We start from the raw sequence: 135,092 nt of genomic DNA, 5'->3' as shown, positions 1-135,092 counted from the left end.
TAAGATCTTTATAAGTTCGATGCAATTTTGTTTGACGTGCTTGCTGAATTAATTGGCATTGTTCAATGAATTGTATTTGCAGATATTTTAGCAAGTTATCTAATGATTGCCTGTATAAAGAATGTCAGCTTAATGGAATGAAATAATAAATCAAGGAACCTACGGTCTAATTATTAGCAACTTTTTCAATCGAAACAATCAAGGCCCAATAATATTATCAGATACTCGTCAAATAAATGCTAGATATATCAGTCGCCCATAACTGCAATAGAGAATTCTATTTGAGTCCAGTTCGGTGTAACTGAATCTATAAGGACATCTTTCGAGCTGTCAGACGAATACTGTGAAAAGGCAGACACGGTTTGAATGATTCTTTTGATGAGAGATTAAAAGGATCTTAAATTCCTGCCAATGTCAGACAATTTTATCCAAAGCATATGGACATAGGGGAACGGTAAGCCGATGAATTTGCAATGTTTTAATATGCGCTGTCACTGAGAAGGGAAAAAAGGCAGACATGTTAGGTCATTCTTACAGGAAATAGCTCGCTAAAACGGTTTGACATTACCACACTTACATTGACATATTTACTTGCTTTTTCAGCGGGGTACCATTATAAATCAGAATGCCAAAAGGCACATGAATGACCAAGATGTGTAGCCGTCATAGTACATTACGTTAGATACTGCTTTTTATAAGCCCGTTTTGGAAAAGCGGGATGTATTATGTGATGGCACGTGCGTCTGCCCGAGCTTACATTTGTATACTTAGGTGGCTATAGGAACAATAGGTAACTGTACTTTCACTTTGATGTCATTTATTCCGTAAGCTTTTAATACGTGGTTATTTTTCTTTTACGTGATAGAGAAATAGTAACAAAAGAGTAGCTACATAAATACCCATATGTAGGAACTTCCGTCCGTCTGTCCGTCATGATTCGTACCCCGGAACATAACTTTATAACCACTAAAGGTATTGACTTTATACTTGGTATTGACTTTATACTTGGCATATAAATAGATGGCAATGAGACAATGTGCAGAGCGCATAAACCGGCTCAGTAGGTCAAAGGTCAAGTCACAAACTGAACTCAAAGGTCAAAATTGTCCGTCATATTTCGTGTCCGTAGCATATCTAAATAACCATGCAAGGTATTGACTTCAAACTTGGCATGTTGGTAGGTGGCGATGACTATGTGCATGCCGGTGTGTCAAAGTCATAAATTGAGCTGAAAGATCAAATTTGTTCGTTTTATTTCGTGTCCGGTGCGTAACTAATTAACCATTCAAGGTAATGTTTTAAACCTTGGGATGTAGGTGTTGATGATATGATGTGCAGAGTGCATGAACCAGGGTGGTAAGTCAAAGGTCAAGATATCGGCAAAGTGAAATCTGCCTTCATATTTCATTTCCAGAACTATTAAAGTTGACTTGAAGCTCGGAGTATAGACAGGTGTTGATACAAACTGCAACAATTTACAAGCCCCCCCCCCCCCCACACCCTAACTACCCACCTCTAAAAATGCTATTTCATTCAGTTTCTTGACCTTGAGTATTCTGTCACCAACTTCCCCCCCCCCCCCCCCCCCCCCATTACCCATTATTTTTTTCATTAAGCCTCTTACACTTTTAATAGTATTCTGTCACCATTTCCCCAACCCACCCCCAGCATCCCCCGTCATTTTTTTTTCATTTAGTTTCTTGCCCTTTCGTATCATGTCATCACCACCGCGCACACACAGTCTGCTCCCCCTCTCCTCCCACCCCACGTATGCCCCACCAAATACAATTTTGGTTTTTCTTTAAATATTTGGATATAACCCTTCGGGTTTATATTGTCCCGCTTGGCAGAGCTCTTGTTGTGCTATCTGACAAACCCAGAGGAAAACTGTATTCAACACGATTGTACAATTGTGTATATAGATTCTTTCGAGTATTTAATATTTTCAATTTCTCAAAAAATATTTAAGCAGTTCTACATTTACCATTTACCAAGTGGTATGACAAAATCATAAAATTGAAGTGACGATAAGGTTTAACGACTTTAATACGATTTTTAAGCTAGCCAGTTGATAAATCCGCTTATTGCAAAACGTCTCAGAGGAGAGAATTATATACGACATGTTGAAAAGGTCACGTCAAACATGCCTGCAAATTTAATATCCACTAAATGAAGACATGTTTGAACCTTTGTTGGTAAAATATGAAGAGATGTTTCTTTTGAGACAGCGTTTGGCTTCCTGTCTAGTCATTTCTTCAGCAGGATATGGAAACGTCATGGTACTCTCCGAAGATACATAACAATAAAATATGTTGATGATATGGAAATTCAGCGCCATCAGTCTCTGAAATTCAATCAGTCTTCATATTTATGGATTGTTCTTTCCATATAAGCTTACATAGTGGAAAAAGACGCGTCGTTTTATATACCCAGTTGGTCATTGACAGACTGGTTGTAACAATGTTAAGAAATCGACTTTGGCAGAAATAGTGTTTTTCATATATTTTTAACCTTATAAGTAGGCGCGGCACGTTACTGACAACTCGTTCGTGGTGCAGTGGAAAATTTCTGTATTAGTGTAGAGAATGTCTGGCGGATAACTGGAATTATTTGAATTCTTCTGGACTCGCATTAAAACGATCATTAACGACAATTTCAATTTTACTCAGCCTAGAGAACAATTTAAGGTATTGGACCCGTAATAAAGTACCTCCTTTTTGAAGAGTATTCAATTCCTACCATAAACCTACTTTGACTGCAGTTTTCAGGGATGCATAGGTTCAAGCCCCACTGGGACCCAAATTATTTTTTCCATATTTTCCTTTTTTTCTAGTAAGATTTTACTTCTTTCAAGACTTATTATGGATGTTTTGTACAAAAATGGAAAATTTTCATTTCATAAGCGATTTCTTGCTGTTCAAAGGTAAAAGTTCTCGATTTTGCCTTCATCCTTTAGGTTACATAATGTGGAAGAAATGCAGGTAGGTTTTACTTATGCCCCAAGGTTTTTTTTAATGAAGTGAGCAAAATTCAAAACAGACATACAGGATTCGACATTAATTTTTCAATGTTGGAGTTAGAAATCTGTCTCATTAAATCTGTTTACTTGAGGCACCCTTGAAAAAAATGATATTTACAGTTTTATTTTGTGTTTTATAATTCGACGCCCCAGAATAAGAAGGGCGTAAGTGTTAGTTACGCCCTTTTATGAATCATACATTTTTTAAACTACACATCAAGGGGCATAAGTCCGTAAAAAAAAATTTTTGTCACAAACTGCTGTATTGACCAAATTCACCAATAATAAAAGGGCGTAAGTGAAAAGTTTTTTAGAATCCCAGTAACAGAAGGGCGTATCTGCACTTAATTGTTGTACCAGAAAAGTCCACTTGCTTCCTTAGAATTAGAAGGGCGTATCTGTCATAGACAGTTTTTTTTTCATTTTGCCGAAAACTATGATTTTCCACTTACGCCCTTCTAATTCTGGGGCGTCGAATTGTTTGATGTTTCTTTCATCAAAATTAATACTGTAATGAATTCTCTGCAAACATTTTAGATAGTGACCATCACATTGAAATTTGTCTCTATTTGAGCTTGAGGAAATTCCTTAAATTATACAAAATTTACAAAAAACGGCACGGTAAAAGTTGTTTAAAATTTGCAACACAGTGCGAAACATGGTCAACTTTAAGAATATACCAAGCAAATGCCATTTTTAAAACATTACTATTAGGTGTCCAATACCTTAAGTGCAGATTTAAAGCAAGAAATAAACACTTACTCTTTCGTGGAATTATATTGTGCTCCTATTTTTATTATTTTCGAAACTCTAATTAATAACGCTTTAACATAAGCTACAAATTCGTCTCTGATAACATATCACAAAACTCACCTGCCTCCAGATCGATAGACTTGTATTCTCATTGCCGAAATACCGGAAGTAAATGAATATTAAAAGAAAATACTCTAGAACGTAATGATCTGAAAATGACTACTTTTTTATTTTATCATGAGCATGCACCTGCATGGAACCAACGACCTTCTGCAACCCAGCTGGATGGCTTCCTGACATGAGAACATTCTAAAAAAACAAGGATAAATATCCAACAGGAAAAGCCACGTTCCAAAAACGCTGCCTTCCGAAACGTTAACCCGGCACTCGGACTCGCACAACCCAGCTTTAGTTGAGGGGCAAGTGTTTCTGTGGCAGGTACCTTATGCACTCGTCCATAGAGGCTTTTGATTGCGAGTGTTCACAGATAATAAAATCTAATGTCTTTATTTACATTCGTCCCCAATTGTAAGGTAGTTCTGTAGGTTCTGGTAAAAAACGTTTCTACAAAACAAAATGAAAGTATATAAAAGATTCGTAATAATTATATAATACGAACTTTTTTACTGTCACGTTACCATCACCTGTAAATAATCATATCAATTTATAAAGTCTACAAGAAGATCATTAGTCAAATTAACCAAATATTACAAAATATTGCAAAGATCACATTTTCTTCTATATGAATAGATATATTTGTGTAAATGACTGATGTATTTTAGCGTAGCAATCATTTTTGCTTTATAATACATACATCTTGTCAATGTAGTGTTATTATGCTTTGAACCATCAATTTCATATTAAAGCCCTGCTCCGCTGCTATTCAAATTATTTTGTGTGTATGCAACCCATGATTACAATAGGTGACAGTTAACGGCAACGTGCCATACTTTAGCACGCAAAACTGCAGGTATTTCATATAGAATTTTATATAAAATAGACTCTATTTTGACAGGCGTCACTGTTCATAGTCAGGATTTTCATGCTTTTTCAGTGACAATTCAAGGTTAAAAGGTACGACGGGAGCAGGGATTTAAGATAAAATGACACAAACATACAATAACATAATATTAGTTGAAACAGAATCATTGCTTGTGCAAAAAATACTGCTACTGTTTCAGTGCAATAAAATATTCCGTACATTTTCTTAATGACTTGCATAAAACTCTTAAGGAAACTGGATAATGGTGTATTCTTAATTGAAATAAAATTGTAATAAAGCGTTATAATCTATCTTATAAAGTACTTCATTTATCCCTGATTAAGATGATTTTGACATTTCACGAAATGCAAACATTAATTCTTGTCAAGAAGAGTGATTTCTAAGTGAATTAGATGTAATCGAAAGCAAATACTTTATGCAATTTATAACCGATATAGCATTGACAGCTTGGAAACATGCTATTAGTAACATAATTTGAGCTATATTTTCAGCGCAACAATCGTCTCTTTTATTATGAGGCAACAAACTTATATATAAATAAAAATGACGTAAGGAACATTTGATCACTGAGTTTTGCGCCTTTTTCATGTTCCATTTTCAATATTTATATTAAGAGAATGAAAGGTATTTTCAATGCGGACAAATGAGTAATTGCTTTTTTGTTGTAACTGACATTGCATTTTAATTTATATCCAATGTAAACTAGTTTCATTTCTTACATTGTACTATTGTTCTCAAGTGATGAGTGATATTTCGACGTAAATATATGAATCGTCAACGTAACCATTGTTCCCGGTCTTTGGAATCATTTATAATTATTCGCATCCATTGACTGTAGAACACTTCTTATTTAAGACACGTCACGGCTGAGTTATTTTAGCATTATTGCAACACACTATTGGTATTAAAATTGTGGTTCCAATACAATCATGTGCTCATTAGATAAATACTCAATATCTATGTGAAAATAAGGTATGTGTTTTGTATGACTGCAACACTGTGAGTTGCTCTAATTAGTGAGAAATGACTTAAACAATAGGAATTCTTACGTGATTTGGATAGACAAAACGACAGTAAGGTAACACTATACAGTCTTTTACTGTTTTAATTCATGAGTTGTAATACAGAAGAGCCGTATTAAGAAAATCAAACTGGAAAATAGAAATAACAGCAAACTTTTAATTAGGTCGTGAGTCATCATACTCCTGTCAAATTTTGTCATTAGTTTTTATATACATGTGCTGTTACACTATATAAGAATTTTGCAAGCAAATTCTGGAATGTTTGTCCATACATAACAATAAAATATTTGGGATGTATGCCCATAAAATGTTTCACCCTGTACACCATACCAGTATTTAAGATTAATCCAAAACTATAAATTGAAAGCTTATGGTCTACTTATGCAATCAATTGTATTTAGTATGTTGTTCGCATAGACACAGAGACGAAAGACTGCCATAAAGATATAATTTGTATAATCATTTTCTACACTGGTGTGTCAGAATCAGTTAAAGAGAATGGCTTCCGTAGTTACTCTATTGAGGTAAAAGCTCAATGGTACTTTTCTTGACTGAACTAGGGCTACAAGTAATCATATATATTACATACATATATTTCAACATGCTCATAAAATAATATATTAATAACGTGACAGTGTTATATTATGAAAATGTATTTCATTCCACGACAACAAGAAAATTACATTGCTTCTTAAAAGTATTCTAACGCTTTCCTGCACTTTCCTCAAAAAATTGCCTTCTACGGTTACAACTAACTTTTATCTTAAGCGCTTATATGTACTTTTAACTTCCAATATTGTGAAAATGACAAATTTTCCGCCGACACTGGCCAATAAATTACATTTTGGATGATGTTTCTTTTTCCCACATGTCATTTTTCCTCACCATTTTTGGACTTATGTCGATACTTTTGTCGCTAGTATTCACAAATTCCAAACTTCAAGATAAAACAATGCATATATATTAAACTTAACAAAACCATATCCAGGACAGGATATATACATCTTAATTTGAAATTTTTTTCTACCAATAAATGTTTCTACCGTTTTCTATCTCTAATTGTACCGTGTAACGTCGCTGAGATAAAATAATTTCAGTTCTAGAATTTTTAGGGGGCCTCCGTGGCTGAGTGGTTAAGGCAAGACCGCTGACTTCAAATCACTTGCGCCTCACCAATGTGGGTTTGAGCCTCACTCGGGGCGTTGAATTCTTCATGTAAGAAAGCCTTCCAGCTGGGTTACAGAAGGTTGGTAGTTCTAGCCAGGTGCCCGCCTGTGATGAAATAATGCACGGAGGGGCACCTGTGGTCTTCCAACACCAGCTGGAATGTAGCCATATGACCTGAATTGTGTCGGTGCAACGTTAAACCCAACGAATAAAAATATTTTGAGTGAAAGAAATAACACACATTGGGTTATAAGCATAGTATATACCTCAAACACCCAATTTCATTATGTTTGTAACAGGAACTAGTTCCTTTAAGCATCGAGTCTGTGCATGTAAAAGAAAAAACGTTATACATTTACTAACGACTTTGCTGTCATAATTTTCATTGATATCATATGCAAGAATTTAAACAAAAGGTAATAAATGACTTGTTGAAAACAACCTAGTATTACAATATCCAGTCAAGAGTAAACAGTATAAATTACATAAAATGGAAGAAAAACTATTATTACACGAACATTATCAATGCTATATATCACAATTGATTACACGTGTACATTTACTTGACTATTTTAACACATACGTATATACATTTTTACATAACTGATTTTAGATATGCTTTACATTTTTACATGGACTTTTTTAGATATGTTTTCCATTATTTATAGTGTTCTTTACATTTTTACATGGATGTTTTTAGGTATGCTTTACATTTTTACATCAATGTTTATGCTTTACAGTCGGCGTTTGCAATATGATCTTTTTGTGTCGATATTCGCCGTAAAACCCAACTGATTACACGTGTACATTTACTTGACTATTTTAACACATACGTATATACATTTTTACATAACTGATTTTAGATATGCTTTACATTTTTACATGGATTTTTTTAGGTATGCTTTACATTTTTACATCAATGTTTATGCTTTACAGTCGGCGTTTGCAATATGCAGCAGCATGGTCTCAAGATTGTCAACAAGAACAGACCCCTCTCCACTTACTGCTTCATTTCTTTAGAAAAAGGTAAATTTTGACTTTCATGAACATCATTTTATATGAGTTTTGTGATTGTACATTTTAATATATCTGTTTAATAATGTTCAACAGTATATAGTTGTGTATTTTACTAACATAAGCAAAATTATTTTTAGTTTACAATCTGAAAGTGTGACTACTGAAATAATTTTAGACTTTGTTGGTAAAATCTTCAGTATGTATGCCTGTTGTAGGTGTATTTAGGTCACTAAAATTGGAACATCCAGTTGCTCCTGAAGTCACTTTTATCTCTCCTTCTAGGAAATACGATGTAGTTTGATATTTGCAGAGAAATAAATTTACACCAAAGCAAATTCCTGTTACCTGATATAATCAGTTGGCACCTTGTTGGAGAGGGTTTGTTGAATAAAAAAGGAATCTGACAATCTAGCCAACTTCATAGAGAACTTTAGAACATGTTTAGGCATAGTAATAACATTGATTTTGTATAGTAAAACAAAGAAAACATGGCCATTTTTTGCTGTTGCTATATTAAACAATTATTGCCTTTTGGTGAGGTCGATGATGTGGAATTTTCGACCTGATAAAAGCGATATTGACTGAGGGCACAGCCCAAGGTTGATATTGCTTTTACCAGGTCAATTAATCCACCTATCCACTGAACCTAAAAGGCAACAATTGTTTTATTATTAAATCCAGCCTACTTATAAGTATAAAAAATTAAACACAAATAGCTGCAGCTTTTGTTCATTTTTCATTGTAAAATGTGTACAACATTGCATTATTTTGACGTAAAACGATGAAGACGTCACAGCTGGCGGTCAGTGCATGTTTTTAGCTCTGCCTTCAAGTCAGTACGACATTTTATCTTTGATCATGACACTACATTTAGACCAGTGGAAAGGACTATAAATATACATTTAACAAGTGAATGTAGTATTGCCATGCAATACAAAGTCCCCTACTGGAAGGCACATTATTGTTTGTGCTGCAGTATAACATAATGAATTGATACATGTCAATGATGTATAAACAATAATGTACTATATATACAATGTGTTACAAGTAAAAAATTGCTGCAAGATGCAGCAAATAGATGGTCGCACGGCCAAAAAAAACAAAGTGTTTGACCCATATTCAAACTTGACCTAGATTTTATCAAGGCAATAATTCTGACCAAATTTCATGAAGATCAATTGAAAAATACTGTCTCTATCGCATACACAAGGTTTTTCTTTGATTTGACCTATGACCTACATTTTGGCCCCAGATGACCCATATTCAAACTCGACCTAGATTTCATCAATGCAATCATTCTGACATAATTTTATGAAGATCAATTGAAAAATACAGCCTCTATCGCATACACAAGGCTTTTCTTTGATTTGACATAGTGTCCTAGTTTTTGACCCCAGAAAAACCATTTTCGAAATTGGCCTAGATTTCATCAAGATAATCATTCTGACAAAATTTCACAAAGATCAGTTGAAAAACAGGTGAATGAAGTATTGCCATGCAATACAAAGTCCCCTACTGGAAGGCACCTAGTTTTCTCTACTGCAGTATAACATGATGAACTGATATCTGTCAATGATGTATAAACAATATTGTACTTTATATACAATATGTTATAACAACACACTTGGATTAAAATGTGCATATATAAAAACCCACAGTTGTTTTCATATTGAAATGTTTTTGCCGATTATAAAAAAGTTATCATGTAAGTTATTTATAGTACCAACAAAAGGAAATTAATCTTAAGAAAAAAAAATCTATAAATATAAGTCCACAAGAAACTCTTTACCAGGTAGAGATAGGTCAAAATACACCTAAAAATTGGATGTAACATGCATGTTGTACCACAGAAAAGTGGTCTTGACTTTTCTCTACAGCCAATAATAAAAAAGTTACAATAAAATCTGTTTATAGTAACAAAGGGACATAATTCTAAAAATAGGGTGCCTCATGGTGGTGACCATTTGGTCCAAGTTACATCAAAATCCCTCAATGCATGAAGAAGAAATGCTCCGGACAAAGTCATTCTAGAATTTGACCTTTGACCTCTAAATATGACCTTGACTTTAGACCTAGGGACCTGGTTCTTACGCTTGACAATCCGTCTTATGTTGGTGAACATTTGTGCCAAGTTACATCAAAATCCCTCCATGCATGTAGAAGAAATGCTCCAGACAAAGTCATTCTTGTGTCTGACCTTTGGTCTCTAAGTGTGACCTTGACATTAGACCCTGGGCTTGGGTTTTGCGCCTAACATGTTGTCTCATCCAGGGGAATATTTGTGCCAACTGATGTCTAAATCCTGTTTTGCATGACAAAGTTATAGACTGGACAGGAAAAAAATCCTACTGACCTTTGATCTCAAAGTGTGACCTTGACCTTTAAGCTAGGGTACTGGGTGTTGCGCATGACATGTCATCTCACCATGGGGAACATTTATGCTAAGCAATATTGTAATCCCTTCATGGATGACAGAGTTCTGGATCGGACAGGAAAAAAACCTTATTGACCTTTGACCTCCAATTGTGACCTTGACCTTTGAGGTAAGGGTCCGGGATTTGTGCATGACAAAACGTCTCATCATGGGGAACATTTCTGCCAAGTAATATTAAAATCCCTTAATGAATGTCAGAGTTATGGACCGAACACGAAACAGACCCTGTTCATGCTATGTTAACATTTGACTGCTAAGTGTGACCTTGACCTTTGAGCTAGGGCTCTGAAAGTTGTGCATGACACATCGTCTTATTATGAGGTACATCTGTGCCAAGTAATATTAAAATCCTTTCATGGACGGCAGAGTTATGGACCGGACAGGTAAAAAGCCCCATTGACCTTTGACCTCTAATTGTGACCTTGACCTTTAAGCTAGGGGTCTAGGTTTTGCACGTGACTCGTCGTCTCATCATGGGGAACATTTGTGCCAAGTAATATTAAAATCCCTTCATGGATGGGAGAGTTATGGACCGGACAGGAAAAAAGCCCTGTTGACCTTTGACCTCCAATTGTGACCTTGACCTGTGAGCTAGGGGTCCGGGTTTTGCGCATGACACATCGCCTCATCATGGGGAACATTTGTGCCAAGTAATAATAAAATCCCTTCATGGATGGGACAGTTATGGACCGGACAGGAAAAGAGCCCTGTTGACCTTTGACCTCCAATTGTGACCTTGACCTTTGAGCTAGGGGTCCGGGTTTTGTGCATGACACGTCGTCTCATCATGGGGAACATTTGTGCCAAGTAATATTAAAGTTCCTTCATGGATGACAGAGTTATGGACCGGACATGAAATTGCGGACGGACGGACGGAATGACGGAAAAGCGCATTCCTATAGTCCCCGAAACTGGTTTTCAACCAGTAGGGGACTAATAAAGCCTCTGTCGCATACACAAGCTAAATGTTGACAGACGACAGAGTGACATCGAGTGATCACAAGAGCTAAAAAAAAAAACAAAGAGTACAAATATGCCCCAAAGAGTAAACAAAATAGTGGGGAATAAATTTATTTCAAGGTAAATACAGTATTACAGCAGTTTAAGTAAATAAGATGCATTTTTATATTTTACCTGTAGATCTTCTATAAAAAAAAAAACTGGAAAAGTTAACTTCACAACGCGACAGTTTGCACAGCCAGACCAGGATTCGAACCTGAAACCTCCCCAAAACACAAATTACCATACGTAATTTCCTCAATTTTGGGTTGCTCTGCCAATTGAGCTATCTGACCAGCGGAACTGCAATATCCTAGCAATATCACTTAAGATAAATGTTTGATTTGCGGTTTTTAAAGCTGAAAGGGAGCATGAAAATGTGAAAAAATGGTAATGAGGATATTAGTAACCATTCAAGTTTCTACCAAGTCAACTCTGTATATAAGCTGATTTACCACCTTTTTTTCTATTGAGCCTGCTGAAATTCTCTCAAAAATATTAATTAAAATCCTCTTTTAATATTTAAAACAAGCATTGTCATAAATAAATACAAATTAGGTTAGAAAAAAAATTGTTTCCGGTATCCCGACCTACCCTTTATTCCGGACCCTAATTCTTTTTCATTGCCTCGGAGAAGTTTTTTTTTTATTTAATGTTTTAACAAAAAGTTGAAAAACTGCACTTTTTATGTTTTAAACATAGTCAGTGATGTTAAAAATCAACTTACTCAAGAAAAAATCAGCAGGGGCTAAGGGTGTAACGATACATCGGAATTCATTTTATCATGATACATCAGTTTGGCCATACAAATATCGTACCATAGGCCTGTTATTTCGAAATTCATTTTACCATGATACATCAGTTTGGCAATACGCGTATCGAATCATAGGTCTGTTTCACAATACAGAAACGGTAAGTGGAAACTAGAAATATTGCATGATATCTTACATACAATCAGTGTTAAGGATAGTAACTAAAGAAATGTATCATTCCAAGAGTAGAGACATTGAATAATTTTTTTTTTGTCACACAAATGCTTACTTACGATACTCAATTCATATCGCGATATGTACCGTATCGTTGCATCTGTATCACGATACATATTGTATCGTGAGACTAGCATATTGTTACACCCCTAGCAAGGGCCCAGTAGCCCATGGTTCCTAGATTTTTGGCTGGGACCCTAAATTGTTGAAGAAAATGCCCATATACCTAATGTTAAACATTTATTTTGACAGTCTGGGCCCAAAAATAAAAATAGCTAGTTTATATCCTTGTTACTGAGGCTCTAAAGGAATAACTCCCTTATTCGTATTTTTGTACACAAAAATAGTTTCCGAAAGGTCCCACTTGATAATAAAATCCAGATTTTTAAAAAAAAAAATTACTGACCAGCTACCTACCTATTTTTCTTTAGCATGTTACTGGAAACATTTGTTTGGCCTTACAGTACATGTATACCTAAATTGTAGTCATACAGGGTATCTTGAATACTACATGATTTTTAAGACGGGAAAGTGTGCAGATTGGAAATTATACCTACACTGTTTTTCAAAGTGAAAGCACCTAAGTTGTTTTTCAAAGTGAAAGCACCTAAGTGTATTTGAATGGGGCTAAAATTACATTTTCATTTTTCATCGAGTGGGTGCGTAATCTCCCTATAAATCCATATCTAAATTTACAGAAATACTCCCAACATTCAACTATTAATTTCTGATCATAACTGGGAGGTCAAGGCAGTTGTTAAAAACTGGGGATATCTTCAAATAAATGTAGCACAAAATATGCAATTATACCTGCTGTCACTCATGCAGAAAAACCTGAAAAATGTGTTAGTGTCATAATTTAGGGCCTATATAAATCTTTATTACTTTAATTTTATGTCAAAAGCATTGATTTGTCATTCAATACATTCATACACTTACAAGAGTCCAAAACACAATTTTCGTCTTGTAATCAAAACTAGCAGAAAAAGTAGTGGTTGCTATTAATCAGGAAGTACATTATGTACCAGAAGACAGCGAGTCAAAAATTTTCACAAAGTCTCAAATCGCCCATTATCTGGACTGTCATTGGACCTTATAATAAGACGAAATGCCCCCTTGTGCAGGACATTGGATTATGTTTAACGGTTCGCTTTAACAATTGGAAAAAACCTTGAACAGTGCCACCTGCCGAGTGTAACATATGTACATGTGTAGTAAATTCGTGTCATAAGTCACATGGTCTATTCTAGGATTTCTTCGTTTTAAAATATATACTGTACAGTACATATATGGACCATCCATGATTTCAAAGATTTTTCTATCTATAATTTTACAGAACATTCAAACTCCTAGACTTGTTATCTCTTTAGACAAGCTTATACATCGGATTATTTCGACTATCTATCTCTTCATACTGCATCGCGCCTCTTGTTATCAAAAAGTATGTATGCTGCTTTCTCCTTGATTCGAGCCTTTTAAATCTTTTAGGGGCGTGCATATTTTTATAAACCGGTTCAAAGAAGTATAAAATACACAGAATGGAAATTGGCTGTAATCTCGCGTGAGCTCGTGTCAGAGCGTGATTCGGCGTTATCTTACTAAAAACAAACATCGGCGAGCATGGAGTTACAATTTGTACCTTTAAAACTACATTTAAAATACATGTTAGCTTCTAAAACAAAATTAGTTTAATGTGAAATGGTCTTAAGACACGAAGTACACGTTTTTTTTTTGCCATCGAAAGAAGCGTGGTCATACGGTGATAATTATTTTACCGATGAATAATTGCTTTCGCATACAAAATAGCGCGTGGAGAAAGCGCCACTTCCGGTAAACGAGATCTCGTTTTTTTGTCACGGGAGGTTGGCGAGATTTGCTCTATATGCCTTTCAAGTTGCCAATCTATTTATTTTTATAGCTCTTTGACCGGTTCAATTAAATAATTTTTGTTTGTTGTTACAAAAATATTTGCATTTAACAATGAACATTAAAAATTACAATGTTATCATGTTTTATATGTACCTTTTTGCACGAGACTGAAGGAGGTCAAACTCTGCATCATTTTAAAACTTTCTCATTGATTCGAGCCCTTTGTTTGGTAGGTCAATAAGTGTTAATGTTTGCACAGTCTATTTCCATAAAGCAAATTTCTATCAAGACTGACTTCTTGTTCAATTGTTACAACAGTCGAAATATGCTCAGGATGCTTTTATATTGAAATTTTGGCTCATAATATTACCCACTGTGTAATTTCCTTTTGAAATAAGCATTTTTTTATGCAAAATATTAAAACAAGTATTTACTCAATTTTTCAGTGATATCATGACTAATATTTTCATAGGCATTTTAAAATGTAAATGGCACGAGTTTCTGATGGAAGAACATGCTTCATGAGCATGAATTTTACTAAAACACAAGGGCTCGAATCGATGAGAAAGCTCGAATCGACGAGAAACAGGCATACAAGAAAATTCTCTCCAAGACACCGAGTCAAAAGTTCTGACGCGGTCTCAAATTGATAAATTAAAATGCCTTATGTTTCAGTAACTGTTTCAGACATTGGGATATGTTTATAAATAGCGTCATTTAATAATTGGAAAAACCCTACACTGCGCCACCTGCCAAAAGTAGCATATGTACATGTATGTGTAGTAAAATCGCGCCAAAAATCACGTGGTCTATTGTTTACACTATTCCGTCTTCAAAAACTTCACATTTATACACATTAAAAAATGATACTTTGACTGCAATTCATCTCTATAAACCTATTAAAATGCATAACTAAGCAAAAAGTCTTCTAAAGCATGCTATTTATTTATGATTCCTATTGATAGTGTAAGTAGAATCTAGGTCATCACTTAGGGTGACTCGCTATGAGTTTGGTTTATTCTAAAATTTAGATCAACGAATGTGAATTGGCACTTAAAATGCATTGTTATCAAAAACAATATTGTTCGTAACAATTTACCTTGTTCTTGACAAAATCCACTACAAAATATTTCAATAAAAAAGACGTTACACTGACTACACTTTATGTACAGCAAGAATGTATAATTTAACTGCGCAAGCGCGAATGGCTCTGCGCGAAGAACTTGAAAGGCTGAAATTGATCAAATCCGATTCAATATAATGCAAATTCTGCAAATATTGCAAAATATAAACCAGAAGGAACACAATTAAATAATATTAATTCCATTATTTTTGCGATTACACGTTTGAATATTCACTTTCTGAGTGTCAAACGAAAATTTAACAGAAATATGACTCGAAGGGAAAAAATTGTCAAATCCGAACCCATTGCACATTCTAAAACCACCTCTATATGCCCGGCCCTGATGGGCCGTGCAATAACAGAACACTTGGATTAAAATTTGCATACATAAAACCTACAGTTGTTTTCATATGGATTTATTTTGGCCAATTATAAAAAAGTTATCATATAAGTTTAATCTATAGTAACAACAAAGGGAAATTGATAAAAAAAATAAATAAATAAAATCTATAAGAAAAAAATATATTATAAGTCCACACAAAACTTTTTACCAGGTAGAGAGAGATCAAAATACATCTAAAAATTCAATGTAACACGCATGTTGTACCACAGAAAAGTGGTCTCGATTTTTCCCTACGGCCAGTAATAAAATTTTAAGTAGCAATATAATCTATTTATAGTAACAACAAAGGGCAGTTATACTTAAAACAAGGGTGCCTCATGGCAATGAACATTTGTGCCAAGTTACATGAGTCCCTCTAAGCATGGAGAAGAAATGCTCTGGACAAAGTCATTGTTAAATTCAACGTTTGACCTCTAAGTATGACTTTGACCTTAGTCCTAGAGACCTGGTTCTTGCACATGACAATCCGTCTCATAGTGATGAACATTTGAGCCAAGTTTAATCAAAATTCCTCCATGCATTTTTAGCTCGACTATTCGAAGAATAAGTAGAGCTATCCTACTCACCATGGCGTCGGCGTCACACCCTGGTTAAGTTTTTCGTACCAGTCCATATTTTGATAAAGTCTTTTGAGATAAAGCTTTGAAATTTTCAACACTTGTTTACCATCACCATGTCCAGGTATAGGCAAGAGTACATAACTCCGTCAAGCATTTTGACTGAATTATGGCCCCTTTTGACTTAGAAATCTTGGTTAGGTTTTTCGTACCAGTTCATATTTTGACAAAGTCTTTTGAGATATAGCTTTGAAACTTTCAACACTTGTTAACCTTCACCATGTTCAGTTATAGGCAAGAGTACATAACTCCATCAAGGATTTTGGCTGAATTATGGCCCCTTTTGACTTAGAAATCTTGGTTAAGTTTTTCGTACCAGTTTATATTTTGTGTAAAGTGTTTGACATATGGCTTTGAAACTTTTATAACTTGTTCAGTATAATAGTCTCTATCAATAGGCAATAGCACATAACTCTGTCATCTTTTTTGGCTGAATTATGGCCCTTTTTGAACTTGGAAGTTGGTTCTGTTTTCGTATATGTCCATGTTTTGTCAAGACTCTTTGACATATGGCTTTTAAACTTTAAACACATGTGTATCATAATGATTTCCATCTGTAGGCAAGATTACATAACTCTGACAACTATTTTTGCTGAATTATGGCCCTTTTTGGACTTTGAAATTTGTTCAGTTTTTCTTACAAGTCAGCGTTCAAAACTATTGGAACTGTGGCTTTGAAACTTATAACACTAGTTTATCAACATGATTTCCATTTGTAGGCAAGAGTACATAACTATGTCAACTGTTTTGACTGAATTATGGCCCTTTTTGGACTTTGAACTTAGTTAGATTTTTCATACAAGTCCATATTTTGCCTAACATATAACATAACATAACATTTGCCATCGTGGTCACACATTGCCATTTAGTGCAAGACTAATCGAAATCCACAAATACAGGAACAATTTTTTGTTTAATCCATTTTTTCAAATCTATGGAAATATTTTTGAGCCCATTCTTCAATAAATTCTTCGAATAGTCGAGCACGCTGTCATCCGACAGCTCTTGTTATACCTGACCTTTGGTCTCTAAGTGTGACCTTGACCTTAGACCTAGGGCCCAGGTTTTGCACATGACATGTTGTCTCATCCAGGGAAATATTTGTGCCAACTGATATTTAAATCCTGCCTTGCATGACAAAGTTATAGGCCGGACAGGAAAAAAATCCTATTGACCTTTGATCTCAAAGTGTGACCTTGACCTTTAAGCCAGGGTTCTGGGTGTTGCGCATTACATGTTGTCTCATCATGGGGAACATTTGTGCCAAGTGATATTAAAATCCCTTAATGATTACAGAGTTATGGACCAAACAAGAAATTGCAGATGGACGGAGGGACGTACGGAATGACAGAATGACGGAAAAGTGCATTCCTATAGTCCCCGAAACTAGTTTTCAACCAGTAGGGGACTAATAATGATACTGTCTATTTCTAGATTATGCAGATTACTGTTCAAGATCAAAGAAGAAAACTACAGAAAATATGTTGAAAATAAAAAGAACAGTGAGAAAGAAGAGGCAGCAGCAGAAAGCACAGGTATTTATATCTTAAACTCTGTACAGATTATTAATCATCCACTAAGATTGGGTATAGTAAACATTTTGGAAGGTCCGCCAAACTTGCAGACAGCTTGGTCTGTTGATCTGGTTGAATTAAAATTGTTAATAACTGATTTCTGTTTACCATTTAGGGTGTGGACAGGTAGGAACTTGGCCAAAGTACATCAGTTATCAAATCATATCCCGATTACTTCATTGCTTCAAAATGGGCGGAAATGAAAAATTGCAATCCACATTCCACTTTCACCTTTAAACTTACACTCTCCATAGGTTCCTTGGCATAGTTTAGATTTGCTCAACTTGTAAGAACTGAGAAACAATAACCATTTTTTTTAGAAACTCTGGAGCACTTTTTAGCTCGACTTTTCAAAGAAAAAGTAGAGCTATTGCACTCGCCCCGGCGTTGGCGTCGGTGTCGCCGTTGGTTAAAGTTTTTGATAAAGTCAAACATCTCTGTTACTATCAAAGCTATTGACTAGAAACTTAAAATACTTAATTACTATCAAAGTCTACACCAGGAGAAACAATCCCCGTAACTCTGATAAGAATTTTGACAGAATTATGCCCCTTTTTAACTTAGAATTTTTGGTTAAAGTTTTTGATAGTCAAATATCTCTGTTACTATCAAAGCTATTGACTTAAAACTTAAAATACTTATTTACCATCAAAGTCTACACCAGGAGAAACAATCCCCATACCTCTTTTCTGAATTTTGACAGAATTATGCCCCTTTTTTTACTTAGAATTTTTTGTTAAAATTTTTGATAAAGTCAAATATCTCTGTTACTATTAAAGCTTTTGACTTGAAACACAAAATAGTTATTTACTATCAAAGTCTACACCAGGAGACACAATTCCCATAACTCTGATTTGAATTTTGACAGAGTTTTTAACTTGGAATTTTTTTTTACTGGCAAAGCTCTAATTCAGAGTCAAGCACTGAGAAAAGTCGAGCGCGCTGTCTTCCGGACAGCTCTTGTTAGTCCCCTACTGGTTGAAAACCAGTTTCGGGGACTATAGGACTATTTATCCCCTTTGTTACTATAAATAACTTATATGTTTTTATAGAATATATATTGTACAATATTGTTTATATATCAGTGACAGATATCAGTTCATTATGTTATACAGCAGTAGAGAAAATTAGGTGCATTCCAGTAGGGGACTTTGTATTACATGACAATACTTCATTCACTTGTTATTTCATGTTTTAACTAAGTTTACCCATTTTTTTTGTTTCTTAGAAAAATTACCAGAGAAAAATTTACTCGATATTTGTTTCTTTGAAAATACCAGGTATATATTTGTCACTGTTAAAATACCAGATGCATATTTTTCACTGTGAAAATACCAGATACATATTTTTCACTGTGAAAATACCAGATATATTGCACTCAAATATTTAGATAATTCACTGACAAATGTGTAACAAGCTGTTATCTTGGTTTGGAGTTTTAAGACTAAAAACTTCTGCATCTAATATGTTGTTTCATTGTACAGTTCGAAATTGACCAGTAGCAAGGTTCCATTCACAACAGTATTACTTTACCATCAGTGTAACATCTTCAGATAGTGGGGAAGTCCAGACCAGACCACAATGGACAGGGTCAACAACAAGTGGTAAAGAAGATGTGATGATATAGAAGTAGATGATTCGTCTGCTGATAATGATACAATCAAAGGAGCTGATAGAGAAGGTATACATCTTATCAAGATAATTCCCAGATATTCACCTTAAAGTGAGTGGTCTCTGTGAGCAGGTGCTTTTAATTACAGACTTCAGATGACCTCTCATTGCTGTAGGCCTGAAACCTTGCTTAAGGTTTAGAATTCTTACATGTAAGGAAGCTAACCAGCTAGCTTATGGAAGGTCTGTTGTTCTACCCAGTGTCTGGTATCATCCAGCATCAAAATGTGGACAGTCACTTTATGACTAATAATTGTGTCACTGTGATGATAAACCCAACAGAAAACAAGCAAAACAAATCGGGTTACAATACAGCCACTTTGTTAGGAAATTTACAGGGGGTTATAGAAATGGCATCCTTCCATCTGTAACATTTTGTGTCCACTCTGTTTCTCCTAAACCCTTTGATGGATTTTCTTGAAACTTGGGTCAAATGATTGCCTCATCAAGACAATGTGCAGAACCAATGTGTCAGCCATATTGGCTCAAGGTCAAAGTCACAGTTCAAGATCATAGGTTTGGGCCTTCATTTCAGGTCTGCTGTGGATCTCCTAAACCCATTTAAGGATAATTAAGAAACTTTGGTCAATTAATCACCTCGTCAACACAATGTGCAGAAATGGGTCAGGCATGCTGCCTTAAGGTCAAGGTCACAACTCTAGGTCAAAGGTTTGAGCCTTCAATTTTGATTTTGTTCTACATCTCCTAAACCCCTTGAAGGATTTTCATGAAACTTATTAGGTGAGATGATTACCTCATCAAGACAGTGTGCAAAACTTGAGTCAGCCATGTTGGCTTAAGGTCAAGGTACAAGTCCAGGTCAAAGGTTTAAGCTTTTTATTTTGTGTCTGCTTTGTATGTCCTAAATCCCTTGAAGGATATTAATATGACTTGACTGTAATATTCCCCTTATCAAGACAATATACAGAATTCAAAATTTACCCCTACCAGCTTAATGTCAAGGTCACAACTCGAATGTTTAATAGTTTAACCCAATGCCATCAACCCTTTCACTATCCATAACAGTGGTAGGGGATAGCTGTACTTGCCCACAAGCTAACTTTAGTTCCTAAACATTTCTCTTATTTGATGGGTAGTAATTTTATCAGTGTGCTCTTCATTAATTCCCCGCCACAAGTGGTGGGGGGTTATAGGAATGGTCTCCGTCCATCCTTCTGTCCTTCCGTCCGTCTGTCGTAACACTTTCGTGTCCGCTCCATATCTCCTAAACCCCTTGAAGGATTTTTATGAAATTTGGTTCAAATGATCACCTCATTAAGACGATGTGCAGAACCCATGAGTCAGCCTTGTCAGCTCAAGGTCAGGGTCACAACTTAAGGTCAAAAGTTTGAGCCTTTCATTTTGTGTCCGCTCTATATCTCCTAAACCCCTTAAAGGAATTTTGTAAAACTTGGGTCAAATGATCATCTCATCAAGATAATGTGCAGAACCCATGAGTCGGCCATGTCAGTTCAAGGTCAAGCTCACAACTTAGGGTGAAAGGTTTGAGCCTTCCTTTTTGTGTCCACTCTGTATCTCCTAAACCCCTTGAAGGAATTTTATAAAACTTGGGTCAAATGATCACCTCATCAAGACGATGTGCAGAACCCTTGAGTCAGCCATGCCTGCTCAAGGTCAAGGTCACAACTTAGGGTGAAAGGTTTGAGCCTTCCATTTTGTGTTGTGTCTACTCTATATCTCCTAAACCCCTTGAAGGATTTTCATCAAACTTGGATCAAATGATCACCTCATCAAGGCAATGTGCAGAACTTATGAGTCAGCCATGCTGGCTCAAGGTCAAGGTCACAACTGAAGGTCAAAGGTTTGAGCCTTCCATTTTGTGTCCACTCTGTATCTTCTAAACCCCTTGAAGGATTTCCATCAAACTTGGGTCAAATGATCACCGCATCAAGAACTTGTGAGTTAGCCATGTCAACTCAAGGTGAAGGTCACAACGCAAGGTCAAAGGTTTGAGCTCTGTATCTCCTAAACCCCTGGAAGGATTTTCATGAAACTTGGGTCAAATGATCACCTCATCAAGACATTGTGCAGAATTCCTGAGTCAGCCATGTCAGTTAAAGGTCAAGGTCACAGCTAAAGGTCAAATGTTTACCCTTTCACTATCCATAGCATTGGTGGGGGATTTAGCTGTCTTTCAGACTGCCTTGTTTAAAATATAAACTTGCGCACCTCCTATTTTTTGTCTGGCTCCACACGCTATTTATGGCCCCTGAAATAGCCAGAACTGCACATTTTCACCTTGTGACGTGCATAGGTCAAAAATTGCTGAAACCTTGCAAGAATCTTTATCATGATATGAACATGCCCACCTCCTATCTTTCATCTGCCTCTGCCTCATATTTCCAAAGTAATGGCCCCTGAAATTCAAAAACACATTTTTTCACCTAATGATTTGCCTAGCTCAAAAAGTATTTGATGTAAATTCATGAAACCTTGCATGAGTCTTTATCATGATGTGAACATGCACACTTGGCATTTTCTTGAGATTTTAGCACTAATTATAGGGTTATGGCCCTTGAAACAGCAAAAATAGTGGATTTTTTGTTTGTGATGCTCATAACTAAAAAAGAATATGACCTGGAAAAATGAATCCTTTATATAAAATGTTTGTTGAGGCTATACCCCCTTAACACTGCAAACATTTGAATTGTTGCCCCTTATTTGTGACATATGTGCCAATATGGGGGGGGGGGACACACCCTGTGTCCTACAGACACATTCTAGTTCAAGTATGTTTAATATGACTTGTGCCACAGGCATGTGAGTAGGAATTTTGGTAACTTCATTAAAGATGAGCTTGATTTGCTAGGTCTGTTGCCAAGGCAATGGGTATACAAGCCAGGGCTGAATGTTTCATCACCAGACTGAAAATAATATTATGACAGTTTGGCAAAACTTAGTATATCCAGGAATAAGTTTTACATGTGTTGCCTCTGACATTTTTATGACCTCTTGAGATTAAACTTGTTTGTTCAAGAAGATAAAATGTAATTATGTTTGAAAAAGTTGCAAATATTATGGTTGGCATAGTGATGACCATTGATTTTGAAGCTGTAACATTTTTTACATGGTGACAAGGTGAGCTTTTGTGATCACCCTTCGTCCGCCGTCAGTCCGTCCATCCATGCGTCCGTCAACAATTTCTTTTCTGCATGATTGTGATTTCCTTTATGATTTTATTTAAACCAAACTTGCACACAATTTGTATCACTATATTAGATCTTGGTTCCTTTCTTGAACTGGCCAGATCCCATTATGGGTTCCAGAGTTATGGTTCCTGAAAGGACCAAAATCAGAGCTATTTTGACCTTGTCTGAACAATAGCAGCTTTATTTATGATTTGATTTTTACCAAACTTGCACACAACTTGTATCACCATCAGATCTTGGTTCCTTTCTTGAACTGGTTAGATTCCTTTATGGGTTCCAGAGTTATGGCCCAGAAAGAGCCAGACTTAGCTATTTTGACCTTGTCTGCACAATAGCAGCTTCATTTATGATTTTATTTCAACCAAACTTGCATACAACTTGTATCACCATAAGATCTTGGTTCCTTTCTTGAACTGGCCAGATTCCATTATTGGTTCCAGAGTGATGGCCCCTGAAGGGGCCAGCGTTAGCTATTTTGACTTCGTCTGCAAAATAGCAGCTTCATTTATGATTTGAATTTAATCAAACTTACACAAAACTTGTGTCACCATAAGATCTGGGATCCTTTCTTGAACCGGCTAGATCCCATAATGGGTTTCAGAGTTATGGCCCCTGAAAGGGCCGAAATTAGCTATTTTGACCTTGTCTGCACAATAGCAGCTTAATTTATGATTTGACTTAACCAGACTTGCACACAACTTGTATCACCACAAGATGTTGATTCCTTTCTTGAACTGGCCAGATTCCATTATGGGTTCTAGAGTTATAGCCCCTGATTGGGCCAGAATTATCTATTTTGACCTTGTCTGCACAATAGCAGCTTCATTTATGATTTGAATTTAATCAAACTTGCACAAAACTTGTATCACCATAAGGTCTTGGATCCTTTCTTGAACCGGCCAGATCCCATAATGGGTTCCAGAGTTATGGCCCCTGAAAGGGCCAAAATTAGCTATTTTGACCTTGTCTGCACTATAGCAGCTTAATTTATGATTTGATTTTAACCAAACTTGCATACAACTTGTATCACCATAAGATCTCGATTCCTTTGTATACGCCCGAAGGGACATATTATTTTATCGCCTCGGAGTCAGTCCGTCTGTCTGTCTGTTGGTTAGCAATTACTTTCCGCTCTGTAACTCTTGAACCCCTTGAAGGATTTAAAAGAATCCTGACGCAAGTGTTCACCTCATAGAAACGACATGCAGAGCGCATGTTTCAGATGGCTCACTTCAAGGTCAAGGACACACTTAGGAGTCAAATTTACACAAGACTAGTGTTCTTTGGGTGATCCTCTATTATCTTCCTTCAAATAATTTTGATTCAGCGAAAAATATGCCCCCCCCCCCACGACCCGAAGGGGTTTTGCTTATTTTCCCTATATGCCTATATAGAACTTTGAAAATCTTTTCATCAGAAACTGCTGGTCCGTTTTCAAGATAATTTTACACAAATGTTTCTTGTGTGACCCTCTACCAAATTCCTTCAAATAATTTCGATTCATTGAAAAAGTGACCGCCTTGGGGAGGGGCTCATTTTCCCACATGGCTATACAGAAAACATCTTGTATGAAACTACTGGCCTGATTTGAAAATAATTTTATTTGAAGTAACTTTAAGAAAATTTCAGCTAGTATATTTTCTCATAAATCATTTCTTTTGATTGATCTTGATTATGATTTTCTTACCTTCTTGTCCTTAAGCGCAATGATAACAGGTGAGCGATAAAAGACCATTATGGCCCTCTTGTTATCCATACATGTGTAATAGAGTAAATAGAACATTTCTACTTGAAGGATGGATTACTTATACACATAATGATTATATGTCAGGTGGTGTTCACCCTTGTGCCTTTTGCAAGACATGGTTAGAGTCTTTCTTTGACCATAAAGAACTGAGTTATACAGCATCATAAAGTCAAACTTGACAGCAGAAATGATGGAGTGCAGTAACTGTTAGAGTACATCTGTATGGAGGAGATACACATAGTGAGTACAGTAAGCTGTTGTTTTATTTTAGTGACATGTTTTAGCTAGTTCAGGATGAGCTATAGGTATAGTTGGGTGGTCCGTGGTCCCTTATCCATTGTCCATTCTCCTCAGTTTACCTAACAATCTTTATCTCTGAAACTACTAGTTAGAATTACACCAAACTTGTCTACAGTATTCTGAGAACTGTCGTTCTCAACTTAGTTTCAGTGGTACAGTTTTACTGCTTTTAGAGGCGGCCAGAGCTAAAAACAGCAACTTTTTTCAACATCTCATGTACTGCTTGATGAACCTTTACCCAACTTGGTCTATAGCGTCCATATTTGGTCATCTCTTAAATTTTGTTGAAATGGTTCCACTTGGCTCCTTTAAGGAATCACTTTAGCTAAAAATAGAAAAAAAAACCCTTTTAAACAACATTCTGATGGAGCCCTTCTATAGTCATGAAACAGCCACCTTCCGTGAAAATACCAAATATTTGTAGATTTTGGTGAGCCCTCTTGCGGAAGCGAAGACATAGTTGTCCAAATGGCTCTATGGTGAATGTGCGTCCGTGCATGTGTCCGTCTAGATTTGTTTGTTCGGACCTTTGAGACATGCATAGAGCAATCATGTTTTTATTTGGCATGAATGTTAACCTCAGTGAGACGGAGTGTCATGCGCGAACCCCAGGTTCCTAACTCAAAGGTCAAGGTCACACTTAGAGGTCAAATTCAATAACAACTTTGTCTGGAGCATTGCTTCTTCTTGCATGGAGGGATTTTAATGTAACTTGGCACAATCGTTCACACTGAGAGGTCAGAGGTCAGATACAAGAATGACTTTGTGTGGAGCATTTCTATTTCATGCATAGAGGAATTTTGATGTAACTTAGCACAATTATTCACCATCATGAGATGGAGTGTCATGCGCAAGAAGTTAGAATTACTTCCATTTGTTGCTACTATAAATAGCTTATATTGTAATTTTTAGCTCACCTTCGTGCTCAAAGGTGAGCTTTTGTGATCACCCTGTGTCTGTCGTCGTAGTCAACAATTTGACTGTTAACACTCTAGAGGTCACTAATTGGAGCCAATTTTAATGAAACTTGGTCAGAATGTTACTCTCAGTGAAATCTTGGATGAGTTCGATATTGGGTCATCTGGGGTCAAAAACTAGGTCACTAGGTCAAATCATGGAAAAGTTTGTTAACACTCTAGAGGTCACAATTTTGGCCCAATCTTCATGAAACTTGGTCAGAATGTTACCCTCAATAAAATCTTGGACGAGTTTGATATTTGTATCTGGAGTCAAAAACTAGGTCACCAGGTCAAATCAAAGGAAAAGCTTGTTAACACTCTAGAGGTCACAATTTGAACCCGATCTTAATGAAACTTGGTTACCCTCGATAAAGTCTTGTACGAGTTTGATATTGGATCTTTTGGGGTCAAAAACTAGGTCACTAGGTCAAATCAAAGGAAAAGCTTGTTAACACTGTAGAGGCCACATTTATAATTGTATCTTCATGAAACTTGGTGAAAATGTTAATCTTGATGGTCTCAAGGTCCATTTTGAATCTGGGTCAAAAACTAGGTCACCAGGTCAAATCAAAGGAAAATCTATTTTACACTGTAGAGGCCACATTTATGACCATATCTAAATGAAACTTGGTCAGAATGTTAGTCTTGAGGCTGTATAGGTCAAGTTCTAATCTGGGTCATGTAGGATCAGAAACTAAGTCACTAGGTCAAATCAAAGGAAAAGCTTGTTAACACTGTAGAGACCTTATTTATGACTGTATCTTCATGAAACTTGGTCAGAATTGTAATCTTGATAATCTTTAGGTCATGTTTGAACCTGGGTTATGTCAGGTCAAAAACTAGGTCACCAGGTCAGATTAAAAGAAAAGCTAGTTTACACTTTTTTTTATCAATTAATATCAACAGAACTGTCGATAACTGTAGACTGTCGATAATACACGCACCTGCTCTAGTGTGCAAAAACTGGTCTATAGATTTTTTTTAAAAAACTAATATTATCTTATAAATTTATTTTACTGTAAAATGATTATACAAAATTTGGTGGTCACCAACTTCCTTTTCGCAGTATTGTCATAAATTTTCCCCTACCCCCATTTTCTCATGCATTTTTCTAACATAAAAAATCATAAGAAAATCATTTGATAAATCAATGAAATTCACTTCTACCAAATAATTAATTGTTAGCCCACAGCGACATTGACTGCACGCGAGTTTGTTAAGTGATAAGTTTGAGTCTGACCCTTTCCGAATAATTAAGTTGTAGCCATAAATTGTAGCAAGTGTTGTTCCAAAATTTGATCTCTACGGAAATGACGTTTCTTGTATAAATTGGGAGCGTGCATTTACTGGTCCATAGATTTTTTTTTAGAATTTATACAATTACTTTAAAGGTATTTCTGAGCAAAATAACGAAGAAAAATGTCCTTGACTACTGACTTCATTTTTGAACTACGAAGTTGCAAAAAACGAAGAAGTCTCAAATGGTGCTATGGGCGGCGATTGACGTTGCGCATTTTCCCGCATTTTTGTGATGTTAGCAAACGTCTTATTACTAAAACAGTGTATGCTGTTTGCAAATAAATATTTAGCCATTCCGTTTTAAAAATTCTAATACTTTCTGAAACATACTTTCATTATTGTATATACAAATGAGCTGTGCCATGAGAAAACCAACACAGGGCGTTTGCGACCAGCCTATTGGAATTAGAAAAACTGTTAGTGAGCAGCATGGATTCTGACCAGACTGCGCGGATGCAAATGCACTGTGTTGGTTTTCTCATGGTGCGGCTCAAATCATTATATTTCATAGTTGTCTCTATCACGTGAATATAGGTTGTAATTTTCAAAATACCTGCTTAGAAGATTGTACAATTGCGAGACAAAGTACAAATAAGCAACTGCGCATGCATATGCATATACAAATATTCAGTCGAAATTGATCTGAATTTTCATTGAATCCCACGGTAAAAAGAAAGCCGTATTTTTTTTGCCCCCTTTTCAGGTCCCCCCCACAGCCCCCGCCTTCCTCGTTATGTTTGGGTGGGGCAATTGGTGTTGCCCTTGCCGGCACATCCTTCCGTGTCTCAGTCCGAATTAGTGTCAGGCATATCTCAGAAAGTATTGACCTAGAGTCATCAAACCTCCCAGGATTGTTATCAACATTTTTATTTGAGTATATGATGTTTTAATTTGATCTCACACAGTCAGACCAATGTTATGGCTCCTGACTAGTCGAAAATATACATAAAAAGTTTGTTTTGTATGTATTTTGCTTCCAAGTTTTTCAATAGAGACATGAAGCCATGTAGTAATAATATGCAGCATGTGAAATTGTAACATATTCGAGATTGAGCAACTGCTTTTTAGCTCGACTATTCATAGAATAGTAGAGCTATTGGACTCGCCCATGCGTCGGCGTCCGCGTCGGCGTCCGCATCCGCGTCCGCGTCCCGATTTGGTTAAGTTTTGTATGTAAGCTGGTATCGCAGCAACCACTTGTGGGAATGGATTGAAACTTCACAAACTTATTCACTGTGATAAACTGACTTACATTGCACAGGTCCCATAACTCTATTTTGCTTTTTTACAAAATTATGCCCCTTTTTCGACTTAGAATTTTTTGGTTAAGGTTTTGTATGTAAGCTGGTATCTCAGTACTCACTAATTGAAATGGATTGAAACTTCACACACTTGTTCACTGTCATGATCTGACATGCACAAATCAGGTTCCATAACTCTATTTTGCTTTTTTACAAAATTATGCCCCTTTTTCGACTTAGAATTTTTTGGTTAAGGTTTTGTATGTAAGCTGGTATCTCAGTATCCACTAATGGGAAAGGATTGAAACTTCACACACTTGTTCACTGTCATGATATGACATGCAGTGCAAAGGGTCAATAACTCAACTTTGCATTTTACAAAATTATGCACCTTTTTAAACTTAGGAGTTTTGGGTTAAATTCTTATATGTAAGCTGGTATCTCAGTACCCTCTAATGGGAACGGATTGAAACTTCACACACTTGTCCACTGTCATGAGCTGATAAGCACTATGCAGGTTCCATAACCCTATTTTGCTTTTTTAGCTCACCTGAGCAATGCTCAGGTGAGTTTTTCTGATCGCTCGATGTCCGGCGTCTGTCGTCCGTCGTCTGTCGTCTGTCAACATTTAGCTTGTGTATGCGATAGAGGCTGTATTTTTCAATTAATCTTCATGAATATTGGTCAGAATGATTGCCTTGATGAAATCTAGGCCGAGTTCGAAAATGCATCATCACTGGTCAAAAACTAGGTCACTAGGTCAAATCAAAGAAAAACCTTGTGTATGCGATAGAGGCTATATTTTTCAATTATTCTTCATGAATATTGGTCAGAATGATAACCTTGATGAAATCTAGGCCGAGTTCGAAAATGGGTCATCTCGGGTCAAAAACTAGGTCACTAGGTCAAATCAAAGAAAAACCTTGTGTATGCGATAGAGGCTGTATTTTTCAATTCATCTTCATGAATATTGGTCACAATGATTGCCTTGATGAAATCTAGGCCGAGTTCGAAAATGGGTCATCTCGGGTCAAAAACTAGGTCACTAGGTCAAATCAAAGAAAAACCTTGTGTATGCGATAGAGGCGGTATTTTTCAATTGATCTTCATGAATTTTGGTCAGAATGATGACCTTGATGAAATCTAGGCCGAGTTCGAAAATGGGTCATCTGGGGTCAAAAACTAGGTCACTAGGTCAAATCAAGGAAAAACCTTGTGTATGCGATAGAGGCTGTATTTTTCAACTGATCTTCATGAAATTCAGCCAGAATGATGACCTTGATAAAATCTAGGCAGAGGTGGAAAATGGGTCATCTGGGGTCAAAAACTAGGTCACTAGGTCAAATCAAGGAAAAACCTTGTGTATGCGATAGAGGCTGTATTTTTCAACTTATCTTCATGAAATTTAGCTAGAATGATTACCTTGATAAAATCTAGGCCGAGTTCGAAAATGGGTCATCTGGGGTCAAAAACTAGGTCACTAGGTCAAATCGAAGAAAAACCTTGTGTATGCAATAGAGGATGTAGTTTTCAATTGATCTTCATGAAATTTGGTCAGAGTGATTGCCTTGATGAAATCTAGGTCGAATTTGAATATGGGTTATCTGAGGTCAAAAACTAGGTCACTAGGTCAAATTAAAGAAAAATCTTGTGTATGCCATAAGAGACTGTTCTTTTTCACTTGATTTTCATGAAATTTGGTCAGGATGATTGCCTTTATGAATCTAGGTCGAATTTGAATACGGGTCATCTGAGGTCAAAAACTAGGTCACTTGGTCAAATCAAAGAAAAAACTTCTGTATGTGATAGAGGCTGTATTTTTCAATTGATCTTCATGAATTTTGGTCAGAATGATTGCCTTGATAAAACCTAGGTCGAGTTTGAACATAGGTCATCTAAGGTCAAAAACTAGGTCATATCTAAGAAAATGCTTGTTTTATCGCAAGAGACCAATTTTTTGGTCCAATCTTAATGAAAATTGGTCAGAATATTTGTTTCCATGAAATCACTAGGTCAAACATGTTTTACACTGTTATGGTGTGTTTCTTAGGTGAGCGACCTAGGGCCATCTTGGCCCTCTTGTTTAAATTATGCCTCTTTTTCGACTTTCGTATTCATTCAATCGACAAGGCTGTTGAATAGTCGAGCGTTGCTGTCCTCCGACAGCTCTTGTTTTTTTTGCTATAATTTATCTTTTGGAACTTCTGCATCTAAACAAACTCAGACAGTTGTGTAGAAAGTTTTAACCAGTCAGGCTAAAGTTTTCGTTTGTGAACGTCGGACAAATGGACGTACCCGCTTTTGTTACTTGTTGAGATGTTGTGAGCAAGTTAATACCGATAGGGAGTTTGGAAACAATAACAGTTAAATTGTCAGTATATAATTACTACCTGCAATGCAAAACAGAACACAAACATCAAATGTTTTTCATAAATTTTCATGTTTATTACGACAATGCGCTTGATAACTGCTATGGTTGTATGTAATACAGCAATGATAAAAAATGCCTGAATAAAATTTATACATATTATCTGTCTTCAAAATAGATATTTATTTTGTAATGCCTTTCATTATTCTCAAATGTACCCATTGTTTACAGAAAAGACTTGCACATACACAATATATAAAGTGCTTAACCACCAAGATTATCCAGCCAAGAATGAAAAAAATAAAACGTCCGGTGTATCGCCCTCCTGCATCGCTCGACATCAGATTGTTTCCGATAGCTTTATAGAACGTAATGATGCGACGTTGCGAAGCGTAACGTTTGGTGTTCCGACAGACATCGCTGAATTACACCTTCTTCACCTTAACTTTAATCTCATATTTATCGCTAATGTTCTGTCATATTTCAGGGTGCTTCAGTCTTGCCTTGTCTCTGCAGCTGGTTGGTAGCCATGATGGATGTCACTGAGCATGCTCAGTTCCTAGAGGATTATGGGAAATCACCATGGAGATACACCATGCATACCCTAGATGCCTTCTTGGATCTGTTCATAAGTAAAAATGGGGATCACTGCTTGTTACAGGATTAGACATTTTTCAGAAGGTAAATGAACATTGCATAAAACGACACAACTTCAGTAAAATTGGGTAACCTCAGCAAGAAACAGTTGCATCACTTCCTTATACACTCTGAGGGTCCTTATTCTGTAAAAGAATATATTTTCACAAGTTCAGTATTCGCGTATTTGAAATTTTGAGTATGTTTGCGAGGTTTAATATTTGCGAAATTGTAAAATAGTATCCGACTTGAATTTGAATTATATTAATGGTGAATATTTACCCGAGGATGAATTTTCTCGAGATGTAGGGCCTCGCAAATATAGCGAAATTTAAACCCTCACGAAAATTTCTGCTTTTACAGTACACTCTAAATGGATGAAATGGACTTGTGCCTTCTTAAGCAATGATTTTAGCAGATAAGGATAGTCAGTTTTTATAGCAAATTTCCTTGGTCATGTGTTTGAAGAAGGATTATTATGTTTTAGATCGAATTGTTTACAATGGTGGCATTAAAGTAGTTCTGTATGTTTGATAAACCCGAAGTGATGACGTAACATAATTCCTCTGGAAAACATAGAACAAAGCCTGGTCCTGGCATATGGAAACAAAATTTATCCCATGAATTCAACTGATGTGATAATCTATAAAAATAGCATTTTTCTAACTATCCAAAGATGTTGACACACAATAACATTCCGAATAATGTCTCAAAATCAACCTGTGTTTACCAGTTTTTATCATAAACAAGTATCTCAGACACATGAACCATTACATTTTATTTTACTTTGTAATAGACTATCTGTTTATTTATGACTTTGAGAAGTTTCATTAAAATCTACTGTCTAGAATTTTTTTATGCCACCGAAGGGAGGCATATAGTTTTTGAACCGTCTGTCTGTCTGTCGGTCTGTCAGTCTGTCGGTCCGTCCGCAATTTTCGTGTCCGGTCCATATCTTTGTCATCGATGGATGGATTTTCAAATAACTTGGCATGAATGTGTACCACAGTAAGACGACGTGCAGTGCGCAAGACCCAGGTCCATAGCTCAAAGGTCAAGGTCACTTAGACGTTAAAGGATAGTGCATTGATGGGCGTGTCCGGTCCATATCTTTGTCATCGATGGATGGATTTTCAAATAACTTGGCATGAATGTGTACCACAGTAAGACGACGTGCAGTGCGCAAGACCCAGGTCCGTAGCTCAAAGGTCAAGGTCACACTTAGACGTTAAAGGATAGTGCATTGATGGGCGTGTCTGGTCCATATCTTTGTCATCGATGGATGGATTTTCAAATAACTTGGCATGAATGTGTACCACAGTAAGACGACGTGCAGTGCGCAAGACCCAGGTCCGTAGCTCAAAGGTCAAGGTCACACTTAGACGTTAAAGATCATTTTTCATGATAGTGCATTGATGGGCATGTCCAGTCCATATCTTTGTCATTCATGCATGGATTTTAAAATAACTATGCATGAATGTGTGACACAGTAAGACGATGTGTCGCGCGCAAGACCCAGCTCCGTAGGTCAAAGGTCCTAAACTCTTAACATCGGCCATAACTATTCATTCAAAGTGCCATTGGGGGCATGTGTCATCCTACGGAGACAGCTCTTGTCTATATATGAAAATGTCATCGAAAATTGTGATTTTCTCATAGACTCCCTGTATAAAGACATTTTTGTGCCTCACCATGAGTGGTGGGGGCATATAGATTTGCTCTTGTCTGTCCGTCCGTCCATCTTTCTGTTTGTCCTTCCGAGAATGTTGTGTCGCGCCTAGCTCCAAAAGTATTTGACATAGAGTAACAAAACTTTACAGGAATGTTGGTCAGCATATGTAGTTGTGACCTGGGGTTTTGCATCTGGATTCATTCAGTCATGTAGGAGTTATGACCCCTGTCTTTGTAAAAATTGGTCGTTTTAGTGTTGTGTCGCACCTAGCTCCAAAAGTATTTGGCGTAGAGTCACAAAACTTTACAGGAATGTTGGTCAGCATGTGTAGTTGTGCACCTGGGGTTTCGCATCTAGATTCATTTAGTCGTGTAGGGGTTATGGCCCCTGACTTAGTAAAAAATTGGTCATTTTAATGTTGTGTCGCGTGTAGCTCCAAAAGTATTTGACCTAGAGTTGCCAAAGTTTACAGGATGTTGGTCAGCATGTGCAGTTGTGCACCTGGAGTTTTGCGTCTGGATTGATTCAGTCGTGTAGGAGTTATGGCCCCTGACTTATTTTGTTTTTTAAGTTTTTTCATTACACAAGACCAGACTTCTTGTCCAGACTTACTCAAAAAAAGAAAAAAGTTTGTGAAATATGTATGTTAAAATGTACTTGACCTAGAATCATAAAACATTAAGAGGATTGTTTTATAGCCTGTGAAGTGTTCTCTTTAGGATTTTACTCGGTTAGGCCAGAGTTATGGCTGACTAAGTAAAAAATACACATCTTAAGGTTCTGCAAACATCTTAAAAATTATTTAACCTGAGTCATAAAACAATGTTACAGTGGCAGGAGTGGGGGCACCTGTGTCCTATGGACACACATCTAGTTTAAGTACTCATTTTATTCAAATCAGTCGAGCAGAAAATCAGGCACTCAAAACTGTTTTATATTCGCCAAATTTCTTAGTATATCCGGAAGTTTTGAAAATAAACTGTTACTGGTTTATTAAATTCTACATTGTAGATAAGAATTGTCAAATTAAAACATGCAGAACTGCCTTTATCTACTCTTTACTCAAATAATCAAATCACTGCACTTGTGTAAAGTTCACAAGTTTGATTTATTATGCCCCCCTTCGAAGAAAGAGGGGTATATTGTTTTGCAGATGTCGGTCTGTCGGTCGGTCGGAATGTAGACCAATCCGTTTCCGGATGATAACTCAAGAATGCTTCGGCCTAGGATCATGAAAGTTGATAGGGAGGTTGGTCATCACCAGCAGATGACCCCTATTGATTTTGAGGTCAGTATGTTAAAGGTCAAGGTCACAGTGACCCTGAATAGTAAAACGGTTTCCGGATGATAACTCAAGAACACTTAGGCCTAGGATCATGAAAGTTGATAGGGAGGTTGGTAATGACCAGCAGATGACCCCTATTGATTTTGTGGTCAGTATGTTAAAGGTCAAGGTCACAGTGACCCTGAACAGTAAAACGGTTTCCGGATGACAACTCAAAAACGCTTAGGCCTAGGGTCACGAAAGTTGATAGGGAGGTTTGTCATGACCAGCAGATGACCTCTATTGATTTTGAGGTCAGTATGTCAAAGGTCAAGGTCAGAGTGACCAGGAACAGTAAAATGGTTTCCAGGCAATAACTCTAGAACGCTTGGGCCTAGTGTCAGGAAAATTGATAGTTAGGTTGGCCATGACCAGCAGATGACCCCTACTGATTTTCAGGTCATTAGGTCAAAGGTCAAGGTCACATTGGCCAGGAAAAGTTAAAACGGTTTCTGATCTTCTAGTCCAAAACCATAGGGCCTAGGGCTTTGATATTTGGTATGTAGCAAAATCTAGCAGTCCTCTACCAAGATTGTTCAGATTATTTCCCTGGGGTCAAATATGGCCCCACCCCGGGGTCACATGGTTTATATAGACTTATATAGGAAAAAACTTTGAAAAACCTCTTGTCCAAAATCACAGGGCCTAGGGCTTTGATATTTTGTATATGACATCATCTAGTGGTCCTCTACTAAGATTGTTCAAATTATTCCCCTAGGGTCAAATATGGCTCTGCCCTGGGGGTCACATGGTTAACATAGACTTGTATAGGGAAAAACTTTGAGAATCTTCTTGTACAAACCACAAAGACTATGGCTTTGATATTTTGTAATGTAGCATTGTTTAGTGATTCTCTACCAAGTTTGTTCAAATTATCCCTCTAGGGTCAAATATGGCCCCGCCCCAGGGGTCATATGGTTCATATAGACTTATATAGGGAAAAACTTAGAACCTTCATGTCCATAACTTACATCATTCAAATTTGGACCACATGTATAGTTTTGAGTGGCAAGATGAACCTTGACATGAGTTGACCTTGATCTTGACCTAGTGACCTACTTTCACATTTCTGTAGCTACAGCCTTCAAATTTGGACCACTTGCATATGTTTGTGTACAGAAAAAAACTTTGACCTTGTTAATGACCTAGTGACCTACTTTCACATTTTTGAAGGTACAGGCTTCAAATTTGGACCACATGCATAGTTTTTTTTCCAAAATAAAATTTGACCTTGATTTTGAGCTAGTGACCTACTTTCACATTTCTCAAGCTACAGCCTTCAAATTTGAACAACAAGCATAGTTTTGTGTACTGAAATGAACTTTGATCTCGAGATTGACCTAGTGACCTACTTTCACATTTCTCAAGCTACAGCCTTCAAATTTGAACCACATGCATAGTTTTGTGTACCGAAATGAACTTTGATCGTGAGATTGACATAGTGACCTACTTTCACATTTCTGAAGCTACAGGCTTCAAATTTGGACCACTTGCATATTTTTGTGTTCTGAATAGAAATTTGACATTGATTTTTACCTATTACCTACTTTCACATTTCTCAAGCTACAGCCTTGAAATTTGACATTGATTTTGACCTTGAGCTAGTCTTGAAATTTGGAACATTTAAAAATGGCTCAGTGAATGGCGCCAAGATCACTCTGTAATCTCTTGTTAGGTTAATAGGTTAAAGGTCAAGGTCAGATTAAACCAGAATGGTAGAACTTTTGTTTACAGTGAGCATATAATTTCTGTTCCTAGTGCAATTACTGAATGCATCAATGGGGGCATTTCGTGTTCGACGAGCTCTTGTTATAATTTTGTCTGAGATCTAACTTACTGTCATTTACAGAGTTCACCACTGCTGCCATTTCTACAGTTCTATGCTGAGTTCAGTGAGAGGCAGAACTACAGAAACTGTAGACTTCTGGATGAATTTAAAGAATCTGTGTGTTCAGGTAGTACATTGTTGCGATAGTATTTATTACTACTGTTACCCTTACCATGCACTAGACACGATTCATTCTGCCTTTGCAACCAGTGTAGATCATGATCAGCTTGCATGTCCTTTAGTGTTGGGTATCACCCCTGAAAATGTATCGCGATATTATCACGATACTTTTGGTTGTATCGCGATATTATCACGATACCTTTGGTTGTATCGCGATAAGTATCACGATACTTACACATATTGAATGAATGCAGTTTTGATTAGAGTTTACAAACTAAAGCCTTGGAGCTCTCTTGCTTTTTGGGACTGGGGCCAGGGTCCATGCAAGGGGAGAATTTTGCATGATTAAATGCAAATAAAATTTGACCTTGATTTTGACCTAGTGACCTACTTTTAGATTTTTCAAGATACAGCCTTCAAATTTGGACCACATGCATAGTTTTGTGTACCGAAACAAACTTTGACCTTTACATTGACCTAGTGACCTACTTTCACATTTTTGAAGGTACAGGCTTCAAATTTGGACCACATGCATAGTTTTGTATTCCAAAATAAAATTTGACCCTGATTTTGACCTAGTGACCTACTTCTACATTTCTCAAGCTACAGCCTTCAAATTTAGACCACTTGCATAGTTTTGTGTACCGAAATGAACTTTGACCTTAAGATTGACCTAGTGACCTACTTTCACATTTCTGTAGCTACAGGCTTCAAATTTAGACCACATGCATAGGATTGTGTACCGAAACAAACTTTGACCTTGACATTGACCTAGTGACCTACTTTCACATTTCTCAAGCTACAGCTTTCGAATTTGGACCACATGCACAGTGTTGTGTACTGAAATAAAATTTGACCTTGAGCTAGTCAATAAGTCTAGAAATTTGGAACACTCAAAAATGGCACATTGGTGGGCGCCAAGATCACTCTGTGATCTCTTGTTATAATTATTTGCCATTTATAAAAGGGTTTTGAAGGATTTTTCTTAGGCAGATCACATTTTAACATTGCCTAGAAGTGGATGGGATTTGACACTTTTAAAAGTTTTATTCTCGAAAGATGTTCCAAACTAAGAGCTGCTTTTGCAACAGTTGTCATATTTTTCTTGAATGCAGCCCTTTTATTGACTTATCATTAAGAGTGCAGCAAGCTCTGACATTCATTTTGGCCAAATTATGCCCCCTTTTGGACATAGAAAATTCTGGTTAAAGTTTTGCGTGCAAGTACATACAGCTATTACTAAAAGGCATATAGATTTGAGACTTATTTTTTCTTTTTCTAGGTCAATAACCAACCTTACTGGGTCAAGTCCCATAACTCTGACATGTGTTTTGAGCAAATTATGCCCCCTTTTGGACTTTGAAAATTCTGGTTAAGGTTTTACATGCAACTTATTATCTCCAAAACTAATGTAGATTTTGAATTGAAACTTCACATGTGTCTTCGGGGTTATAAAACTAGTTGATAGCAGCAAGTCCCATAACTCTGATATGCATTTTGGTCAATTTATGTCCCTTTTTGAACTTAAAACTCTTGTGATATTTAACATTTTGGGTAATATTTTCTTGCTTCTGGGACAATATGCCGAATAGTCCAGCTTGCCTGTCTTTAAACGGACAGCTCTTGTTTTGTATTATAATTACACATTTTAAAATTGTTTAACCACTGTGTATAACATCTCTAAAAGTAGTCTGCAAGTGGTGTTTATTTACAGGTTGAAACTCAGTCGGAAACAAGTCCAGTAGTTTGTAGGGGCAGGTGATTTCTTTTACAGGTGATTTCTGCTCACAGGTGGTCCTTTTTCACAGGTGATTATCAACATAGGTTTGACTGTAAATGAAGGAAAGATATTCATGGTTTTGATAGAACCTCAGGAGTTGTGCAGAAAAGTTTATCCACATATTTGCCTTCTTGCAAAGCATAGGAGTTCATTAGGTCCTTCAATTTTCTTAAAGGCAAACTATGTTGCTCCTCTATAGAGAAACTCAATGTTTTCAATTATATGCAGTGTTGTTTCTTTGTTTCTAAAAATAGTTCAACCATGAGAAGAGTGTACGAGTGTTGGAATGTATCGGTGATAATGACTGGCTGGAAAGGACGACCTATACACGCTAACCTCAACCCTAGTGTTCATAAAGTCACACGGTTACTGAAGATCCTTGACAGCGAAAGTATAACTTTGGTGTTTAAACATGTAGGTAAGTGATGCCTTTATCAAATTTTATCGTGTAACAATTTTGCTGACTAGTTCCTCCACAGTCGAGACAAATTGCAGAATCCTGATAAAATGCAAGTTGAACTTTTCCTAATAACAGCTAGTTTAAGCACCAAACTTTTAAATACATTTCTTTTATATCCAATGATAATTATTTAATTTATAAAAAAAACAGTGTAAGATGTAACATAGATTTTTGTGCTTTATCTTACTTTGTTGATAAAAAGACCACTCATCTATATTGGCTACACCTTAATGTTTAAATGCCCAAGTCATGAAAGAGCAGGGTGTATCATGTGAACACCTGTGGCGGATGAGCAGCATTCTGCATCCAAAAGCATGTCCACTCTCTAAGTCGTACGGTTTTCATCCAATCTTCACCAAACTTGCTGACAATGTTTGTGGGCATAATATCTCGGCCAGTTTTGATAACTAGCTAAATTGCCTCAGGCACACTTGGATTATGGCCCTTGAATTACTAAAGAAAAACTGCGAATTTAGTCTTGTCCGCCCTCTTAAGTCGAACAGTTTTCATCCAATCTTCACCAAACTTGGTGACAATATTTGTGGGCATATCTCGTCCAAGTTCAATAACCATTCAAATCAGCCTAGGCACTCTTGGATTATGGCCCTTGAATTACTCGAAATCTGCGAAATTAGCCTTGTCCAGTCAAACTCTTTTTTTGGAGTTAAAAAGGCGTAAAACATCAACATTATTACCTTTATGATACATAACTCAATATTTAGACAGGCCTATTTTGTGACAGTCTGGCATTAAAGGGCATGGGTGTAAGTTACTTGTATTAATGTTAAGGCTGCAGTATATCTGGTAAATACAATGTAGATTCAGATTTTCAGTAAACTGAGTCAAATAACTCACACATTTGTCTATTTATGCATTGCAGATCCAGATGTTACAGTGTATAGAGGAGGAAGAGATATGGCGGGTGAATTTCTCAGCTCTGCTCACATCTTCATCACAACATTATGAGAAGGAATGTATTTCTATGATTGACCAGTTAATGAACAAACAAGTTTGGAGAAGCACGAAAGTTTGCCAAAATTACAGGAATTTGAGCTCATCATGTCACCATGCGTCAGGTGTGTCTAGATGTCTTTGATGGCTTTGTTAGTGTTATTTCCATGATGTTGCTTAAAGACAATGACCTCCAAATCGTAAAACAACAAAAAATAAAAAAATTTAGATATCAGAAAAGTATTTCTCTATTTCTTAAGAAGGCTTTCAAACTTTATTACCAACAGATAATATGTTGTGGAAATATATAAGACTTTACCATTTTTAGCTCGACTATTCGAAGAATAAGTAGAGCTATCCTACTCAGCGTCAGTGTCTGCGTCGGTGTAACACCTTGGTTAAGTTTTTCGTACTCGTCCACATTTTGACAAAGTCTTTTGAGATAAAGCTTTGAAACTTTCAACACCTGTTTACCATCACCGTGGCCAGTTACAGACTAGAGCACATAAATCCATCAGGGATTTTGGCTGAATTATGGAGCCTTTTGACTTAGAAATCATGGTTAAGTTTTTCGTACTAGTTCATATATTGACAAAGTCTTTTGAGATAAAGCTTTGAAACTTTCAACACTTATTTACCATCACCATGTCAAGTTATAGGCAAGAGCACATAACTCCATCAAGGACTTTGGCTGAATTATAACCCTTTTTGACTTAAAAATCAGGGTTAAGTTTTTCGTACCAGTTCATATTTTGACAAAGTCTTTGAAGATAAAGCTTTGAAACTTTCAACACCTGTTTACCATTACCATGTCCAGTTATAGGCAAGAGTACATAACTCCATCAAGGATTTTGGCTGAATTGTGGCCCCTTTTGACTTAGAAATCTTGGTTAAGTTTTTCATACCAGTTCATATTTTTTGTAAAGTGTTTGACATATGGCTTTGAAACTTTTATCACTTGTTCAGTATAATAGTCTCTATCTGTAGGAAAGAGTACATAACTCTTTCTTATATTTTGGCTGAATTATTGCCCTTTTAGGACTTGGAAATTGGTTCTGTTTTGATTTATGGCTTTAATACTTTGAACACTTGTTTATCATCATGATTTCCATCTGTAGGCAAGAGTACATAACTCTGACAACTATTTTGGCTGAATAAAGGTCCTTTTTGTACTTTGAAATTGGTTCACACATTGCCATTTAGTGCAAGACTTATTGAAATCCACAAATACAGGAACATTGTTTGTCTAATGTATTTTTTCTTTTGTCTGAATATCTGTAGAAATATTTTGACCCCATTCTTCAATCAATTCTTCGAATAGTCGAGCGCGCTGTCATCCGACAGCTCTTGTTTAATCCCCTGCCACAACTGGTGGGGGTTATAGAAATGAATAGAAAATGAATATAGACAATGTGCAGAACCCATGAGTCAGCCATGTCGGTTCAAGGTCAAGGTCACAACTCAAGGTCAAAGGTTTGAGCCTTCCATTTTGTGTCCGCTCTATCTCTTAAACCCCTTGAAGGATAATCATGAAACTTGAATCAAATGATCACCTCATCAAGACGATGTGCAGAACCCATGAGTCAGCCATGTCGGCTCAAGGTCACAACTCAAGGTCAAAGGTTTGAGCCTACCATTTCTTGTCCTCTCTGTATCTCTTAAACCTCTTGAATGATAATTATGAAACTTGGATTAAATGATCACCTCACCAAGACGATGTGCAGAACTTATGAGTCAGCCATGTCGGCTCAAGGTCAAAGGTTTGAGCCTTCCATTTTGTGTCCGTTCTGTATCTCCTAAACCCCTTGAAGGATTTACATCAAACTTGGGTCAAATGATCACCTCATCAAGAACTCATGAGTCAGCCATGTCAACTGAAGGTCAAAGGTTTGAGCTCTGTATCTCCTAATCCCCTTGAAGGATTTTCATGAAACTTGGGTCAAATGATCATCTCATCAAGACGTTGTGCAGAATTCATGAGTCAGCCATGTCAGTTCAAGGTCAAGGTCACAGCTAAAATCAAAGGTTTACTCTTTCACTATCCATAGCAGTGGCGGGGGATTTAAGCTGTCTTTCAGACTGCCTTGTTTTTTGAGATCTATACAGCCTTGAAATTTGGATGACATGTACAGGTTTGCACGCCGATCTTAAATTTGACTTTCAGTGACCATGAATGTGACCTACTGACCCACTTTCTAATATTTTAGCATCAGTTTGCCATTTTAAACATGTGGCTCATATTGCTCAGGTGAGCGTTTCAGGGTCATCATGACCTTCTTGTTAGGTGTATTTTTACATATCTGTACCTGATAAGGATTTTTTTTTGTAGACTATGAATATTTTTTTCGTGGACTTAGATTTGTTTTTTGAAGTTTTCCTTTTCTCAAAAGCTCTCAAGGTGAGCTTCTGTGATTGCCCTGTGTCCGTCGTCCGTCGTCAACAATTTGACTTTCAGTGACCATGAATGTGACCTACTGACCCACTTTCTAATATTTTAGCATCAGTTTGCCATTTTAAACATGTGGCTCATATTACTCAGGTGAGCGATTCAGGGTCATCATGACCTTCTTGTTAGGTGTATTTTTACATATCTGTACCTGATAAGGATTTTTTTTGTAGACTTTGAATATTGTTTTCGTGGACTTAGATTTGTTTTTTGAAGTTTTCCTTTTCTCAAAAGCTCTCAAGGTGAGCTTTTGTGATCGCCCTGTGTCCATCGTCCGTCCTCAACAATTTGACTGTTAACACTCAAGAGGTCACAATTTTGGCCTAATCTTAATGAAACTTGGTCAGAATGTTACCCTTATAAAAATCTTGGATGTGTTTGATATTGGGTCATCTGGGGTTAAAAACTAGGTCACCAGGTCAAATCAAACGAAAATCTTGTTAACACTCTAGAGGTCACAATTTTTTGCCCAATCTTAATGAAACTTGGTCAGAACATTACTCTTAATAAAATATTGGAGGAGTTTGATACTGGGTTGTCTGGGGTAAAAAACTAGGTCACCAGATCAATTCAAAGGAAAAGCTTGTTAACACCCAAGAGGTCATAATTTTGATCCAATCTTAATGAAACTTTGTCATAATATTACTCTCAATAAAATCTTGGACAAATTTAATATTGGGTCATCTAGGATCAAAAACTAGGTCACCAGGTCAAATCAAAGGAAAAGCTTTATAACATTGTAGAGGCCACATTTATGATTGTATCTACATGAATTTTGGTCAGAATGTTAATCTTGATGGTCTCAAAGTCCAGGTTGAATCTTGGTCATGTAGGATCAAAAACTAGGTCACCAGGTCAAATCAAAGGAAAAGCTAGTTAACACTGTATAGGCCACATTTATGACCATACCTTAATGAAACTTGGTCAGAATGTTGATCTTGATGATCTATAGGTCAAGTTCAAATTTGGGTCATGTGGGGCAGAAACTAGGGAACTGGATAAAATCAAAGGAAAAGCTTGTTAACACTCTTAGAGGCCACATTTATGACTCTGCATTTGTATCTTCATGAAACTTAGTCAGAATATTCAAGTTGATGATCTTTAGGACAAGTTTGAATCTGGGCCAGGTCGGGTAAAAAAATAGGTCATTAGGTTAAATCAAAGGAAAAGTTTGTTTACACTCTAGAGGCCACATTTATAATTGTATCTTCATGAAACTTAGTCAGAATGTTTAACTTGATGATCTTTAGGTCAAGTTCAAATCTGGGTCATGGTGGGTCAAAAACTAGGTCACAGGGTCAAATCAAATGAATAGCTTGTTAACACTTAGAGGCCACATTTATGACCATATCTTAATGAAACTTGGTCAGAATGTTAATCTTGATGATCTTTAGGTCAGTAGGTTAGGTGAGCAATACAGGGCCTTCATGGCCCTCTTGTTAGCTCACCTGTCACAAAGTGACAAGGTGAGCTATTGTGACCGCTTGATGTCCGTCGTCCGTAGGGCGTCGTCCGTCAACAATGTCTATAAAAATCTTCTTGAAAACCACTGGGCAGAATTACACCAAACTTCACAGGAATAATCCTTTGGTGGCCCCCTTTCAAAATTGTTCAGAGAATTGAATTCCATGCAGAACTCTGGTTGCCATGGCAACTGAAAGGAAAAACTTTAAAAATCTTCTTCTCAAAAACCAGAAGCCCTAGAGCTTAGATATTTGGTGTGAAGCATTGCCTAGTGAACCTCTACCAAGTTTGTTCAAATCATGAACCTGGGGTCAAAATTGACCGCGCCTGAGGGGTCATATGATTTTACATAAAAAAACCTTAAAAATCTTCTTTTCAAAAACCAGAAGCCCTGGAGCTTAGATACTTGACATGTAGCATTGCCTAGTGGACCTGTACTAAAGTTGTTCAAATCATGGCCCCGGGGTCAAAATTGACACTGCCCCAGTGGTCACTTGATTTTACAGAGATTTCTATAGGAAAATCTTCAAAAAAAATTAGAAAATAAACCAGAAGGCCTAGAGCTTAGATATTTGACAGGTAGCATTGTTTAGTGGACCTCTACAAAATTTGTTCAAATCATGACCACCGGGGTAAAAATTGACCCTGCCCGAGGGGTCACTTGATTTTACATAGGAAAATCTTCAAAAATTTTCTAAGAATAAACCAGAAGGCCTAAATCTTAGATAATTGCCCAGTAAACTTCTACAAAATTTGTTCAAATCATGACTCACGGGGTCAAATTGACCCCGCCCCATGGGGTTACTTGATTGTACATAGAAAAATCTTCAAAATTTTCTAAAAATAAACCAGAAGGCCTGGAGCTTAGATATTTGACATGTAGCATTGCCTAGTGGATCTCTACAGAATTTATTCAAATCTTGATCCCCCAGGGTCTTACTTGATTATACATAGGGACATCATGGCTCTCTTGTTATAACTCTGATTGAATTTTGACTGATTATGCCCCTTTTTAACTTAGAATTTTGTGATAAAGTCAAATATCTCTATTAAAGTTTTTGACTAGAAATTTAAAATAGTTATTTAATATCAGAATCTACACCAGGAACAATACCCATTACTTTGATTTTGACAGATTTATGTCTTTTTAGCTCACCTGTCACAAAGTGACAAGGTGAGCTTTTGTGATCGTGCAGTGTCCTTCGTCCTTTCGTGCGTGCGTCCGTAAACTTTTGCTTGTGACCACTCTAGAGGTCACATTTTTCAAGGGATCTTTATGAAAGTTGGTCTGAATATTTATCTTGATGATATCTAGGTCAAGTTCGAAACTGGGTCACGTGCCGTCAAAAACTAGGTCAGTAGTTCTAAAAATAGAAAAACCTTGTGACCTCTCTAGAGGCCATATATTTCACAAGACCTTCATGAAAATTTGTCGGAATGTTCACCTTCATGTTATCTAGGTCAAGTTCGAAACTGGGTCACATGCCATCAAAAACTAGGTCAGTAGGTCTAAAAATAGAAAAACCTTGTGACCTCTCTAGAGGCCATATATTTCATAAGATCTTCATGAAAGTTGGTCAGAACATTCACCTTGATGATATCTAGGTCAAGTTCGAAAGTGGGTCACGTGCCATCAAAAAGTAGGTCAGTAGGTCAAATAATAGAAAAACCTTGTGACCTCTCTAAAGGCCATATTTTTCATGCGATCTGTATGAAAATTGGTCTGAATGTTCATCTTGATGATATCTAGGTAAAGTTTGAAACTGGGTCACGTGCCATCAAAAACTAGGTCAGTAGGTCTAAAAATAGAAAAACCTTGTGACCTCTCTAGAGGCCATATATTCCATGAGATCTTCATGAAAATTGGTCAGAATGTTCACCTTGATGATATCTAGGTCAGGTTCGAAAGTGGGTCACCTGCCGTCAAAAACTAGGTCAGTAGGTCAAATAATAGAAAAACCTTGTGACCTCTCTAGAGGCCATATTTTTCATGGAATCTGTATGAAAGTTGGTCTGAATGTTCATCTTGATGATATCTAGGTCAAGTTTGAAAGTGGGTCATGTGCCTTCAAAAAGTAGGTCAGTAGGTCAAATAATGAAAAAACCTTGTGACCTCTCTAAAGGCCATATTTTTCATGGGATCTGTATGAAAGTTGGTCTGAATGTTTTTCTTGATGATATATAGGTCAAGTTTGAAACTGGGTCACATGCCTTAAAAAACTAGGTCAGTAGGTCAAATAATAAAAAAACCTTGTGACCTCTCTAGAGGCCATACTTTTCATGGGATCTGTATGAAAGTTGGTCTGAGTGTTCATCTTGATGATATCTAGGTCAAGTTTGAAACTGGGTCAACTGCGGTCAAAAACTAGGTCAGTAGGTCTAAAATAATTAAAATCTTTTGACCTCTCTAGTGGCCATATTTTTCAATGGATCTTCATGAAAATTGTTCACCTTGATGATATCTAGGTCAGTTTAGAAACAGGGTCACGTGCGGTCAAAAACTGGGTCAGTAGTTATAAAAATAGAAAAACCTTGTGACCTCTCTAGAGGCCATATTTTTCATGAGATCTTCATGAAAATTAGTGAGAATGTTCACCTTGATGATATCTAGATCAAGTTCAAAACAGGGTCACGTACCTTCGAAAACTAGGTCCATAGGTCAAATAATAGAAAAACCTTGTGACCTCTCTAGAGACCATATTTTTCAATGGATCTTCATGAAAATTGGTCAGAATTTTTATCTTGATAATATCTAGGTCAAGTTCAAAACTGAGTCACATGAGCTCAAAAACTAGGTCACTATGTCAAATAATAGAAAAAACGACGTCATACTCAAAACTAGGTCATGTAGGAAGAGGTGAGCAATGACCTTCAACAGCTCTTGTTAATGAATTATGTCCCCTTTTACTTTGAATTAAGGTTAATTTTGATGCATAGTTATTACTAAATGGATTTTATTAAAACTTGAAGTGTTGTTACACAACATTATCCACACCATATGGCACAAGGTGCATAACTCTTGCACCAATATTTTATGAATTAATGACTGTTACATTGCTAATTTTGTAAAGAACATATTGTAAATTTACTTACTACTGTATACCTTTATTCTACAGCTAACCAATGCTAATCATGTGACGCTTGTTGAGAGTGCGTGTTCATTCAACAGACTGTTGGTAAAGAACCAAAATAACAAGAACACAAAACAAGGAAAGAAGGTAAAATAATTTAAAAAAAGAATGTTTATTTGAGTTTTGCTTTGTTTTGACTTGTATTTGTTGTTTTTTCTAGATTTTCTTCAGAGTGATTTGGTGATAAGTAATTTTTTTCTGATAAAGTGCAGTGGTCTAGTTGTGTTAGGCTTGAACCAGTTTTCTGTAAAATCCATGGTTATTTGCTAGGTCTTATGTCTATCTAATTTCATGTGGGTGATAGCTTTGACATGCATGAGCAGTATTTCTTTATATTTGACAGATTTATTTGCCTATAGAGCACAAGCTGCAGGCTCCTAATTCAAAGGTTATGGTCACACTTAAGGGTATCAAAGGGAATACAGCTTGTCCAAACATGCATGGATCAGTCTTCATATTATTTCTTGAAGGTTAAGGTCACATTTAGGGGTTAAAGTTCATGTAAGGTCTTGTCAGGGCCATAACTGTTTGCCACAGTGAAACAGTGTTTGGAGTAAGATGCAGGTTTCTATCTCAAAGGTCAAGGTTTCATTAATAAAGAAGTCAAAGGTCATGTTAGATTTTTTTCTGAGCTGTAACTTTGACATGCACGGAGCAGTCTTTTTTAAAATTGGTGTAATATTTTTTGTCTCAACAAATAAATATTGTGCCCTTTTGGCTTGAAAATTCTAGTTTCATCCTAGATACCAGTACCTATATCAAATAATCGTATGAATTCACAATGAGAAATTGTAAAAAATAAGGGAAGATAAACTTGTAAATAATCAATTCAGAGTTATGGTTCTTGCTTATTGCATTTCTTCTCATTGCCATCTGTCAATATATTCAGTGTAATTTGAGTTCTGTTTAGTACATTAAAATTGCCATCACACGAAGGGGAGATGAAACTGAACTTATTACATACTCGTTTCTATTTCCCATTAACTTACACTGGTACCGGAAACGTCAATGTTTTTCCATATACTGACGCCTGAATTTCATATCGGGTGCGTGACGTAATTCAGGGTCTGTTCTTGTACTATTTTTTTATCTATTTAGTGCAGTATTGTCAATCCTATTCAGGCTATTGAACAAATTTGTGATATTTATATTATATTTATACGTGTAGCTGTGTATGTAATAAAAAGGTTATTATTTTCGCATCGGGAAATATGCACTCGTTCTTCAGCGGAGGAAAGTCGCGCAATATTTCCGCTGAGAACTCATGCATATTTCCCGATACAAAGCTAATAACCTATAAATATCCTAAAATTCAGTTATGGTTCAAGGTCTTTGCACTATGGACCATCATTCTATTTGTCACATACAAAAGGTGAAATCATTGATTTGTATGGTTTTGCTGTTTTAATATTTCAATATGCAAGTAGTAGTTTATGTAGGCTATATATTTTGAAGATTGTCAAGAAATTTAATACATGAAACGGTTTGGTTTACTATTAATATTGATACATTTGGATGTGGTAACCATTAACAGGGCCATAACTCAATTATTTTTACACAGCACATGTATATGCTGATTATATGCTCAAGTTTGTTGGTAAATAAGTTTTGATTTGTTTGGGTCAGGTCATTTGAAAACTATGAAATGGGTTATCCGGAAAGCAAATTGCAAAATTTTAATTTGCCAGAGAAATGAACCAGTATCCTCACAATAAATTAATTGGGGAAAACGTATCAGTGCTTTAAACCAGTGTACTCTCAGTAGTCGTCGTCTTGATTTGCAATAGATCTGAACCAGTGTACTCTGAAATTAATGGAAAAACATTTTGAATGTTATGAACAAATATCTTAATAGATTTAGATGTTTTTTTGATTTGCACTAGATCTGACTAGTATCCTCCAAAACTTAATTTGGAAAACCACATCAGGTCTAAACAAGTACTCTCTCAGTATTCAACTTGGTTTACAATAGATTTGAATCAGTATCCTCTAAAAGTTAATTGAGAAAACCATGTCATGTCTTAGCCACTCTTCTGTCTGTCAACTTGGTTTACAATAGATGTGAACCAGTATACTTTAAAAGTTAATTTGGGAGAACTATGTCAGGTCTTACCCAATGTCCTCTGAAAATTCAGGATGGTTTACACTATATTTGAACAAGTATCCTCTAAAAGTTAATTGGGAAAACGGATCAGGTCTAAACCAGTATGCTCTCAATAGTCAAATTGGTTTACAATAGATTTGAACCAGTATCCTCTAAAAGTTAATTGGGAAAACCATGTCGGGTCTCAACCACTATTCTCTCATTAGACAATTTGGTTTACAATAGATTTGAACCAGTATGCTTTAAACGTTAATTGGGAAAACCATGTCAGGTCTTAACCAATGTCCTCTCAATAGTCAAGTTGGTTTACACTATACATTGTATTTGCTAAGTTTATTGGGAAAAGTATGTCAGGCTTGGAGCCAACCAATATCACTATTGAAATCATTTACTTGCCTGGTAGGGCTCTGAACAAGTTAATTTCCTTTGAACAACATTGTCTTAACTGGGAACAGATTTTGGGGTTCCAAAAAAGCCATTGTCATTATTTGAAGATTGATTGGCTCTCTGCAACCAGTATCCCGTTTTGGCATTAATCTTTCTGTATTAAATCCAAATAATTAGATTGTGCGAATTGGTTACACTTTATAGCACATTTAAACCTAATTATATTGCTTTTATTCTGTTTAGCTTAAATAAAAATAATATTTTGTAAAAAATTCAACAACTTAGTAAAATTGGAGGCAGGCTTTTTGCATAATGTACATCTGCTGTTACATTATCTTTTTATAGTTTCACAATTTTCTAAGTTCATTATACTACAATATTGACTAGGGACTTCATGTTCCTTCTACCCTTTGCATCCTTCCCTTGCACTGTTCTCCTGCATTGTTCAGCATCCCAGCATGCACCTTGCACTATGCTTGCCACTTCCTCATAAAGTTCCAAGTCAAATTTAGTATAATGTACCATCAAATTTTGACTGTTTTCATGTTCTCATATAATCACACTGTTAGTATCTCCAAAACATCTAGTGTAATTTAAATGAAATGTTCAGCATGATGTTATGTTATGGAAAACAGTCAGTCTGAGGTCAGTACATCAAATGTCAAGGTCACCAGTATTACACATTAAAAGGACTGTAATACTTATTTTTGTGTCTCAGCTATATTTCAACCTTTAAACTATTCAATGGATTCCAATGAAACTTTTATCAAAAGTTAAGCATAATGAGAAGATATGTTGAGAGTCAATTATGTCCCTCAAAGATTAGGTCACAAACAATGGCACTTTTCCCCCAAATTGTTCATTCAGAAATAACTTATATAAGATTTCAAGGGATTTCAAGGAATCATTATCACATGGTCCAATTTTGAAAATCCTGGGTACCAAGTTTGGGCTGACAAGCATGGTCAATCTGGGTTGTAGTTAAAATTGATATTTATTCACTAAACCTATGTTTAGCCCTAGCTTGGGATTGTATTGAAGCAGTTGGGATTACTGTATATAGTTTTCTGCCAGTTGTGGTAATTGAATTAGTTAAAACAGTGGAGCTAGGTTTACTGCATCAAATGGGGTTTCAGGCAATAATTTAGTTGTCACCAAACATGGTGTGTAGCAAGTTTGAAATTATGGATTAGATATTGCAATGAAACTTGATAGAAAGCTTTTGAAGAGAAAAGGCTTAAGACTGGGGGTCTTCATGCCAAATGAAGTCAAGGTCACCATTATTTAAACAGCATATTGTCACCAAACTTAGTGTATAGCAAGTTTATAAGCTTATACAGTTTGTATTAAAGGTTACTGGAGTCAGGTCACTGGTACTAAATGTAGAAAACAGTTTCTGGTCAATAATTACTGGCAGAGAGGTACTAGTTAAAGATCTATGAATAAACCAATCATTTACTTTTGACTACAAGCTACAAGCGTATCATTTAAAATCGACTGGATTCTTCATATAACATGAAAGGGCTCTAGTGGTATCAGAGTATTAAATACTGGTTCATGTAACTGCATTTAAAGACACCATTCTTTTCTAGGTCAAGATGTGAACTGTATTACAGGTCATTTTTCAGCTGATAAACACAATTTTAAAAAGTCAACATTTCTCCTGAATTGAGTCAAACATTCTTATGGTGTTGATCATCTTTCAAAAATGTTTGCAGCTGGTTATAGTAGCTTGCTATGGATTAATGTCAGAACAGATTAAGTGTCAAACAATTTTGATGTGAAGCTTAGCTGTTTGGAATATCATAGGACTGGGTTAAGAAATACTGGCTACTGACTAATATTGAACTACTGTATTTCAGGATTTAGAGATGGTCTGTTTACCATTGGCCTGCCAACCCTATTTACCACATACAAATGTATCCTATATTTATTCAAGATAGTTTTCATACAAGTTAGAAAAAACTCTGTCCTATCTACCTTTTACTTGTTTGTTATTAGATATTCAGGAAGTAATTATAGCTAAAATTTTAGGATGTATACAGTTTTAAAGATGGTCAGTCACATTTAAACAACATTTAATGCCATTTTTTAATCCCCCGCCGTGGCGGAGGGATTATAGATATGGTCTGCGTCCGTCCGTCCGTCCTTCCATCTGTCCTTCCATCCGTAACACTTTCGTGTCCGCTCAATATCTCCTAAACCCCTTGAAGGATTTTCATCAAACTTGGGTCAAATGATCACCTCATCAAGACCATGTGCAGAACCCATGAGTCAGCCTTGTCGGTTCAAGGTCAAGGTCACAACTCAAGGTCAAAGGTTTGAGCCTGCCATTTTGTGTCCGCTCTATATCTCCTAAACCCCTTGAAGGAATTTTATAAAACTTGGGTCAAATGATCACCTCATCAAGACGATGTGCAGAATCCATGAGTCAGCCATGCCAGCTCAAGGTCAAGGTCACAACTCAGGGTCAAAGGTTTGAACCTTCCATTTTGTGTCCGCTCTATATCTCTTAAACCCCTTGAAGGAATTTTATAAAACTTGGGTCAAATGATCACCTCATCAAGACGATGTGCAGAACCCATGAGTCAGTCATGCCGGCTCAAGGTCAAGGTCACAACTTAGGGTCAAAGTTTTGAGCCTTCCATTTTGTGTCCGCTCTATATCTCCTAAACCCCTTGAAGGATTTTCATCAAACTTGGGTCAAACGATCACCTCATCAAGGCGATGTGCAGAACTTATGAGTCAGCCATGTCGGCTCAAGGTCAAGGTCACAACTGAAGGTCAAAGGTTTGAGCCTTCCATTTCGTGTCCGCTCTCCTAAACCCCTTGAAGGAATTTTATAAAACTTGGGTCAAATGATTACCTTATCAGAACGATGTGCAGAAATTATGAGTCAACCATGCCAGCTCAAGGTCAAGGTCACAACTAAGGGTAGAAGCCTTCCATTTGGTGTCCACTCTGTATCTCCTAAACCCCTTGAAGGATTTTCATTAAACTTGGGTCAAATGATCACCTCATCAAGAACTCATGAGTCAGCCATGTCAACTCAAGGTCAAGGTCACAACTGAAGGTCAAAGGTTTCAGCTCTGTATCTCCTAAACCCCTTGAAGGATTTTCATGAAACTTGGGTCAAATGATCACCTCATCAAGACGTTGTGCAGAATTCATGAGTCAGCCATGTCAGTTCAAGGTCAAGGTCACAGCTAAAATCAAAGGTTTACCCTTTCACTATCCATAACAGTGGCGGGGGATTTAGCTGTCGTTCAGACTGCCTTGTTACTTTTTGTATATTCTGGTAGAGATTTATTTAAGGAACAAAAAGACCCATTACATAGAGTTAGATTCCTATTAGAAATGCATGTTTTATTTTTTTTTTATAAAAATTTGTAATTACTCCCCTTTAATATAAAAGTATTTAAAAAGCTGAGTAATTCATTTTATTTCGATACAATTTCTAGTTTTACGTTTGCATTTGATAGACATACCAACTATTTAACAAACTGAACCAAACGGCAAGCTTTAAATCTGTGTGTAGCTTCTGAATTCATTTATTTCCAATCTATCTTGGTTGCGCAACCAAGATAGGCAAAGGGAGATAATAATAATTTTTTAAACTTGCGTTTCTATCGAATTCCATCTAAATACATAATTGTTAATTAAAATATTTTACAAATATATTACAATATATCTAATATTAATACCTTTCCTTAAGCAAAGTATGCTTATCAAATTTATACTTACGATAAAATAACTCTATCTTGGTTGGGCAACCAGGATAGGAAAATGAAATTTTAAAAATACCTCCAGTGAAAATCTAACTTGTATTAAGTGTTTAGTGAACATAAATGAGTGTAAATGATCAGATGTTAAAGTTACAAGCAAATCCCTTACATGGTCAAAGTCTGATTATCCACCTTTAAGGGGAAAAGGCATATTTTTGTTAAAGCTTACTTTAAGAACTTACTGTATTTTGAATGGTATTTATTTCACAGACATTGCGTAATTCTTGAATTTGTATGTCATGTAGACTTTTCTTTAGAACTACTTTTTGATAATTTAACAGATAAATAAAATAAATTGATACATTTACATCTTTCTTTCATGATTTTTATTTTTATGAAATTCAAAGCATATAATTATAGAAATTCAGAGCATATATTTGTAAGGCAGATTCCTGTCAGTAATAAAGGAAGGATTTTTCATATAGAACAGTTTTGATAGAGCATTTCTGTCTTTGCAGTGAAAGTGTTTGTTTGAAAATCTATGAAAAATTAAAATCTTAATATCTTTTGAAAACTGAAAATGCATTGAGCAGAATTATAGCTGAGCCCAGCACTGACATAAGCAAAGCAAATGTTCAGGTCTTCACTTCCCTCAATGTTACATCTTAGTCTGCTTACTTCAGCAATATTCATCAGTGTGGTTCAATTTGTACTATGAAATAGAGACCAACATTTCACTAATTTGTCCTTGTAAATTTAGAGCTAAAAATAAAAGTATGACAGGATTGGCTTTGCTCATAAACTTTTGTCATAATGATTGGGTAATGTTTTTTAAGTCCTATCAATTCAAGGTCAAGGTCACTACATGTGTTATGGTGATATCAAAGGCCACATAGGCACCATTTTGTTATGTGTGCTGTTTTTAGCTCACCTGTCACAAAGTGACAAGGTGAGCTTTTGTGATCGCGGGGCGTCCGTCCGTCCGTGCGTCCGTAAACTTTTGCTTGTGACCACCCTAGAGGTCACATTTTTTGTGGGATCTTTATGAAATTTGGTCAGAGTGTTCATCTTGATGATATCTAGGTCAAGTTCGAAACTGGGTTACGTGCCTTCAAAAACTAGGTCAGTAGGTCTAAAAATAGAAAAACCTTGTGACCTCTCTAGAGGCCATATATTTCACAAGATCTTCATGAAAATTGGTCAGAACGTTCACCATGATGATATCTAGGTCAAGTTTGAAAGTGGGTCACGTGCCTTCAAAAACTAGGTCAGTAGGTCAAATAATAGAAAAACCTTGTGACCTCTCTAGAGGCCATATTTTTCAAGGGATCTGTATGAAAGTTGGTCTGAATGTTCATCTTGATGATATCTAGGTCAGGTTTGAAAGTGGGTCACGTGCCTTCAAAAACTAGGTCAGTAGGTCAAATAATAGAAAAACCTTGTGACCTCTCTAAAGGCCATATTTTTCATGGGATCTGTATGAAAGTTGGTCTGAATGTTCATCTTGATGATATCTAGGTCAAGTTCGAAATAGGGTCATGTGCGGTCAAAAACTAGGTCAGTAGGTCTAAAAATAGAAAAACCTTGTGACCTCTCTAGAGGCCATACTTGTGAATGGATCTCCATAAGAACTGGTCAGAATGTTCATCTTGATGATATCTAGGTCAAGTTTGAAACTGGATCACATGCCTTAAAAAACTAGGCCAATAGGTCAAATAATAAAAAACCTTGTGACCTCTCTAGAGGCCATACTTTTCATGTGATCTGTATGAAAGTTGATCTGAATGTTCATTTTGATGATATCTAGGTCAAGTTTGAAACTGTGTCAACTGCGGTCAAAAACTACGTCAGTAGGTCTAAAATTAGAAAAATCATTTGACCTCTCTAGAGGCCATATTTTTCAATGGATCTTCATGAAAATTGATCTGAATGTTCACCTTGATGATATCTAGGTCAGTTTCGAAACTGGGTCACGTGCCGTCGAAAACTAGGCCAGTAGGTATAAAAATAGAATAACCTTGTGACCTCTCTAGAGGCCATATTTTTCATGAGATCTTCATGAAAATTAGTGAGAATGTTCACCTTGATGATATCTAGGTAAAATTCAAAACAGGGTCAGGTACCTTCAAAAACTAGGTCAGTAGGTCAAGTAATAGAAAAACCTTGTGACCTCTCTAGAGACCATATTTTTCAATGGATCTTCATGAAAATTGGTCAGAATTTTTATCTTGATAATATCTAGGTCAAGTTCAAAACTGGGTCACTTGAGCTCAAAAACTAGGTCACTATGTCAAATAATAGAAAAAAACGACGTCATACTCAAAACTGGGTCATGTGGGAAGAGGTGAGCGATTCAGGACCATCATGGTCCTCTTTTTTCTTTTTTTTTTTATTTGCTTTATTTATTCTATTTGAAAATTTTTCAAGAAGTTGTCACATGGTTTACCAAAGTAAAATGGCCTGCAAGACACATCTTTCAGTCATGTTGGTTCAGTATCAAGGTCATATAGTGAGATCAAAGGTGAAATAGGCAGGTTTTCTTACTAGTATACTTGGTATGAATGAGATAAGTTTTGAGAGGTAATGAAATGTGCTATACCTCTCATGCCCCCTTAGCATAAGCTTAAGCACTGGTTACTGTAAGTAGTTTTTCATATATTTTGTTGAATTTGAGTGAAATATCTATTGATCACATGAATTATTGATTGTACTATTTTGAAAAAAGCTCTGCATTTAAAGACTGAAAGATAAGATCAATTTCCTTTATTCTGCTCAGTTGCTTTTCTATCAATGCAGCTTGTCCGTTGTGCTTGTATCTGCATTTAGCTAACTTTCCGATCTAACTTCTTTTCCTATCTTTTTTTAACTGTGATACCCACCAAACTAGCTAGCTATCCCATGGTGTTCCCCCATGATGCTACTAGGATGCTGTATATGTCTTCAAGCTAACTGTAATATCCAGAACTATTAAATCCACATAACTTAGCTTGCTATCCCATTGTGTCCCTCCATGATGCTAATATGGTATATATTTCTTCCTTGTAACTACCATTAGGACCAATATTATATCCATCTAGCTCTCACATGTGCTGCCAGGTTGAATATTTCATCCACCAAGCTAGCTGAAGCTGCTACCGAGAGAGATGCTGCATACTGCCAGCCAGCCAGCCTGTGTTTCATCTGTGGAGCATTTACCATTCTTTGCTTCTTATAGCCTACCTTATATATTCCTATAAGCTCATCTATCCTATAGGGTCTTATTGGTAGTATATTTCATTATGGTCTATACATTACATCTACCGGTAACTAACTCTCCTGTGTGCTACCAGGCTGTATATTTCATCCATCAGGCTAGCCAAAGCTGCTACCTTGTATGGTTGTATACAGCAAGCTAGCTTTCTTTTCTTTTTACAGGCTGCATAACTTCCAGTCTTCTACCTGTTGCTCTTGACCAAAGTCTTTCAGTCTTTCAATATTTAGCATCTTCTGATTGTATAATTGTTTAAACTAGAAGATTATAAGTTGATCATTATGGAAATATGGAACCTATCAAGTTAATATTAAAGTAACACTTACAATTTAAACCTACCACAGAAAGTAATTCAAAACAATTAAGCTTGTATGATTTTCCATGTTTGATAGGATCTTTTTTAGTAAATGAAAGAAAGCAAAACTTGAAGCCTTTAAAACCTGCATCATAATGGTTGTTTTCTAAAACTTGTATGAGAGCATTATTTTCAGTTACTTTAATAATGAAACTTTACAAGTAATTATACCATAGGGTTATAAAAATAGATGATAGCATCAGATTCCATAACTCTCACATTCATTTTAGCCAAATTGCCAAATTATGCCCCCTCCCCTTTTTGGACTAGGTAAATCCTGGTTAAAGTTTTGCATTCAACTCTGTAGGTATTTTAAAAATAAGGGTAATATTCCTGATTCAAATAGTAGAGCATTAATGTCTTTGGGACATCTGTTGTTCTTTGATCTTGTGCATACTGGATATTTCTAGGTCATTTCTGATAATTTGCTAGTCAGGACCAGTTTTCAAGAGTAATTGCCCTTGAATAAATCAAATTGCAAAATTTAAATCTATTAAGAGGAGTATTATAGAAAGTATCAATTAATTTGAAGGGTATATATTGTGACTTCTACACTCTTGGTATCTCTGGTATTGTTTGACAAGGTTCACTTAAGTGAAGTGTTGGTTGCTATTTCTTAGTATTTGTACTATTCTCAATAGACTAGCCACTAGACTCATAATAACTATATTTCTATATTTTCCCTTTTTTGACAAATTCAATTTTATAGAGACAAAAGCCAGTCTATTTTAGTGATTTTCTCACAGGACTTGATATTGGACATAGGATATAGACTGGCTCAGTTCACTACATTCAATAAAAAAATTGTAAAAAGATATATCATAGTCTAGCAGCTAGTCTATATTCTCAATGGCTGATGTTTAAAAGCAAGCAAGGCATGAACTTCTGTTGATTCATTTTGGTTAATGGTGCATTTCATTTAAACAGGGTTCATTAATACTGACTAGGTTACTGGGGTTACCAGGCCAAGAAAAAAATTAATAAGATAGAAAGTTGCTGTATCAAGGCTTTAATTGGAAATAGTTTCCTTTATGAATCAAATTTACTGAAATGAATTATGTTTTTTAAATTCATTGGCATTTGCAATGTCTGTTTGAGGAATAACTTTTTAAGGTAAATTGACAAAGTCTAAAGTTGATATAATATGGAAAGTTAAGTGGCAAGGTGAATGAGATGAATGGATGCAAGAGTTGATCTTAACTTTCTTCAACATTTAATCCTATGGGCAACTTTTTGTAAAGCCAATTAAATTTTAACTAAAGATATTAGTAACTAGATAATATTAAGTATTTTGTTCAAGTTCAGTAGTTGACAAGATTATTCAAAAACTCACCACGGTTACATATTACATATCCTAGAATGTTTGTGATAAGATTTTTGGCAAGATCATTTTTATAAAACCAGAATTATAGACCTTGAACACAAATTGTTGCAAGACAATAATTGGCAAGATTGATTCAATAACCCATGAGTCATTGGCTCTTGAGTAATGTCTTAATAGTGTAATTTCATATTGTTTTCCTGTCCTATTAATAGGAAACCAAATCAAATTATTTTTTTAAAGAAGCAGATACAGAGTACAGTGTATTTACTTTGTCACCAGCTATATACATATACTAGGCCAATCATAAAAAATCCATGTTAGCACCTTCTACCTATTTTGCAAAAAGCCTGTCAGAAATGAAGTCAATATACATGCTTGAATATCTTGGGTAAAAAAAAAAAATACTTAAAAAATGGTATTGGATAGAAATCCCATGTAAAGGCAATAGTAGAGATATTTTCTAACAGTCTAAAGGTCAAAATAGAAACTTGGGTTATTTTTGGAATTGAATTAAATTTATGTTCAACTTGGTCATCTTGTGTTTAAAGTCACCAGGTATTATGTAAAGTGGAAGGTTCAGTTGGAAACTAAACCATTTGAGGTCAAAAACTAGACCACGGAAAAAACCTTGGTTACACTCTAGTTATATTACCTTTTAGATGTGAAGCATGCATCCATGGTCAGGCAATCTAGCACTATCGTGACCCACTTAGGTTTTGTAAATTTAATCAGAAGTTTAAAGCAATTTTGGTGTAAGTTTCAGTTTGAATAATTTTAAACTTGATGTTTCATTAGTTATTGTTTGATAGGGTAAGGACTTTTTTTTTGACTTTTTAAGACGGTAGGAGTGAGCTTATTTCCTTTTGTTTTATTTTTCTGCCAATCTTCCAGACTGCTGAGGAGATGCTGCTTCAAAAGATTGGCAGAGTTGCATTTTGTTACAGCAGCCAAGGCCTGACAGATCCCTTTACTATTGATCAAGACATGCTAGCGTGACCATCGAGGACAATCCGGTGCCTGTATGTCCGCAAGATTTTTACGTCGGAGTAACTTCTTTTCTACAATTCTGTGCCGGCAGTGTTTAGATGAAAGTTATTCCTGTGTTTTGAGAGATGGGAATCAGGGATTGTGAGGATTTTAATTTCTTTCAGGTACAAAGCCTGCCAATGACAACTGACTGTATGTCCTGTCCATACATACTGTCGGCAGGATTTTCTTTCAGCGTCAAGACCTGCCTAGGAAAACCTTTATGAGGTGGGCAGGATTTCATCTTTTCCAGGGCCAAGGTCTGCCTAAGACTGCAGAGGATACAGAAGCAGCAGAATATTTCTTTCAGATTTCAAGGCTTTGCAGATTCCTTAACTGTTGATCAAGACTGCTATCGTGACTATCGAGGACCCGGTGCCTATATGTCCGCAAGATACAAGCGTGTGGGGGTGACTGATCTGCAATCCTTGCCGGTGGGTTGCTAGATGATAGTTGTTCCTTTGTTGAGTGAGACGGAAATCAGGGATTGCAAGGATTTCTTATTCATTTCAGGTCAATACCCTGCCTATGTCTTCTAATGCATGTTTTACTTGGACGGAACATACATTTGGCAGGTTTTGTATTTTTTTCAGGTTCAAGGCCTGCCAGTACCAGGCAGGATTTTCTCTCTTTCAGATTTCTATGCATGTTTGCCATCCTCTGCCAGGACTGGCCAGTCTGTCAGAATTGTTTTCATATAGCTCACTTCTGCAATATTGAATTCTTTCCTTAATTAAGCAAACTTAACATAAAATAATTTTGCATTTTTCCCCTGTTTCGGCTTATTTACTTTCAGGCTTGAGAGCAGATACTTTCATTATTTCCATGCATGGAAACTGAAACGATGATGTTCCTTGTGTAGAGATCAAGACACTTTGTTCCCAAGGTGATGTGAAATGGTGCGAAGTTCTGTGTATGTCTTCTGCCTTCACTCTACTAAACCACTACTGCATGGATCTTCAGTATCTTCAGTTAGTACTGGTAAGTATATCTTTAAATTTACTGTATTCAACAGTTTTCTAAAACGGATTTATCCATCATTTAATTTGGGCAATACCATTTATTAGTCCCCTACTGGTTGAAAACCAGTTTCAGGGACTATAGGAATGTGCTTTTCCATCCGTCATTCCGTCCATCCGCAATTTCATGTCCAGTCCATAACACTGTCATCCATGAAGGGATTTTAATATCACTTGCCTCAGTAAGTAAGTAAGTAAGTAAGTAGTAAGTAACGACTTTATTTAAAGTGGATAACATATACGGCATTGGATACATTTTTCAAAACCGATTAACAATATGGTCCACTGTTTACAATGTATAACTATGTACAGAACATCAAACATACATGTAATATGGACAGAAGTAAAAGGCAATGACAATGAATCAATTTTATGTAAAAATGTACAACCTAAACATATAAAATATATCAAATCAAGAAAAACTCAAAATATGACAACATGTGACTATTAATATTGCTTTGTAATCTAATTATATATAACAGAGAAGTGCCACTTAAGATATGATCTTCTGAATTTTTCTAACGTATCTAAGGAGCGTATATGTATAGGAATGTTGTTCCAAATTACAGCTCCAGAGTACTGTAATGATTTACGAAAGAATTCAATTCTTGGCTTTGGTACTTTAATTTCATTGTTTTCATTTGATCTAAGCTGGCGATCACTTGTTTGTTTTTCAATAAATTTTGAAGCAAGGTGTTCAGTAGAGTGATCTTTAATGGATTTATAAACAAGGATTGCCTTTTTATATTTTATTCTTTCAGAAAAAGTCATCCATTTTAATTCTTTAAACAATTCAGCTGATGGAGCATTATATTCTTTGTCAAGTATGATTCTTGCGGCACGTTTTTGAAATTTTAAGACAGATTCTAGAAGCTCATCAGTACAGTTCCCCCATATAGTACAACAATAATCAAGGTGCGGTAAAATGTAAGAATTGAAAAATAGTTTTCTTGAATGTAGGTTCAGGTAAGATTTTATTCGTAAAAGAAGATATAAATTGGAATTGCATTTTTTCATAGTTTGTTCAACTTGGATCCTCCAGTTCAGATGTTCATCAACATGTACTCCTAACAGCTTTTCATGTGATGAATATGATAGGGGCTGACCCTGCATTTGTATGCTATTAGAACTGATGTGATTTTTAATTTTATTGTTGTTATAAGAGGCTGTGATATACATAGTTTTAGTTTTAGATATGTTTGGAAGCATTGAGTTTTCTTTGCACCATTCATCTACTTTGTTAATGTCAGATTGCAGGGTGTTGTGTACTTCAGTCACAGTTTTACCAAATGCAGACATTGTTGCATCATCAGCAAACATGTCAATGGATGAATTATGTGTGTGTAAAGGAAGGTCATTTATATATAGTATGAAAAGTATAGGCCCAAGAACAGAGCCTTGTGGAACTCCCGCAGAAATTTCTTTGGGAGAAGAAAGCTGTCCAGATACACATACTTGTTGAGAGCGGTTCTCTAAATACGATGATAACCATTTAACAGAGGTTTCACTGAACTTATACAGGTATAATTTTTCTATTAACAAAGAGTGGTTTACAAGGTCAAACGCTTTTGTTAGATCTAGAAATATAGTGCCAACAAAAGAGTTTTTTTATTAATGGCATTAATCCAGTCATCAATTATATTTGTAAGTGCAGTCTCACAGGAGTGATTTGCTCGAAAGCCTGATTGTTTGGAATGTAGAAGATGATAAGTTTCCAAGAAATCCTTTATTTGATTTGAAACATGCCTTTCAATAAGCTTAGATAATATTGGAAGTATTGATATTGGTCTATAGTTAGATTTGTCAGATTTTGAATGCTTTTTATAAATTGGTGTTATTTTGGCTGTTTTAAACTTTCCTGGAAATTTGCATTGTGTTAAACTTAGGTTAATTATCTTTGTGAGAGGTTGAGCTATTATTTGATGACTTATCTTTAATATTCTGGAGCCTGTGTCATCTAACCCAGTTGCCTTCGATTCATCTAGTGATTTTAATTCCTTTAGTATGAATTCTTCTGTAATGGGTTGTATTTGAAATGAGTTATTTTCAACTTTACTTTCAACAAATTCTTTAATGATTTTTTCACTTTCAGGTGTAAGATGTTCTGGTGGATTTGGTACTGTTTTAAAAACATTTGCAAAAAAAGTGTTAAATACTTCAGCAGTTGCCTTTGGATCTATTATTGGGTTTCCATTATCGTCATTAATGTAATTGGTTTGATAATTTTTACTTTTACCAGATAAATCTTGGAGATGTTTCCATAACTTCTTAGTGTCTTTCTTACTGTTGTTGATATTTTGTGAGTAAAATGACTTTTTTGCCTCTTTGGTAAGAGATTTTACTTTTTTTCTCCAGAACTTGAATTCACCTTGGTTTTTTGACCTCTTAGCTTGAGTTTTTGAGTTTATTGCATTCTTGATTTCTGGGCTAAACCAGTCTGGTTGTTGTTTATACTTAACCCGACGCTCTTTCTTGGGCAGATGCTGATTCATAACTTCAAGAAAGATTTTAAGAAATGTGTCTAGGGCATCATCTGCGTCATCATAAATGTCTATCACGGACCATGGTTGCCTTTCTAGGTCATGTAAAAAATTCTTGTTCTTTGAAGTTTTTATAAGACCTGTATTTGATTGTTGAATGTAATGGGCCATTTCTTGATTTGTTTGAAAGCTTGCGAGTAAAACAGACAGGAAAGTGGTCGCTAAATGCAAGTGGTGGTATTTGTATGTTTGTTATGTTTGATGGGTAATTTGTATAAAGATGGTCAATAATTGTTGAAGATGCATTCGTGACTCTTGTTGGTTTATCTACTAGTTGAGTGAGATTGTGTGCATTTACTATGTTGTTCCATTCACTATTTATTGTTCTGTTTTCAAAACAGTTATAGTTAAAATCTCCAAGAAGAATTGTTTCTTTATTTTCTGAATACACTATCTCTGAGGATTTTTCAAATTCTTTATTCCATGACTGGTTTGAGGAAGGTGGTCTATATACGTAGCAGAAAAGAAGAGATTTTTGGTTAGTAGTTGGCTTGATTTCTAACCATAATGTTTCTAAATTTTCATTTTCAAGATCTTTTCTTTGCCAACATGGGTAGTTTGATTTTACATATGCAATAATTCCACCACCGTGCGTGTGTCTGTCTTTTCTAAACATCTGATAATTTTTTAAATTTAATTCATTGTCAGAAAAATGATCATTCAAAAATGTTTCACACAAGCAAAGTACATCTAATTCAATATTTTCATCCAAAAAGTATTTGAGCTCATTCAGTTTGGGATACAGATAGTGGATATTCAGATGCATAAAGTTAAGACCTTTCCTTGTAAATAAATAATTACTAATATTGTTTGGAACAGAAACATTTGAATTTGACAAATTATCACTGTGAGAGTTCAATTTCATTTTGTCTTTGTTATTTTGGTCTGAAATGCAAGTTACCACATCAGAAATCTCTGATATCTTTGCCACTGTCGTGGATTTGGATGTCTCTGCCATTGGGCATATGGATAGTTCTGATTCCGTCGGTGCTTGGCCCTCTGAAAATTTACAGATAGATTTGTGGTATTTTGCAGACCTAGTATGTCACGAATGGCTGCATTCAGGTGTTTTCCAAGGATAGCTGATCCTTGAAAGTTTAAATGGACTTCATCATGGTAAAGTTCTTCATCAACTTTGTTTTTGTGCATCATTACTTTGTTGTTGTCTATAAAGCTAAATCCTTTGGCCTCACACATGCTTTTCAGAAGATCATTTGTTTCCGTAATGTTTTTAGATGAAAGGCGATCCTTTCTTTTCAGCAGTATGGATGAGATCATGACCTTTACTTTTGGGTTTATTCTTGTTAGTGTTTCAGTAAGATGCTGAAAATGCTTGCAGATGTCCTCAGGTCTGTCTGCATTTGATATGTTGTTGATGCCAGCATGAATAATGATGACATCGGCTTCTGTTGTAGTTTTTGGTTGTGTCCTTTGATCTATAATTTGGTCATGTATGTGTTGGACAGTTGCACCGCGATGAGTTTTAATTGTTACTGTTGTCTGTTGTGTATTCATTTTATCTCTGATTAGTCCTTGAGTTACAGAATCTCCCAGGATAAGTACCTGATTTTTCTTTGGTTCTGTGCTTGTGTTTGCTGTAGACTTTTTGCCTTCTGATACTGATCCTTGCTGCTCATCATTTTGTGTAGATCCCTCAGCTGGAATCACAATGACTGATGTGGAATTATTGTCTTCTGTTGCTGATTGTTGTTGGTCAGTTTGTTTTGACACACAAACTGGTGTAGATTGTTTCTTGACATGATTTTGTTGACATTGGGCACTTTTTTGGTTAATTCCATCTAACATCTTTTTTAGCATTTCGTACCTCATTTTGTAGAAGATAGAAGTCTGTGTTGGAGGGCAGGTTCTCTGTTCTCTTCTGTATTAGCTGAAGCGTCTCCGCAAACACTGACATCTGTTGTTTGATATCAAAGACTTCAGTCTGTAGCTCATCATGACATTCCTTGTCTGCCTGTTTTGCTGACAGCCTTTCTTTTAAGCTTTTATTTTCCTGTTTTAATGATTGGTTAGTTTGTTTGAATTTTTCCATTTCCTCTTCAAGAATAAGTATCTGCCCAGTTAACTCACTGTTGGCTATCCTATATTTCTCTTGGAGTTGTTTACTTAAGTCTGTATTTAATTTTCTAAGTTTTTCATTTTCTGATGTGTAAGCACTATTCAGTTCGAGGCATTTTGTACACTTTTGTGTCATATTTTCACCGATTCTACATTGTGTAATTGCATCATGTGTATCAAAAGGTGCTGTTCCAGTTGTTTTTGTGTTGCAATTTCTTTTCTTTCAATTTGATGATGCTCTGAGGCATCATAGGAAGAAACATCACCTGATATAGAGACATTACTTTTCTCTGACCTGTCAATTATCGATAGTGTGTCATCGGATGAAGCAGAATCTACTGGTACTTTATGATGCTTCTGGTTGTATTTTGTATTCACTGAATTTGAGGGCCTTGATGACGTTTTACCCCAAAGTGAGCTGAACAAACCCCTGGATTTTTTTATTTTAGGCTTTGGTGAAAAGTAAAACCCTCTCTTTATTGCAGTCTGGCTGTTATTATCACTTGGTATAGGGGATGGCTGATTATTACTGGATGCTGCTGGAATATTTGTATCTTTCAAATAATTCAGAACAATGTTTTGGTTTTCTTTTTCACAATTTTCAACAAGAATAGGTTTCGGCGTTGATGTGTAGTGGGTTGGCTGTTGTTTTTGTTCGTTTTCTGCAGGATTTGATTTTGAGGTGCATGTAAGGTCTGCAACAAGGCGTCGAAAAATTGTATGCATCCATGCCCTACAGCCTGGCCCTTGAATTAATAGTGTCCTAGTGTGATACATTGTAATCACAACCTTTCTAGAGGTTATCTCTGTTGTTGCAACTAAGCCTGTTTGATCCTTGTTTGGCACAAAAGAGTACATTTCCTGTAGCATTTCAAGCATATTTGCACAGGTTTCATTGTTTAGAAACTTGATGGATATGTTGTCACTAGCATCACTGACATAAATGTGGTATTGATTACTTTGATTAAGGTCCATACAGTCCATTGATACTTCATCATAAGAAAATCCCTCAAAGTCTGTCATATCACAGGAATTTTTAGCAGCTATTGTTTGATCCATTATCACTTTAAAGGTTTTTCCCCTTACTCCAAAAAAGAAAGCAGTTGTCAAAACATTGTCAGTGTTCCTCATGATGAGACAACCTGTTATGTGCATACCCCAGACCATTAGCTTAAAGGTCAAGGTCACAGTTGAAGGTCAACAGGGCTTTTTTCCTGTCCAGTCCATAAATCTGCCATCCATGAAGGGATTTTAATATTATTTGGCACTAATACACCTCATAATAATAATATCTGTCATGTGTTTACAAATCGGATAGAAATACCCATCCCGAGGGCACCTGTGTATTGGGTGGTAATGAGACTTGCCGAATTACCACAATTGTGCAGGTGGCCGAGGGACGGATATTTCCATCCGATTCGTATTCACATGACTGATACTTTTTCTTGCATATTGTCTACATGTTAGCATTTTATTCTGGCAGATTATTTTTCTTGCACACCATATTTTACAAATAACATGTAGAAGTATTTTCTTTGTAGCACTCTTTCTTATAGTAGAGTGTGGGAAATTAACGTCCGTAAGCAGATGAGACGTCATATTGTTTTGCGTAATGCACAATAACAAAGTTCCACTTTAGTTTTATCATTTGTAGCGTAACGTTATGTTCTTATGGTAAACTAATGTATTTTGAATGAAGAAATATACTGTAAGGAACGGAGAGAAACTAACAAGGTACCTGCTTTTTTCGTATTTTTACATAAACAATATATTATCAGTGCATGAATCACTAGTTGTCATTAACAGCACGAGTCATCTTGCATGTGGGGTGCCAGATGGGTTTTGCCGGCATGGGTAAAATCACCGGAAATGCCAGAGAAACAGAGAGAAACATGCAAGAATAAGATGTGTCATGCACAACTTTTAGACCCCTAGCTCAAAGGTCAAGGTCACACTTGGCAGTCAGATGTTAACGTGGCATGAACAGGGTCTGTTTCGTGTCCGGTCCATAACTCTGTCATTCATTAAGGGATTTTAATATCACTTGGCACAAATGCTTCCCATGATGAAACAATGCGGAAATCCCCGGACCCTGGCTCAAAGGTCAAGGTCACAATTGGAGGTCAAAGGTCAGCACGACTTTTTTCCTGTCCTGTGTATAACTTTGTCATGTCAAACAGGAGTTGAATATTACTTGGCACAAATGTTCACCACTATAAGATGGGGTGTCTTGCGTAAAAACCTGATCCCTAGGTCAAAGAACATTCCTTCTTTTTTCATGGAGGGATTTTGATTTAACTTGGCAAAAAATGTTCACTAACATGAGACGGATTGTTGTGCACAAGCTTCAGGTCCCAAGGTCTAAGGTCAAGGTCACATTTAGAGGTCAAATGCCAAATTCAAGAATGACTTTGTTCTGAGCATTTCTTCATGCATGGAGGGATTTTGATGTAACTTAGCACAATTGTACACCATCATGAGACAGAGTGTCATGCACAGGTCCCTTCTTTAGAATTACATCCCTTTGTTTTACTATAAATAGCTTTTATTGTAACTTTTTCATTACTAGTCATTGGGAAAAATCGAGACCACTTTTCTGTAGTACAACATGTATGTTACATCAAATTTTGAGGTGTATTCTGACCTATCTCTACCTCAGGTAAGGGTTTTTATGTGGACTTAGGATTTTTTTATTTTTTTTTTTTAAGATTAACATTCCTTAGTTGTAATATAATAATAACTTATATTGTAACTTTTTTATAATTGACCATAGGGAAAAACCAAGATCACTTTTCTGTGGTACAACATAATGTTACTTTCAACTTTAGGTATATTTTAAGAAAGCTTTGCCTGGTTAGGAGGTTTTTTTTGTGGTTTCAGAAAAACAAAAAATTACAATAATTACTACACAACCATAGAATTAGAATTCCATTTGCAAATAGAGGTGGTAGTGTAAAGAAATTGCTATTACGGGCGTGCATTGTGACATTCTGGCACTCTTGTTGTTGTTGGTTTTTTTTTTACTATAGATAACTTATAAGATGCCTTTTTGATAATAGGCCAAACAATAGGTTTTTATACATACAAATTTTAATCCAAGTGTTTTGTTATAACATATTGTATATATAGTACAATATTGTTTATACATAACTGCAGATACCTGAGTTCATTATGTTATACTGCAGTAGAGAATATTAGTTGCCTTCCAGTAGGGGACTTTGTATTGCATGGCAATACTTCATTCACTTGTTTATCGAAGGGATGTTAACTGAAAATTTACTGACTGAATAGTGAACAGTACAGACCTTGATGAGCCTGCAAGGATGTGTAGGCTGATCTTGGTCTGCACTAGCTGCAAAGGCACTATCACTTGCTGCCAGCAGGTTAAAGGTTAAAGTAAATATGTGTATTTGTTGTTGGACTTTGAAATTAGATAATATAACTAATATTAAGTTCTGTTATTGTATATGGCCAAATGATTCTTTTTGTTTGATGTATCTTGCAGGAACTGTGATGACACTGAGGAAATATTCTACAACCTTCACCATGGTTACCATTGAATAGGGATTCTCACATAGCAATCGCTGTACAGTGTAATGCCAGCATGTATGTTTTTCTAAGCAAGCGACAGTGTGTCAAGGCAGAAGCTGTGCATCTGGACAGGTAAGGTTGTTTTTTTTTTAGAATATCATGACTTTGGTTTGATTTTTTATGTTTACAATACAGATTCTCGAAAACAGTTTGATACTTTTTTCTCAGCTTGAGTGGCAACCACTAAAATTTAAAAACAATGCCTTTGTTATTGCCATTCTTTACTTCCTGCCAGTGTATCTGTAGGCATCCTGTGACTTTGTTATTATTACATTTAATAGTGTAGAATTTTAAGCAGCCTTTAGAAAATTTGTGTCAACTTCCAGCAAAATCTTAAGCAAAAGTATAGCTGTTTGGAATTTTTGACAAAGTCCTTTCTTATTATCACATAGAAATTTTAGTGGAGGTTTTTTATGGGACTTTGAAGCAGGTTTGTCACTTTCAGCTATTATTGTACTGAATGACATGTGATTTTGTTGAAGTTGAATGTGAAAAGGAGTCAGTAAAAGGATAGGTTTATTTATCTTGGCTATAGCAGTACACTATAGGATTCTCAGTAAAATGCAAGGATTTTCAGAGTTACTGCCCTTGAATTACTGAATGTTTAGAAAATTGTGTATGCACTTAATACAAATTTTGTATTTTTTCTTTGATATTGGTCTTACCTATTTCTGCACAAATTTAGGTCAAGAGTGATAAAAATGCCATTTTAGAGAAGTTACTTCAGAGTTATGTCCCTTGAATTTATAAACCATATAACTCCAGAGCAGATCTCTAAGAGTTACTGCATTGATCAGCAGTGTTGATAAATTAATACAAAGAAGGATGGTCTAAAGTCCAAATTAATGTGCTATATGTAGTGACTGGCACTATGTTACTGAATGTACAGATATGATCTGGTTAGGTCTTGAGAACATAATCATGGAGAATTCCATCTTGGTAACTCCAGAAAGGTCTATATTATCTTTCACCAAGTACTGAATCCAAGCTTGCTTTGCTTAATCTACAAACTTTTATTTTTGAGCTTTTCTTTCATAAATGCTTTAAAAACATTTTTGCAGTCATTTATTTCTCTGATCTTTGACAAGGAACATTCAGTTGAGAAGGTGGCATGCATTCCTCACTTGCACTGTACACCTCCTTCCCTTGCACTGCACTTTGCATGTTTGCTGCTTTCTCAGTAGAAATTCCAAGTTGAAGTGTTGGAGAAATAAGTATGCCTAAATTGGGAGGGAAGATTTGTCTAGTTTCTCATAATTATTTAAAGTAAGTAAACAAGCTGTGTTTTAGTATGCGGTGTTCGTCAGTCCATTATCTGCAATCTGGAGGTATATTGGTGTTATTGGGCTCTAACCTGTAGTTCTTAGGGAAGCATCACACACTTTATAGCCACTAGGTCATCATCCACCATTCATTTCATTTAAAATCATCATGAAAGTAATCTTACTTTATCTTACTTAATGTAGAACAGACAAAATGGAAATTCATGTATTTAATGCTCAAAACTGCCTGCCATTCAGTGTTCTGGTTACTGGTTATTTGTAATTATAATGACAGATTAAGGCAAAGAGATAAATAAACGGACTCCTTTTTCATTGTAAAATACCCATCTTCAGTGCAGGTAAATGTATGACTGAATTTAAGAATTAAAGATTAAAATTTCCTTGTCATTGTGTTACAAATTGGAATACTGGAATTACATTTTTGTCCAAAATAGAATTTTGTTTTCATTATATTTTAGCTAGAATTAATGTCTCTGTTTTTCAAGATGATTAATCATTGTTAGGCATTTTTATAATGAATCATTTAATAAATTCATGTCTGATCCAAATATCCTGGCTGCTGTTTTTCAAATACTTGAATGATTAAGGTACTGGCTATTCATTATTGTTAAATGTTTTTATGACTGATTAAGGCAGACAAAGAGATGTAGGAATATTACCAATTAAGCTTACCCTTTATTGTTATGAACTTGTGTCATTAAGTACTGGCTACATTTTATAAGAATTAACTAAATGGTTACCTTTTATTGTTACGGACTTTGTCAGTATATACTGGCTACATTTTTTTTTATAAGTATTAACTTGATGGTTACCCTTCATTGTTATAAACTTTGTCATTAGGTACTGGCTACATTTTATAAGAATTAACTAAATTATTATAGCAGAAATGCTTGGCTACTGAACTGCTATTATAGTATAATGCAGGTTGAGTTTCATGCTTATATATAACTGTTATTTCGCAAAGTACATTATTTTCAACCATTGGGTTCAATACTGGATGTTATTTTCATATTGCATTAGTTCATCATAAACCACATTAAAGGAAAAAAACATTTTAAGAAAGGTTAGTCACTATAATGCTTTAAGCAAGTAAATTCATATTTTTGAAGTGTCAGACTGTTATGAGGAAGGTGCCAGCCATTGCATTAGGGAAGGTCAAAAATCACTGTAACAATGTTGTCTGTAGTTGTTATATCATAATCACCACATTAATTAAGTTATGGCTGGTTAGGTTGAATAAAGCATATAATGTTAATTAAATGCAGGCATTGATAATGTTCTAGATTAAATGCAATAATCATAGTAGTGTTTTAGGAAAGGTGTCTGCCAATATGCTTTATGCCCCACAATTAAATACAGTTTAAGATGCTACTACCTTATCATTTACTTTGTCAACTCTTATAGATAGCCAGGCCGGTTTAAACAAAGTCAAGCAGAGGCCAGGTAATATAACTGACTACAATTAAGATTGAAAAGCTGCAACTTTCTACATATAAAAATAATCTGATTGGGATATGGTAGGATAAGACAAAAGCATACTGGCTACAGGTTTCTAGAAACTACCATATCACTGCATCTTAAGGGTTGTATTTTTGGACTATATTTCATTGGATAGGGATGATAAGGTAGAATAAAGTGTTTTCTGCCACTGTTACTGTGGAAGAGTACTGTATGATAGTGTTTAAAGTCAGCCCTCAAAATAACAAGGTAATAGGTACTACCATATCATACAGTGTGTGCATTAGTTGTAGCCAGGCCATTTACTTGGTTTAGTGAAAATCCACACATCAAAATCTGAGGGTTGCTGGTCATATCTTTTCTTTTTTTTTGCATTTGTAGGACACTTTTTTTTCTTTTTTTTTGCCATCAATTTTTATTTGTATATGATTTCAGTGTTCTACCTGAACATTTGTTTAAATCATAACTCACTAATCTTAGTGTGTTTTTTGGAATTATTGAATGTCTTTGAGGGTGTGTTAGGCGTTAATTCAAAAGAGAAGGTTACTATAAATTTATATTTCTGATCAGCAGTATTATATACAACGGGATTCATCCAAAATTTGTCCAAAATTAAGATAATCATACATCACAGAAACTCGGGGAGAACACTGATTTCATTGCTAGGACTCTGGTAGTGGTGATAAAAGCCAAAGAAAAAATGGCTTCTGGTTAAAATATAAACTAAACTACTTCTTGCATATTTGATAATTTCTTAATGATTAAATCCTGTAGCTGTTAGGGATATGGTAGAATAAGGCAAAGGTTCCATTCTGGCTACTGGTTTTATATGAAAACTGCCATATCAACACATTGTAAGGGCAATGTAAAATTGGCCATCATGTATTTTTGGACAAAATTTCAGTGAATAGGGATGATATGGTAGAATGTAGGAAGATCATCAGCCATTCACTTCTTTCTGAAGCTGTATGATATAAATATCTGCATTGCAAGATAAATAATGAACACATTGTTTTTTTTTCTTAACATTACATCCATGCTCAAATGGCTTTACCTATACACTAAGATAAAAGATGGGAGACCTGTTCTAAAGATTGATAAATGGAGCTTAACCTTAAAACTACAACTGTCGACAGAGTATTTCAACAGTATTTACTGGTACAGAAAACAGGCATCGGGTTAATGGCTGGATTTTAGAGTAATTCTACCTTCAAGGAAATCTGAACATTCTCTTTTGAATTATGTATTACTAATTGACTCATTAATTTAAATTGTTGAAAGAACTGTGGGATGGAATCAAGTCTGTTTTACATAGAATAAAAGTCAAAGTCTCTTTTCTACTTACTTGCTTTTACTATCCTCATGGCTATTTGCTCAAAAGCAATTGTCGAGTTCTGTTGTCGGGGTGGTATTCAACCATTGTAGCTGTCCCGTACTGCGCCCACAAATAGCTGTCCAGTTCTTCTAAGAGTGGAAATTCAGACAAGTTGGCTGTGGCCAGAACTGCTACCTTGTAGAATTCAACCAACCCAGCTCTCTCTCAGCTGCTGAGGATGATATTCCACAAGCCAGCAAACCTCCATACACCTGCCCTTTCTTGTCCAATAAAGTCCTATATTTCTGTCCAAATAAGCTGTTGTGACAACTTCAGAAGGAGGAATTCTACCAAGCCAGCTGTCCCATCCAGCTATTGCGGGAGGAATTCCACCAAGCCACATGCCCTAACCTGCTATTGGTGAGGAAGTCTTCCAAGCCAGCTTCTTCCTGGCCAGCTGTCTCAACAGCTGTTTTGAAGAAATTCCACCAAGCCATCTAATGTCCTATACTTATGGCCAAATAGGTTGTCAGAACAGCTTCTAAAGGTTCCAACCAACTGTTGAGGAGGAATTCCACCAAGCCATCTGTCCCAACCATGTATTGTGGGAGAAGAGCAACCAGTCCTGTACAACTATTTGGAAGGATTCTAGTAATCCCTCTGTCCGGTACAGCTATTGAAGAAGAATTCCACCACGCCAGCTTGCCATTACTGTTGCCATGAGGATAGATAAACAGTGGTAGATGGGAGAAAAACATTTTGCTCAGCTTGTGTTTAGATTTGATACTTTATGTAATATCAAGGGCCAGTCATCAAGGAATTTGATACTTTATGTAATATCAAGGGCCAGTCATCAAGGAATTTATTTTTGGTTTTCTAAGTTGGAATTGTTAAAAGAAATTGAAATAATTACATGTTACTAAACAAAATAAAATTTCAATGTAGAGTCAGTTAGTCAATATACTAAATTACTGTCTAGTTGTAGAAACATAACAATAGAAGAACATTTTCACCAGCATTTCTGTTTAGTACATATTTAGTTCTGCATATTGATTGGCATAATAACTTAATTTTGTAACAAGTGTTTTGGAAAAATAGTCTTGTAGATACCAAGTCATCATAATTTAAATGTAACAGAAAAGATTGAGGTGTTTGTTTAGTTTAAGGCAGTCCAGCAACCTGTAGCCTAAATGACAAATTTGCTTAAAATCCTTGGGCCTCTAATCATTTCCATCATTTTCACAATGTGTATAATTGTATCGAAACTTGAAAATAACTTGTACTGTATCTTCAGATATAATATATACAATAAGCTTTTGTTCTGTTCAAAATTCTTATTTGCTAGACACACTGCTCCAAAGATTTTTCCTCCACATACTGCCTGCACATCTGTTTAAGAATGGCAGCATTTTGGCAACCGAATTTCTAGTTTTCCATTTCAAAGACAATCATGATACTTAAGTAGTAAGATATTATTTAGAGTTGAAGGTAAAGTACAAGTATGTTTGGTTGTGGTCTTCCTACAGACATTTTTTATTCATTATTTATGTGTGTTTGAGCTGTATGATTGTGTTGCTTATCATTCTGACTGCTGAGGAGATACTTCTGTGAGGTTTACTTATCTCCTGGACTGGACTGCGGACTGTACTATTTTATAGCCACTGTCAAACTTGAAAGTCCAAAGACACTAGAGTACCATAATTATTATTGCTCAATTCTGTAACTGTAGCCAGTTCAGAGAAAATCCTGACCTAATAAGCTTAATTGAGTTTAGTTCTTTCAATTAAATTTGTGTTTTATCAACAATTTAATTAGGAATATTGTGTATTTTTGGAGTAAATTTCAAGAATTAGGGATGGTAGGTACAATAAAGGAAAATATTAGCTTAAGAATGTTTGTTAAAACAGAAATCTTTTGAAATAAAAAATCATTTATCATGAAGTAAATGAAAATAGTTACTAGAATCATGTTGTGCAATGTAATGCTTTTGTGCATTAAATGACTGTCAAAGAATTACATTGTATAATGCAGTGAAAGAAAGTGCAGTGAATGAATGTTAAATGAATTATATTGTAAAAATGTGCGAGTGAATATCAAAATCAAAATGTTGTATTTTAAAACACAATGACCAGACAAGAGAACTAATGATTTTGTAAAGCAGTGGCAGAGTTAGGTTATTCTGTTAAAGAGGCAGTGGCATGGCATATTAGTATTTTGTGTTGTAAAGTGGTAAGAACTTTTGAGTTTATTTAATTTTTAAAACACAGCTGCAAGGTTAAAGTTGATTTAATTTTTGTATCACGAAGTGGCAAAGTATTTTTAAGTAGATTTAATTTCTAATAGAGTTTTCAATTTACAGTGGAAAATGCACAAAATCGAGTAAGTTTGCATTTTTATCTTTCAGTAGAATGCCACTCAAAGATAAAATAGGATTGAGTATTATTCAAGTAAATCAGTGGCAAAAACCTTGTATTTCATATATTATAGAATGGCTGTACAGTAGCCATTTTTTTCTGCAGTGAAGTGAAAGTTTGGTTACTGTGTTGAGCTGATTTCAAGTCACTCACATAATCAGCCTCCGTTTTACTACAAAGTAAGTTTTTTTTATTGAGATACAAGTTAAAGCTTAGAAAAGTACATTTTGAAATAAATTACATGTAGCTAGTATCAACTTTAGGATTTATCTTTCAAATGTTTAATTTTCAAAATATTGGTGAAGTAGCAAATAGCTGGTTAGCTTTTTTTTATTCATTATAATATTGGTTTTGTATCTGATGAAGCTTGGCTATCTTTCATTTTTGCTAAGTTTTCTTTTGATTAGTCATCTTTGCAGTCTTTGTTCAGGTGAAGGTTAAAAAGTAGGAAGCTGAAATGATAGCAGTGCATGATGTAGTGCCAGTAGATTTAAGATAGTCATGAGTTTGCTACACCTTGGAGATTTTTTTATGTATTCAATTTTGTTATGGTCTTTTAGATTTAGCAGTAAATTTTTATTGTTAACTTTGGTAAATAAAGTACTTATATGATAAGTTTCCATTGGTGCTGTTTTCTAGCTGTGGCCAAGTTTTTCCCCCTTTTTTTTTTACTGATGTTGAGGCCTGACAGATCCCTTTACTGTTGATCCACACAGCTATCGATGCCATTTAGGATCCTGGTGACAATATATCCGCAGCATGGAGTCATGTTGGAGATACTGATCTACAATTCTGGGCCAGCAGTGTTTAGATGATGGTTTCTCCAGTGTTGAGAGAGATGGGAATCGGAAATTGTCAGGTTCTTTTTGCCTTCCATTTTCAGCAATTTTTTCTTTTCCATATTTTAAGGTCTGTCTCACAGTCTGTTATAAATTCTTTGATCCTTTTGACTGCCAATCAAGACTACTAACGGTACCATTGAAGGATTCTGGTGAAAATGGGATCGTTTAGGAGCAGCAGATCTACATTTCTGGGCCAGCTGTTTGCTAGACGACTGTTGTTCCTGTGTTTAGAGAGGTGGAATTAAGGATTTTCAAGATTCGTCTCTGTACTAGGTCTTCATCTGCCAGCAATCACTGATACCAGTTTAACTTGTTTGCAATATACTCTGGACAGAACTTCTTTTTCAAGGACATTCCAAAATGTATTTTTAGCTCACCTGAGCAATGCTCAGGTGAGTTTTTCTGATCGCTCGATGTCCGGCGTCCGTCGTCTGTCGTCTGTCGTCCGTCGTCCGTCGTCTGTCAACATTTAGCTTGTGTATGCGATAGAGGCTGTATTTTTCAATTAATCTTCATGAATATTGGTCAGAATGATAACCTTGATGAAATCTAGGCCGAGTTCGAAAATGGGTCATCTCGGGTCAAAAACTAGGTCACTAGGTCAAATCAAAGAAAAACCTTGTGTATGCGATAGAGGCTGTATTTTTCATTTAATCTTCATGAATTTTGGTCAGAATGATAACTTTGATGAAATCTAGGCCGAGTTCGAAAATGGGTCATCTCGGGTCAAAAACTAGGTCACTAGGTCAAATCAAAGAAAAACCTTGTGTATGCGATAGAGGCGGTATTTTTCAATTAATCTTCATGAATATTGGTCAGAATGATAACCTTGATGAAATCTAAGCCGAGTTGGAAAATGGGTCATCTCGGGTCAAAAACTAGGTCACTAGGTCAAATCAAAGAAAAACCTTGTGTATGCGATAGAGGCTGTATTTTTCAATTCTTCTTCATGAATATTGGTCAGAATGATAACCTTGATGAAATCTAGGCCGAGTTTGAAAATGGGTCATCTCGGGTCAAAAACTAGGTCACTAGGTCAAATCAAAGAAAAACCTTGTGTATGCGATAGAGGCTGTATTTTTCAATTGATCTTCATGAATTTTGGTCAGAATGATTGCCTTGATGAAATCTAGGCCGAGTTCGAAAATGGGTCATCTCGGATCAAAAACTAGGTCACTAGGTCAAATCAAAGAAAAACCTTGTGTATGCGATAGAGGCTGTATTTTTCAATTGATCTTCATGAATTTTGGTCAGAATGATTACCTTGATGAAATTTAGACCAAGTTCGAAAATAGGTCAGCTGGGGTCAAAAACTAGGTCACTAGGTCATATCACGTAAAAACCTTGTGTATGCGATAGAGGCTGTATTTTTCAATTGATCTTCATGAATTTTGGTCAGAATGATTACCTTGATGAAATTTAGACCAAGTTCGAAAATAGGTCATCTGGGGTCAAAAACTAGGTCACTAGGTCAAATCAAAGAAAAACCTTGTGTATGCAGTAGAGGCTATATTTTTCAACTGATCTTCATGAAATTTAGCCAGAATGATTACCTTGATAAAATCTAGGCCGTGTTCGAAAATGGGTCATCTCGGGTCAAAAACTAGGTCACTAGGTCAAATCGAAGAAAAACATTGTGTATGCAATAGAGGATGTATTTTTCAATTGATCTGTATGAAATTTGGTCAGAATGATTGTCTTGATGAAATCTAGGTCGATTTTGAATATGGGTTATCTGAGGTCAAAAACTAGGTCACTAGGTCAAATTAAAGAAAAATCTTGTGTATGCGATAGAGACTGTTTTTTTCAATTGATTTTTATGAAGTTTGGTCAGGTTGATTGCCTTAATGAAATCTAGGTTGAATTTGAATATGGGTCATCTGAGGTCAAAAACTAGGTCACTTGGTCAAATCAAAGAAAAAACTTCTGTATGTGATAGAGGCTGTATTTTTCAGTTGATCTTCATGAATTTTGGTCAGAATGATTGCCTTGATAAAATCTAGGTCGAGTTTGAACATGGGTCATCTAGGGTCAAAAACTAGGTCATATCTAAGAAAATGCTTGTTTTATCGCAAGAGACCAATTTTTTGGTCCAATCTTAATGAAAATTGGTCAGAATATTTGTTTCCTTGAAATCACTAGGTCAAACATGTTTTACACTGTTATGGAGTGTTTCTTAGGTGAGCGACCTAGGGCCATCTTGGCCCTCTTGTTTCTTACCAGAATAGGCAAATTTGACAGAATAGTTTTAGTAAGCCATTAATTTTGAATTTTTACCAAGTACTGTCCATTATCTTTTTCAATTTTCTTGTTTTCAAACTAATTTCTTTTAAGACATGTTATAAAGTAAACACTTAAAAGTTTATTGGACATGATAAGGACTTGGTGTAGCTGCTCATGCAGAACAAGTTCACATGCACTTTCATAATTATAAAAATACTCATGACTAAAGGTTAAGTTTTGTTATACTCTCCTCTTGAATATAATTCTTTATACCAACACTTAGGTCAAATAGTTTAGATCAATGAAATGGTCAAAATTGTGAAAATTGTGACAGTTAATAGCATCTGTTCAATAATTAAAAGAATTTTCTTTGAAGTAAGCCAGTATCGCAGTAGAAAATATTTAAACTTTTGTTCCTTTATTTAATAGCCAGTGTCTCCATTTTCCAGTTCTGTGAAATTTGATATTTTCCCTATTTAAATATAAAACTTTTGGCAGTACCTTTTGATAACTTCATATCTACTAGCTCAAATATTTTAAGCCATGTTTCCTCCATTCTTTTGGCAGCTTTTTCTTTTCTTTTTATTGATAATTTCAGGATGAGAGTGGTTGAATTCCAATGGCTGTAAGCATGAAATCACCTGGCCTTGTGTGGAAGACATCTATGAATCGATCAACCAGATGTATACCTCTAATTTAGAGTGAGTATTTTGTTACAGAACTTATTTGGCTTTTAATAGGAATAACTACAGAATTCCCTGGCATGTCAGCTCGATATAGTCGCCACTTTCGGTGTATGTGCATGTGTCTGTCCATGCATCTGTCCGATTTTGTCTGGACCATAATGCGGACATGCATGGACAAATCTTGTTTATATTTGGCATGTATGTTTACCTCAATGAGGTGTGTCATGCGCCCCATGTTCCTATCGAAAAGGTCATGGTCACATTTGGAGGTCATAAGTCAAATTGAAGTTTGTCAGGAGCTCTTCCTTTTCTTGCATGGAGGAATTTTGATGTAACTTGGCAAGAATGTTATTTAGCTCACCTGAGCACGAAGTGCTCAAAGGTGAGCTTTTGTGATCACCCTGTGTCCATCGTCCGTCATCAACAATTTGACTGTTAACACTCTAGAGGTCACAATTTTGGCCCAAACTAAATGAAACTAGGTCAGAATTTTACCCTCAATAAAATCTTGGACGAGTTCGATATTGGGTCATCTGGGTTCAAAAAATAGGTCACCAGGTCAAATCAAAGGAAAAGCTTTTTAACACTAGAGGTCGCAATTTTTGCCCAATCTTAATGAAACTTGGTCAGAATGTTACCCGCAATAAAATCTTGGGTTAGTTCCATATTGGGTCATCTGGGGTTAAAACTAGGTCACCAGGTTAAATCAATGAAAAGCTTGTTAACACTCTAGATGTCACATTTTTGGCCCAATCTGAGTGAAATTTGGTCAAAATGTTACCCTCTATAAAATCTTGGATGAGTTCGATATCGGGTCATCTGGGTTCAAAAACCAGGTCAAATCAAAGGAAAAGCTTTTTAACACTAGAGGTCACTATTTGGGCCCGGTCTGAATGAAACTAGGTCAGAATGTTACTGTTAATAAAGTCTTGGACAAGTTTGCTATTGGGTCATCCGGGGTCAAAAACTAGATCACCAGGTCAAATCAATGAAAAAGTTTGTTTACGCTGTAGAGGCCACATTTATGACTTTATCTTCATGAAACTTGGTCAAAATGTTAATTTTGTTGATCTTTAGGTCAAGTTCAAATCTGTGTCATGTCAAATTAAAAACTAGGTCATCGGGTCAAATCAAAGGAAAAGCTATTTAACACTTAGAGGCCACAATTTGGGCCCAATCTTAATGAAACTTGGTGGTGACAATGTTATCCTTAATAAAGTCTTGGACATGTTTGATTTTGGGTCATCCGGGGTCAAAGACTAGGTCACCAGGTCATATCAAAGGAAAAGCTTGTTAACACTATAGAAGCCAGGTTTATGACTTTATCTTCATGGAACTAAGTCAGAATATTAATCTTGATGATCTCAATGTCCAACTTAAATCTGGGTTATGTCAGTTTAAAAACTAGGTCACCAGGTCAAATCAAAGAAAAAAAAATTTAACACTCTAGAGCCTACGTTTATGACTGTATCTTCATGAAACTTAGTCAGAAGGTTAATCTTGGTGATCTTTAGGTCAGGTTCGAATCTGGGTCATGTCAGGTTAAAAACTAGGTCACTTGGTCAAATCAAAGGAAAAGCTCGTTAACATTCTAAAGGCCACGTTTCGAGGGTTCAACGCAATAAGGGCGTATCTACATATAATTATTGTACCCCCCGACAACAAAGTTGTAAGGGGGGGTATACTGGTTTCAGGTTGTCTGTCTGTCTGTCTGTCTGTCCGTCTGGTCGTCTGTCCGTCTGTCCGTAGACGCAATCTTGTGCGCACCATCTCTCCTTATCCCCTTAACAGAATTTAATGAAACTTCACACAAGTGATCAGTACCAACAGTAGTTGTGTATGGGGCATGTTAGGTTCTTTTAGAAAAGCAATTTGCAGAGTTATGGGACTTCGTTTTTTTGTTACTATACTATATACATAGACACAATCTTGTGCGCACCATCACTCCTCATCCCCTTGACACAATTTAATGAAACTTCACGCAAGTGATCAGTATCAACAGTAGTTGTGCATGGGGCATGTTAGGTTCTTTTAGAAAAAAAAATTGCAGAGTTATGGGACTTTGTTTTTTTGTTACTATACTATATATATAGACACAATCTTGTGCGCACCATCTCTCCTCATCCCCTTGACACAATTTAATGAAACTTCACACAAGTGATCAGTAAAAACAGTGGTTGTGCATGGGGCATGTTAGGTTCTTTCAGCGACAAAAATTTCAGAATTATGGGACTTTGTTTCTTGTTAACATACTATGTACATACAGTCTGCATATGCAATCTTGTGCGTGCCTAATCTTCCAAACCCTTGCACACAATTTAATGAAACTTCACACAAGTTATCAGTACCAACCCTAGTTGTGCATGGTGCATGTTACATTCTTTTAGATAAATATTCTGCATAGTTATGGGACTTTGTTTTTTTTACTATACTGTATTCATACAGTCTATATACACACAGTCAACATAATTATGCAATCTTGTGTGTGTCAAATTGCAATGTACTGTGTCAGTACATGCTGGGGGTACATTCATCACCTTTAGTGATAGCTCTAGTTATATGTAGATACGCCCTTATTGCGTTGAACCCTCGGTTTATGAGTGTATCTTCATGAAACTTAGTCAGAATGTTAATCTTGGTGATCTTTAGGTAAAGTTTGAATCTGGGTCATGTCAGTTCAAAAACTAAGACACTGGGTCAGATCAAAGGAAAAGCTTTTTAACACTCTAGAGGTCACATTTATGAGTATATCTTAATGAAACTTGGTCAGAATGTTAATTTTGATGATCTTTAGGTCAATAGGTCAGGTGAGCAATACAGGGCCTTCATGGCCCTCTTGTTACATAGACTTATATAGGAATTTTTTTTAAAAATCTTCTTGTCTGAAACCACAACACTTAGACCTTTGATATTTGGTTTGTAGCATTGTCTTATGGTCCTCAACAAAAATTGTTCAAATTGAAGCGGCCCTGACTTTGGGGTCCCAAATTTTATATAGACTTACATAGGAAAAAGCTTTAAAAATCTTCTTGTCTGAAACCATACAACTTAGGCTTTTGATATTTGGTATGATGCATTGTCTAGTAGTCCTCTACCAAAATTGTTCAAATTATGCCCCTGGGGTTAAAAGAGGCCCTGCTCCGGGATCACTTAGTTATTATGTGAGTTATATAGCAAAAATACTTAAAAAACCATCTGATCCTATTTCCAGGACTGTTTAATTATAATTACCTGATGACCACAAGTAATATGATGTCACTTGACTGTGACCTTGACCTACTGACCTACTTTCTTGTTTTTTAAGATACAGCCTTGAAATTTTGATGACATACACAGTTTTGCACACAAATCGTAAAACTGAGTTTCATTGACCATGAATATGACCTACTGACTTTCTCAAAATTTTATCATCAGTTTGACATTTGAAACATGTAACATATTACTCAGGTGAGCGATCCAGGGTCATCATGACCCTCTTGTTTGTTAAAAGTCAAATGTCTGATAGTAAATAACTATTTTGAGTTTCAAGTCAAAAGCTTTAACAGTAACAAAGTCTACACCAGAAGACTCAATTCCCATAACTCTGGTTTGAATTTTGACAGAGTTATGTCCCTTTATAACTTAGAATTTTTTTTATTGGCAAAGCTCTAATTCAGAGTCAAGCACTGAAAAAAGTCGAGCACGCTGTCTTACGGACAGCTCTTGTTAAGTCTATGCTTTCATGCATTAGTTGATAACATTTTTTTTCCACATATGGGTCATCTGGGGTCAAAAACTAGGTCACTAGTTCAAATCAAAGAAAAACCTTGTGTATGCGATAGAGGCTGTATTTTTCAGTTTATCTTCATGAATTTTGGTCAGAATAATTACCTTGATGAAATCTAGGTCGAGTTTGAAAATGGGTCATCTGGGGTCAAAAACTAGGTCACTAGGTTATATCAAAGAAAAACCTTGTGTATGCGATAGAGGCTGAATTTTTAGCTCACCTGAGCAATGCTCATGTGAGTTTTTCTGATCGCTCCATGTCCGGTGTCTGTCTGTCGTCCATCAACATTTAGCTTGTATAGGCGATGGAGGCTGTATTTTTCAACCGATCTTACGAATTTTGATCAGAATGATAACCTTGATGAAATCTAGGCCGAGTTTGAATATGGGTCATTTGGGGCCAAAAACTAGGTCACTAGGTAAAATCAAGGAAAAACCTTTAGTATGCGTTAGAGGCTGTATTTTTAGCCTACCAGAGCCAAAGGCTCAGGGTGAGCTATTCTGATCAGTCACCGTCCGGCGTCCGTAAACTTTTACTTTTAAACGACATCTCCTCATAAACTGCTGGGCCAATTTCATCTAAACTTCACAGGAATGTTCCTTTGGTGAAGTTCTACAAAAATTATTCAAAGAATTGAATTCCATGCAGAACACTGGTTGCCATGGCAAAGAAAGGAAAAACTTTACAAATCTTGTTCTCAAAAACCAGAAGCTCTAGAGCTTACAAAATTTGTTCAAATCATGACCCCCGCGGTCAAATTGACCCCGCCCCATGGGGTTCTTGATTGTACATAGAAAAATCTTCAAAATTTTCTAAATAAACCAGAAGGCCTAGAGCTCAGATATTTGACGTGTAGCATTGCCTAGTAGACCGTTACAAAATTTATTCAAATCATGACCCCAGAGTCAAAATTGACCCTGCACCCAGGGGTCACTTGATTTTATATAGGAAAATCTTCAAAAAATTTCTAAAAATAAACCAGAAGGCTTAGAGCTTAGATATTTCATGTTTCAAATGTCAGACTGATGATTTTTAAAATTTTTTGAAAGATTTTCCGATGTACAGTCAAGTAACCCCTGGGGCAGGGCCAATTTTACCCCAAGGGTCATGATTTGAACAAAGTTTGTAGAAGTTTACTAGGCAATGTTACATATCAAATATCTAAGATCTAGGCCTTCTGGTTTATTTTAGAAAATTTATGAAGATTTCCCAATGTACAATCAAGTAACCCCTGGGGCTGTGTCAATTTGACCCCGGGGCGGGGGGGGGGGGGGGGGGGGGGGGGGTCAAAATTTAAACAACTTTTGTAGATGTCCACTAGGCAATGCTACAGGTCAAATATCTAAGCTCTAAGCCTTCTGGTTTTTTTTTAGAAAATGTTGAAGATTTTCTTTTGTATTATCAAGTGACCCCTGGGGCGGGGTCAATTTTTACCCCGGGGGTCATGATTTGAACACATTTTGTAGGGGTCTACTAGGCAATGCTACACGTCAAATATCTGTGCTCTAGGCCTTCTGGTTTATTTAGAAAATTTTGAAGATTTTTCTATGTACAATCAAGAACCCCATGGGGGCGGGGTCAATTTGACCCCGGGGGTCATGATTTGAACATATTTTGTAGAAGTCTACTAGGCAATGCTACATGTCAAATATCTAAGATCTAGGCCTTCTGGTTTATTTTTAGAAATTTTTTGAAGATTTTCCTGTGTAAAATCAAATGACCCATGGGGCGGGGTCAATTTTGACCCCAGGGTCATGATTTGAACAACTTTAGTAGAGGTCCATTAGGCAGTGCTACATGTGAAATAACTAAGCTCTAGGCTTCTGTTTTTTGAGAAGAAATTTTTTAAGATTTTCCTATGTAAAATCAAGTGACCCCTGGGGCGGGGTCAATTTTGATCCCAGGGTCATGATTTGAACAAACTTGGTAGAGGTCCACTAGGCAATGCTTCACACCAAATATCTAAGCTCTAGGGTTTCTGGTTTTTGAGAAGAAGATTTTTAAAGTTTTTCCTTTTGGTTGCCATGGCAACCAGAGTTCAGTATGGAATTCAAATCTTTGAACAATTTTTAAAGACGACCATCCATGGAACATCCCTGTGAAGTTTCATCAAAATTGGCCTGGTGGTTTAGGAGATGTTGTTTAAAGGAAAGTGTGGACGGCCGGACGCCGGACGGTGAGTGATCACAATAGCTCACCTCAAGCACTTCGTGCTCAGGTGAGCTAAAAACACAAGAAAGTAGTTCAGTAGGTCAAGATCATTGTCAGGTGACCCTAATCACTTGGGGTCATCAGGTAATTATAATTAAAAGTGCAGAAATATCAAAGCTTTTTTCCATAGGGTCAAGAACAGGTTTAAACCTTCAAAATAAAGGTCAGATATAATTAGTCTTACAAAATTTTATGATATATACATAATTAGGCATTAAACTGTCATCATTACAGAAGCTTTAAGATGTTCCCTCTATGTAAGTTATTCATTTGCAAGACATGATTTTGTTAAGGTTTCACAATTAATGAATAAAACAATATCATTATACTCATGAAGTTAAGTTCAGCAGGAAACAAGGTAAAAATAATCTTGTAGTATGCACAAATACAAATTCAAAACATCTTGTTATAAAAGAAGATGTCAAAATCTGTCTCTATTGATCTACATTCATACATGTATTGTTGTTATGTTCAAAATTGATTTTATCAAATATGATTTTACTGCTGATTAGAACCTTCAGACATTAATATTCCTTTTTATAATTATTTAACAATTAATTCCAGTAAGAATGCAGTATCCTTTGTTCAGTTCTATTATAATTACTTTACTTTGATTTCATAAAGCAATTAAACAAGAGACACTTTTTGTTTCTATACATTCACATATTGAGCTAAATCTAAGCACAAATGTTAATGAGAATTCTACAAAACGAGTGATCAAGTGATTATAGTTGTGTTATTGCCAATGCATCTATTCACATTTTCATTTTCTTCACATTTTATCGTCACACTATCATTTCATTTAGATGATGTCATAAGCATTCGGCACATCTGTTTGGTCAATAATGACACTATAATGATAAAACATCAACAGACAGGCCAGGACCCCAAAATAAATCCAGGACCCATTTACTACATATCTTAATTTAGTTAAATAAAGCTATTCAATTCGGCAGTGCTGCATTTCAGTTGAAAAATACAGCCTCTATCACATACACAAGCTAAATGTTGACAGACAACAGACAAACAGACGATAGACAGATGACAGACGCCAAACATCGAGCAATCATAATAACTCACCAGAGCCACTGAGAGAACATTTGTGTAAAGTTTCATCAAAATTCATTCACTGTTTTTGGAGAAGTCGTTTAAAGAAATAGTTGATGATGGAGGAACGCCCCCTATGCATAATTAACCACATACGACAGACATGATTACATCAGCTAAATATTGTTTTAAAATAGTGACTGCTGTTTCTGACGAGAACATATTTAAACTTTTCAATATATACATATAGGTAAAGTGACCAAGTCCTCTGGCAGTCATGTTTTTAAATGAATCAGAATTTATCTGAAACAATGATGAATCCTGGTGAAACGGCTGCATGTCAGTACATGCAATCAGCTGTTTAAATAGGATAGAATCTGTGACTAGGGTTCTGGGTGTAACACATTGTCTGATTATGAGAAACATTTGTGCCAAGTAACATTAAAATCCCTTGGTGGATGGCTGCAGCTAACAGGAGAAAAACCCTATTGACTTTTGACCTCCAAGTTGTGACTTTGACCTTTGAACTAGCAATCAGGGATTTGCACATGACACAATGTCTCATAATGGAAAAAAACTGTGACAATTAATATTAAAATCCCTTGATGGATGGACGAGACCAAAAATCCTGGATGAATAATTACAGATAAATAATAATATGAACAAACATGTTGTACAAGTTTGAACAGAACTGGTGAAGAAATGAAAAGGCCTGTAACTTCCCTTAAAAATCATTCAAATCATGTTAGTCAACTATGGCAGAAGTAGTTTGGACAAAGTTTATCAAACAAGAGGATCATAGTGGACCTATCACATTCACCTGACCTTTGGTATTTGACCTTTGTAGATTTTCTCTTCTTTTTCATCTTACTTTATTCAAGAGACTTTCACGGACGAGTGATTACGCTTGCTGACTGAATCATTTGCCTCATCACAACTGTGGGTTTGAAACCCTTGCTTAGGATATAGAATTCTTTTATGTGAGGATGCCATTCAGCTGGCTTAGGAAAGATGGGTGGTTCTACCAAAGTGCTGACTCATGCCTGAAAAAAATTACTGGAGGAACACCTGGGCATACATGCCATATTTTCCGACAGTCAGTAAGGGAGATTTGCCCCAGCAGGGCTTTTTTTAAGGGAGATTTGGGTAAAAATAAGGGAGACTTTTATTCGTTCATTTTTTTATGCGCTAAATAGCTGTTTTCATGAAAAAATCATCATGTTTTTTTACATTAATTGATGATTGGAGCCAACAGTTGTTTACAGAATGCATGATTATTACTTACAGCCATTACTTAATCCAAGGAAATTCAGAATTACATGAAAGATTGAACCAGGAACTTTGTTTTTGCTTTAAGTGTTGATGCTTCTGCATCTGGAGAGAGTGATCTTTTTGACATGTTTAAGCATACAATACTCAAAAGATTGTGGAGATATCATGTCAAAACAGTCTTTTAAGGGCAGTCATTTTTTTCATAAATGAAGTTGTTAAAACAAAAATGAAAGTAGTTCTTTTGCTGGATTGTCCATATTTAGATTAAAACTACATGTATTTAACCTGGGAGTTCTTCTCCTGTTAATTATTGCAACATGACAATATCACAAAGGAATGGCAGTCAATTATTCGGGCAGTATGAATTGCAATTTATTTCATAAAATTCACTTATCCGAATTCATGTCTGTCCGAAATTCTGTGTAGTCTGACATTAACTCGCCAATTTTGTTAAGTCGTTGTTTTTTTTTGCATGTTGTGCAAGTATTTAAATTGAGAAACATAAACTCGCTGTTTAAGCACTAACCTGTCTCATCCTCTGATGGCTCGATAAATATGGGAAAAGAGTGTTTCCCGATAAATATTGAGGTCAGCGAAAACGAGTACACTTTGGCAGGTGGCAGTAAAATGACGTAATTTTAAGACTGGTTTACATATTGCTTTGAAAAACTACGGATCAGTGGCTTTGATGTTATTGAATCAGCCTAAAATCTCGCATGCACATGTTTACAATTGCCTACAGGTAAGATTAAATGGTTAATTGTTTGCAGATGGTGACAGTAGGTGGTAAGATAATTAATGCCTCAGGCGTGTATCGTGTATCTCTCGATAAACAAGCTAGGGATTATAGACAACTACGAAAATTATGTTTGAAGAGTATTTCCTGGCTACTCTATATTGAATTTCAAGTATTTTCTAAAGGTCTACATGTGGTCCGAGATACAATTTTTCGACAGAGGACTTTTTTTCTGAATTTATTTTTCATGTCCTGGCGGGAGACCGGGAGATATACTGAAAATACGGGAGAAAAAGTCTCCCGGCGGGAGATATGGCATGTATGCCTGGGTTCTTCCTCCGCTACAAAAAGCTGAAAAGTTTATGTTGGTGTGACTCTAAACCCAACAAAATAAAATTGATTCAAATAGTAAAAGAATACATAAATTCAGTTTGTCAGTTGTGGTTTTCACAGTAATTGACTTAATTGACATTTTATTCTAATTTATTTTTTTAGCTCACCTGAGCCAAAGGCTCATGGTGAGCTTTTGTGGTCGTCCGTCGTGTGTTGTGCGTCCGTCAACAATTTCTAAAAATAATCTTCTTGAAAACTACTTGGCAGATTTACACCAAACTTCACAGGAATGCTCCTTGGGTGTCCCCCTTTCAAAATTGTTCAAAGAATTGAATTCCACACTGAACTGGTTGCCATGGCAACTGAAAGGAAAACTTTTAAAAATCTTCTTGTCCAAAACCGCAAGGCGTAGAGCCTTGATATTTGGCATGTGACATCATCTAATGGTCCTTTATGAAGATTGTTCAAATTATGTTCCTGGGGTGAAAAGAGGCCCTGACCCGGGGTCCAAAGTTTTACATAGATGTGACCTACTGACCTACTTTCTTAATATTTTAGCATCAGTTTGACATTTGAAACATGTTCACACAACTGGGAAAAGATATCAATGCTTTCTTATATTTGACTTTCTTACCTGATCTCTTACACTTGTCTATTTAGCTCATATTACTCAAGTGAGCGATCCAGGGTCATCATGACCCGCTTGTTAGCTCACCTGTCACATAGTGACAAGGTGAGCTTTTGTGATCACCCTTCGTCCGTCGTCAATCCATGCGTCCGTCCGTCAACAATTTCTTCTCTGCAAGATAGTGGTTTCATTTATGATTTATTTAGCTCGACTATTCGAAGAAAAGTCTAGCTATTCTACTCACCCTGGCGTCGGCGTCACACTTTGGTTAAGTTTTTGCATGCAAGTACATACAGCCATCAGTTAAAGGCATATAGCTTTGAAACTTATTTTTTCTTTTTCTAGGTCAATTACCAACCTCTCTGGGTCAAGTCCCATAACTCTGACATGTATTTTGAGGAAATTATGTCCCCTTTTGGACTTAGAAAATTTTGGTTTAAGTTTTACATGCAAGTTACTATCTCCAAAACTAATGCAGATATTGAATTGAAACTTAACATGTGTCTTTGGGGTTATAAAACTAGTTGATAGCGGCAAGTCCCATAACTCTAACCTTCATTTTGGCTAAATTATGCCCCCTTTTGGACTTAGAAAATTCTGGTTAAAGTTTTGCGTGCAAGTACATACAGCTATTACTAAAAGGCATAATTATAGATTTGAAACTTATTTTTTCTTTTTCTAGATCAATTACCAACCTCACTGGATCAAGTCTCATAATTCTGACATGTATTTTGAGCAAATTATTCCCCTTTTTGGACTTAGAAAATCCTGGTTAAAGTTTTGCTTGCAAGTACATACAGCTATTTCTAAAAGGCATAGAGATTTGAAACTTATTTTTTCTTTTTCTAGATCAATTACCAACCTCACTGGGTCAAGTCCCATAACTATGGCATGTATTTTGGGCAAATTATGCCCCCTTTTGGACTTAGAAAATTTTGGTTAAAGTTTTACATGCAAGTTTCTATCTCCAAAATTAATGCAGATATTGAATTGAAACTTCACATGTGCCTTCTGGGTTATAAAACTAGTTGATAGCTGCAAATCCCATAACTGATATGCATTTTGGTCAAATTATGTCCCCTTTTGAACTTACAACTCTTTTGATATTTAACCTTCTTGGGTAATATTTTCCTGCTTCTGGGCCAATATTTTGAATAGTCAAGGTTGGCTGTCTTACGGACAGCTCTTGTTTTAACTGAACTTGCACACAACTTGTATCACCATAAGATCTCGGTTCCTTTCTTGAACTGGCCAGATCCCATTATGGGTTCCAGAGTTATGGCCCCTGAAAGGGCCAAAATTAGCTTTTTTGACCTTGTCTTCCCAATAGCAGCTTCATTTATGATTTTTTTTTTTAACCAAACTGGCACATAACTTGTATCTCTATAGGATCTTGGATCCTTTCTTGAACTGGCATGATTCCATTATGGGTTCCAGAGTTATGGCCCCTGAAAGGGCCAGAATTAGCTATTTTGACCTTGTCTGCACAATAGCAGCTTCATTTATGATTTGAATTTAATCAAACTTGCTCAAAACTTGTGTTGCCATAAGATCTCAGTTCCTTTATTGAACCGGCCAGATCCCTTAATTGGTTTCAGAGTTATGGCCCCTGAAAGGGCCAGAATTAGCTATTTTGACCTTGTCTGCACAATAGCAGCTTCATTTATGATTTGATTTTAACCAAACTTGCACACAACTTGTATCACCACAAGATCTTGGTTCCTTCCTTGAACTGGCCAGATTCCATCATGTGTTCCAGAGTTATGGCCCCCTAAAGGTCCAAAATTGGCTATTTTGGCTTTTGCAGCCATATAGAGACTTCATTTATGGTTTTATTTGATAAAAACTTCCAAAATATCTTCAACAACAATAAATCTTGGATTCCATGACAAATAAGATCCAATCGTAGGTTCCAGAGTTATTTTATATCTGATTACCTCCCCTGATTGTAATCAAAATGGATTTATATCAGTAAGTCCTTATAGGACTTATTTGAAATTTCATTATTGTCATTAGTTGGACTGAGCCAATCAGGGTAGATAACTATGGACTGATTTTATGTCAGACTACCTCCCTTTATTTCAAATTAAAATGGGTATATCTCTGTAACTAATGAAGATACTGATCTGAAATTTCATTTATGTCAACAGATTTATTTGGCAGATCCTTCTTTTGTTCACTTACAATAATTTTCTTTTTAATTACTTCCCTTTTACGTTACTATAAATAGCTTTTTTTTAGTAACTTTTTTATTATTGGCCGTAGGGAAAAACCGAGACCACTTCTCTGTGGTACAACATGGATGGTACCTCCAATTTTTAGGTGTATTTTGACATATCTGTACCTTTTAAGAATTTTTTTTTCTTTTTGGTTAAATTTCTTCCCTTTGTTGTTCCTGTCCTTTGGACTTAGATATTCTTTCTGAGGACAGGTGAGCAATATAGGGCCATCATGGCCCTCTTGTTTATATAGAAAACTTCAAGTTCTTTAAGTCCAGCACTGAAGTACTGGTGTCAGCTGTCTAGACATTGCAAGTATTATACAAAATATCTTATAAATGGACCAGTTAAAGATAGAGATTTTAATAACTTAAGAAAGTGATTGAATATCTATACAATTATCTCAAAATGATATATTTCAATAATGGTTTTATTTGTGATAAGAATAAAAAGAAAGATTTTGCCTGAATGTGGTACCTTCTGGTGGTGGAACAAACTTTTAAAACTGACTTTTAATGAAAAATTAAAGTTTTAAACAGTAATATTTTGCAAACTTGGAATGATGTGAACGATTTGTTTATTTCAGTTACCGAGGTTATGACTGATGGAACAACTTGTTTTACATGCAGTCCGGTGAGATTGTGTACCATGTTGCTGCAGTAGGCATATTGTACAGTAGGGAGAAAAATACTCAACGATTTTGTCTCGAACATACAGAGGATATACTCTGTCTCTCTCTATACATCCTCTCAAACATCTTATAGCTACTGGACAGGTTGGTAGACTGAATTATTCGGATTGCAATCATGCATTTAAAGTGTGTTTCCTATGCACACATTTTATGTTTTGTTTGAGATTATTTGTCAAGCTCTCCTCACTGCGAAGCCAGTGTCTGTACTTAGAACATACAGGGGTCTTATGTGTTAACTTCTGGACAGAATTGTTTAGGTTGCTATTGTTTCAAGTGTCTTTTTGTATGCGCATATCACATTTTATTTTTTAACCATAGAAAATCAGTTATTAGATTGGGGTACGTCAAGTTCAAGATCAGGATAACTTTTTTTTGTGATAAAAAGGTCATTTTAATTAATGCCATTTGGTCAAGGTCACAGTTACTAAAAGTAGATTTTTTTCTCAGTGCGATCATCAAAAACTTTCTGCTTCATAATTCTAGTTTGGACTTACTTACTGCCACCAAACTTTGTGTACAGCAAACTTATATGAAAAATTAGCTTTGAATGATATTTGGGGTCACTGTTACTAAAAATAGAAAAATGGCTTCCACTCAATATCTTTTGTTGGGGTACACTTATTGTCAGTATACTTGGTTTGTTGATAGCTTTTGTCAAACACAAAAGGTTGGGAATTTGTTTGAGGTCACTTGGATCAGGGTCATGGTCAGTGTAGCTAAAAATAGAAAAATGCGATCATATTTGAAATAAAAAATAGGTTTTTGTGCTGTGGAATGGGTGTGGTTCAAATCTCATAGAGATCCCAAATTTTTTTATTTTTAGCTCACCTGTCACAAAGTGACGAGGTGAGCATTTGTGATCGCGCGGTGTCCGTCGTCCGTCCCTGCGTGCGTCCGTGCGTCCGTCCGTAAACTTTTGCTTGTGACCACTCTAGAGGTCACATTTTTCATGGGATCTTTATGAAAGTTGGTCAGAATGTTCATCTTGATGATATCTAGGTCAAGTTCGAAACTGGGTCACGTGCCTTCAAAAACTAGGTCAGTAGGTCTAAAAATAGAAAAACCTTGTGACCTCTCTAGAGGCCATATATTTCACAAGATCTTCATAAAACTTGGTCAGAATGTTCACCTTGATGATATCTAGGTCAAGTTTGAAACTGGGTCACGTGCCATCAAAAACTAGGTCAGTAGGTCAAATAATAGAAAAACCTTGTGACCTCTCTAGAGGCCATATATTTCACAAGATCTTCATGAAAATTAGTGAGAACGTTCACCTTGATAATATCTAGGTCGTGTTTGAAACTGGGTCACATGCCATCAAAAACTAGGTCAGTAGGCCAAATAATATAAAAACCTTGTGACCTCTCTAAAGGCCATATTTTTCATGGGATATGTATGAAAGTTGGTCTGAATGTTCATCTTGATGATATCTAGGTCAAGTTCGAAACTGGGTCATGTGCGGTCAAAAACTAGGTCAGTAGGTCTAAAAATAGAAAAACCTTGTGACCTCTCTAGAGGCCATATATTTCATGAGATCTTCATGAAAATTGGTCAGAATGTTCACCTTGATGATATCTAGGCCAAGTTCGAAAGTGGGTCATGTGCGGTCAAAAAGTAGGTCAGTAGGTCAAATAATAGAAAAACCTTGTGACCTCTCTAGAGGTCATATTTTTCATGGGATCTGTATGACAATTGGTCTGAATGTTCATCTTGATGATATCTAGGTCGAGTTTGAAAGTGGGTCACGTGCCGTCAAAAACTAGGTCAGTAGGTCAAATAATAGAAAAACCTTGTGACCTCTCTAAAGGCCATATTTTTCATGGGATCTGTATGAAAATTGGTCTGAATGTTCATCTTGATGATATCTAGGTCCAGTTCGAAACAGGGTCATGTGCGGTCAAAAACTAGGTCATTAGGTCTAAAAATAGGAAAACCTTGTGACCTCTCTAGAGACCATACTTGTAAATGGATCTCCATAAAAATTGGTCAGAATGTTCATCTTGATGATATCTAGGTCAGGTTTGAAACTGGGTCACATGGCATAAAAAACTAGGTCAGTAGTTCAAATAATAGAAAAACCTTGTGACCTCTCTAGAGGCCATACTTTTCATGGGATCTGTATGAAAGTTGGTCTGAATATTCATCTTGATGATATCTAAGTCAAATTTGAAACTGGGTCAACTGCGGTCAAAAACTAGGTCAGTAGGTTTAAAATTATTAAAATCTTTTGACCTCTCTAGAGACCATATTTTTCAATGGATCTTCATGAAAATTGGTCAGAATTTTTATCTTGATAATATCTAGGTCAAGTTCAAAACTGGGTCACATGAGCTCAAAAACTAGGTCACTATGTCAGATAATAGAAAAAATGACGTCATACTTAAAACTGGGTCATATGGGAAGAGGTGAGTGATGCAGGACCATCATGGTCCTCTTGTTTTTTATGCCCCCCTTCGAAGAAGGAGGGGTATATTGTGATATGTCGGTCGGTCGGAATGTAGACCAATTCGTTTCCGGATGATAAATCAAGAACGCTTGGGCCTAGGATCATGAAAGTTGATGTGGAGGTTGATCATCACCAGCAGATGACCCCTATTGATTTTGAGGTCTGTATGTCAAAGGTCAAGGTCACAGTGACCCTGAATATTAAAACGGTTTCCGGATGATAACTCAAGAACACTTGGACCTAGGATCATGAAAGTTGTTAGGGCGGTTGGTAATGACCAGCAGATGACCCCTTTTGATTTTGAGGTCAGTATGTTGAAGGTCAAGGTCACAGTGATCCTGAACAGTAAAACGGTTTCCGGATGATAACTCAAGAATGCTTAGGCCTAGGGTCACGAAAATTGATAGGAAGGTTAGTCATGACTGGCAGATGACCCCTATTGATTTTGAGGTCAGTATGTCAAAGGTCAAGGTCACAGTGACAAGGAACAGTAAAATGGTTTCCAGGCAATAACTCAAGAATGCTTGGATCTAGTGTCAGGAAAATTAGTAGTTAGGTTGGCCATGACCAGCAGATGACCCCTATTGATTTTGAGGTCATTAGGTCAAAGGTCAAGGTCACATTGGCCAGGAACAGTTAAACAGTTTCTGATCTTCTTGTCCAAAACCATACTGCTTAGGGCTTTGATATTTGGTATGTAGCAAAATCTAGTGGTCCTCTACTAAGATTGTTCAGGTTATTTCCCTGGGGTCAAATATGGCCCCACCCTGGGGGTTACATGGTTTATATAGACTTATATAGGAAAAAACTTTGAAAACCCTCTTGTCCAAAACCACAGGGCTTAGGGCTTTGATATTTTGTATATGACATCATCTAGTGGTCCTCTACTAAGATTGTTCAAATTATTCCCCAAGGGTCAAATAGGCTCCGCCCTGGGGGTCACATGGTTTACTCTTAGACTTATATAGGGAAAAACTTTGAAAATCTTCTTGTCCAAACCGCAAGGACTATGGCTTTGATATTTTGTAATGAAGCATCATTTAGTGGGTCTCTACCAAGTTTGTTCAAATTATCCCTCTAGGGTCAAAAATGGCTCCGCCCCAGGGGTCATATGGTTCATATAGACTTATATAGGGAAAAACTTAGAATCTTCATATCCATAACTTACAGCCTTCAAATTTGGACCACATGCATAGGTTTGTGTACCGAAAAAAACTTTGACCTTGATCTTGACCTAGTGACCTACTTTCACATTTCTGTAGCTACAGCCTTCAAATTTGGACCACATGCATAGGTTTGTGTACCGAAAAAAACTTTGACCTTGTTATTGACCTAGTGACCTACTTTCACATTTTTGAAGGTACAGGCTTCAAATTTGGTCCACATGCATAGTTTTTTGTTCAAAAATTAAATTTGACCTTGATTTTGACCTAGTGACCTTCTTTCACATTTCTCAAGCTATAGCCTTCAAATTTAAACCACAAGCGTAGTTTTGTGTACTAAAATGAACTTTGATCTTGAGATTGACCTAGTGACCTACTTTCACATTTCTGAAGGTACAGGCTTCAAATTTGGACCACTTGCATAGTTTTGTGTTCAGAAATAAAATTTGACCTTGATTTTGACCTAGTGACCTACTTCCACATTTCTCAAGCTACAGCCTTCAAATTTGAACCACATGCATAGTTTTGTGTACTGAAATGAACTTTGATCTTGAGATTGACCTAGTGACCTACTTTCACATTTCTGAAGCTACAGGCTTCAAATTTGGACCACATGCATATTTTTGTGTTTTGAATTGAAATTTGACAATGATTTTTACCTGTTACCTACTTTAACATTTCTCAAGCTACAGCCTCCAAATTTGATGCACATGCATAGTTCTGTCTACGGAAATGAACTTTGGCCTTGAAATTGATGTAGTGACCTGCTTTCACATTTCTCAAGCCACAGCTTTCAAATTCGGACCAAATACACATTGTTTTATACCAAAATGAAATTTGACCTTGATTTTGACCTTGAGTTAGTGTTGAAATTTTGAACATTCAAAAATGGCTCAGTGGATGGCGCCAAGATCACTCTGTAATCTCTAGTTAGGTTAATAGGTTAAAGGTCAAGGTCAGATTAAACCAGAATGGTAGAACTTTTGTTTACAGTGAGCATATAATTTCTGTTCCTTGTGCAATTACTGAATGCATCAAGGGGGGCATTTCGTGATCGACGAACTCTTGTTTTTAAGCTCACCTGTCACGAAGTGACAAGGTGAGCTTTTGTGATAGCGCAGTGTCCGTCGTCCGTGAGTAAACTTTTCCTTGTGACATCTCTAAAGGTCACATTTTTCATGGGATCTTTATGAAAATGGGTCAGAATGTTCATCTTGGTAAATTCTAGGTCAGGTTTGAAACTGGGTCACGTGCCATCAAAAACTAGGGTCAGTAGGTCTAAAAATAGAAAAACCTTGTGACCTCTCTAGAGGCCATAATTTTCAATGGATCTTCATGAAAATTGGTCAGAATGTTCACCTTGATAATATCTAGGTCAAGTTCGAAACTGGGTCACGTGTGTTTAAAAACTAGGTCAGTAGGTCTGAAAATAGAAAAATCTTGTGACCTCTCTAGAGGCCATATATTTCACAAGATCTTCATGAAAGTTGGTCAGAACGTTCACCTTGATGATATCTAGGTCAAGTTCGAAACTGGGTCAAGTGCCTTCAAAAACTAGGTCAGTAGGTCAAATAATAGAAAAACCTTGTGACCTCTCTAGAGGCCATATTTTTCATGGGATCTGTATGAAAGTTGGTCTGAATGTTCATATTGATGATATCTAGGTCAAGTTTGAAACTGGGTCACGTGCGGTGAAAAACTAGGTCAGTAGGTCTAAAAATAGAAAAACCTTGTGACCTTTCTAGAGGCCATATATTTCACAAGATCTTCATGAAAGTTGGTCAGAATGTTCATCTTGATAATATCTAGGTCAGGTTCGAAACTGGGTCACGTGCCATCAAAAAGTAGGTCAGTAGGTCAAATAATAGAAAAACCTTGTGACCTCTCTGAAGGCCATATTTTTCATGGGATCTGTATGAAAGTTAGTCTGAATGTTCATCTTGATGATATCTAGGTCAAGTTCGAAACTCGGTCACCTGCGGTCAAAAACTAGGTCAATAGGTCTAAAAATAGAAAAACCTTGTTACCTTTTTAGAGGCCATATATTTCACAAGATCTTCATGAAAATTGGTCAGAACGTTCACCTTGATGATATCTAGGTCAAGTTCGAAACTGGGTCACGTGCCATTAAAAACTAGTCAGTAGGTCAAATAATAGAAAAACCTTGTGACCTCTCTAAAGGCCATATTTTTCATGGGATCTGTATGAATGTTGGTCTGAATGTTCATCTTGATGATATCTAGGTCAAGTTCGAAACTGGGTCAAAAGCTAGGTCAGTAGGTCTAAAAATAGAAAAACCTTGTGACCTCTCTAGAGGCCATACTTGTGAATGGATCTTCATAAAAATTAGTCAGAATGTTCATCTTGATGATATCTAGGTCAAGTTTGAAAGTGGGTCATGTGTCCTCAAAAAGTAGGTCAGTAGATCAAATAATGAAAAAAACCTTGTGACCTCTATAGAGGTCATATTTTTCCTGGGATCTGTATGAAAATTGGTCTGAATGTTTATCTTGATGGTATATAGGTCATGTTTGAAACTGGGTCAACTGCAATCAAAAACTAGGTCAGTAAGTCTTAAAATAGAAAAACCTTGTGACCTCTCTAGAGGCCATACCCTTGAATGGATCTTCATGAAAATTGGTCAGAATGTTCACCTTGATGATATCTAGGTCAACTTTGAAACTGGGTCACGTGCCATCAAAAACTAGGTCAGAAGGTCAAATAATAAAAAACCTTGTGACCTCTCTAGAGGCCATACTTTTCATGGAATCTGTATGAAAGTTGGTCTGAATGTTCATCTTGATGATATCTAGGTCAGTTTTGAAACTGGATCAACTGCGGTCAAAAACTAGGTCAGTAGGTCTAAAATTAGAAAAATCTTTTGACCTCTCTAGAGGCCATATTTTTCAATGGATCTTCATGAAAATTGGTCAGAATTTTTATCTTGATGATATCTAGGTCAAGTTCAAAACTGGGTCACATGAGCTCAAAAACTAGGTCACTATGTCAAATAATAGAAAAAATGACGTCATACTCAAAACTGGGTCATGTGGGAAGAGGTGAGCGATTCAGGACCATCATGGTCCTCTTGTTTTTTTTTTGTTTTTTTTTGGTGACAAAAAGGTAATTTTAATACCATTGGGTAACTAAAATTTAATAGAAAAATATGGTCATAGTTATAATAAAAAATATATGTATAACAGAATATGACTATTTTTTAGCTGGACTATTCCATAAATAAGTAGAGCTGTCCTACTCACCACGGCGTCAGCGTCACACCTTGGTTAAGTTTTTCGTAAATAGGTCAAATAATAGAAAAACCTTGTGACCTCTCTAGAAGCCATATTTTTCAATGGATTTTCATGAAAATTGGTCAGAATTTTTATCTTGATGATATCTAGGTCAAGTTCAAAACTTGGTCACATGAGCTCAAAAACTAGGTCACAATGTCAAATAATAGAAAAAACAACGTCATACTCAAAACTGGGTCATGTGGGAACAGGTGAGCGATTCAGGACCATCATGGTCCTCTTGTTTGTAAAGTGTTTGACATATGGCTTTGAAACTTTTATCACTTGTTTAGTATAATAGTCTGTATCTGTGGGAAAGAGTACATAACTATTTTGACTGAATTATGGCCCTTTTTGGACTTTGAAATTGGTTCATACATTGCCATTTAGTGCAAGACTTGAAATCAAAGAAATACAGGAACATTGTTTGTCTAATCTATTTATTTCTTTTGTCTGAATGTCTGTGGAAATATTTTGACCACATTCTTCAGTCAATTCTTCGAATAGTCGAGTGCGCTGTCATCAGACAGCTCTTGTTTAAAGAACCTGTTGGCGTGATGCAATTGAAAACCATGTTTTCATGGAATTTCCATGTTTCTTGTTAATTGAGATTTGTGTAGTGGGGACTTTGTCAAGCTCTCATCACTGCAAAGCCAGTGGGTATATTTAGAACATACTGGTGTATTGTATGTTCTCTCAGAAATCTTACACCTACTGGTCAAGTTAGTTGGCTGAATTATTATTGCTATTGTTTAAAGTGTGTTTTCTTAATCACATAATTGTGTTTTATGTTTTGATTGAGATTGTCTCATTGGGAATTTTTTCAAGTTTTCTTCAGGACATACAGCTGCATTATATGTTCTATCATATATCTTATAACTACTGGCAAAGTAGGTAGATGGACTTATTAAGCTTGAATATGTTTGAGTCAAAGCCGAGACTTTATTTGATACGTTTGAGATTTCTGTGGAGTATTCATTCCTGTAAAACTCTGTTAAAGGTGTTCAGAAAGCCTTGATTTACCTTATCTTTTTTTATAAGAGAGAATGCCATAGATGTCTGAAAAATTATATAGATTTCTTATTTTGCATGGTAGAAATATCATCAACATTACAATTGTCAGCTTTGTTTAAAATGATCTTAAAGTGTCATGTCCATTTAATAGCAGCTTTTTATAGCTAATGTATATACATATTATGTTCATGTAACAGCCATGTAACTTTTGTTATGCATGTCAGAACAGATCCATCAGTACACGTGTGGGATGCTGAGACATTGAAATCTGTGTCAGTACTCAAAGGTCACCATTAGAGGGGAGTGTGTGCAGGTTAGATATAAATTTTATAAACAGTTGAGTTGATCCGAGTTTGAAAAATAATATTTTCTTTAAAGAATGTTTATTTTGTTCTTTACAATTTTAGTTGAGATAGTAGGTCTGTCTATGATATCGAGTGATAACTTTTGGCTATTACACATTAAAATTTATAAAAGTCCCTTTATGATCTAAACTTTGTTGGTGTGATTCTTAACCCAACAAAAAAGAAAACAAAAAAAAAGAACCAAACAAAAAAAGCTCTTTAAGGTATTAGGCCCATAATAGAGTACCTCCTTTTTATACGCCCGTTTGAAAAACGGGACGTATTATGGGAACGCCCCTGGCGGGCGGGCGGGCGGGCGGCGTCCACAGACCTTGTCCGGAGCATATCTTCTACATGCATGAAGGGATTTTGATGAAACTTGGCACAGTTGTTCACCATCATGAGACGGAGTGTCATGCGCAAGAACCAGGTCCCTAGGTCTAAGGTCAAGGTCACACTTGGAGGTCAAAGGTCAAATTCAAGAATGACTTTGTCCGGAGCATATCTTCTTCATGCATAGAGGGATTTTGATGAAAGTTGGCACAATTGTTCATCATCATGAGAAGGAGTGTCATGCGCAAGAACCAGGTCCCTAGGTCTAAGGTCAAGGTTACACTTAGAGGTCAAAGGATACAAGAATGAAAACTTTGTCCGGAGCATTTCTTCTTCATGCATAGAGGGATTTTGATATAACTTGGCACAAATGTTCACCACCATGAGGCGGAATGTCATGCGCAAAAATCTGGTCTCTAGGTCTAAGGTCAAGGTCACACTTAGAGGTCAAAGGATACAAGAATGAAAACCTTGTCCGGAGCATTTCTTCTTCATGCATAGAGGGATTTTGATATAACTTGGCACAAATGTTCACCACCACAAGATGTAGTGTCATGCGCAAGAACCAGGTCCCTAGGTCTAAGGTCAAGGTCACACTTAGAGGCCAAAGGTCAGATACAAGAATGACTTTGTCCGAAGCATTTCTTCTTCATGCATGGAGGGATTTTGATGTAACTTGACACAATTATACACCATCATGAGACGAAGTGTCATGCGCAGTTCCCTTCTTTAGAATTACTTCCCTTTGTTGTTACTATAAATAGCTTATATTGTAACTTTTTCATTACTAGTTGTAGGGAAAAAATCGAGACCACTTTTCTGTAGTACAACATGCATGCTACATCCAATTTTGAGGTGTATTTTGACCAGTCTCTACTGGTAAAGATTTTTGTGTGGACTTACAATTTTTTTTTTTTATTTTTTTTTTTTTTTTTTTTTTTTTTTTTTTTTAAGATTAACTTCCCTTAGTTGTTACTATAAATAACTTATATTGTAACTTTTTTATAATTGACCGTAGGGAAAAACCAAGACACTTTTCTGTGGTACAACATAGATGTTACTTTCCAATTTTAGGTGTATTTTAAGGTATCTCTACCTGGTAAGGAGTTTTTTTGTGGACTTGAAAAACAAAACACTTACTTATTACTAAACAAGCACAAAATTAAAATTCCATTTGCAAATACAGGTGCTAGAGTAAAGAAATTTGCTGTGACGGGCGTATATTGTGACATTCTTGCACTCTTGTTGAAGAGTATTCAATTCCTATCATAAACCTACTTTGACTGCAATTTTCAGGGGGGCGTAGGTTCAAGCCCCACTGGGACCAAATTTTTTTTAGCTCACCTGTCACATAGTGACAAGGTGAGCTGTTGTGATCACCCTTCGTCCGTCGTCAGTCCGTCCATGCGTCAACAATTTCTTGTCTGCACGATAGTGGTTTCATTTATGATCTTATTTTAACCAAACTTGCACACAACTTCTATCACCATAAGATCACGGTTCCTTTCCTGAAGTGGCCAGATCCCATTATGGGTTCCAGAGTTATGGCCCCTGAAAGGGCCAAAATTAGCTATTTTGACCTTGTCTGCACAATAGCAGCTTTATTTATGATTTGATTTTTACCAAATTGGCACACAACTTGTATCACCATAAGATCTTGGTTCCTTTCTTGAACTGGCCAGATTCCTTATGGGTTCCAGAGTTATGGCCCCTGAAAAGGCCAAAATTAGCTATTTTGACCTTGTCTGCACAATAGCAGCTTCATTTATGAGTTTATTTTAACCAAACTTGCACACAACTTGTATCACCATAAGATCTCAGTTCCTTTCTTGAACTAGCCCGATCCCATTATGGGTTCCAGAGTTATGGCCCCTGAAAGGGCCAAAATTAGCTATTTTGACCTTGTCTGCACAATAGCAGCTTCATTTATGATTTGATTTTAACCAAACTTGCACACAACTTGTATCACCACAAGATCTTGTTTCCTTTCTTCAACTGGCCAGATTCCTTCATGGGTTCCAGAGTTATGGCCCCTTAAAGGTCCAAAATTGGCTATTTTGGCTTTTGCAGCCATATAGAGACTTCATTTTTATACGCCCGTTTGAAAAACGGGACGTATTATGGGAACGCCCCTGGCGGGCGGGCGGGCGGCGTCCACAGACTTTGTCCGGAGCATATCTTCTACATGCATGAAGGGATTTTGATGAAAGTTGGCACAGTTGTTCACCTTCATGAGACGGAGTGTCATGCGCAAAAACCAGGTCCCTAGGTCTAAGGTCAAGGTCACACTTAGAGGTCAAAGGTCAAATTCAAGAATGACTTTGTCCGGAGCATATCTTCTTCATGCATGGAGGGATTTTGATATAACTTGGCACAAATGTTCACCACCACGAGGCGGAGTGTCATGCGCAAGAACCAGGTCCCTAGGTCAAAGGTCAAGGTCACACTTAGAGGTCAAAGGATACAAGAATGAAAACCTTGTCCGGAGCATTTCTTTTTCATGCATAGAGGGATTTTGATATAACTTGGCACAAATGTTCACCACCACCAGGCGGAGTGTCATGCGCAAGAACCAGGTCCCTAGGTCAAAGGTCAAGGTCACACTTAGAGGTCAAATGATACAAGAATGAAAACCTTGTCAGGAGCATTTCTTCTTCATGCATAGAGGATTTTGATATAACTTTGCACAAATGTTCACCACCACGAGGCAGAGTGTCATGTGCAAGAACCAGGTCCCTAGGTCTAAGGTCAAGGTCACACTTAGAGGCCAAAGGTCAGATACAAGAATGACTTTGTCCGAAGCATTTCTTCTTCATGCATGGAGAGATTTTGATGTAACATGGCACAATTATACACCATCATGAGATGAAGTGTCATGTGCAGTTCCTTTCTTTAGAATTACTTCCCTTTGTTGTTACTATAAATAGCTTATATTGTAACTTTTTCATTATTAGTCGTAGGGAAAATCGAGACCACTTTTCTGTAGTACAACATGCATGCTACATCCAATTATGAGGTGTATTTTGACCAATCTCTACTGGTAAAGATTTTTGTGTGGACTTACAATTTTTTTATGGATTTTTTTTTTTTTTTTTTTTTTTTGTAAGATTATCTTCCCTTAGTTGTTACTATAAATAACTTATATTGTAACTTTTTTATAATTGACCGTAGGGAAAAAAACAAGACCACTTTTCTGTGGTACAACATAGATGTTACTTTCAAATTTTAGGTGTATTTTAAGGTATCTCTACCTGGTAAGGAGTTTTTTTGTGGACTTAGAAAAACTAATGACTTACAATGATTACTAAACAACCACAAAATTAAAATTCCATTTGCAAATACAGGTGCTAGAGTAAAGAAATTTGCAGTGACGGGCGTATATTGTGACAATCTGGCACTCTTGTTTATAATTGACCGTAGGGAAAAAACAAGACCACTTTTCTGTGGTACAACATAGATGCTACTTTCAAATTTTAGGTGTATTTTAATGTATCTCTACCTGGTAAGGAGTTTTTTTGTGGACTTAGAAAAACAAATGACTTACAATGATTACTAAACAACCACAAAATTAAAATTCCATTTGCAAATACAGGTGCTAGAGTAAAGAAATTTGCTGTGACGGGCGTATATTGTTACATTCTGGCACTCTTGTTGGTTTTATTTAATACAAACTTCTAAAATATTTTCAACAACAATAAATCTTGGATTCCATGACAAATCAGATCCAATCATAGGTTCCAGAGTTATTTTATATCTGATTACCTCCCCTGATTTTAATCAAAATGGATTTATATCAGTAAGTACTTACAGGACTTATTTGAAATTTCATTATTGTTATTAGTTGGACTGATTAGTTAGATCAGGGTAGATAACTATGGACTGATTTATGTCAAATTACCTCCCTTTATTTAAAATTAAAATTGTTATATCTCCATAACTAATGAAGATACTGATCTGAAATTTCATTTATGTCAACAGATTTGTTTGGCAGATCCATCTTTTGTCCACTTACAATTTTTTTTCTTAATTACTTCCCTTTTACATTACTATAAATAGCTTTTTAGCTCACCTGTCACAAAGTGACAAGGTGAGCTTTTGTGATCGCGCGGTGTCCGTCGTCCGTCGTCCGTCCGTCCGTGCGTCCTTGCGTCTGTCCGTAAACTTTTGCTTGTGACCACTCTAGAGGTCACATTTTTCATGGAATCTTTATGAAAGTTGGTCAGAATGTTCATCTTGATGATATCTAGGTCAAGTTTGAAAGTGGGTCACATGCCATCAAAAACTAGGTCAGTAGGTCTAAAAATAGAAAAACCTTGTGACCTCTCTAGAGGCCATATATTTCACAAGATCTTCATGAAAATTGTTCAGAATGTTAACCTTGATGATATCTAGGTCAAGTTCGAAACTGGGTCACGTGCCATCAAAAACTAGGTCAGTAGGTCTAAAAATAGAAAAACCTTGTGACCTCTCTAGAGGCCATATATTTCACAAGATCTTCATGAAAATTGGTCAGAACATTCACCTTGATGATATCTAGGTCAAGTTCGAAACTGGGTCACGTGCCGTCAAAAACTAGGTCAGTAGGTCAAATAATAGAAAAACGTTGTGACCTCTCTTAAGGCCATATTTTTCATGGGATCTTTATGAAAGTTGGTCTGAATGTTCACCTTGATGATATATAGGTCAAGTTCGAAACTGGGTTACGTGCCGTCAAAAACTAGGTCAGTAGGTCTAAAAATAGAAAAACCTTGTGACCTCTCTAGAGGCCATATATTTCATGAGATCTTCATGAAAATTGGTCAGAATGTTCACCTTGGTGATATCTAGGTCAAATTCAAAAATGGGTCAAGTGCTGTCAAAAACTAGGTCAGTAGGTCAAATAATAGAAAAACCTTGTGACCTCTCTAGAGGCCATATTTTTCATGGGATCTGTATGAAAGTTGGTCTGAATGTTCATCTTGATAATATCTAGGTCAAATTCGAAAGTTGGTCACGTGCCGTTAAAAACTAGGTCAGTAGGTCAAATAATAGAAAAACCTTGTGACCTCACTAAAGGCCATATTTTTCATGGGATTTGTATGAAAATTGGTCTGAATGTTCATCTTGATAATATCTAGGTCAAGTTCGAAAGAGGGTCATGTGCGGTCAAAAACTAGGTCAGTAGGTCTAAAAATAGAAAAACCTTGTGACCTCTCTAGAGGCCATACTTTTGAATGGATCTCCATAAAAATTGGTCAGAATGTTCACCTTGATGATATCTAGGTCAAGTTTGAAACTGGGTCACGTGCCTTAAAAAACTAGGTCAGTAGGTCAAATAATAAAAAACCGTTGTGACCTCTCTAGAGGCCATAGTTTTCATGGGGTCTGTATGAAAGTTGGTCTGAATGTTCATCTTGATGATATCTAGGTCAAGTTTGAAACTGGGTCAACTGCGGTCAAAAACTAGGTCAGTAGATCTAAAATGATTAAAATGTTTTGACCTCTCTAGAGGCCATATTTTTCAATGGATCTTCATGAAAATTGATCTGAAAGTTCACCTTGATGATATCTAGATCAGTTTCGAAACTGGGTCATGTGCGGTCAAAAAATAGGCCAGTAGGTATAAAAATAGAAAAACCTTGTGACCTTTCTAGAGGCCATATTTTTCATGAGATCTTCATGAAAATTAGGGAGAATATTCAACCTTGATGATATCTGGGTAAAGTTTAAAACAGGGTAACGTACCTTCGAAAACTAGGTCAATAGGTCAAAAAATAGAAAAACCTTGTGGACCTCTCTAGAGACCATATTTTTCAATGGATCTTCATGAAAATTGGTCAGAATTTTTTATCTTGATAATATCTATTTCAATTTATTTTAATGAATTTTGGTCGAATGATTGCCTTGATGAAATCTAGGTCAGCTTCGAATATGGGTTATCTAGGGTCAAAAAGAGGTCATTAGGTCAAATCAAAGAAAAATCTTGTGTATGCGATAGAGGCTATATTTTTCAATTGATCTTCATGAAATTCAGTCAGGATGATTGCCTTGATAAAATCTTGGTCAAGTTGAATATGGGTCATCTTGGGTCAAAAATTGGTCATTGGGTCAAATTCAAAAAAAACCTTGCGCATGCAATAGAGGCTGTATTTTTCAATTGATCTTTATGAAATTTGGTCAGAATTATTGCCTTGATAAAATCTGGTAGAGTTTGAATATGGGTCATCTGGGGTCAAAAACTAGGTCACTAGGTCAAATAAAAGAAATACTTGTGTTTGCTCCAATTTTAATGATACTTGGTCAGAATATTTTTTTCCATGCAATCACTAGGTCTATGTTTACACTGTTATGGTGTATTATGGTGTGTTTCTCAGGTGAGCGACCCAGGGCCATCTTGGCCCTCTTGTTTTTAAGTAACTTTTTTATTATTGGCAGTAGGGAATTTCTGTGGTACAACATGGATGGTACCTTCAATTTTTAGGTGTATTTTAACATATCTATACTTTGTAAGATTTTTTTTTCATTTTGGTTAAATTTCTTCCCTTTGTTGTTCCTGTCCTTTAGACTTGGATATTTTTTCTGAGGACTTTCTTGTCCTCAAGTGCAATGATGACAGGTGAGCGATATAGGGCCAACATGGCCCTCTTGTTTCCTTATTTTCCTTTTATAGCTCACCTGTCACATAGTGACAAGGTGAGCTTTTGTGACCACCCTTCGTCCGTTTGTGCGTGCGTCCGTCAACAATTTCTTGTCTGCACGATAGTGGTTTCATTATCCCCCCGCCAAAGGCGAAGGGGATATTAGAAATGCGCTCCGTGCGTGCATGCGTCCGCAACGATCTTTTTCCGGAGCATAACTCCAAAAGTACTGGAGGGATTTTTTTCAAACTTCATACACTGATAGAATACATTGGGAGGAAGTGCAGTGTGCAAGAACAATAACTCTACCTTGCCTATTTTTGAGTTATTCCCCTTTATCTTATTTTCTTAAAAAATTTTGTCCGGAGCATAACTCCAAAAGTACTGGAGGGATTTTCTTCAGACTTCATACACTGATAGAACACATTGGGAGGAAGTGCAGTGTGCAAAAACAATAAACTCTACCTTCCCTATTTTTTGAGTTATTCCCTTTATTTAAATTTTCTAAAAAAAATTTTGTCCGGAGCATAACTCCAAAAGTACTGGAGGGATTTTCTTCAAACGTCATACACTGATAAAAACACATTGGGAGGAAGTGCAGTGTGCAAGAACAATAACTCTGCCTTGCCTATTTTTTGAGTTATTCCCCTTTATCTATTTTCTTAAAAAAAATTGTCCGGAGCATTTTTTCTTCATGCATAGAGGGATTTTGATATAACTTGGCACAAAGTTTCACCCACCAGAGACAGAATGTCATGCGCAAAGATCCAGGTCCCTGGGTCTAAGGTCAGGTCACACTTTGGGGCCCAAAGGTCAGATACAAGAATGACATTGTCCGAAGCATTTCTTCTTCATGCATGGGGGGGATTTTGATGTAACTTGGCACAATTATACACCATCATGAGACCGAAGTGTCATGCGCAGTTCCCTTTTTTAGAATTACCTCCCTTGTTTTTTACTTTAAATAGCTTTATTGTAACTTTTTCATTACTAGTCGTAGGGAAAAATCGAGACCATTTTTCTGTAGTAAAACATGCATGCTACATCCAATTTTGGGGTGTATTTTGACCAATCTCTACCTGGTAAAGATTCTTTTGTGGACTTGCAATTTTTTTTTTTTTTTTTTTTTTTTTTTTTTTAAGATTAACTTCCTTAGTTGTTCTATAAATAACTTATATTGTAACATTTTTATAATTGACCATAGGGAAAAAACAAGACCACTTTTCTGTGGTACAACAGGGATGTTACTTTCCAATTTTACGTGTATTTTAAGATATCTCTACCTGGTAAGGAGTTTTTTTTTGGACTTGAAAAACAAAAGACTTACAATGATTACTAAACAACCAAAATTAAAATTCCTTTTGCAATACAGCTGCAAGGTAAAGAAATTTGCTGTGACGGGCATATTTTGTGACTTTCTGGCACTCTTTGTTCCCCTGTTAGTTTTTCCATTCCTTTTTTTTACAGTAGCCATTATAGAAAAACATCATAGCTATACTGTTCATAAAAATTTAAAATAAAATTTAGCAGTAAACCACCTCCCCACTGACTTATTCTTTCTTCCACATTTTTTAAAACCCCTGATGCGGCCACAACTAAATGGTTCTTCAAAGCTTTCCCAAAATTTAAATACTTTCAGACACTAACTTGCCAGGAACTTTAGCCTTCAGTTATAATATGCCCGGGGGGGGGATTGGGCCATGTCTAACATGGCTCTTGTTTATGATTTTATTTTAACCAAACTTGCACACAACTTGTATCACCATAAGATCTTGATTCCTTTCTTGAACTGGCCAGATCCCATAATGGGCTTCAGAGTTATGGCCCTTGAAAGGGCCAAAATTAGCTATTTTGACCTTGTCTGCACAATAGCAGCTTTATTTATGATTTGATTTTCACCAAACTTGCACACAACTTGTATCACCATAAGATCTTGGTTCCTTTCTTGAACTGGCAAGATTCCAATATGGGTTCCAGAGTTATGGCCCCTGAAATGGCCAGAATTAGCTGTTTTGACCTTGTCTGCACAATAGCAGCTTCATTTATGATTTGAATTTAATCAAACTTGCACAAAACTTGTGTTGCCATAAGATCTCAGTTCTTTTATTGAACCGGCCAGATCCCATAATGAGTTTCAGAGTTATGGACCCTGAAAGGGCAAAAGTTACCTATTTTGATCTTGTTTGCACAATAGCAGCTTCATTTATGATTTGATTTTAACCAAACTTGCACACAACTTGTATCACCACAAGATCTTGGTTCCTTTCTTGAACTGGCCAGATTCCATCATGGGTTCCAGAGTTATGGCCCCTTAAAGGCCCAAAATGGCTATTTTGGCTTTTGCAGCCATATAGAGACTTCTTTTTTGGTTTTATTTGATACAAACTTCCAAAATATCTTCAACAACAATAAATCTTGGATTCCATGAATATTAGATCCAATCGTAGGTTCCAGAGTTATTTTATATCTGATTACCTCCCCTGATTGTAATCAAAATGGATTTATATCAATAAGTACTTAGGACTTACTTGAAATTTCATTATTGTCATTAGTTGGACTGAGCCAATCAAGGTTGATAACTATGGACTGATTTTATGTCAAATTACCTCCCTTTACTTCAAATTAAAATGGGTGTATTTCCATAACTAATGAAGATACTGATCTGAAATTTCATTTATGTCAGCAGATTTATTTGGCAGATCCTTCTTTTGTTCACTTACAATAATTTTCTTTTTAATTACTTCCCTTTTACGTTACTATAAATAGCTTATTTTTAGTAACTTTTTTATTATTGGCAGTAGGGAAAAACCGAGACCACCTTTCTGTGGTACAACATGGATGGTACCTCCAATTTTTAGGTGCATTTTGACATATCTGTACCTTGTAAGATTGTTTTTTCTTTTTGGTTAAAATTTTTTCCCCTTTTTTGTTCCTGTCCTTTGGCTTAATTAATATTTTTACTGAGGACCTTCTTGTTCTCAAGTGCAATGATAACAGGTGAGCAATATAGGGCCATCATGGCCCTCTTGTTTAAGTTTTTTCATTACACAAGACCAGACTTCTTGTCCAGACTTACTCAGAAAAAAAAAAGTTTGTGAAAATGTACTTGACCTAGAATCATAAAACATTAAGAGGATTGTTTTATAGCCTGTGAAGTGTTCTCTTTAGGATTTTACTCAGCTAGGCCAGAGTTATGGCTAACTAAGTAAAAAATACACATCTTAAGTTCTTAAAAGTTTTGTTGGGTTTCAACATCTTAAAAATTAAATTTTAAACCCGAGCAAAAACAATGTTACAGTGGCAGGAGTGAGGGCACTGTGTCCTATGGACACACATCTTTTTAAGTACTCATTTTATTCAAAACAGCGAGCAGAAAAACAGGCACTCAAACTGTTTTTATTCGCCAAATTTCTTAGTATATCCCGGAAGTTTGAAAATAAACTGTTACTGGTTTATTAAATTCTACATTGTAGATAAGTAATTGTTCCAATTAAAACAAAGCAGAACGCCTTTATCACTTCTTTACTCATAATAATCAAATCACCCGCACTTGTGTAAAGTTCACAATTTGATTTATTATAATTTTGTTCTGAGAAAACTAACTTACGTCATTTAAAGAGTTCACACTGCTGCCATTTCTACAGTTCTATGATGAGTTCAGTGAGAGGCAGAACTACAGAACTGTAGACTTCTCCTGATGAATTTAAGAATCCTTGTTGTTCAGGTAAACACATTTTGCGGTATTACTACTGTTACCCTTACCATGCACTAGACACGATTGATTCTGCCTTTGCAACCAGTGTAGATCATGATCAGCTTGCACATCCTTTAGTGTTGGGTATCACCCCTGAAAATGTATTGTATATTATCACGATACTTTTGGTTGTATCGCGATAAGTATCACGATAAATTACATATTGAATTGAATGGTTTTGATTAGAGTTTACACACTAAAGCCTTGGAGCTCTCTTGCTTTTTGGGATGGGGCCAGGGTCCATGCAAGGGGGAGAATTTGCATGATTAAATGCAAACATTCTTTTCAACTTTATGACCCAAGCCTGAATTCTGTAAATTTTTTGCTCAGTTCATGAGTTCTGCCAACCATAAACAACATTAGCAGGCATCACACCAGTATTTTTTCTCTGAGCTACAACATTTTCAGAATCAAAAAATTATAAAGCCAACAAGTCAACTGTAAAACGCATAGCATTGATGCTCTTGACTACCAAAGTACTTACAGCACTCTAGAAATTATTTTTCTAATCGTTCTACCCTTCTAAAATCTATTTAAAGGTATCAAGTTTTGTTAAATTATCATTTTTATAATTATTTGCCATTTATAAAAGGGGTTTTGAAGGATTTTTCTTAGGCAGATCACATTTTAACATTGCCTAAAAGGGGATGGGATTTGACACTTTTAAAAGTTTTATTCTCGAAAAATGTTCCAAACTATGAGTGCTTTTGCAACAGTTGTCATATTTTTCTTGAATGCAGCCCTTTTTATTGACTTATCATTAAGAGTGCACTAGAAATCTCCGAAAATCACGGTCGCAAAAAATGGTGGGCATATATGGAAAAACGAAAGTTTTGAATTTTAAATTTTTGATAAAATAATTGTGTTTAGTTTCTTTTCTGTCATCACAACTGTTCAATAATTACAATTTCTGCTTATTCGAAGAATTTTTTTACTAAGCCTCGGCAGTAAAAAGAAAAATGCTATTAAGCGTAACCGGCCGACCACACATAAAATCATTTAAAGAAAACAAAATAATGATTGTAATTATCCAGTTTGTTATTCAGTAATCTAATTATCACCTATTGACTGCCTAATCAAGTAGATTGTTGCAATGGCTTCTGTTTTCAATAATGGGTGTGTTGTTTTCGATCCGAATTGCGTGTCACCTCATGTCATTTTTGGTATTCACAGTTTGATCGCAGTTAAAGATAATACTTTTATCTTTAATTAGCATCAAAATATTTGTAATTTTTAGCTCACCTGAGCACTGCTCAGGTGAGTTTTTGTGATCGCTCGAAGTCCGGCGTCTGTCTGTCGTCTGTCTGTCGTCTGTCAACATTTAGCTTGTGTATGCGATAGAGGCTGTATTTTTCAACTGATCTTCATGAAATTTGGTCAGAATGATTATCTTGATGAAATCTAGGCCAAGTTTGAAACTGGGTCATCTGGGGTCAAAAACTAGGTCGTTAGGTCAAATCAAAGAAAAACCTTGTGTACGCGATAGAGGCTGTATTTTTCAATTAATCTTCATGAATTTTGGTCAGAATGATTATCTTGATGAAATCTAGGCCAAGTTTGAAACTGGGTTATCTGGGGTCAAAAACTAGGTCACTTAAGGTCAAATCAAAGGAAAACTTTGTGTATGCGATAGAGGCTGTATTTTTCAATTAATCTTCATGAATTTTGGTCAGAATGATTGCCTTGATGAAATCTAGGCCGAATTCAAATATGGGTCATCTGGGGTCAAAAACTAGGTCACTAGGTCAAATCAAAGAAAAACCTTGTGTACGCAATAGAGGCTGTATTTTCCAATTAATCTTCATGAATTTTTGTCAGAATGATTACCTTGATGAAATCTAGGCCGAGTTTTAAAATGGATCATCTGGGGTCAAAAACTAGGTCACTAGGTCAAATCAAAGAAAAACCTTGTGTATGCGATAGAGGCTGTATTTTTATGCCCCCGAAGGGAGGCATATAGTTTTTGAACCGTCTGTCGGTCTGTCGGTCTGTCAGTCTGTCGGTCTGTCCGCAATTTGGATTTTCAAATAACTTGGCATGAATGTGTACCACAGTAAGACGACGTGCAGTGCGCAAGACCCAGGTCCGTAGCTCAAAGGTCAAGGTCACACTTAGACGTTAAAGGATAGTGCATTGATGGGCGTGTCCGGTCCATATCTTTGTCATCGATGGATGGATTTTCAAATAACTTGGCATGAATGTGTACCACAGTAAGACGACGTGCAGTGCGCAAGACCCAGGTCCGTAGCTCAAAGGTCAAGGTCACACTTAGACGTTAAAGGATAGTGCATTGATGGGCGTGTCCGGTCCATATCTTTGTCATCGATAGATGGATTTTCAAATAACTTGGCATGAATATGTACCACAGTAAGACGACGTGCAGTGCGCAAGACCCAGGTCCGTAGCTCAAAGGTCAAGGTCACACTTAGACGTTAAAGGATAGTGCATTGATGGGCGTGTCCGGTCCATATCTTTGTCATCGATGGATGGATTTTCAAATAACTTGGCATGAATGTGTACCACAGTAAGACGACGTGTCACACGCAAGACCCAGGTCCGTAGCTCAAAGGTCAAGGTCACACTTAGACGTTAAAGATCATTTTTCATGATAGTGCATTGATGGGCATGTCCGGTCCATATCTTTGTCATTCATGCATGGATTTTAAAATAACTATGCATGAATGTGTGACACAGTAAGACGATGTGTCGCGCGCAAGACCCAGCTCCACAGGTCAAAGATCCTAAACTCTAACATCGGCCATAACTATTCATTCAAAGTGCCATCGGGGGCATGTGTCATCCTACGGAGACAGCTCTTGTTCAATTAATCTTCATGAATTTTGGTCAGAATGATTACCTTGATAAAATCTAGGCAAAGTTTGAAAATGGGTTATCTGGGGTCTAAAACTAGGTCACTAGGTCAAATCAAAGAAAAACCTTGTGTATGCGATAGAGGCTGTATTTTTCAATTGATCTTCATGAATTTTGGTCAGAATGATTACCTTGATAAAATCTAGGCAAAGTTCCAAAATGGGTCATCTGGGGTCAAAAACTAGTTCACTAGGTTAAATCAAAGATAAACATTGTGTATGTGATAGAGGCTGTATTTTTCAATTAATCTTCATGAATTTTGGTCAGAATGATTACCTTGAAGAAATCTAGGTCAAATTTGAATATGGGTCATCTGGGGTCAAAAACTAGGTCACTAGGTCAAATCAAAGGAAAAGCTTGTATATGCGATAGAGGCTGTATTTTTCAATTGATCTTCCTGAAATATATTCAAAATGATTACCTTAATGAAATCTAGGCCGAATTTGAAAATGGGTCATCTTGGGTCAAAAAGTAGGTCACTAGGTCAAATTAAAGAAAAACTTTGTGTATGCAATAGAGGCTGTATTTTTCAATTGATCTTCATAAAATTTTGTCAGAATGATAGCCTTAATGAAATCTAGGTCAAGTTCGAATATGGGTCATCTTGAGTCAAAAACTAGGTCACTAGGTCAAATCAAAGAAAATATTTACTTATACTCAATATTTTTGCTCCAATTTTAATGATAATTGGTCAGAATATTTTTTTTCATGAAATCACTAGGTCAAACATGTTTACTCTGTTTAATATGCTGTGTTATGGTGTGTTTCTCAGGTGAGCGACCTAGGGCCATCTTGCCGTCTTGTTTATAATAATTATTTCATTAAATTATTATGAAACTAGTTTTGTTTAAAAGAAATATAAAACCACTCGATCTTTAGTGCAATGTAACGGCGATCTTAGATTTTAGTGTAGATAAAAAGCGCGGATAGTAGTTTCCCTTTACCAAAATGGCGCAATGACAGTTGTGGTTGTTACTATAATACATATGTGATCAAGTATCGTCATGTACCGATACCCAGGCATTGTATCGTAATACTATATCATTAAAGCAAAAGCAAAAATCATGATTTACCGATGCATCAACGAAATCGCCCCAACTCTTAACATCCTTGCAGTCTGATCAAGATATGCACTGTTCGCAAATCATGATCTGCACTGTTCGCTATTCAGCCAGTACCTTTTTTGGTAAGCACTCCTTTTAACAGTTAATGGTACTGTCCAAATCGGACGATGGACAAGTTCATTTAAGCAATTTAGCAAGGTAAGGGTTAAACTATTTCCATTGGTCTGAACACAGTCACATGTTTAATGATAAAATGCCGTATTGACTCATGGGTTGAGCCAAAGACATGTATTGACCTCCAGATGTGATGTCATGACATTCTGATGTCATAACAATATAATGTCATACACAGTGTACTGGAAAAAATGACCAGCCACTGTAAATGTTTGCCTTTAAGTATGTTCAGTATGAGGATTTATTTACCTCACTAACTAGCAATAATTATAAAGTAAAATCTGTATTCATTCAAAGGGCAAACTCATTCTACAGATGCAGAGATATTTTCTTGCTGGTTAGGTAACGTTCGTAATCAGAAAATCTTTACACAGCTGACCTGTTTACAGCAAATATGTTTTAGCCATCCTTGTGGTATTTATTGTATGCAGAATGCACTGTATTGTACTGTCAAACCTAAATAGAGCTGCCAGTCAAGAGAGTAATACTTACTGGCTGCTCAAGGCAAGTTGAAATTAGAACAAAGTTTTGGGAAGTTAACTAACTGGTGCCTTAAAGCAGGTGCCTGCTTAATACAGATGACCGCATGTTCAACTGTACAACAGCTTTTGTTTGGGAAAACTTCTCATATCAAACATGGTTATTATTAACTTACATTTAAGTACAGGAATTTAATAATAGAAACGATGAAACATCTAGATGTATTAGCTAGACTATTCGAAGCTATATACGCGGACATGCAGGCTTATCTTTGTCTGCACTGCATGGTTGCAGTAGAATAGCATTGTTTCACTTTTCTTCAAATTTACAAAGTAGATGTGAAAAATTTACCCCCAATCATCACTTTTAAATGTGTAAACTGAAGAGTTTTTCACCGCTTAAAATGATTGCAGGTTAATTTACTTTTCAGATATGATTTTTAACATATATGTTATATTCCAGGGGTCAAAAAGATGAGATATTTGTTGTGAAATGGAATCCTATTGATGCTAACAAGCTTATCACAGTTGGTGTGGAACATATCAAATTCTGGACGCAGGCAGGTAAAAATCTTTTGACTTGTATTAGCTCTAGCTCTTAAAGTGTGTGTGTGTCGGTTCATAATTAGTTGTTATTCAGCTTGATATTTTATTTTGAACAAGTATCTTTATATAATGTTTTATTCAGAAAAAAATTTGACAAGGTACAGGAATCTCTGTGGCTGAACTGTTAAAGTACTGACTACAAATTATTTACCCTTCACTGCTGAGAGATAGAAACCTAGCTTTTTACATAGAATTCTTTCATGTGAGGAAGCCATCAAGCTGGCTTACAGAAGGTTGATAGTTTTATCCAGGTGCTAGAAAATGATGAGTTAATGCACAAAGGGCTACCTGGGGTCTTCCTGCATTAGAAGTCAACATATGATCTGTAATTGTGTTGGTGTGATATTTAACCCAACAAAAAACAAAATTTGATAAGGAACAAATTGTATGTGTTTCTTTCAGTTGATTGATAATACATTTGTTAAACACTGCTGTTTAGGATATTCTTCTGTTGTACATATTTGCAGTGTTGCCATTTTTTAAAAAGTTTTTAACATTTATTTATATCTGTACACTGTATATGTATATAGGTGGAGGTTTTACATCCAGCCAAGGAACTTTTGGGAAGATCGCCAAGAACTGTGATATGTTGTGTATAGCTTTTGGAAAAACTGAAGACATAACATATTCTGGTGGCAGTGATGGTAACATGTTTGTCTGGGCTGGAACTAATTTACAGAAAATTGTCAAAGCTCACGAGGGACCGTTGTTTGCTATGCACTCACTTGATAAGGTATAACATGTGTACCTAATATTAGTGTGACAGTCATAATTCTTAACATAACACCTGTCTTACAAGTGCATATATATGGGTATTATCTATTTCAGCTGATAATTGTGTGATAATTGTCTTAAAAGTAATCACTAACAGTAAGGGTGAAAATTGCAAAAAATAGTCATTTGATACACAGAATTTGAAATATATCAAATATATTTTTGTACCTCCCGAACAACAAAGTTGTAAGGGGGTGTATACTGGTTTCAGGTTGTCTGTCTGTCCGTCCGTCCGTCCGTCTGTCTGTCCATAGACAATCTTGTGCACACCATCTCTCCTCATCCCCTTGACACAATTCAATGAAACTTCACACAAGTGATCAGTAACAACAGTAGTTGTGCATGGGGCATGTTAGGTTCTTTCAGAAAAAAAAATTGCAGAGTTACGGGACTTTGTTTTTTTGTTACTATACTATATACATAGACACAATCTTGTGCGCACCATCTCTCCTCATCCCCTTGCACACAATTTAATGAAACTTCACACAAGTGATCAGTAACAATAGTAATTGTGCATGGGGCATGTTAGGTTCTTTCAGGAAAAAGTTTTGCAGAGTTACGGGACTTTGTTTTTTGTTACTATACTATATACATAGACACAACCTTGTGCGCACCATGTCTCCTCATCCCCTTGACAAAATTTAATGAAACTTCACACAAGTGATCAATAACAACAGTAGTTGTGCATGGGGCATGTTAGGTTCTTTCGAAAGAAAAAATTGCAGAATTATGGAACTTTGTTTTTCGTTAACATACAATGTACATAAAGTCTACATATGCAATCTTGTGCGCGCCTAATCTTCCGAACCCTTGCACACAGTTTAGTGAAACTTCACACAAGTGATCAGTAACAACAGTAGTTGTGCATGGGGAATGTTAGGTTCTTTCAGAAAAAAAAATTGCAGAGTTATGGGACTTTGTTTTTTGTTACTATACTATATACATAGACACAAACTTGTGCGCACCATCTCTCCTCATCCCCTTGACACAGTTTAATGAAACTTCACACAAGTGATCAGTAACAACAGTAGTTGTGCATGGGGCATGTTAGGTTCTTTCAAAAAACAAGAGGACCATGATGGTCCTGAATCGCTCACCTATCTCCACATGACCCAGTGTTCAACTGAGTATGACATCGTTATTTCTATTATTTGACATAGTGACCTAGTTTTTGAGCACATGTGACCTAGATATCATCAAGATAAAAAATTCTGACCAATTTTCATGAAGAACCATTGAAAAATATGGCCTCTAGAGAGTGTAATGTAACAGGTTTGAAAGGTTCGGAATATTGTATATTCTATAAATCATTGTTTAATATGCTACGTAGAAAGATGATAAACTATAATACTTGATCTAAATTGAAAAGCTGAATTGTCAAACCTGTCACAAAACATGTAGCCCAAGGGTTTAAAAGGTTTATTTTAGTCTTTAATACCCTTTTATTTCCCGGGGATCAAAGTTAGATATTTTTAAGGAAAAATGAAACGACGTTTTGGGAGAAATTTTTTACATACCGGCTAAAAAGGGGTTTTAAAAATTAAATATAAAAGCTAAAATAAAATTTTATCTAGGGGTCAGGGGAGAAAAGAGGGAAAAAGGGGGTTTTAGAATAGAGAGAAAGAGGGGTTTATAGTGCTAGTTTGATAAGGTCACCTTTACTTAAATTTAATATCTATTTAAAATGTTATTTTTTTAAATATTAAAGGGCCCGTTGCTATCCCTAAAAAAAAACGGGTTTAAAAAGGGTTAGTTTGTTGTTTTAAAATGGCCCCGCTCTTTCAACGCGCATTTCTGGAGCCAAAGACCGGGGATGGCCCTTTTGGGAATTTTGGGCGGGGCATTTACGGATGAAGTACGCAAAACCACTAGATGACCCACGCCGAGAAAAAAAGGGTTAAAAAAAAACTGTCTTTTTCTATTTGCTTGTTAAAAAAATTATTTTTAAAATGGCAGACAACCTTAAATTCAGAAAAAATTTTTCAAGATTTGGCTATAAAATTTTAAAAAAAAAATTTCCCCCCCAAATGGGAAAACTCAGAGGAAAAACCATTTTGATTTCAAAATTTGAGGGAAAAATCAAAGGGTTTTTTAAGTGTGGAAAAGCAATAAAAAAAATACAATTTAAATTATTTAAAGAGAAAAAGAAATTAAAATTTGCTATCAAACTGAAACCCGGGCCAGGGGTCAAATTTATACATAGTTTAAATAAACCAAAAATCAAGATTGTATTTGGGGCCCTGCTTTGAAAAATGCTTTATTTACTAATTTTCTACAGAAACAGGGATCACAGCATGCTTTAAATTTTTTGGGAAACAAATAAAAAAAAAACCCCTGATGAAAATGTAAATGTCTATGCTAAAAGGGAATTATTAACTCGGGCAGAAGATGCCTATAAAAATCGGGATCAAGGTAAAAACCATATGTTACTTAGAAATTTAAATTCAGAAACAGTTAATAGGGTCTTTTTTATTGACGGATTAACAAAAAAATTGTCTGAAAATGAAATTAGCTGATTCCCCGGGAAAAACTTTACGGGCTGCAGTTACGCAGCTATGAATGAAAAAAAATTTAAGAGATCGGTTTAATTTACATTGGAAATGTTACTAGCCAGAAAAATTTTTCAAAAACTTGTCAAAAAGCTAAAGATTTGATAAATTTTCACCCACAAATTCGTTGTAAATATTCCCCGAAGGCTAGGTCTAATGTCAAGAAATGTAGGAAAAGTCAAAATAGTTATGCAGTTTTTAATTACAAAAGAAAGCCACTAGACAATGCAAAAAATTAAAGCCAAAGAAAAATTTCAAAAAAAATTACGATTGGAAAAAATATTTTGATTGGGGAATTGGGGGAAAATTTTAAAAAATTTTTTAAAGAGAGAATGTAAGATTTGTTTTGGAAAACCAAAAAAGAACATATTTAGGCCCTTTTAAAAACCTAAGATTTTCCCTGTCATAAAGAAGTCGATGGTAGGAAAAATGTTTTATAAAAGTATTTTATAGCGCTAGCAGAAACCCAAACTCTTGTACAATTAGAATGGGGAAACAGAAGTTAGGGCATTAGTAGACTTTTGGAGCAGAATTTCTCATTTTTAAATTTAGGAGGACAAATGAATCTTTAAAATAAAACCCCCCAAAACAAAAAAAAATAAATAAATTTTCATTACAGTCTGTAAATGGTAATTCACTGCATTAGATGGATACACCAATTTTATTTTTCAAAATGGGGGGTGAAAAAATAAAAACATAAATTTTATGGGGGGTCTAAATATGAATAGAAAAGAAATTTTTTGGGAAAGGGGACTTTTTTCATTGGGGAAACAAATCAGAATTTTTTTTGATCTTTTATAAAATAATTTTAAAAATAGCTATGTCCCCATTAAAAAGAAGATGTAATATTCTTCAGTAGTTAGGTTAAAAAAGAAACTGAAAAAAAAACCCTAAAAACAGTGCATATTTTTAAAGGAAATTACGAAAAGACTCTAAAAAAAAAATTTTTAAAAACCCTATAAATTTAAAAAAGTGTTGAGAGGGTTTATCTTATTACAGAACCGGGTTTAATGGTAGCAAAATTCATTTCATAAAATTTTACAAAAACCCTCGTAGGTTTCCTGTTATGTTAGAAAAATTTACAAATAGAACAATTAAACTAAGAAAAGGATGTGCTGTCGAAACTGTTGAAACAAATTAAAGAAAAATGTAAAGCTTCTTTTTCTGAGGGCCCCTTTAAATTATCACCCCAAAAGGGGGTGAAAAATAAAGTTTAAAAAAAAAAGAAAAAATAAGCCCCCCAAAAGAAAAATTTCAATATGTAAAAAAAAGGGTTAAAAAAACGAGACTTTTTTGCGAATAATATCAGAATTGTCACAGACAAAACATTACAATAAAAAATTCCTATTTGGGGAACATGAACCAAAAACCCAACGCCCAAAAAAGAGTACCATTAAATGATAGAAAAAATTTGAGTGATGTATAGTTTTAAAGTTTAAAGGCTAACGTAATAAGCCCTTTCCCTAAACCCCCTTATGGGGTTTCCGTTGGGGTGGTTAAAAAAAAAAACGACAACGTACCAGTTTTTGTATAGACTTTAGGGGGATCAACCCCCTGGTGAGCCCCCACGGGCAACCCTTTCTCCTCATATCGTGATAAATTGGCTCTTTTAGGTGATTCAAAATATTTTAAAAAAACCCTAGACTGTCGCTCAGGTTTTGGAAAAAACCGATTGAAAAAAAAAGAAAAAGAAAAAAACCCTTTTTAACCACATTCAGAGGTCTATTCAAATTTAAAACGTTATGTGCTTCGGATTAGTTAATCCCCCGGGGGTGTTTCCGGGAATTTAATGTCAAAAGGGCTTAGGGGGTTAAATTTTTTTGCTGGGGTTTTAGATGACTGCCCTCATATTCAGTAAAACTTTTAGAAAACAAAAAACGCCATTAGATATTATTTTTAAAAGGTTAAGAGAGCATAAACTTAAATTTAAAATTGGAAAAGTGTTTTTTTCATGCACCCCTAAAAACCGAATACTTGGGTTTTTGTCATAGATGAAGATGGCATAAACCCAAAACCCCTGATAAAGTTAAACTATTAGGTCACTTCCTTTTTAAAAAAAAGTGCGTGAAATTGAAAAAAAATTTGGGGGCATCCTCGTTTTATCGCCCGTTTTCACCCCCTCATTCTCAGAGATAGCAGAACCTTTAAAAACCCTTAAAAGGGGAAAAAGTCTCCTTTTATTTGGAAAGAAAATGCCCGAAAAGTTTTGAAAAAATTAAAAGGAAAAAATTAACAGCTTTTTCCTTTTTATTACCCAGACCAAACAAGCCGTTACACGGAAACCGAGGCCAGCGATAGTCATGGGCCCCGGTGTTTAAAACTCAAGCGTGTAATTCACCAAATCAGATGAAAATAAAAAAAGGGGCCTATATATTTTCTATCTCTAAACTAAGTAAACCAAAAGAAAAACACCCCTTTAATTGAAAAAAGGGGCATATCCCCATTTTTTATTCTTTGCAACTTTTAAAAATTTTAAAATTTTTTTACACAATGCTAAAAATTTACAATCAAAGGGGACCATTCTCCACCCAAATATCTATTAAAAAGTGAAATGAAAAAACAAAAAAATTCAGTTATGGGCATTTTTCTATTAGTGGTTCCCAACTGTAAGAAGGAAACCTTCCGGGGAAGGAAAATTTGGTTATTGCTGATTTCTTTTCAGGGACCCCCCAATTTTCTGAAAAAAAAACAAAAAAAAAGTGAGCAAAAAATTGGGAAACAGATAAAAATGACAATACCTAAAAAATTTCGAAAAAAAAACAGTGAAAAGCATTAACGTTATAAACTCTAAAAAATTTAAAAACCCGAAAAAAAGTAGCTAACAAAAATATCAAAAAAAAAATTTTTCTTTATTAAAAATGCCCCCAGCTTTTTTGCAGATTTAGATATGAGATTAGAAAAAGAAAAAGTCTTCCTTCCAATGTTTCCCAAGATAAAAAAAAATTTTTTTTAAAACATGGGGTGACCCCCAAGAAAGGCCCCCCTGAATTTCAAGAAAGTTTTAGAAGAGAAAACTGTTCCCCTTTACTATATTTCAAACCCAGTTGAAAAAACCATTTTATGAGACGTATGCCCCTAGTCATTTGAAATCATTAGTTATAACAGAATATACAACAATGGTCACCCTGGACCCAACTTTGTTTGCAACTAAAAAAAACCAAGTAACGGGCCCAAAAATAGTTTAAAGAACTTCATAGAAATGTCAAAAACTTGTGTTGGGGTGCCATTTCTAAAAATTTGACAAAGGTTAAGCCCCTTTTAAGGGGAAACAAATTTGAAACCTTTTCCATTTGCTATTGTTTAAAATAGAAAATGGGGCCCTTATGAGAAAAAAAAAAAAACTTAGGGAAATCGTTACATAAATTTTTTTTTGTTGAATTTTCAGGGGTTTTCCCAGAAGCTTTGGGCCTCCTGAAAAAAAGTAAAAATTACAGTAATAGACTTTTTTTTGATGAAAATTAAAATCCAAAATTTGGGAAAAGTCCTTCCAGAAAATTTCATGCCCGAGGGTCAGAATTTCCGAGTTAGCCTTTAGGGAAGTTCTAAAGAAAAAAATTTGACAATGTTTAAATGTAAAAGCATACCACCCTGAAAGAAATGCAAAACAAAAATAAATTTGCACAGATTTCTGCATGATTTTTTTAGCAAAAAAGTTAAAGGGAAATTTTACACGAAAGGGGGTTTCTCCCCTTAATATGTCTTTAGCGGGCCCATACGTCCCCGGGGGGTTTTCTTTTTAATTTCCCAAAAGTTCACGCTTTCTTTTTAGTTTACAACAAGACCGATTTTACTTTTGATAATTTGCAAAACCCTGGGAGCTAAATACCAGGGCGAAGATTTTCCCAAATAGTTTTTTCAAGAACAACATGAAAAGTTTCCTTACTGCTTATAGAATTTAAAGCGCTCGAAAACGAAAACATAAGGCACAAAGGGCAAAAAAAACAAAAAAACATTAAGTTCGAAATAAAAGAACCGTCTTTTAAAAAGAAATAAACAAAGAAAAAAAAAAGCTTTAAGATCGCTGGGGGAAAAAACAATTTCAGGAAAACTTGAACAAAAAGGGCCCTTACTACCCAATTTAAAAACCGCTTGAACCCCTCAGTTGTTCAAGGGGCATGCAAAATCAGATAAAAGGCCCTTTCTAACATTGCCGAATGGCCCGAAAAGTTTTTAAAACTTTCAAAGGTTATTCCCCAAAACGAAGGGTTAACTAAGTAAACCCCAATGAAACTAACTCAACAGTAAGAAGAAAACTGAGGTTTTTTGATGCGAAATATCAAAAAAAATCAGAAAAGTTAAAAGCCTAAAAGCACAAAAAGGGTCCGTCAAGAACGTGGGAAAAAATTCCTCAGAAGATAAACATTCCTTTTGCTCAGTTAAGGGAAAAAATTTAAGAGAAAGAGTAGGGAACAAAAAGACTCAAAACGGAAAAAAAAAGCAACAATACTGGCGAAAGTTTAGCTAGTAAGGGTAACAATACAGAAAAAACCCAATTTCCTTGATAATGAATCCCGTATGGAAAACAGGTGCTTCGCCTTCTGAACAGTCCCTAGAGCAGATGACATTTGGGTACACAAATCTTTGTCAACCCGTCTGAAAAAAATCAAAGTAACCCGGGTTTTTAAAAATGAACAAGACACCCCCAAAAAAAAACCTTTCTGATGAAACATTTTTACTGAGACAAACAAAAATATCTACAAATGAAAATTAAAATCACAGGGAGAATTTAAAAAAAAACAAAAAAGAAAAATTTCAAGGGTTTCTAAAGACCTTGTTTTTTGACCTTAACTTTTTAAAACAAATTTTTTCAGGGCTTAAAAGAAGGTCCTATCTTAGAAATATTTTTTCTTTTTTTATAACATAAAATGTTTTAAAAAGAGATTGGAAAAAAAAATAGCGCAAGGGTGACGTTGATAAATCCAAAAAGACTTCACCAAGGTTTTAATTTTATAAACCCTGTTGTTTTTTAAAAAAGCTTCAATTTAAAATTTTTTTGTTTTATACATTTATTATTATAACTGTTCGGTGTTTGGGTTTAAATTTTTTAAAGGGACAAAAAAATTTTTCTGCATTTGTAAAAGGTAGTAGAAAAAACAAATTTGAACCGAAGTAAAATTTTTTTCTTTAAAAAGTTGAGAACAGAATACCTATGCTGTTATTCACATTTGAAATTTTGTTTTTCAAAAATTTAGGGGTTTTTGGGGGCCCCGTTTAGAAACAATTAATCGTGGGGGGTTCCACTTTTTAAGCATTCTTTAGTAAAATAAGAAAAAAAATGAAAAAAAGTCATAATGTAGAAAAACCAAAAAATGGTATTGATTAATGTTAACATAAAGAAAAAATTTCCTTTGGGTAACCTTTTTTTGTATATTTTGTGTTTTTTTCTGCAATTTTAAAGTCCCGCTGCAGTCTGTAAAAGATAAAAAAACCGGGGTCACGATAAGTTTTCCCCCACGCACCTGTTTACATTTAACCCGGTTTTCCAAAGATTAAAAATTTCCCCCAAAAAGCACCTGTTTCAGAAACCGGGGTCATTTATTGATTTTCTCCACGCAAACCCGTTCCAGAAACCGGTTCATGAAAAGGGTTTAAAAACACGCACCCGTTACAAAAAAACCGGTTTTCAAAGGTAAAAATCTCCCCGCACCCGTTTAAACATATTTCTGAAGATTTTAGCTTAAGATTAAAAAAAAAAAAAATAGTTAAATTAAACCCTTTTGAATTTTATAAGGAAATTTTTGTTTTATTAAAACACTTAAAACCCTTTTCCAGTATCTTTAAAGATATTTTTAATTTTTTTCACGTATTTTTTTTAAAGAAAAAAGCAGAAAGATAAATTTAAGAGGCATAAAAAAAATTTAATAATCTTCATAGAATAAGCCGAATAAGCAAAAGGGTTACATTTTCGTAATTATTTTATTTTATATTTGATTTGTTGATTTAGATTTTGTGTTCTCCCGACTTTTTTGTGGAACAAGCCAAAATTATTTTACTGCAATTTTGTTTTTTGCACAATTTACCCCCGTTAAAATTTCCCCGAAAAAGAATAAAATTTCTTTAAAACGATTAAATTCCCATTTTTTGGGATCAAATCTACATGTTCAAATTTTAAAAACCTAAAAGTATTCATTTTAAATTTTTTATTTTTTTCAATTTTTTTAAATTTATAAAGTAAACATGGTCACAAATGCTGTGAAATAAAAAGAAAAAGCGGGCCCCCCCAGTACAAAATTTTTTTTATTCGTTTTAAATTGGGATCAAATTTTACTTGCCCCCAAAAATTTTAGGAAAAAATTTTATAAAATAAAAATTGTTTTCAAATGCAAATTAAAAGTTAGAGTTTTTTTTTATATTTAAAAAAACCCAATTTTTTAACCGTTAAAAGATAAAAAATTTTAAAATACTTACCTTATAATAAAATTGAATTTCGGTTTAATCAATCCTCATGGCCATTGTTATAAAACCTTTTTATATCTGAGTCTCGTAAATTTCGGGGGAAAATTTAATTTAAATTTTTTAAAACAAAAAATTTTTAAAACACGGGCCCCGCACACAAAAAACCAAAAAAACAATGCCCTTACTAACATTCTGTACATATGCAAAAAGGGGAAAAAACAAAATTTACGGTTTTTTAACGCAGATATTACCCAAAGAAAACAAAGCGGGAAAAAATAATACCCTCAAGGACTTATTAAACAGCAACTATATCAGCAACCCTGGGGAACGCCAAAAATGCCCAAAATGAAAAACATGAATAATCCCAAAAATCAACGAAAAATAACCCCGAGCTATAATGAATATCAACTTTCTCTCCACTACAATTAAAAAACTTTGTTAAGACAGAATTTATGAAAAAAGTTAAAATGAAAAAAGGGAAAAAATCTGAAAATTTTGTGTAGGGAAAAAAACAAAAAAACAAGACAAAAAAAAAAAACATTTTAGGGAAAGATTATTTTTCACGATGTCAGGGTTCTCGTCAATATTAAACTTTAATTTCCCAAAAGCAATTCCCTTTTTGAAAAAAACCCGGGCCCCAGTTTTCCAAAAAAATTGGGTTATGAAGACAATTTTTTCCAAGAAGATATGAAAAACTATATTTTGGGCCCTAGCTGAAAACTGTAAAGAATTAACATATTAAAAAAAATGGAAGTATTTTTTGGCAGTTTTTTGTAATTACCCAAAATTTAGGATTTCCCCCGGGCCCTTTTCCCGCAACCCAGATTTTGTGCAAAATTTTGAATTCAACCCAAAACAGACAAAATTTTTACGGAAAATATGGGACGCCCAGTGAACAAAAGCGAAACAGAGACTTGGTTTCCACATGACCGAAAAAATGATGTTTTACTCTGCGGGGAAATGGGGGATATTTTTGGGGGGCAGATTTGTTTTAAAAAAAAATTTTATCATTTATTGTTTTTTTTTCATTTGAAATTTAAAAGAAAGAAAGGAAATTTATAAAAAAAAAAATAAAAAAATTTTTCGGTGCATACAAATGGATTTTAAAAAAATGTAAACTCATACAAAATGTATTTCTTTTAGAAAACAAAAACTCCAAAAATTTTTTTAAATTTTTTAAAAAATAGATAACCGATTTTGGCGTATACACTTTTGCATGACGCAATAAAAAAAAAAAAACATGACAAGGATATTAAAAACCTTGAAACTTCAATCTGGACTTTTTACATGTGCCGGGGGTTTTTTAAATTTTTTAAAAATTTTCAATTGGATTTCAAAAATATTCGTATCTTTGGGAAAATGTGATTTTTTAAGGTGTTTTAAAATTTTAAAAAAATGACTTTTTAGTATTAAAAAAACCCGTTTGTAAATTTTTCTTTCTAATTTTAGAAACCCCTTATGTTTTTAAAGTATGACCCAAGCTCTGATAGTCTCAGGAAAAACCGGGAATTTCCACAAAAAGAAAGATAAACGAAAAAAAACAACGTTTAACCCGACCAAAGTGAAACTTTAGAGTTATATTAAAATTTTTTATATTCTGTTTTAAAATGCAAACGTTTAAAATATAGACAGATTTATTTTGCAAAGAAAAAAAAATTTAATTTCAATTTTATAATGTAAAAATTGTTAAAAAATAAAAGACGAATGTTTTGAAAAAAAAATAAAAATGCACTTTATTTGTATGAAAGAAATCATCACGTTTTAAGAAATTCCTCGATTATATTTGTATTATGCTTGCACTAACTATTCTGATGCCAAAATACTGAGAAATTGTATCTATCTGTAATATTATGTACTTTAAATTGTCTTTTAATATGTATGTGTAAAATTACCGAACTGTTTAAGTCGTGCATCCAAAAGCTAATTATGTTTACTAAAATTATACCTGGCGAACCCTCGGCAACATTTCTAAACGATCAACATTAAGGATTTGTTTTAGCTTAGATTTACTATTAATTTTTTTTTATTATTTTGTGGAAGAAATGAAGGGATTTGTAATGTAACAGGTTTGAAAGGTTCGGAATATTGTATATTCTATAAATCATTGTTTAATATGCTACGTAGAAAGATGATAAACTATAATACTTGATCTAAATTGAAAAGCTGAATTGTCAAACCTGTCACAAAACATGTAGCCCAAGGGTTAAACAGGTATACTTAGTCGTTTATATCATTTACTTCCGGGATCAAAGTTAGATATGTTAAGGAAAAATGCACGACGTATTGTGTAATTTTACATAGCGGCTAGACTGCTTAATTAAATATATATGCTGAAATATAATTATCTACGGTCAGAGAGAGAGAGTGAGATTTAGAGATAGAGAGAAAGATGGGTTATAGATGCTAGATTGATAAGGTCACCTTTACTTAATAATATCTAGCTAAAATGTTATGTTTAAATATTGAAGACTGTTGCTATGCTAAATAAAACTGGTTAAAAGGTTATGTTTGTTGTATTAAATGGCCACGCTACATTACAAGAGGTCACAAGGTTTTTCTATTATTTGACCTAATGACCTAGTTTTTGAAGGCACGTGACCCACTTTTAAACTTGACCTAGATATCATCAAGGTGAACATTCTCAACAATTTTCATGAAGATCCATTGAAAAATATCGCCTCTAGAGAGGTCACAAGGTTTTCCTATTTTTAGACCTACTGACCTAGTTTTTGACCGCACATGACCCAGTTACGAACCTGACCTAGATATCATCAAGCTGAGCATTCTCACCAATTTTCATGAAGATCCATTGAGAAATATGGCCTCTAGAGAGGTCACAATGTTTTTTCTATTTTTAGACCTACTGACCTAGTTTTTGACCCCACGTGACCCAGTTTCGAATCTGACTTAGATATCATCAAGATGAACATTCTGACCAATATTCATGAAGATCTCATGAAAAATATGGCCTCTAGAGAGGTCACAAGGTTTTTCTATTTTTAGATCTACTGACCTAGTTTTTAACCCCACGTGACCCAGTTTCGAACTTGACCTAGATATCTTCAAGGTAAACATTCTGACCAATTTTCATGAAGATCCATTGAAAAATATCGCCTCTAGAGAGGTCACAAGGTTTTCCTATTCTTAGACCTACTGACCTAGTTTTTGACCGCACATGACCCAGTTTCGAACTTGACCTAGATATCATCAAGGTGAACATTCTGACCAATTTTCATGAAGATCCATTGAGAAATATGGCCACTAGAGAGGTCACAAGGTTTTTCTATTTTTAGATCTACTGACCTAGTTTTTGACCCCACATGACCCAGTTTTGAACTTGACCTAGATATCATCAAGGTGAACATTCTGACCAATATTCATGAAGATCTCATGAAAAATATGGCCTCTAGAGAGGTCACAAGGTTTTTCTATTTTTAGATCTACTGACCTAGTTTTTAACCCCACATGACCCAGTTTCGAACTTGACCTAGATATCATCAAGATACACATTCCGACCAATTTTCATGAAGATGCATTGAGAAATATGGCCTCTAGAGAGGTCACAAGGTTTTTCTATTTTTAGATCTACTGACCTAGTTTTTAACCCCACATGACCCAGTTTCGAACTTGACCTAGATATCATCAAGATACACATTCCGACCAATTTTCATGAAGATGCATTGAGAAATATGGCCTCTAGAGAGGTCACAAGGTTTTTCTATTTTTAGACCTAATGACCTAGTTTTTGACCCTACGTGACCCAGTTTCGAACTTGACCTAGATATCATCAAGATAAACATTCTGACCAATTTTCATGAAGATCTTGTGAAATATATGGCCTCTAGAGAGGTCACAAGGTTTTTCTATTTTTAGACCTACTGACCTAGTTTTTGATGGCACGTGACCCAGTTTCGAACTTGACCTAGATATCATCAAGATGAACATTCTGACCAACTTTCATAAAGATCCCATGAAAAATGTGACCTCTAGAGTGGTCACAAGCAAAAGTTTACGGACGCACGGACGGACGACTGACACCGCGCGATCACAAAAGCTCACCTTGTCACTTTGTGACAGGTGAGCTAAAAAAAAAATGCAAAGTTATGGCACTTTGTTTTTTGTTAACTTACTATGTACATACAGTCTACATATGCAATCTTGTGCGCGCCTAATCTTCCGAACCCTTGGACACAATTTAATGAAACTTCACACAAGTGATCAGTACCAACCCTAGTTGTGCATGGTGCATGTTACATTCTTTTAGATAAATATTCTGCATAGTTATGGGACTTTGTTTTTTGTTACTATACTGTATACATACAGTCTATATACATACAGTCAACATAATTATGCAATCTTGTGTGCGTCAGATTGCAATGTACTGTGTCAGTGCATGCAGGGGGTACATTCATCACCTTTAGTGATAGCTCTAGTTCACTGATTTTTACTGAATGTGCAAAATCTGGTTCGTACTATCAAAAGAAGAAAAACTGTTTTTATAACATAAGATGAAAATGCATTTCACTGGGGATCACCAAATCTTCCATATTCATTTATTTGCTATGTCATTATTGACAATTTTTAACAGGTATTCACTCGGTAAAAGGTATTTTCATCTTGCGCTCAATCAAATGCTTTTTGACACAACTAGACACAAGAAATTTATGTATAAGAAAATATTATGATAACTCTATTACTGCTTATTGGAATTTATATTGCTTTGCAATGATTCAAGATAGATTTTTCTCCTATGATGTTAGGGTTTTGTGATTGGTGGAAAGGAAGGTGTTATTGGTCTATGGGATGACCAGTTTGAGAGATGCCTGAAGAATTACCACATAAAACAAGAGAAACTGTCTCCACAGTCACGAGGTCGACTCCTCACGGACTCACCAGCCATACGTGCCATAGTGATGGGACATGGGAAGATATTAGTGGGAACTAGAAATGGAGAAATTTTACAAGTGGATAAAGCTGGATCGATTACACTTCTTACACAAGTATGTATTTTAACCCTTACCCTGCTAAATTTCTGTAATGAACTTGTCCATGTTAGGAGAGCTATCCTACTCAGCCCAGCGTTGGCGTCTTTCAGCGTCCCCAATTTGAATAAAAGTTTTTTTTGCACTTTCTCTTTTTTCTCCTTCTTGATGGATTTGCTTTAAACTTAAAATACAGTACAATCGCGATCCTACGAAAAGTTAAGGGTGTTTTATTATGGGTCTAAGGTCTGAACTGCACCATTATATAACAATACATACATTCAAGTAGTAGTAAAGCTTATTAATATTCATGAAGGCGGAGCCTACAGTACATTGACTTATGTATCCAAACATCTCCCCTCCTTTAATATGAATAAATTACCTTATACTATGTTTCATTAATAATATCAAGTTGCATGGTAAATATTATCAGCAACTTAATGAAGTAATTTCCTATCTGATTTTCTCTACATTAAAATGTGATTAAGACTATTAAACACATAACACCTATGTTTGGGAAATAACAGTTTTGTCATACACTACATTGTTTTGGTAACTCTTGTCCGCACTCTAAGTCGAACATTTCAGGCTAAGTTCGATAATTAGCCAAATCGGTCTAGGCATTTTGGAGTTACGGCCCTTGAATTACCAAAAAATCGGCCTTTTTACTCTTGTCCACACTCTAAGTCGAACATTTCTCATCTGATCTTCACCAAACTTGAACAAAATGTGTTTGACCATGGGACCTCGGCCAAGTTCGATAACTAGCCAAATCGGTCCAGGCATTTTGGAGTTAAGGCCCTTGAATCATAGGGGCAGTTGTGGGAGACATGCGCTTTTCTCAAAAGCATCTCTAGTTGCCCTTTGATTATTCAGCAGTAGTATATTATAGTACAATTTTTGTCAGAAGTATTTCTCAGTGACCACTTGTTGGAATTAATAGCCATACTTCATCGGAAGCTTTACTAACAAGAGGAGATATTCATATTATCTTCGTGTTCGAGTTGGATCATTTTTCACTGATTTATTGTCCTTTGATTATTCAACATTGGTAAACTATAGCTTCATGATCATAGTCACAACCACTGCCTGGAGTTCAGCAAGCAGTTTTTTTTTTTACATCAACTCTTACTTAATATAAGAACACTTCAGAAAATTGATTTCCCCATAATTTTATATGCAGTTTAAGGTAAATTATATATCTAAGTTTCCTGATTGGGAAGACAAATATCCAATTTGGGAAATTTTGAAATTTGAATAAAAATTTATTAGGACTTAAAAATGGGTAGAAATTTAGAAAAATCTGGGCTCACAGTGGTGTGTTTTATTTAATGATACCATGCATATTTTGAGTGGAAAGCAAAGTGCTATATTTAGTTTCCTCTTTTGGAAGTAGGGAAAAACCCATAGATTGTTTCCCAAACGGGAAGTTTCGCCTACTTGATAAAATAAAATGAGTGTGTTGACCTGTGCCTTTTCTGCTCTTATATATGTTGGAAATTAATGTTCTTCAAGCTCAGAATATGAAAAAATTCTTAAGTAGAAAAAAATTGATCCTACATCCTTAGTTGGCTGTTTTTTGGTTTTGGCTGTTGACTAGCAAACCATTTTAGCTCGACTTTTCGAAGAAAAAGTAGAGCTATTGCACTGGTCCCGGTGTCACTGTTGGTTAAAAGTTTTTGATGAAGTCAAATATCTCTGTTACTATCAAAGCTTTTGACTTGAAACTTAAAATAATTTTTTACTATCAATTCTACACCAGGAGAAAAAATCCCCATAACTCTGATTTGAATTTTTACAGAGTTATGCCCCTTTTTTAACTTAGAATGTTTTGGTTAAAGTTTTTCAAAGTTTTTCCTGGCAAAGCTATAATTCAGAGTCAGGCTCTGAGAAAATTCGAGCATGCTGTCTTACTGACAGCTGTTGTTATTACATGACATCAGTATAAAATAATTAGTTATTTTTATAGTTTTGACTCTAGCCCAACAAAATATGGTATTGAACTTCACACCGTCATATAGTAGAAACTATGGACAGACAATTTATAGAAGGATTCATGTAACCGAGTATTGCTTTTTATAACCCCATAAAACAAGTTTAGGAGAGATATTCTGGAGTCTTCAAGGGACAGGTGGTCAAGTTCATTTTTTGGTACAGAGGTAAAAGATCACAAGATATAGGCAGAAGATATTTCATTTACAATGCATTAGTTTTTGCCAGAGTTATGGCCCCATTTTGACTTGAAATTCAGCAAAATGTTGACATTATATTTAATTTGAATTTATTTTTGATAGATAGGAACAGAAAAATCAGTGTGTAATTGAAAGTTCTTAAAACAGAAAAGTAGAAACCTACTATTACTGATGGTAGTTTAAATGCTGTTACCGTTCATACCCTCTAGCCCCAGGGTGTGCAAGAACTCAACATTTGCACACGTTTCAAGAACTAAAATATATTTTCTTGTAACATGTAGACAAAAAATTGACATTTTCCTGTTTGCTGTATAAATTTGGTATTGTAATTTAATATTTTAGTTGTGTATTTTGCAAAGTATATTTTTTTTTAATATGCGAGTGTATATACAGTGTGATATGCAGATGTATAAATTGTGTAATTTGCATCAGATATATAGTGTTAATTGCATAAAAGGTGTATCATGTGATTAGTATTTTGTATTTATTGTGTAAAATGGTAGTGTAAAATTGTGTATTGTGCAAACAATTTATATTTTGTATAAACTGTACAAAATGATGAGTAAAATTGTGTATTATGCAAGCAATTTCTTTTTATTGTTGTCAGTGACTAAGTGATTGATATAGGGACGTCATGGCCCTCCTGTTTGTATAAATTGTGTAAAATGGAAGTGAAAAATTGTGTATTACACAAGACTAGTATATCACATGATTTCAGTATATTTTTATGCCCCCGAAGGGAGGCATATAGTTTTTGAACCGTCTGTCGGTCTGTCAGTCTGTCAGTCTGTCCGCAATTTTCGTGTCCGGTCCATATTTTTGCCATCCATGGATGGATTTTCAAATAACTTGGCATGAATGTGTACCACAGTAAGACGCCCGTGTCGCACGCAAGACCCAGGTCCGTAGCTCAAAGGTCAAGGTCACACTTAGACGTTAAATGTCATTTTTCATGATAGTGCATTCGTGTCCGGTCCATATCTTTGTCATCCATGGATGGATTTTCAAATAACTTGGCATGAATTTGTACCACAGTAAGACGATGTGTCGCGCGCAAGACCCAGGTCCATAGCTCAAAGGTCAAGGTCACACTTAGACATTAAAGGTCATTTTTCATGATAGTGCATTCGTGTCCGGTCCATATCTTTGTCATCCATGGATGGATTTTCAAATAACTTGGCATGAATGTGTACCACAGTAAGACGACGTGTCGCGCGCAAGACCCTGGTCCGTGGCTCAAAGGTCAAGGTCACACTTAGACGTTAAAGGTCATATTTCATGATAGTGCATTGATGGGCGTGTCCGGTCCATATCTTTGTCTTTCATGCATGGATTTTAAAATTATTGGGCATGAATGTGTACCACAGTAAGACGACGTGTCGCGCGCAAGACCCAGGTCCGTAGGTCAAAGGTCCTAAACTCTAACATCGGCCATAACTATTCATTCAATGTGCCATCAGGGGCATGTGTCATCCTATGGAGACAGCTGTTGTTTGTTAATAATATAAGGTCGTATCTGTAACTTGTGACCCAGTTTTCGGTAGGTTTTAGAAATATGTCCTGAAGACTAAGGTCTTATCTGCTACTTACAATCTTTTAAGAATGGATATCAGGTCATTCTAGATGCAAGAACTATATACAGTCGACATTGTATTAAGAGACCGCCCAAGGGACTACTAAAAAGTGGTCTCTTAATGGGATGGTCTCTTAATAAATTTCAGTCAGCTGGGGGAGAAAAGTTATTCTTAATTGTTAATGTAACTGAAATTTTTCATGAACATACATATATGTATATATATTTCACAAACGTGAAAAAATTTTAAACTTATTTTTCGTTTATTCGACTGTTACAAAGGTAAATGCATTCAGGTAGTGCAAAACGTACTCTAAAATACACAGGTAAGGAAATGCTCGACGGGACCCTTTGTACCCATTGCTAAATTAGAACTTTTGTCAAATATTTTACCTGTTGGACTACATTAATGTGGTCGCTAGTCCGTTTAATAAAAAAGACATTTAATGGAATGAATTTATGTACTGAATATATTCGGGATGGATTTTGACCGGTCTTTTAATACAAAAATCGCTTGATAGAGGTGGTCCCAAGTACAATGTCGACTGTTGTAAATATGTAGTAAGTAACAGATATGACCTTTCATTATTGAAAACTGACCAGCAATTTCTTAAATATCATCAGCTCAGTAAGTATGTGACAACCGGTACTTTCAGTATTTAAACTCTCGCTATGAGTTACAATATGGGAATTCTGAAGAATTTTAGTGGAAACTAGATTGTTTTTTCAGTTTTCTCAGGACTGTTTTTTCTCTTACAGCATTTTATTTTTGGATGTCAATAATTCTGGTACCTGTTTCACGAAGCAAATTGCTCACAATCTTTCATGATGATTGTTTCAACTATTAGACAAAACTGGTTGTCAGTTTAACATAAATTTTGAAAATCTTCAAATTTATTCTAAGTTTGGTTTTATTAACACGTGCTAAGGACTGTGTTCTTTATTTTAAAATCATATGTCAAATTAAATAAAGATATGAACAGGTCCCCGGTCATATCATCATAGAATGAGGTCAATAATATTATTTTAGAAGGTACATTGTGTATAATGTGGAAGATTTTTGCATGAAGTTGGTAAATTTAAGATCTTGTGAATTTTACACCACTGTATTGTTTCTTTCTGGAATTAAATATTTGATAATTAATTATGTGTTTTGTAATCACTGTTGTACAAAATAAAACCCGTGGGCTCTGCAATTGATAGCAGTTTTATAAGATGTCACTTACATAAAAATACAGTATAGTTTCAAATGTGTCTGAAATTTACTGGATAAAATCATTCTGGCCAAGTTTCATTGTGATTGGCCAATATTTACCTCTAGAATGGTAGCACTAAAAAATTCTGAAAGGCATAAAAACACCATCAAACACAATGATCAAAAGTAGTATATCACTATG

General features: G+C 35.6%; 1 protein-coding gene and 1 long non-coding RNA gene across 2 annotated transcripts; both read left to right on the top strand.

The window, feature by feature from the left end:
• The first annotated feature begins 36,220 nt into the window (after positions 1-36,220).
• On the top strand, positions 36,221-39,653 carry LOC128557910 (uncharacterized). Its single transcript, XR_008371498.1, has 3 exons — positions 36,221-36,328; positions 38,356-38,519; positions 39,442-39,653. It is a non-coding gene; the product is annotated as an uncharacterized LOC128557910 (long non-coding RNA).
• A 28,310-nt stretch (positions 39,654-67,963) lies between these two features.
• On the top strand, positions 67,964-133,847 carry LOC123549866 (echinoderm microtubule-associated protein-like 6). The gene is made up of 4 exons (XM_053546954.1): positions 67,964-68,022; positions 115,087-115,187; positions 115,760-115,962; positions 129,709-133,847. The coding sequence occupies exons 1-4, from the start codon at positions 67,964-67,966 to the stop codon at positions 130,111-130,113; spliced, it is 768 nt and encodes a 255-aa protein (XP_053402929.1). The 3' UTR covers positions 130,114-133,847.
• The last annotated feature ends 1,245 nt before the right edge of the window (positions 133,848-135,092 follow it).

This window comes from Mercenaria mercenaria, chromosome 6 (genome assembly GCF_021730395.1).
Source record: "Mercenaria mercenaria strain notata chromosome 6, MADL_Memer_1, whole genome shotgun sequence".
Taxonomy (NCBI): Eukaryota; Metazoa; Mollusca; class Bivalvia; order Venerida; family Veneridae; genus Mercenaria; species Mercenaria mercenaria.
The sequence above is the reverse complement of the archived record's forward strand: the minus strand, read 5'-3'. Positions and strand labels throughout refer to the sequence as shown.

Excerpts from the sequence above, each read along its gene's own strand:
- LOC123549866 (XM_053546954.1), top strand. The coding sequence starts at position 67,964 with ATGTATGTTTTTCTAAGCAAGCGACAGTGTGTCAAGGCAGAAGCTGTG. Across the intron at positions 68,023-115,086 it reads GAAGCTGTGCATCTGGACAG|GGGTCAAAAAGATGAGATAT; the intron begins GTAAGGTTGTTT and ends GTTATATTCCAG. Across the intron at positions 115,188-115,759 it reads CAAATTCTGGACGCAGGCAG|GTGGAGGTTTTACATCCAGC; the intron begins GTAAAAATCTTT and ends ATATGTATATAG.